General features: G+C 46.0%; 1 protein-coding gene across 9 annotated transcripts; it reads left to right on the top strand.

Moving 5' to 3' along the window:
• The first annotated feature begins 27,832 nt into the window (after positions 1 to 27,832).
• On the top strand, positions 27,833 to 134,939 carry PTAC14 (plastid transcriptionally active 14). 9 transcript variants are annotated; one of them, XR_015263062.1, is made up of 15 exons: positions 27,833 to 28,169; positions 28,249 to 28,335; positions 28,512 to 28,649; positions 43,959 to 44,084; positions 58,296 to 58,424; positions 79,901 to 79,990; positions 80,154 to 80,304; positions 80,727 to 80,836; positions 81,269 to 81,340; positions 130,139 to 130,244; positions 130,406 to 130,603; positions 132,546 to 132,591; positions 133,579 to 133,717; positions 133,808 to 133,914; positions 134,035 to 134,939. XR_015263062.1 is itself a non-coding variant. In XM_086780631.1 (14 exons), exons 1-13 carry the CDS (start codon positions 28,020 to 28,022, stop codon positions 133,655 to 133,657), a joined length of 1,482 nt encoding a protein of 493 aa, XP_086636757.1. In that variant the 5' UTR covers positions 27,836 to 28,019; the 3' UTR covers positions 133,658 to 133,677; positions 133,808 to 134,939. The 9 variants fall into 9 exon arrangements, 1 of the variants encoding a protein (XP_086636757.1); XR_015263058.1 differs by having other exon boundaries at positions 27,836 to 28,169; positions 133,579 to 133,677; XR_015263060.1 differs by having other exon boundaries at positions 27,836 to 28,169; positions 133,860 to 133,914.
• Positions 134,940 to 144,179: the final 9,240 nt, after the last annotated feature.

The raw sequence follows: 144,179 nt of genomic DNA, 5'->3' as shown, positions 1-144,179 counted from the left end.
CCATTATGAGCTGCTAATGCACAGATGCTACGAACAGTGGTCATACGACATGTGGGAGCAAAAGTCTCATCAAAATCAATGCCCTTCTCTTGAGCATAACCTTTTGCAACAAGCCTAGCCTTATGGCGATCCACTGTGCCATCAGGCTTACGCTTCAATTTGTATACCCACTTAGTGCCAATGGCCTTCTTGCCAGGGGGCAAGTCACATAAAGACCATGTACCATTCTTCATAATAGCATCGTATTCTGCTTGCATAGCAGCCATCCAATTTTCTGAACTTTGTGCCTCATCAAATGAAACAGGCTCACTTTCATCGCACATACTAGAAACAGCCAATGCATAACAATCTGACGCATAAGAGGCACCATGAGAGCCAGAACGAGTGCGACTAGACAAAGGGGCATCCAACTTGCTGTCACGCAAAGTCTGCACCAGCCATCTAGGCATATTCCTAGAGCCCTCAATCTCTTGTCTCTCATCCTCAAGTGCATCATGCACATCTGCATCAGATATAGGCTGATCTGTGCCATCATTTAAAACCTGCATAGGCTGAAAAACTGCCTCATGAGGTATTGCACTTGACTGTGCACCACTGAAAAGAGGCAACAATGTATCATAGACATCACGTGAGCTGATATCTGTCTCCTTAGTACATGAAACCAAGGGCTGAACTGCATCTTCCACAAATACAACATCACGGCTAACCAAAATGCGCTTTGTCTGTGGATGATACAAACGATAGCCTTTGCTCTCAGCACTATATCCAACAAAAATACATTTGACAGCTTTGTCATCCAATTTTCTGCGATGTTGCACAGGCACTAATGCATATGCCAGGCAACCAAAAACACGTAAATGGCCAACAGATGGCTTGCGGCTATGCCAAGCCTCATATGGAGTGACAACCTGTAATGCTTTGGTGGGACACCTGTTTAGTACATAAGTGGCACACATGACAGCCTCAAGCCAAAAACCATGTGGTAGACTTTGACTCTTAACCATACATCTTGCCATTTCCATGAGAGACCTGTTTTTTCTCTCAGCCACACCATTTTGCTGTGGTGTATACGGCACTGTACATTGGTGTTTTATCCCACGCTCAGCCAGAAATGCATTAAATTCTGAAGACATATACTCCCCCCCTCGATCTGAACGGAGGGTGCCCATCTTACTTTCTGACACATTTTCAGCCATAACCAAAAACTGTTTGAAGCACAAAAACACTTCGGAATTTGCCTTCAAAGGATATACCCATGCATGCCTGGTAAAATCATCAATGAAAGTCACGAAGTAAAGGTAGTTTCCAAATGATGGAGTTTGCATGGGACCACAAACATCACTGTGAACAAGCTGCAATCTGCGTTCAGCTCTCACTGATCCATCTTTGGGAAAGGAAGCACGCTGCATTTTACCCAATATGCAGCCCTCACAAACATGCTTGACAGGTGCCTCAAGTTTAGGCAAAGAAGACACCATTTCAGATTTCTGCAGGCGCAGCAAACTTGCAAAATTCAGATGACCAAAACGTGCATGCCACAGTTTTGCATTTGAAATAGCCTGCGTATCCATAATAGCACATGCTGAATCCTCTACACATTTGCCATCCATATTGAGCTTATACAGCCCTCGACATAGTGAACCAGATGCTACAATGATGTCACCACAAGAGAGATCATGAACAGTACATTTGTCATCCACAAATTTTACAACCAAACCTGTTTTGGCAAATGCGGAGACTGACAGCAGATTCTTTTTGATCCCTGGCACATACAATGCATCAAAAAGTGTAAAGGTGTTGCCATTTGCAACATTCAGCACAATCTGTCCAACTCCTTCAACGGGATAAGAGGAGTTATTGGCACAAGTGACAGTATTCCCTGTGGGAGCAGACTCAAGGAAAGTGAATAAACTGCGCTGCGAGGTGATATGCTTAGTGGCACCACTGTCAAAGTACCATACATCTGAATCTAGTGCAGACATACATGTGTCATGCAAAGATGGGTCATAACTGCACTGCGCATTGAATGCCCATTCTGTATCTAGCACAACATTAGCAGATTCATTGTTAGAAGGATTGGCATCTGCAACAGCCATACCAGCCTCTTTCTTCTTAGCCTCTTTCGCAGCCAGCTTAGGACACGCTTTGATGACATGATCATTTTCCTTACAGTACTTGCAAAATGTCTTCTGTTTGTCACCCTTCTTCTCATCTTTGTCTTCCTTCTTTGGTTGCGCAGCATTTGCAGATTTCTGCTTACTAGAAGAAAAGCCAGCTTTACCTTTCCCGCTTCTCTGACTAGCAACGAAAGCTTGATCTGCGACACGCATAATATTCTTGTTTTGCCTTGACTGGTCTTCTTGCAGCAAAACAGAAACTAACTCCTCAAATGATAAGGCATTGGGATTGCCTTTCATCATCAAGCGAAGAGTGGAAGCAAAACCCTGATAAGAATCTGGTAGACCATTCAAAACAGTCTGCACAAGTGAACTGTCTGACACGATTTCATCTGCAGAAATGAGCTGCTCTTTGAAATCCTTGATCTTTGTCAAAAAGCTATCCATAGAATCACCTTCGTTCATATGCTCACTCTCCAACTGTTTTCGGAGATAAGCAACACGAGCCTCATTTCTTGCCTGATACAATGTGGCAAGTACATCCCAAGCATCCTTAGAAGTCCTGCAGGAGCGAATATGTGGGATAATGGTACGTTTGACAGACAGCGCAATCAAGGCATGAGCCTGCGCATCTCTACCATCCCAACGAATCTGCTCTGCTGAAAGTGGTGGTTCTCGAACAGCTGCTACAGCACTTGTGCCTGCACCATCATCAACAGTACCTGTTTCTGATGTGTTTGCAGCATTCCCAGCCACAATAGGACGTGCATCAATACCCTGCACAATGTTCCATAACCCCTTTGCTACCAATACATGTCGCATCATATATGCCCACAATGGATAGTTGGTGCCATCCAACTTATCCTCAGCAGCCAACATGCGGAATACATCATTGTTGTCAGCCATGGCCAATGACTGTACTACTAGATGTAAATGCTGTCTGTAAGAGGTAAACCTGTATAAAATCGACCTGTGCTATGTAGCACAGCCCAAAACAGACGAATGGGCACCTGTCCTGCAGATTTTAATCTTGACAGAAAATCTGCACAGTAGGACGATTTTGCCTGCGCAGTACTTGGAATGCAAAAACGGAGGGCGAAATGACTTCAGATAAAAAACGGCATATACTAACCTGCAGACGCTCGTGAAACCTCGTTGCAATCGGAGGAGATGAAGCGGCAGGTGCCGGTGATGCTGCCCGGGAGGAGGAAGCCTGCTCTGATACCAATTGTTGGAATTAGGGTTGCAGGAATGCACACACAACTTCAAGAAGATGAGGAAGCTTGAGCACAACACTGTAGTGTATTATGAGTGCCAAAAATAAAAGATAACCAACCCTAAAAGATAATGGGCGTATATACAATGCACGGGGGAAAAAACCTCCTAGTGAGGGAAAAAGTGCCCCGGCGGTCCTAAGTGTGTTCACACACATCACTACTATAATATGGTAACAGAGAGATCTTAATGATGCCAATAGTCTAGCACTTGGTGGTGTCTTAGCTCAAGAAGGAAGACTAGTGGCTTATACATCTTGCAAGCTAAAGCAATATGAGGCCAACTATGCCACCCATGATTTGGAACTGTTATCAGTTGTTCATTGCCTCAAGTTACGGAGACATTGCCTCTTGAGTTCCTGCTTGTAACCGACCACAAGAGTCTAAAGTAGATCTTCACCTAGCCTAACCTCAATATGAGGCACAGAAGATGGGATAAAATCCTATAAGAATATGACTTCAACATCAAATTCTACCCTAGGAAAGATAATGTGGTAGCAAATGCACTTAGCCCCCGAAAATCTTTTTTGAGTGCAATTTCTATGCCAAATGATCCCATACTGGTCAAGGTGAAAGAAGTCTCATTTCATGATCCTGACTACTAAAGGATGGTGAACTTAGTCGAAGAAGGGGGAAATTCACAGGCTATGTAATCCTAAGGACCCTTCCCTGAAGAAGCTAATCCTCAATGAAGATCGTGAAAAGGCCTTGAATGCTCTAAGGAGGAGCTATCATTGGGAGCAGGCTTGAAAAATGATGTCCTTCGATACTTGAAGCAATGTCTCTCATGTCAAAGAATCAAAGCTAAAAGACTCAAGATGCCTGGAAAGCTTCAACCCTTAGATATTCCTCAAATAATGAAGTGAGAATGCATTAGTATGGATTTTGAAACAAGTCTCCCCACTCTGCAAGGAGGATATGATTCCATTTTTGTAATGGTGGTCTTGCTCACCAAAGTAGCTCATCTTATACTAGCAAAGAAAACCTTCAAAGCTTCTAATGTTGCCCGATTATTCATCAAGGAGGTTTTCAAGCTTCATGGTTTACAAAAAATGATAGTTAGTAATATAATCGGGACTCTGATCTCACTTCAAAGTTTTGGAAGTCCTTATTTTAAGACTTGGATACTTAAATTTGGGTACTTAAATTTGGGTATTTTAAGACTTGGGTACTTAAATTTGCTTCAGTACAGCTTACTTACAAAGTCAACCAAGTAATTGAGGACATTCTCAGAGCAGAATCCAGGCAGGATCCAAAAAGATGGATTCAATACCTTTGTCTAGTAGAGTTTGCCTATAATACATCTTATCACTAGAGCATAGGGATGTCACCATTTAAGGAACTCTATGGGCACGAATTCTTATCTTGTCTAAATTTCTATGATCTAACCTTAAGAGTCGAAGCCTCCAAAAAAATGTTTGAGGAGATGGAAGAGCAGACCAAGGCTAGGGCCAGAAAGATATTAAAGCTGCTCAAGATCGGCATAAACATTACGCCGACACACGGAGGTCTGAAAGGATCTTCAAGGAAGATGTTCTCTAGCCATGCGATTTTCATATCTTGTTTTCCTCACTTTATGCATTGCCCTGCAAATAACTTATGTATCATTAGATTTGGATTTTATTAATTTGTCCATGTACCTTATCTCTATTCTCCTATAATTAGATTTGGATTTTATTAATTTGTCTATTCTCCTATACGACCATTAGAGTACTGCCTCATAGGATAGGAATCACTAATTCCACCTCCATACTGCTTTGTTTCTTTCTCAAATTTATATCGAGCTTGCCAATGAGATTTCTCCATGCCATATCACCAAAATTCCTTATTTAGCAAATTATGGACCATGATCATCAAGTATATGTTGTATTCAAAAAAACACGTCTATAATTCATCTTAAAATATTACATTCACATTTTAATTGTAACAAAATGACGACCAATATTACCATATAATATGTGATACAATTTGAAGTCTATGTCTCTATCATTTTAATTGTAATAAAAGCATGAGTCTTAGCTTATAGTGTGTGATGCAATTAAAAATCCATGCCTCTGTCATTGAGTTATTGCCATTGGTACCATTGGAATTGAATTTCATTGAGCTATGAAAGTTTGTCACTACTTCTTTAAATGCATTGGTACCAGTGGAATTGAATGTCATCTTTTACAAAAGTGGTGCCAATTTATTGAGTACGATCCATATATTTACTTGTGTTGTCCGAATCCGTCCCCCATTGCTCCAATCAAGGACAGCCATGTGTAGTTTTTTCCATGCTTTATACTCCTCCAATTGATTAACAAGCAACTTACCATCTTTATCTCGTAGTGGAGATAAGAATTTCCTAGTCTTCGCTCCCCCAAAACATGGTTTGCACTTTTTCTCGTCCTTTTTTATTTCCACTTGGCCCCGATGCAATCCAACATCAGATAAGAATTATTCTACCTTCTTGCATGCTGCATCAACATATAAACCAGGCTATATCTTGTAGGAAAAACACACATACTCAACTTCTCTATTATCCTTACTATGATTAGCAAGGTACAAATGTGGACCCTTATCAAGGGGGTATTTCTAAAATAGGATCCCACTTAAGATCTAATGGCACTAACTTTCCATTCTTTTGAACACATGAGCACCACATTGTTTTGTCCTTGAAATCCGGTGTTTCTTCTCATCCTTGCCTTTCTTTCTAGATTGCATGCAATATAAGTAAGAGAACTCTACTAGCTGATGCTGAATTTGAAGAAACACAAAACATACATTTTAACGATTTCAAATCACCAGCAAGATTGCATTCTACCTCCTTGTAGTTACCAAATTCATCGACATGCAAAACTTCACAATTGTTTTGTGATTGTACACAATATCTGGTATCTTTGTTAAGCTAAAAAAAATCTTTAATACTTAATGGTTCTCCTTTGGCACCTAAACTATAGCATACGACTATATTTTTTTCTTCGATTGCACATTGAAATATTTTGGATGTTTTAAATTAATGTTGGGATCTAATTCCCTATTTATTGGTGTTAAGCTAACATGTTTGAGCTTTTGGCCCTTAATTACTTTACTCTCATCAAGCTTCAAAACAAGTTGAAGCTTACCTCTGCACTCTTTGCGCGATAGGTATGCTGTAGAACTTCACTATTGCTACTTATACTTTACGTACATCCAATATATAAAGTTATTATATCCACGTTCAATTTGAAGGGAACTTCCTTCAATCCAACCTTAAGCATCTGTGTATGTTCCAAATGCATTGGCTCACCAATTATGTCTCAAAATTTTACATTAAGATCTTTTCGTGCATCCTTCACATGGAATGGTTTAGGGATGGGAACCACTCATCTCTTAAAGCACAACCTTAACCACTACATCCAATTGCTTACAAATCATAGCATGGAATTTGGAGCTAATCCCTACCTTGTCATATACCTTAAGCATCTATAGCTGTGAAGGTATTGCTTACCTCCTTTAAGTGTACTCTTGTAGCATCATCACCAATGGTTTTGAACTTGGGGTTTTCCAATGCAGACTTTACCATACCTTTTCTAAGGACCTTTGCAATTGTATCGTCAACCTCTTCAGTTGGGTTTTCGTTGACATTTTGGAGACTTTTCTTTGGAATCCTTACTTGTTTTAGACTTTTGTTCTTGGGCTTTGGCTATTTGGTGTGTGAGCATATAAGTTGTCTTCCTTCGTGTCTTTGATACTACCTACACATGCTTCATCTGGTTCATTGAGACTTAATGAGAGACTAGGATAGCAGGATTGAAAATATCAATTGCTGGCCTTCATGTTTCTCCTACTATGTCTCCTTGATTTTTTATGAAGCTTTTCCTCTTTTGGTTAGACTTTTGCCTCCTTGGATTTTAGTTTTATAAGATGTGGTGGGGGCTTACTTGATGAGGTTTTGAGTTTAATTGCACTTATTAACTCGATGGGATGTGTGTTTAACAATGTTAATGCATTTCCATTTCTTACATCTGTCTTCAACCTGCCTTACCATGGACTAACACTAGATCCACTACTAGAGGACTCTTCAAGTCTACTAAGCACCTGCAATTGCTGCTCTACATGTGGAACACCATCATTACTTCTTACATCTGTAGCTTTAGCTAGCTACTCATCTTGTTAAAGACATCTCTGCTTACTCACATCTCTCACACAAGTGGTAGGGTTAAAGAATTTATAACCTTTCTACTCTAAAGCATAACCAATGAAAATGCATTTCTCTGCCTTTGGAGTGATCCAATAGAAGCAAGGGAATCTACAAGACCTTCAACCTTCACTAAGTGATCATTTATACTCAGCTTTCCTTTGGTCACATTATGCATCTCTTGTTTAGCTGCATCTTCTGAGCTTGGATGTTTATGCTGCATATTTTCACCAAGGTGTCCTAAGCCTCCTTTTAGGCCTTTGTGCATCCTGTATATACATAATCATAAAATTTATCGCAGTGATAGAAAACTAATACAACATCTTTCATGCCATGCTTTATATACATGCACTTGATATGGAGTCAGATTTCCTCTAGTAATCTCCAGCTCCTTTTCATCACCTATATGATGAACTCCCTAATATCCTTTTTCTATAAGGACATTAGTCATCCTTAACTTCCATGCTTGGAAGTTATTCTTATCGAGCTTCTCGCTCACAATCTATGACAAGCTATTAGACATCTGTACTTGCAGCAACTTACCAAAAAGTTATTGGAAAAATATTCTACACGTGTAGCAAATATGTGATCTTTAATAGTGGTACTGTAAACTGTCATAATGCCACTATATGTGAAACAGTCATATAAACATACATCCACCAACAACTACAACACTTAGATTTTCTGCACATATTATCCTGTAACCAAATTTATGCTGCAACTTTGCTTCAACCAGAAATGGGCATAAACGATCAAATTGACAATTTCACAGGGTAAATCTTGCAAAGCGAAAATGGGATCCAAAACATGTTTGAATCCCACCAAGACATGCAAAAAACTCAGTTAACACAGTTAACTACACACACAATATGGTCTTCTTCCTTCACCCAAGAAGATGCCTCATTCTGAGAGAATGACTTCTATGTCTGCCTATAGCCCTCACACCTACGAACGGTGTTGCTACAAAATAAAAAAGGGAAAGAGATGGAAATATCCTTACCCATGTTTTCTTGCCTTATTCTTGCCTCTTGCTTGCCTCCTTATTTTTTACACAAACTAGAGCTCTGATACCATAAAGAGAATGTAGGGGGGGAGAGGGAGAACTTGAGTTCCTTGTGCGAAGATGCACACACACAAGAGAGAGCACTACACAAGAGAGATGGATGGCTAAATTTTCTTCTATATTCTTCTCTTCTCTACAACCATAAACTTAAAAGATAAGAGTGCATACCATAGGAGATAGTACTCTCTTTCTATAACATTTAATGGTCGATCCATAGTGTGGACCTGACTAAAATTGATTGATGATCCAAGTTATGTAGAAATAGAAATCGTCCCAAAACTTCCAATTCAAATCAATTTTAAGGAGGAAAGAGGAAGTGAAGCCGGATCAACCATAATGGACCGAAAAGATGAGCTTCTTGAAATGGCCAAGAAAGTCATGGAAGGGAAATACAAATTCAGAGGATTAGAAGAACCCCTTCCCAAGAAATTACAAGCTGACCCTAATCCGAGAGAGGAAATCTCAAGGTTAAATAGTGTGCAAGAGTTGGTACAGTAGACCTAACTAGAAATAGAAGGTCCAATAGGACAAATTTCTATGTTCCCACCACAGAGAGCTTGTCACAACACTGTTAGAGCCAGTCAAAGAGGAATCACATGAGGAGAGTGTATCAAGTAAGGAATAAGAATTGCCTACATAAATGCCAAAGCCTCACGACGAAGAGCTTAAAAATGAAACAAAAACATTAGAAGAGCTCTAAGAGCTTGAGAAAATGAAACAAAAACATTATAAGAGATCTAAGAGCTTGAGAAAATCAAGAATATAAGGAGGCTCCACAAGCATATCATACAAGAGAGGCTCGACCAAGGAAGGCAAGCCTCAAGGGGAAAGAATAGAACTTACAATATGTGGAAGCCTTAAAGGTAATAGAGGAGTTTTGGTCTAGCTGGAAGGACTTAATGAAAAGACCTAGTGCAAAATGCCATGAAAATAGATCCTGAAATAGCTAAAGTGCTAGCCCATGATTACCTCTACGATATGGTTTTAGTGGACTCCAAAAAGACTTCCAAGTCTAGACATAGAAGATGAAAAAAGGCTATAAAAGAAGGGAGAGTCAAGAAAGTGGCTGAGCCTTCGAGCCCAACCACCAATAATCAAGAGGAGAACTCTAAACAAGTCCTTTCTCGATTCAAAATTTATAAAGTTAAAAACTGGAAGGTTTGTGCCCGACCACCCAAAAGGGAAAAACCCAAGGAACCAGGAGTATCCTATGTGAACAAATGCAAAGAATGCAAAACAAGTGAATTTAGCATTGCCTAGAGAGGAGCCCAAATTTGTGTAGATAGCCACAGATTTAACTCAAAAGAAGGAGACGAAGCTTGTTAGCCTCTAGCCTCCGAGAAGTCCGAGCACTTTTGACCTTGTGCTGGTAGGAGTTTTTTTCCCATGTGAACACACTCTAGTATGTTGGGCATGTTAGCCCTAGGACTACAAGTATCTTGTACTCCACTCATTTCTTATCATTCTATCAAGTACTTCTAGCTATCATATATTGTCTTTCTTGCTTTTTGAGCTCAATACAACTATGTGCGTGTGTTTGTCTATGTGTGAGTGTAGAGCATCTACTCCCCCATACAACATTGGTATCAGAGCTTGGTTTCAAAGCTTGGTTTTAGAGACAACAGCTCCATGCCATTATTCTCTGAAGTGATGAAGCAAGTGGTACAGTGGTATCATTGATTTATGTTGCCGTACATCTTGGATTTAGAGTTTCTACCTTCTTTTGTACATTGTTGGTGTCATTCATTTTGACCATCGTACATCCTAGGTATGCTCTCGCACTTCCCATAGATTTAAGGTTTCTGCCTCCTTCTGTACATTGGTGTCATTCATTTATGCTACCATACATTCTGGGCATACCTTACACACTGCACACGGCTTAAGTAAAAAACTTTTGACATCGAACTTTCATCTGTCGATTTTTACTGGTTTTGTTGTTACTTTTGTTGTTTGAGTACTGGCTTTCAACTTTTAGCATTGGACTTCTACGTCCATCGATTCTACCCGATCAGCCATTCAGTGTTCGGCTTTCAATTTCCGGCATTGGATCTCTGCCTCTGTCGATTTTGCCCGATCAACCATTCAGCTATGTCCATTGGCATTGATCGGTTAGCCATTTGGATTTTGGCTTTTCACATTCAACATTAAAACATTCAGTATTCGGCTTCAGCTTCCTACATTTAGCAGTCGACTTTTAGCCTTCAGCTTTTTTCATTCAACAATAGTCAGTGTTTAGCACTATTCAGTCGGTATTTGGATTTTGGATTTCCACATTGCCTTTGGCGTTCGGCATGTGGGTAGCAAATTCAACGTGCCACTTCTGCCCATATATTTTCATCTACAAATTCAGCATCAGTTGCTTTCAGCCTCTGTAGAATCTAATCTGCAAAATCCGCTTCAGCCCATTCCGTGTCAACAGATTCTAACATGATGCTTCCATGTTAGTAGATTCCAACCTACTGATTCTATGTCAGCTTCCAACCTACTTCCACGTCAGCTTCTGACCTATTAATTCCACATCAGCAAATTCTGACCTGTTGATTCTGCACCACATCTGCTGATTCCGTATGCAAATTTTGACCTACACATTGCTAGTTTGGTGAGTCTGCACATGTATTGTGCATACATTTGAGGTACTCTAGGTCATGTTTAACTACTACCTATGTTAGATATACTTCAGTTTGCACGTGAATCTATTATGTACAATGTTTGGAAACACCAATGAGAAGAGATGCCACTATTGTTGGAAACTTGGTCATGCAATTGAGGAATGTTGGACGCGGATAGAGAGTGAGAAAAAGAAGAAGTAGCAAGGTCTTGTTGCAAACTACAACTGACAATGCTGAGGAAGCAAATGTTTCACATGATGGATATGCCTTAATAGTCACATGTAGTGATTTACATGCTTCTTATTTGTCATTATCGAATGTCGTTTGGTACTTTGATTCAAGATTGTCCATCTGGTGTTGGTTCTCAACTCTGATGCAAAGACAAAGGTTAATCTGGCTCATGATGTTTATGCCTTAGTCTCTATATCTTCATGACATGATGTTGCTATGCGAAACATGGATACTGGTGATGATTTGTACTTTGATGATTATGCTTTATAGTAATTGTCATTTGAGTTGTCACTATGGCTGTTGCATTTTAGGGGGGGCACACATTGTGTATTGCTATTGGTGATCTCCTTGGTCACTTATGCATTTGACCTCTCAATTGTGCTATGTCTTCGACATTCCTTTATACAATGATGTTTACTTGCTGAGATGTATTATTCTCTTTCCTCACTTCATGTTTGAGTTGCCTCCCCTTTGCAGCTAATTTACATGGATATTATTGGTGTTAGAATAGAATGTTACATTGTCTTCAGCTTTGTTGCCTTGTCACTATGCATAATTCATGAGTTTCTTTACATCAATTTGTGTGGGATTACACATCTCTTTTATTTTTCCATACACACCATCACGCATGGTGTTACTGAGAGATTCCCTTGTACCCTCATAGTAATGGCTAGATGTATGCCTTTGAGCCCCCACTTGATAGATACTTTCATTTGGGATTTCTTTCTCCCTTTATTTTCAGCATTTTTAGCCCACTTACAATGCTAAAAATTTGTTATATCAGCCCACTTACAATGCTTGACCATTGACTAAGGTTCCTTTGTTGATGTATTGGCATTCGTGGGGAAATTGATAGCTTATGCATTGCTCTTGAAAATTGTGACCACATCACATTGTCCATAGTGCTTACATCTTCATGCTTATTACTCGAACCATTAAAGAACATTCACAACTGCTTTGCATTTCTCTTTTGTTGTCATTGATTGTGGTCCTATGGGGTACCGATGCTAAATCAACTGACCTCCTTTGGCTCCAAATCAGCCTTCCGCTGTGATGTTGACAATTAGCCAATTCAGCAGCCCAACTTTCCCATATTTCTCCAGATCAACCGCACTTTGTTCACAATGCCATGGGTGATGCATTAATTGAAGAGGATGCAACTCCTCAATCATGACTCACAAAGAGTTCTCCGATGAGAGCAAGCTACCTACACTTATGTCAGGTCAAACACACCAACATGCATCTTATTTGAGGAGCCACTTTCTCCTTTTGATACATTGGAGGATAATAATTGGAATGATTTTCTTGTGAGACTAGCCCTGATGAGGGGCAAATTTCAGCTTTCATCGTTGAATTACAACATGCATTTGACATTACAGACATGGGGCTTTCGCATTATTAGTTGGGTATCCATTTCACTTGAGGACTCTTCTGAGCCTTTTAATGTTGCCACTTATCAGCAAGTTGCCGGATGCCTTGTATATCTATGCGCACTACCCATCTTGATATTCAGTATATGTAGTGGCACGGTTGAGTAGATTTATGCATTGCACTAGCACTCTGCAATGGCCAGTGGTGGTCAAGCGTGTCTTTTGTTACCTTAAAGGAATTTAGTACTTTTTATAGAAATGTGTCTTCTTTATGTTTTATAGCAACACGTCTTCTTCTGTTTTATAGCAATGGCCAGTGGTCAAGCGTGTGTTTTGTTACCTTAAAGGAACTTAGTACTTTTTATAGAAATGCATCTTCTTTATGTTTTATTAGCAACACGTCTTCTTCTGTTTTATAGCAATGCGTCTTCTTTATGTTTGACCGCCTACATAGAAGAAAACAAGAGGTTGAAATTCAGAAATGGGCCCAATGGGAAGCTAAAGCCTAAGTGGAAAAAGAAAAGCAAAGGAGAGGTGTTATACCTGTCTACATGGCAAAAATGTATAATGATCATGAGGAGGAAGAGGTCAAACCTGTAAGGCTTTACCTAGATTTCCCTATAAACACACAAACAATAGCCAAGCTTAATTTATTGGATATAGCAGTAAGAAGACACTTAATGTATTATGAGACTTGGGTCTCTTTAGGAAAACCTACCCTTGATCCTACTCAAGCTATTATACAAACTATCTTAGGCGGCCTATATAATGAACATAATGGGATGATAAATCTTTAGTTCCATATTAACATAGGTAGTTTATATGTTATGACTATAGGTATGATGCCGAAAGAGATCATCCTTGGAAGGGAATAGATTACCAAACATAACTGCAGCATAGATTGGACAATGATGAGGACAACCACAATCAAGCTTGTGCAATGAACTATAAGTGTTCTTCTTGTAGAAGGAGAGCCGGGATAGATCTCTATGAGATTCAAAGAAGGTCCCATTGAGCCGCCTTGATACGTGTCCTTCTTGTAGAAAGAGAGCCGAGATAGATCTCTGAGATTCAAAGAAGGTCCCATTGAGCCGCCTTGATACGTGAAATTAAAGGTCTCATCTAATCAACACTCTCCATATTCCATAAAGCTAAGAGCCAAGGACGCAAAAGCCCAACCAAAGGAGGATAAACCTCACCAAAAAGGCTAAGAAGGAGCCGTGAGAGAAGCCAAAGGCCAGTGACCAATACTTTCAACCATATTCCCTCCAGCTCCTAGAAAGTTCCAAGGAACCAACCTAAGTAAATCTAGGTAGTACAGCACCAGGAAGCCAAATTATATTCCCAACAAATAGCCAAAGCCCAAGAACAAAAAGTTAAAATAGGTGTGGATTCTAAAGGAAAGTATCCCCAAAATTTTGACGGAAGGTAGTGATAAGTTGATATGGATTCCTAAGCAAAGAAGAATCAATGATCCAACAACGCAAGGATGGGTGAGACCACATAAAGATCACTAATTGCCCAACGATACTACCAAAAGGAAGAAGCCAAATCTGGGTGCCAAAGATGCAATCCACACAAAGATGCAACCCTCCTAGAGAGACAAAAGAAAAGTTAACAAAATCAGTGTGCTTAAGGACCGTGCATGTGCATCAACATATCACGCCAAAGCAAGTATTGGTGCCCAAAAGGCAAGATAAGGGGAAAGCTAAGATAGATCACACATGGATTGTGGAAGAGCAAGAATATCTTCAAAAGAAAATCCAAGAACTACCGTCTTCTTTAGCTCTACTCATTAAAACCTCCAATGAGCATAGTGTAAGGACTGTCCCAACACAAGGAAGCTTAAGAACCATTAAAGCCTTATTCTTAATCTTGGTATAAGTTAAGCTCATCAAGATGATATAGACGCCCTTAACTTGGATAATAACAAAGCCAAATATGCCGCTTCTTAAAGCATAGAAAATAGGAGAATGCCACTAGGTAAGCATCCAACTCTAAGTCAAGTCACCAAAGGCTAAAATGCATCAACGGCATAAGAGTTTAAAGTCAAGTCACCAATGGCCAAATGAGCTTGAGGCATGAGTAAAAAGTCAAGTTGCAAAAGGCCAAAATAAGACAAATGTAATTCCTTAGGGAGTCACATCATGTTGAATCGCTTGTGCTGGAGAGATAAGTATAAAAGTCAAGTTGAGTCACCTATGTGGGATGCGGCATAAGAGTCAAGTTCAAATGGGTCTATAGGAGCGAGGAGTTAAAACCTTTAACAACACACAAAGAGAGCAAAGTCTAGGAACCTCGCCACACCATCAAAAGCCCATGGACGCCACCACTGAGTAGTACTTGCACAACATTTTTCATGCATTCAAATCATACCTAGGGGTGTGTCCATAGTAAAGGACATATGCATCTAGACACTAATCAACTATTGGGACCTATGCACTGAGAGGAACATCCTTTAAAAAAAAGCCAATTGTTGCTAAAAGGTCCAATTGGATGATTCAACTCTTCAATCAAATGACCCAACTCTTCAATCGATTGATCCTCCTCTTAAATTGTTGATTCAACACCTTCGATTGCCAATCACCAAATTGGATAATAGGAGCTCCAATCCTCAGCATAGTCCAATTGCCTTATGTCTATCAATGGGTGAGACCACTTCCATCATCATAACTCCAATTGATCGATCACACTGTATCCAATCACCTTATGTCTAGTCATCTAATCAAACTTACAATCCTGTGATCGCCTATCTAATTGAGCGACTGATTGCTCGACCTAGTGTTTGATTAGCCAATTGTCTTCTAATCACCCGATTGCACCATCACATATCCACATCATTAATCAATTATAACTACTTGAATCCCCAATTGCATAGCTATTTTGTAATCAAGAGCGGCTGGATTGTGCAGTGGTGCACCTCCTCACTTGACCACCTCCTCCTTCTCCACCATCATCTTAGTCACATGATCGACAAGGTAGTCATTTGCTCTTGTCTCATTGTTCATAGTGTAGTAAGTGAACATTAGGATTGTAGTATGTGGGGCAAGCATGAAGGCACATGCGCACAAAGGTTAATTGTAGGTTGGGACTCTGCTTGTCCATTTGCAGGCTGTGGAAACCCAAAGAAGATGCATGCTCTCTACTTTTGGACAATGGAATTTGCAATCCTATTTATGTTATGTTGCAAGGAGGAGATTTTCATCATAATCTAGTGGCCATACAGTCGTCATGCTAGTGCATCGCGTGTGCAGACTCATTGTAGAGGTAGGGTGTGGCAGGTGGTTGTTGATGCTTTACTTCCCTCATTGTTTTGCATGCCCTGATTAAATACCTAGCAAGGACTATTATCTACAGGATTGGACAAAAGCATTTACCTTGTGTCAGCAAGATTTGCAGGGTGTAGGGTTGAGCAAAAATTTCACTAATTGAGTGCAGATAAACATATTACAATGCTCAAGAACTATAAATAACCACATGTGCATTGGCACTATGGCCTCAGGGTCAAGCCCACACCCCAAAGGGTGTTGAAATATACAAGTGAATAGGGTGTGTGTGGGAACAAGCTCTTGGATAGAGGCTGTAAAAGAGGAGATGTAATTGTGAAAGAACCTGTGAAAAGGTGAGAAGAATCTATTGGGAGAGAATAATGGGTAGCATGAGAGAATTTAGGAGTGTGGAGTTATTCTGGGAGATATTCAGGGAAAAGAGAAGAGGTGGAGAGAATCAGGCAAAAGGTGGAGATATTCTGAGAGTGAATCATGGAGAAATCAATGGGATTTAATGCTTGATGTAAACTCTATATATTCTGGGAGTGAATCATGGAGAAATCAATGGGATTTGATGCTTGATGTAAACTCTATAAATTGAGGCATAGCCCTAATGAGAATTTGCTGGTTTTTGAGTATCCATGCCTACATTAATCTATTTGCTAATTACCCACTAATTACATCTTAATTATTTACTAATCACTTTGTTAATGATATTGATTCTAGTGTATGATCCACCATAGCTCATCACAATGCTCAAATTTCAACATGGTATCAAAGCCATGCCTATAATCAATTAGGTTTATGAGCCCATTAGTTAATTAATTAGGATTGGTAGATAATTAGCAAAAAAATCAAATTTTTAGTGAGTTTTCACTTCTCCCCTTCACCCCCAGCCAGTGGAGGATCTCTAGCACCTTGCACACATAAAATTAGGGCACAAGCTTTTAACACAAGCTAGCTAACATCTTTAGCTTCAAGCTCAGCAAGACGGCACAGCAAACCGCCAAGTAACAAAGGAGATTTCGCGTTTTCTGTCGGAGCCTTTTTTCTCTGCAGATTTTGCCATTGCTACTTCATCAAGTCAAATCCTTCTAATTCCTCTTAGCCCAAGGGGTAATAAAGCATGCTCTACAAGTTGGTGAAGACAGAATTCAATTTCATCAAGTCTACATTGAGATCAAAGCTCTTCATCAAATCTGCAGGTGACTTTGGTAAGGTGACTTTGGTAAAACAGAGATTAAGCTTTCAATATTTGGTCAAATCTTGTGTTTCTTGGCTTAATCCTCTACTAGACTCATTGCTATTGATGCCTTTGAAAGCATTGGAGCTCATTTGAAGTGGAAGGCACCAGATCTGGACTCCCCGCATACTCTGTTTTCTGCACACAAAAACAGAGCATTAATTTGCTAATCAGTGATTAATCAGTGCTAATCACTATATTTTGGTGCAATTGAGGGTTCAAATTAACCATTAAGTATCTGATACAGATCCCTATAACTTCAGATTGCAAATCGGAGTTGGTTTGATACTCCGACCATCCCGTACAAATTGGTTACCCTTGATTTAATGTAATTTCTGGTAAAATTGTGCTGATAAAATTATGATAATCATCATTTTACATTTAACCCTTTGGTTAATGCCTGTAAATCTCACTCAAATTCAAGATTATTCACAGCCAGAGTTGCATTTGGGAATGTGCATAAGAATGGATGCTATACGCATTATGTATTGGGCACATTGCATCAGTGTAAAAATGGGAACAGACACTGCCCTTGTCTAGAATAAGGCAAGAGGTAAGACCTCCCGCATAAATTTGGGTTTGCATTGCATAATGATACAAAATAAACATAAAAAGCCCAAAGGAACTGTCAGCAAAACATTGAAACATGTTGCTCACATGGAGCAAAATGACCTGACGGACGAGCTCATGGCCCCAGCCATGAAAGAAGAAGAATATTTCTTCCCAAGAAGAGGATCCACACCAAGAAGATCTGAAGGAAGACATGGACACGAGAAGAGAAGCTGCCACAAGAAGAGAAGCTGCCACAAGAAGAGAAGACTGAAAGAAGAGATGGACGCGTGGAGAGAAGCTGCCACGACAAGAAGACTGAAGACAAGAGAAGATGTGAGGCTCCAAAGAGTGAGGAGTGAAAATCTCAGAGAGAGAGAGAGAGAGAGAGAGAGAGAGAGAGAGAGAGAGAGAGAGAGAGAGAGAGACCCCACAACCCAATGTAACCTGCCCCAATAAAGTAAAACCACCTCTGAGTCACCGATGATGTAGGCCACATGGTAGATGTATGTGTGAGCACTTTAGTCAAGGTCGCGGGCACTTATAGTAGCCTTGGACACATAGAGAGAGAGAGAGTGTCAAGGACTATGGAGTTTAGGGACTTGAGGCACTGGTTGCGGACTGTCAAGTAAGAAAGAAACTTGATACATCCAGGTGTGCTGAGATAACTTGAGGGGAGGAGTAGACACTGGTCGCGGACTATCAAGTAAGGGGAGGCAAACTTGGTATAGGGTCTAGGTGTACTAGGAGTATTCACTTGAGGGGAGGTGTTGAAATATACAAGTGAATAGGGTGTGTGTGGGAACAAGCTCTTGGATAGAGGCTGTAAAAGAGGAGATGTAATTGTGAAAGAACTTGTGAAAAGGTGAGAAGAATCTACTGGGAGAGAATAATGGGTAGCATGAGAGAATTTAGGAGTGTGGAGTTATTCTGGGAGATATTCAGGGAAAAGAGAAGAGGTGGAGAGAATCAGGCAAAAGGTGGAGATATTCTGGGAGTGAATCATGGAGAAATCAATGGGATTTGATGCTTGATGTAAACTCTATAAATTGAGGCATAGCCCTAATGAGAATTTGCTGGTTTTTGAGTATCCATGCCTACATTAATCTATTTACTAATTATCCACTAATTACGTCTTAATTATTTGCTAATCACTTTGTTAATGATGTTGATTCTAGTGTATGATCCACCATAGCTCATCACAATGCTCAAATTTCAACAAAGGGAAGAACAAGATTCCAAAAGCCAATGCAGAGCCATATGCCATTATGGGCCTCAATAATAAGGGAAAGGAAAGCTATATCAACAAGGAGAGCAAGATGGATGGAAGCCTACTTAGATTACAATTATGGGATCCCCCCACTCATTTCAGTTATCTCTACTATGTGCCCACACTACTTGATTACCGAAAGCTTGCACTGGTTATTAGTAGACAAGGCAAGCCTTGGGCAAGATTGGGATGTTGCCCATCTTGGACCTACCACCCTGGGGCATGGACCTCAAAAGATGTTGTGAGGCCATTGCTAAAAAGATTGAGGGAGGAAAGAGAGAGCTTGAGCTCTTGCAAGCGCACACGTGCACACACACACACACACACACACACACTCACAACAATGGATAAGACACACATAGAGATGGAAGGCTAAAATCTTATCTTCTACTTGTTGCTCTCAATAAAAAAGTATACAAAAGATAAGTGAAAACCAACATAAGTACTATGTACAAGTGGTCCATAATGTGAACACACTAAGTAGGTTAGACTAGGTAGGTGTAGTCTAGCTATAGAATCACTGGCCAAGATCCATCGTGTCAACAACTAAATGTGCCAGTGGTATAAAAGTGGATTGATCATCCAAACATGTCATGAGTGTCAGCTCGTGTTGAGCCTAACATCTCAACGCTCCCCCCCTCAAGCTCAACTTCATATCCAAGACTCCAAGCAGAGCATAGAATCTATGTAGCTTCTCTGCTCCCAAGGCCTTGGTGAAAATGTTAGCTACCTACTCCTCTATGTTGATGTACACAAGCTCAACATCTCCTACTAAGGCCTTCTCTCTAATGAAGTGATAATGAACCTCTATGTGTTTGGTTCGTGCATGAAACACTCGGCTCCTGGGGCCAAGTATATGCTACTAAGGTTATTGCAATAGATGATAACGTGCCTATCCACATGTAGTCCCAAATCTCCAAGTAGCTTATGTAACCAAGATACCTCACATGCTTGCATCATCGCAACACCCCTGACTCTATCTCTGTACTCGACAAGGTAAATGTCTAGCTGCTTCTTATACTACTCCATGTAACAGCACCACTCTCAAAAGAAAACATAAACTCACTAGTAGATGTTCCGTCTCCAAGATGCTACCAACCCAATCTGCTATATCCATACACCTGCAAACTGTATACTAGCCTTATAGAAGAGGCCATAATTTATTATGGACCTCATGTAGAGTAGTGTGCACCTCACACTATCCAAATACGACTTTTGAGGAACCTGCATAAACCTGCTCTCTAACCTAATTAGCTGTGTAGTTCATGTATGGCCTAGTGATCGTCATGTAGATCAAGCTGCCCACTATCTTCTTGTACATAGTGGCATTCTCCAAAATCTCACATGTGTTTTCAATGAGCTTGCCATTCTGATCCAACAATATAGAAATAGGCTTACAGCCAGCCATACCATATTTGGACAACATGTTCAATGCATACTATCTTTGTAATAGCCATATGTCCTTAGGCATCGTGATAACCATAATGCCAAGAAAGTATCTCACCTCACCTAAATCCTTTATGTCAAACTTCTTCTTGAGGAGACCCTTTACCTTCTCAACTTCCTCTTTATTATCACCCCTAATAATCAAGTCATCCACGTAGATGGTGATGACCACAATCCCCTTATCACTCTTTCGCACACATAGAGTGAATGATCAGTATCCGTGTCAAAGGTAATAAGATGCTATGTAATCTTATCAGACCATGCTCTCAGTGCTTGCTTTAAGCCATACAAGCCTTTACGTAGCTTGCACACATAATCAGGGTTACTCAAATTCTTATAACTAGGTGGTTGGTCCAGATATACTTCTTCTTCAACTCACCATGCAAGAAAACATTCTTTACATCCATCTACTGCAAAAGCCAGCCTTTTGATGCACCCATTGTAATGATAGCTTTCACGGTTGTTGCCATCTTGGTAATGGGATAATGGGATTGAATGTCTCCTCATAATCAATGCCATAGGTCTGAGCATAACCTTTGGCAACCAATCTCGCCTTGTACTTGCTAATGCTTCCAATTATGCTTCACTTTGTAGACCCACTTACATTAAATAGCCTTTTTACACTCAAGAAAAGGCACTAATTTCCATGTCTTATTTGCATCCAATGTAACCATTTCTTTATCCATAGCTTTCTCCCAATGTACATGCCCAACATCATTCTCAAAACATGTGGGTTCAACCTCCTGTATAACCTTTGCGCAATGTATGCATAATGGTGAGCTACATAACTATCATACATCAATCTTTGAATAGAATTCTATCCGACCTCTGCGGTCCTAGATCTATCCTTGGTGTCCTTGTGGCTGCTTTAGCCTTCCTTGTGCAGCAGGTGTCCTGATAGCTTGAATCCTAAACTCCTCATCAAGGCTCTACTTTGAGCCACTAGACTCTCCATCAACATATAAATGAAATGCCCTACTGAAATGTTAGGCATACTAAAAGACTCATCAACCTTCCCTTTACCTTTATGTGATGCACTTATGATTGAACCTGTAAGATTGATTTTCTGATGCAACCTCTACCACTCCATGTTCTATCAAAAGACCTAGTGTTAGAGGACTCTCTTGATCCACCCAAGGACTGTGATTGGCTGATCTGTATTCTGTACAATCACTTGCTCGAGTGCATCAACCCCAATCGAGTCTTTTATAGTAGTATACCAAATGTTCATCTCATCAAAGACAACATTCCTACTCACCCTCATCTCATGTGTGATAGGGTTATAACATATGTACCCCTTTTGCTCAAGGGAGTAACCAATGAGCATATATTTTTTTAGCCTTTGGATCCAACTTTCTATGTAGCTCATCAGGAATGTATAGAAATGTAATGCATCCAAACACTTTCAAGTGTGACAAATCTGGTTTTCTGCCTGTATACTTCTCCTTTAGAGTCACATCATGCACTACTGCCACTGTGGGGGTCTTGTTTATAACGTAAACTGCAGCGTAACTGCTTTAGCCCAATAATGGTGAGGCATTCTCTTCTCATTAATACATGCGCAACCTTTGCAATGTACCTATTCTTCCTCTCAATAACACCATTTTGTTGAGTGTACCTTCATGTGTGAATTTCCTCTGAATTCCATGCTTTTTCAAGTACTCATTGAACTCATTAGAGAAGTATTCTGCCCCTCCATTTGATCTTAGGCACTTAACCTATAAACTTGTTTGCTTTGCATCCAACATTATGAAATTCTAAAAGTGAGTAAACACTTCAATTTTCTCTTTCATGAAATAGACCCACACATTCCTTGTGTGGTCACATCAATAAAAGATACATAGTAATGACATTCTCCCATTGATGCCATCTTTGTTGGCCCCCATACATCTGAGTGCACCACATTAGTGCTCTCTTACTTACATTCTTGTCATGTGGAAATACATTCCTTGTTTTCTTTCCAAACTGACATGCTTCACATACTTTATGCATTCCATCCACCTTAACTTTAACAAACCTACAATTTTTGAATTTTGTATAGACTTCAACGCTGGTCATTCACATGACCAATACATTTGGGCCAGCTATCTATATCGGCCCCACAACACCTGCACCTTATGCAGGCATAGCAGCTTTTACCTTAGGTATGCTTACATCCAAAGTAAACATTATACCCTCTCTTTTGTCCTTTGCAACCAAATGATATTTTTTGTTGAAGTCCTCAACATACCAACCCCCAAGGTTAAAGCGTATCCACAAACCCTACTCAATCATTTGCCCACCCATTGTCCTTTGCAACCAAACGATATTTTTTGTTGAAGTCCTCAACATAGCAACCCCCAAGGTTAAAGCGTATCCAACCACAAACCCTACTTAATCATCTACCCACCCGCCAACAGAAACCAAAATCTTTTTTATGTTAGTACATTAGCCAAGTACCTTATCTTGCCATCCTACATAACCAATGGCACATTCGCAATGTGATAAATAGGATGAATTATGTCATCCCTTGTCTCTACATATAACATGGATTTTCCAGATTTTTGATATCTCTAAACCACTCACCATGAGGGTTCATGTGGTTGTGTCATCCCCTGTCTCTACATAACATGGATTTTTCAGATTTTTGATATCTCTAAACCACTCACCATGAGAGGTCATGTGGTTAGAGGCTCTCGAATCCACATACCACACGTCATCCACCATTTATAGATACATTTGTAGTCATTAAATTCAACATGTGCTACATAATAAACAAATGCTCACATTTACTTTCAGCCTACTTGCTTGAAGATGCATAGTTGTTTTGCTGCAGGTTACCACTTTTTATGTCACTCTGCTTCTTATGTGACATTCTGGTGCAAAGTAACCTGGTTATAAAAGAAATCCTTTGAACCTAATCTTGATTGCTATCTTTGCTTATTGCCTTGGACTCTCTAGCTCCACTTTCACCTATGTGTTTGCTACTGCTACAAATTACTGGATTGTTGTTGTCCATAATTTTGATTTCCAAAACGGCCATCACCTTGGCCTTGACTACGACTTCTACCTCTACCTCTACCTGAGTTCGAGTAGAAGGACGATTTTAAAGTGTTCTTACTTTGGGAGGAACAGGCTTCTCTTCTATGATTAACATAGACACCAAATCTTGAAAGTTGGGAACATTCTCCAGAGCTCTTGAGTGGCTTGTATTTTTTGCCAAGCACATTTAAACAGACGCTCACCAAGTCATTGTCTTTCCTTGAGACATTAATAGATCCAAGGGATTCAACAATACCCTTGATCTTCAACGCATACACTCATTGATACATGTTCTTCTTCTCCATTATATGCAGCTCCTGTTTTAGCTGTAACTTCCTTGCCTTTGTGTTTGTCTGAAACATCACCAGGTTTTGCCATACAACTACTAGAGTGTTGACATCCTATACATGCCCTATTATAGTGTCTATCACACTAATTGAAAGCTAATACATGACTTTCCTTACACCGTGGTTCTAGTGTTTGAATGATTTTATCTCTGCTGGAGTAGCGTGTTATTCAGTCATTTCCGGGGGCTCCTTATTGTCTCCTTCAATATGTCATAAAATCCTTTTCCCCAACCATGAGAAAATTCGTCATTCTAAACTTCCACGCATGGAAGTTATTCTTGTCAAGCTTCTTACTAACAATTTGGTTGATGTTGTCAGACATCTTTGCTTGCAATAACCATAACTCTGTAAACAAACAATTTTTGAATATGTAACTTGTAACATAGTGGAATCTACTTTGTAACTCCTGTAGATGTACTTCTGCATAATCTGTATGTCACAACACGTGACCAAAGTACATGCTGCACACCCAAAATGCACCATTGCATTGTAATAACAAGAGTTGGGATAGACAGAGTTCCACACTATAACTTCCTAAAAGTGTCCCAAAACACCTTGCAATGTCTAAATAAAGGCCGAAACGCGTCTGAAATGTAAACCTCGCCATAAATTTATAATAAAAAGTACCTCGCATAATGCAAGTTCCTCCACACCTGCAAAGACAACTCCTTAATCGGATACGTGTAACTCCCAGAGCTACCTAGTGGGTGTCATATACCAAAATAAGAAGGGGAAGACATAATGATGCTTTCATCTATGTACCGCTTCCTTTACTCTTTGCTCAGCTCCTTAGCTTGAACCTGGCTTTGATACCATGAAAATATTAAGGGAGGAGAGAGAGCTTGAGCTCTTGCAACAAGCACACACACACCCTCACAACAATAATGAATAAGACACCACACAGACAAGGAAAGCTGAAATCTTCTCTTCTACTTGTTGCTCTTCTAAAAAAAAGTTTATAAAAGAAAAGTGAAAACCAACATAAGTACTAGAATACTATGTACAAGTGGTCCATAATGTGGACACACGAAGTAGGTGAGCTGGCAAGATAAGTATACCATATGCAAAGCCACCTGGACAAGGCTAATGCCTATTTGAAACAAAAGGAGGACACTATAATAGAAAGTCAACATAGTGCTGAACAAGGCCCGACGTGCAAAGGCAGGCCTACACATTCAATTAGAAACCGTGCAAAAAGCTCTTGAAAGCACAAATGTTAGCATGCAGGCTCATCTAGAAGCTAAGGATGAAAGAATCAAAGGCTTAAGGTAGAGTGACATCCTTAAATCAAAAGAAAGTGGCAAGCCCCTAAACTCTCTCTTCCCCCCATCCTTAGAACCATATGCAGACAAGGAAGTCATCCTTAGCTAGATAGCCACTGAGCTCCCTGAGCTGATGCATTAAAGACACCACCTAGCAAGGTACTTAAAACTAGTTAGGCATACACTCGGCCTTATGGCCATATATCAACATATATCACTGGAAATGCATCTACTTGTGCTCAGTTTGGAGATCATCAACAAACAAGTGCCTATGTTAATGGACACGTACATTATAATGTTGATCTTTCAAGGGTTCATATACTTGTAGGAGCCCATGGATATCTACACTGTAGAGACCAACACACCATTTTAACCAATTTCATAGCTTGGTTATGCTTATTCAATAATGCTACCTTGAAAAAGCTAGAGCAAGAGCAAAAGATAATGCTGGAAGCTGAGGTGTACATGCATAGAGCCCCCCTTTCAAGTTGAGGAGTGTTGTAGGGACATCGAATGGCTAGGAGACATGGGCAATAGGCTTGCAATCACAGAATATTAAAAGCTCAACATACTCGAGTACACCCACTAACATACCCTCCTGAGATATTTTTGATGTTGTATGTAAGAGCAAACAAATGGAGAAGTAAATGCATACTTTTTTGACATATAACATGTGGCACACCTCGACCTCCTAGAGTTGGATGAACATAACAACCAGGATGACTTGTTGATTAAATAAAAAATGGGCCATTGAGGAAGGATAAAACAATCAGATAGGGGTGATAAGAAGAAGCCAAGTAAAGAAAAGGATAAAGATGACTCTAAGAAAGACAAAGCCAGTGGACGGAACCAAAGCATGCAGATAAGGCCAAGGACCCAGAGGGCATAGCAAATTATAGCCAACAAGGCAAAGAGAAGCCCAAGGTAGATGATACAAGCAAAGGTAAAGGCAAAGGAAAGATGGAAGAAGGAGAAGACACCCTTTTCGAGTTGCCAACTAATATTTCGAGCTGCCAACTAATACCTCTCTGCTGTTACCAAACCTGCAGCATAAGGGGCCCGAAATTCAGATTGCCAAACCCAAGAGGACCCATGGCAAAAAATTCAAAGTGCTAAACCTAAGGAAGACCCATGGCCCAAAATGAGACAGTGGAACATCCTTCCCACGGAATGGGATCAAATAGAAGCTGAACACCCATATGAGGAGGATGTTTATGATATGGCACCAAAACATGTTAGCTTATTGCGGGGGCGAGAAAACATCACAAGGTGTACAATAAACTGATTGTGTAATTACTGTCCATTACCACAAGCTAGAGCCACGCTGTAGATATACATGATGGATATGCCAATATTAAAGGCTTACCTAGAAGCTCAGTGAAAAGAGTGGCTAAATGCCAATCCAAAGCACATGTGAGTTGGATTCACGCAACCATCAAGGGCTATTTTTTTTACCCAAGGTACAATTGAACATCAGCCCACATGGTGACTTCCCATGTTTCGCAAAGGCCACGTCTATAGAGACATGTACATGCATGCTCCTATAGCCCAAAGAATCGATTCGTAGTATATGCTGATACCAAGGATCTACCGCTACCAGGAGTACACAGATAACCTAGCATACAATGAATATCTAGTCAATTTTCCAAGGCTGTCATCATTGTCCCAAGGAGAACATATAGATGAAGATTAGATGAGATAGGTAATGAGATTCTTTTTAGACGAGCACCACAATTCAAAAGATTTTCACATACAAATTACCTATAAAATTTGAGTAAAATGTTTACAACTCTTCCGATTTGCTTAGAAAATTTTGAGGATGTAAAAAAAAAAGAAGGGTTGGCACATTTATCATGCACACCCTTGCCAACATCTTGCCTTTGACTTCGCTATAGGACCAACTCATCGCCAGATCTATGGGTACTATGAGCAAGTCATATATCTACCTGCCCAGCACATGTAAACATTTGAGGAGTGCCTCTTGACGAAGTTTTTCCAAGTGGGCATGTCCAAGGTTTTGCAACCCTTCTTCGTCAACCCACTCCTCTCATTTGAAGCCCTTCTCAATTCGTTTGCCAACCCTGTGGTATTCAGATAAACACTTCTTCTGAGGATTGAAGCTAGTCTAGGTAGGGGGTTCTTACTACTTTTTCCATACACATGATGTGGTCCCCACCCTAGCTTAGGAATCTCACTCTACATATGGCCAAGCCCAACCTTGTAATGAAAGACGGCCATATAAGGCTTGTAAATAGAAGGGAACTCCTAGGAGGAGGTCATGAAGGCAGATGGCCGAGGGGGGCAAAGGGGAAGGGGAACAACAGTGTGTAAGTCACCATGGGAGACAATGAGGAAGGTGGCGTAGTATGCATTTCTATCGCTAATGATAGGGACCTTAGGTGTTAGTTGATGCCTACGTGTATTAGCGAGCATAGAAAGAGCCATTATATTTTATGATCTTCACAATATATATAAATATTAGGTTGGTGACATTAAGCCATCCTCCATAAATGAAAGAAAGCATCAATACCCAAGATAGAATGAGCCATTAATCAATACCTGCATATTATATATAGATATCAGGTTGGTGAACATCGAGTCATCGTCTAGACAGAGATTCCACCCTTATTTTCCTATCCGGGTCTAAACGGACCTCTCTTTCACTCCCTCACCCACGTGGTGCGAAAGTCCTTATAAAGCATGGAACCACCTGAGTTCGAATTCAACTTAACGTTCTTCTCCCTTCCAGTATTTATAATCATTTCAAGCGCGCCTCATTGTTTAAGTGGATGAGGCAAAGCTTCAGTGTCATGGCAAGCCAGTGTTGCCATGCAGGAGGAGCGATAGTTGGCGAGGTAGGGCGAGAAGACCTCCATAATGCTACTCCGGCAAGACGGTTGGTGTCTTCCGTCCGCAACAACATCCCGCTTCGAAGACAGGTATTGCAAACATGAGACGTTTCATTCTTTTTCTTTTTTGGGTACTTATGCGTATGTGTCATCTACTGTTTGTGTCAAGACTTCGGCTGCGTCATCTATACAGAAGCTGCAGCTTAAAAGTCATGCTTCGAGTTTACAGGTCGCAGAGATCGCAAAGCAGGAGAATGTAAGTGTCTTAACATCATGACTGCCCATTTCAGGTGTCTTGCTACCATGGTTAGGTGCATGTGTTGTCATTGTTTATCGCTGCAAGTTTTAGAAGATTTTGTTTTCCAGTGATGTTTGATCATGTGATGCAAGTAGAAGACAAGTATAATGAATTTCAGACATTGAACTCTGCAGCTGCTAGATATTGATCCTGCTTTTTATGAGATGGGATATGTACGGCATTTACGAGCTTATGGTATAGATTTCAAGGAGGGACTTGATGGAGTTGGAGTCTATGCTGCAAAGGACATACCACACTTGCGGAAGCCACGGGTGAGAATGACACAGTCCTCACGGTTTGACATGTTTGGCTTTTAATCATCAGCTCCCGGAGGGAGGGGGGCTAAGTGCGTTGTGCTATCATGCTTGAATCCCACACACATGGACACACATACACATACACATACACATGCGCACAAAATTGGTTTCTTATGAAACTAAAGAGAGAGGAAGAAATAAATATGTATAAACGTCAACAAAAGACCCAATGGGTCTATGAGACCAACGGATGCTACAAAAGTTCCATGTGTAAACTGTGAACATGGAAACAAAAAGTAATGAAAATAAAGATTCGCGTACTACGCGGGCCTTCCGTGTACATGTGGTCCTAAAAATCATGGATCAAGATGGCCAAAGCTGTTGTGTCCTGGATCTCCTCATCCAATGATAGTACCATCCTCCTCCATAGCGGTGGCATCCCTTGTTTGTATGTGGAGTGGCCTTTCCATGGTGGCGGTGTGTGAGGCATGGATCCTCGACGGATGCAGGGTGTTTGGCTCTCAAGAAAGATCGTTCTCTCACTAGGGATGCCACGGGTGCATGGGGCCAAAGAACGGGTGGGGTGTAGTCTCACACCTATATGGTTCCTCAAGACCTTGCGAAGCTTGGATTGTACTCTCTAGCGTGGGTGAATGCAATCTGTAGAAGTTTGTTATTGATGTTTGAGCGGCATCTTGTTGGTTCTAGCTCCCTAGGTGGCGGTGAAGCTTCAATATGTATAGAACCAAGCTTCTTTAGTCCTCATTATGCATGACATGTGTGAGAGGATAGAATTTGTCTCGGAAGAGAGAATGAAAACGCCCGTGAATCTCATAGTAAGATGGGCATCTGAACATGTAATGCTCCTTTGTCTCAACCTCCCTTGTCATGCATACCTTGAATTTCCATGCCTTTCGAGGGGTGCGATCTGGTCTATAAGAATCAATCCATAGACGTTGGGATTATACCCTTAGTTGGTCAATGGCAATCCACATGGCATGTGACATGTGTCTTTTGAAGATAGCCAAGGGTCACAATAAATCCATCCTTTGAAACTCATAAAAAATGCTCTTTGTAGAATTGGAGTTTCGTAGTGAGCTCTAGTGGACATTGGAGACACATCATGTGCAGCTCACGTGCAACATCATCGAGGTGGATAAGGCGGTTGATCTCTTGCCAAAAGAGATTAAGAAACGGTGAATCAAGGTTGTACTTGAAAGGGGGGAGGTGTTCCATGTGAAGGCCATGTTTGTCAAACCAGCTAGCCACGTGTGAATACCAAGACATGCTCTACCCCTCTTGGATAAGCTGCATGGAGGACTCGAGCCAAGTGTGCTGCCGGTGTATTTATGTGCTGTATGTAAGTGATGGGTTGAGAGAGTGCATCTATGATGAGAGGGGATGCTCCAAACTCAGCTAAGATGATCTCATGCAGCAGCGATGACTTACTCCGGATCATACATGAGAGCATCATCACCTGTGTTTTGCCAATCATCCACTCCAAGATTTGGTCCCTAAAAAGGGGCACCATACATCGTTGTAGGGCGTACCAAAATGTCAAACGACCAACTCTTAATGCAAGGCTCTTTGAAGTGGGCTTGAAAATATTGTCTCTCCAGGTGTGCTAGGGATGCATATCTTCTTTCAAGGTGTGTGTGGGCAAAATGAACATCATATTATGTAGCAATAGGCTTTACAATGGCAATACCAACCAGCAAATGGTGTAGAGCATATGTGCCTATGAATGAATGAATTGGTTACAAGTGATGAAGGGAAGAGCTATTTATATAGTGAGAAGTGAAGCTGGCCGATTGCCCTCAAGGAGCTGGCTGACTGCAACAAAATTATCCACAACTAGACAAATATGAGAAAATACATATGTGTCCAGATAAAAGGTCCAGATCCCAAAACACTGAGATGCACAAATTCTAACACCCTCTTTGAAGCTCAGTGTGTGCAAAAGTTGGAAGAAATTGATGAAGATGCGACCATGGACACCCCAGTATCAGCCGGATACTGAATACACCGCAGAAGATGCACCTTGCACTTGCCAACCTGTCTCTTCAAATCAAAACGCCACCTTGAATAGCAAAGAAATCTGCTTGGCTCCGAATTCCCCACTAGTGTGTAGTGAACTCCATTCACCTCAACAGTGGGCGGTGAACACGTCACGTCCCAAAAAACCTCGAACAACAAACTTGGAACTCATCTAGTCCATAATCTCTGCTACACCAAGCAATAGACGTGGAACACATCCAGTCCATAGCTCCAAAAATGAACTTTTCTTGCCAGATGTTTTTCATGTTTGGAACTCCGACGCATCGTTCCCATGCACTAGAAATGGAGCTAATAACAGCCCCTCTCCCATCCACAAGCCTCCTCTAGCTGGAAGCACATGGGGGAAAACTATCTGTGTAACTATATAAGCTGATCATCCCGGTCCTCCCAAGCTTGTGTAGCCTTGGGGACACTAGAAGTATTAGAGTCATTATCCTGTATATGATCATTGCCGGTCTTTGAAAACGTCCTGGTGTGGGCTGTATCTTTGGTCTTGCAATCCTTGGCCAAATGAACTTGCTTTCCACGAGTAGTAGTGACATTGTCTTGTCTGTCGGCCTGTAGCAAGTGCTTGATCCTGTCCACTAGGAGGGAACCTTACTTGCTCTTGAGAAACAAGGATAGATGCCTCCTCCAAGAGGGAACCCATATCCACGGCAATAGCACACCTTTGCAAGCAAGCCTTTGTGCCACTGATGATCTCAGCACTCCATCACCAATCTTCAACACTTCTCCAACGGAATGAGGTACGAGGATCAAGTAGCCATCTCTCAAAACTGAGAGAGAAAGGGGCTGGACAGTAGCAAACAGTCCACCAAAACTTGCTAGAAAACACCCACGAAGTAGGCAGAACCATTGAAGAAGAGGCAGGCTAAAGATGCCACAAGTCTGTAGCGCTTCACGCGCGAAGAAGACCATCAACTGCTGTCTAGGGCCGAAAACGCAGCCCACACACCACCATTGATAGAGAAGGAAGCGGAGGAGAAGAAAAAACCAGGTACCAAGCAAAAATTCAACCGTCTGCTGAAAAACAAAACGCAGCCACCAAGGAGATGTTGCCACCAAGCAGGGAAAATGCTACCACCAAGGAAAACGTAGGCCCGTGATGAAAATGCAGCCTTCTTAGAGAAAACGCAGCACCTGTTGGTGTTGGACTCATACTCACACACACAGAAACCTGCACATTAGGGTTAGGTGCAAGAAGAAGAAGCTCACACATAAATGAGAGAGAGAGAGAGAGAGAGCCAAAAGTGTGGTAGCCACAAAATGCAAGTCAACCCTTGCATGTGTGTCACATCCATATAATATAGAAGTTCAAAATACTATATGTAGAGTGTCCTTTCACACTTGATATCCAAGGGGAAAAACCACATGGGAAAAAGTGCCCTTGGTTAAGCCTTGTTCACACAGCACTAACCATAAGTGAGCATATGCCTACAACTCCCCCCTGTAGTGAAAGTGTGAACCTGTACAAGGTAGCAGATCACTCTTTGGATGAGAGTAAGCCCAAAGCTTTGCGGAAAGCTTCAAACTTTTCTCGAGGTAAAGCCTTTGTGAATAGATCTGCAACATTATCCTGTGTAGGGCAGTAAGATAAACTGATCTTCTTGCATGTAACCTCTCTTTGACATAGTGATAATGAATCTCAATGTGCTTGGTACGTGCATGAAATATGGGATTTCGTGCCACAGCCATAGTACTCTGGCTATCAGTGAGAATGGTAGTGGGTGTCTGTTGACACTCACGAAGATTAGCCAATAATCTCCTCAACCATTCCTCAATCTACTGTAGCTATGAAGATTGCCCTGTACTCAGCCTCACAAGTAGATGTGGCAACAGTGGGTTGCTTTTTGCTCAACCAAGATATGCATGAACTGCCAAGAAAAAAACAATTTCCACTGGTGGATTTCCTGGTATCATAATCACCAGCCCAATCTGAATCATTGTATGCATAAAGCTACAAGCTGCCCCCCTGGGATAGAACAAACCAAGATCCAGGATACCTTGAAGATAACGAAAAATGCGTTTGACTGCTTTGCCAATGCTTTGTGCCTGGGCTGTGCATGAATTTGCTCAACAAAGACACCCCAAAAGATATGTCTGGCCTCGTGTTACGCAAGTAAATGAGGCATCCCACTGCCTGGCTGTAAATGCTGACCTCAAAAGGCTCTCCAATATCATGTATAGTAAGCAGTACACTTGGTTCTACTGGAGTAGAAATGGGCTTACATTCATCCATGTGAAACCTTTTTAGCAAACTTTTTATGTACTTAGTTTGCTGCATAACAATGCCATCATCTGTATGCATAAACTGTATGCCGAGATATTAGTGTAAAGGCCCCAAATCTGATATATCAAATTCAGCTTTGAAATCTGAAATTTGTGCTTTGCTAGTACTTGTAATGAGCATGTCATCTACTTACAAGATGACTATGAGAATATCGGCACCGGTTTTCTTCACATACAATGTGCTTTCAGCTGGACTATTCATATAACCTTGGCTAGTTAGATGAGCATGTATTTTATCATACCAAGCTCTTGGAGCTTGCTTTAACCCATACAATGCTTTGTGTAACCTTTATACTTTATGTTCCTCACCAGGAACTACAAAACCATTGGGTTGATTTACATATACTTCCTCTTGTAAATCCCCATTTAAGAATGCAGTTTTGATGTCCAATTGATGCACTTTCCATCCTTTATGTGCAGCCAATGCAATCACTGATCTTATTGTAGTCATTCTCGAAGTAGGGGCAAAAGTCTCCTCATAATCTATTCCCTTTTTCTGGGAGTAGCCTTTAGCCACAAGTCTTGCTTTGTACCTATCAATAGTACCATCAGACTTCCTTTCGACTTTGTACACCCACTTTGTTCCAATGACATGCTTGCCTTTCGACAATTCCACAAGATCCCAAGTATTGTTCTTCATGATAGAAGAGATTTCATCTTGCATAGCTTGCACCCAATGCTCATTCTGATGTGCTTCTTCATAAGAAGGCGGCTCTTCTGAATCAAAGAGACCACCCATGGCTAATGCAAAGTCCTCATGATGCATATTCAATGCATGGCTGGAACTAGCCCTTGTTCTACCTGTGAGTGGACCTGCAAGTTTGCTTTCTTGCAAAGTTTTCAGCAACCATCTTGGCACTGACTTGGCTGTGTCTATGGCTGTTTGCTCTTCCCTGCCAAGATCTTTCACTTCTTCCATAGAAGGGCTGTTCCACATGTCTACATGAGGATTTTCTTGTGTAGGGGCTGGCTGATCTGAATCCCCTCTAATTGCAATGGGTAATAGTCCATCAAACATGTTCTGTATGCTTGTATCATTACTTTTATACAAGCTGTACATGGGCTGTACTGAATTTTCAGCAAATACCACATCTCTACTGACAAAAATCTTGTGTGTTGTTGGATTATAAAGACGGTATCCTTTGCTCTCATTGCTGTAGCCCACAAAAATGCATTTCATTGCTTTATCTTCTAGCTTTGTTCGGAGTTGTTCTGGCACATGTGCATATGCCAAACACCCAAATGTACGCATATAATCCAATGTTGGCTTTTGGCTATACCAAGCCTCAAATGGTGTTATGGTTTTCAAAGCTTTTGTTGGACACCTGTTCAACACATGAGTTGCACACATTATAGCTTCCATCCAAAAATTGTGAGGCAACTTTTGTGCATCTTGCCATTTCCATGAGATCTATTTTTCCTCTCAGCTATACCATTCTGCTGCGGTGTATAAGGCACAGTACATTGGTGTTTGATGCCCTTTTGAAGCATATAATCCTTGAATGCATTTGACATGTATTCTCCACCTCTTTCTGAGCGGAGTGTTTGGACTTTACATCCACACATATTTTCAACCATTGCTACAAAGTGTCGAAAGCATGTAAACACCTCTGCTTTCGCTTTCAAGGGGTAAACCCAAGCAAACCTGGAGTAGTCATCAAGAAGTAAAGATGCTCCCCTATGGATGGTGTTCGCATTGGACAACATACTTTCAGCTCTAACAGCTCCATCTTTGGGGAATGGTTTACGTTGCATCTTTCCCAAAATACACCCCTCACATACATGTCTTGTTGGAGACTCAAGAGGCGGCATATTATCAACCATATGATGCTTCTGCAAAAGCATCAAACTCCGAAAATTTACATGTCCAAAAAGAGCATGCCATAGCTCTGCATCATGCATAGCAAGAGTGTGGGCAACCACTGTATTTGCATCATAAGTACGCTTGTCATAGCTGTCCAGCTTATACAAGCCTTTGTATCGTGTTCTAGAAGTGACTATTTCATAACCCTTTGATGGGTCTTTTACCAAACACTTCCCATTTCCAAATTCAACCTTTAAACCTTGGTCGTTTATGGCTGAGACGGAGAGCAGATTTTTCTTTATATCTGGAATACATTTTTCATACATATATTGGCACCATTGGCTGCAATAAGTATGACATTGCCAATTCCCTTTATTGGATATGTGGTATGATCTGCACATGATACAGTGCGGCCATTTGAAGCATAAACCAAGTGCTGAAATACATCTTTGCATGAAGTGATGTGGCTCGAAGCACCACTATCAAAATACCATGATACATCCTATCTGTTAGATGCAATGCAAGACATATCATGGTCTGAAGCACTTGGTGTGTCACTAGTGCATGTGACCAAAAAAGTGTATTGTTCCTAATTACATTAGCTGATTGCTGTGCTTTGTCATTAGAAGAGTCTGCTACTGTATTGCCTGCTTCTTTCCTTTTCTCTTTTGCAATCCGTTTTCTACATTCACTGATGTAGTGTCCAGGCTTATGGCAGTAGGGACATTTGCCCTTCTTTTTGGGCTTGTTTGCATCCCCTTTGTGAGACTTTTCACCACCAGAAGAGGGCTGTCCATGACTAGCTTGGCTAGATTGTTGTCCCCCATGCCTAAAGCTCTTTGCTTTACCCTTATACATGGCTGTAAATGCCTTGTCTCCACCACGGTTGCTAGATAAGTTTGCTCTTGTTTGCTCTTCTTGCAAGAGTAAACCCACCAGCTCTTCAAAAGTGACGGGATCACCACCTCCTCTCATAGAGAGGTTGAGAGAGGTGTGAAAGCCCAAGTAGGAAGGTGGTAAAGAATGAAGAGTGTTGGTGACTAGCTGTTTGTCTGAGATAACCTCATCAATGTTGAGCAATTGTTCTTGCAAATCTTTCACTCTGGTGAGATGATATGCCATGGAGTCACCCTCATCCATAGAAAGAAGATCCAATTGCCTCTTCAAGTAGGCAACTCTTGTCTTGTTGCGTACCTGATACATTGCTTCCAATGTGTCCCATGCAAGCTTCGATGTCTTGCAAGAACGAATGTGCGGAATAATAGTCCTTTTCACTGAAAGGGCTATCAATGACGTGGCCTGTGCATCCCTAGAGTCCCATCTCTTCTGTTCTTGTGTGGGAGTAGGTCCTACCTCAGGAGCTCTTTGAGCACCTCCCCTTTGAGGCGTTGCTGGCTGTAGGGCGTGTCATCACCACACACGATGCCCCAAAGCCCTCTGGCTACTAGCAAATTACGGATCATGAAACTCTAGAGGGAGTGGTTAGATCCATCCAACTTGTCTACCTGGGTGAGCACATCAAATACAGCTGTAGCATTTTGAGCCATTCAACAAAATATACTTGCAAGCAAACCAAGCACCAATTTGCACTGCCAGGCAACCAAATGTCGTGCAAATTTTTGCCTGCAAACTGAAGCAAGCATAAACCTGCACCAAATTGTCCAATTACACACAATGTGTATACATATGTGACAAATCATAGCTGTAATGCCCAATTACATGCTCCAATCTAAAAAGCCCCAATTTTTATGCACTGCAATTGCTTCAATGTGCAGTTAATTGGCCAATTTTCACAGAAGCCCCAAATTTTTGCAACTGAAAGAGGCTCAATTTGCTGATTTTGACCTCAATTTGGAAAACCCCCAAAATCTAAGCAAAGCAACATGTTCAATTTCTCCAATTTGTCATCAAATCGAGAAATCCCCCAAATTGTCCGAACCCTGGACCACCTGCAATTTTCCAATTTTCCTTGCAAAGGAGAATGTTGGCAGACCCCCAAAAGTTGCTGAACCTGCCTTGCCCTGAGATGGCTGCAAATTTTGTTTTTTTAAATTTTTTTTCAAAGAAATAAAAATCTGAAGCAAAGGTACCTGCAGGTGAGGACAGTACATGTGGTGTAGGTGTCACCCGGGCCGTACACGAAGGCGCAGGTATAGATGGTGGGTTAGACGCTGCACTGGAGCAGTGTAGGTACACGCGGTGGGGACTGGAGTGCAAGGGATGTACCTGTAGGTAGGTGCGCTGGAAGAGGCGGCCGGAGACGACGTGCGGAGGACGGGAGGCGGGAGCAAGGCGGTCAGAGATGCCGTGAGGCCGTGTCAGAGGGCGCCAACAGGGCGGCGCCGTCGGGGAACGAGGCGGAGGTGGTCCTGGCCACAGTAAGGCTGTCGACGCAGGTGGCGGCGGTTCGCTGCCAGTAGCGCGGCCGGTTGGGTTGAGAGGCACGATAAGCAGCGGTGGTCCTCTCCACACTAGTGCCGCTTGTTTTGGGCAGCGATGAGGACTGAGCCGGGCGGAAACAGTGGACGGAGTGCCATAGGCGATGGACGGAATTCCGCAGGCAATGGAGTTCGGCGGACGGAATTCTGCAGGCGACGGAACTGCTCAATGAAAATTCATAGGAAACTGCAAAGATTGAATTTCCAAAAACTGAGAACCTCCAGAGCTCTGATACCAATTGTTGGTGTTGGACTCACGCACACAGAAACCTGCACAGTAGGGTTAGGTGTAGGAAGAAGAAGCTCACACAGAAATGAGAGAGAGAGAGAGAGCCAAAAGTGTGGTAGCCACAAAATGCAAGTCAACCCTTGCATGTGTGTCACATCCATATAATATAGAAGTACAAAATATTATATGTAGAGTGTCCTTTAACACTTGATATCCAAGGGGAAAAACCACATGGGAAAAAGTGCCCTTGGTTAAGCCCTGTTCACACATAGCACTACCATAAGTGAGCATATGCCTAGAGCACCAAGATGGAAAACGTAGGTACCTCTCTACTATAGAAAAAATGCAAACCTTCTTGTAGGTGGGGGGATCGCTGTGTGGAAGCTAGTACCTAAGCGACTGATACCATGATAAAGTTGCACAATGCGGAAGCAAAACAAAGGAGAGAGGGAGAGTGGCAAAGAGAGAGACATCAGACAATGAACATCATATTATGTAGCAATAGGCTTTACAATGGCAATACTAGCCAACAGATGGTGTAGAGCATATGTGCCTATGAATGAATGAATTGGATTACAAGTGATGAAGGGAAGAGCCCTTTACATAGTGAGAAGTGAAGCTGGCTTACTACCCTCAAGGAGCTGGCTTATTGTAGCAAAATTACCCACGACTAGACAAATATGAGAAATACATGTGTCGAGATAAAAGGTCTAGATCCCAAAACATTGAGATGCACAAATTCTAACAACATGCCCCATCCGGAGGTACTCTTGAAGTTGTCTAGTAACCTTGTCCTCCTTAGATTGAATTAACTTGTAGGGTTGCCTAAAGACTGGCTATGCCCTAGGTAATAGCTCAATCTTGTGGTCTACTCCCCTTCTCGGAGGTGAACCAAATGGTAGTTCCTTTGGAAACACTTTGAATACTCAAACATAATCTCTCGAAAGAGTCATCCTTGAGGAGTATCCACACTCTGAAGATCAACACCTTTCAACTCAACCAAATCCATGGCACTAGAACTTGAGCTAGCTTGTTGGTCCCCAACAACTAATTGTTAGAATTGTGCATCTCAGTGTATCTATGGGGTTTGCCTATTTTATGGGATTTTATCATTTTCTCCTATTATTAGCAAGTCGTGGACAGTCTGCCTGTTTCTAGAGACAGTTGGCCAGTGCACATATGCACTATATAAGGAGCCTCCCCATCATTCACTTTCTCATTCTATTCTCGTGCACATTGTTCAACACCTCTGCTGGCTATTGCCATTGTAAAGCTTGTTGCTATTATAAAAGGTCAAACTCTCTCCATCTTTTTTGCTCTCTCTCATTGTTGTTCTGTTTATGCTTCTGCCTGTGCATTCTCCAACATGGTATCACTCGCTTAGGTTCAGGCTTCTCCACCATTCTACAAATCTGCCCGCCATCTCTTTCTGGTGCCTTGCGTTTTCTTCCATAACTCCTCCTGGCTGCAGATCAGTCTCTAACAGTAGCTGTGTTTCACTACTTTGCTGCGTTTTCTGGTCCAGCCAGCCCTCTGTTTGCTGTCCCTAGTCTTCTTGGCTGCGTTTTCTTCTACAGAGGCAAGCATTGGAGTTTTGGCTGCAATCTCTGCTTCTGCGTCAGTTGATTGGTGAGCTTCTTGCATGTGGTGTTGCTAGACAAGTGGCACTACTTTTCTTTTTCCTCCACGAGTCCCTGCCCTTTTGGTAGGAAGTTCTCGGTGGTTTTTTGGACTGTTTTGCTGCTGTCCAGCCTCCTCCTCTCTCAGGTTTGAGAGGGGGCTGATTGTTCCTGGTGCCTCGCTTCGTTGGACAGCACTTGAGAGGAGTTTTCTTGGAGAGCTGAGATTTGTGTTCTTTTTTGCTGTGGATATGGGTTCCCTCTTGGAGGAGGCATCTATCCTTGTTTCTCAAGAGCAGGTAAGGTTCCCTCCTAGTGGACAGGATCAGGCACTTGTTACAGTGCAACAGACAGGATTGTGTCACTGCTCCTCTTCTGGACAACAGGTTCAATTGGCCAAGGATTGCAAGCCCAGGCTAGGACCACGTTTTCAAAGATGGGTAATGATCATATACATGATAATGATATAGATTCTTCTAGTACCACTTCTAGGGCTCCCAGGCGCTTACGACTCAGGAGGACTGAGATGGTGTACTTTTCTAGTATACATGCAGTTCCCCCCATGTGTTTCCAGCCAGAGGAGGCTTGTGGGCGGGAGAGGGGGCTGATTATAGCTTTACTTATTGGTGCATGGGAACCGTGATTCGGAGCATTAGACATCTTGCAGGACATGGTTATCTTGTGTGATTCGGAGCATTAGACATCTTGTAGGACATGGTTATCTTGTGTGTAGTAGAGATTATGAACTGGATCTGTTCCGAGTTCACTGTTCGAGGCTTTTGGGACGTGATGTGTTTTCAGTCCACTGTTGGGGATTATGGGCGCGGTGTGTCCAACAGCTCATCATCTATTCTTGGAGTTCGCTGTGCACACTTGTGTGGGAATTCGTAGCCAAGCAAAGTTCCTTGCTGTTCGTGGTGATAATTCTGTTTGGAGGAAACAGGTTGGCGGGTGCTCTCTCCTAGGTGACTCCAGTATTTGCGATGCTGGAGGATCCATGGTTGCATCTTCATCAACTTATCTTCTTCCGACTCTTGCACACTATGACTTGCAGAGGGGGTGTTAGAATTGTGCATCTAAGTGTATCTATGGAGTTTGCCTATTTTATGGGCTTTTATCATTTTCTCCTATTATTAACAAGTCGTGGACAGTCGGCCTGTTTCTAGAGGCAATCGGCCAGTTCACATATGCACCATATAAGTAGCCTCCCCATCATTCACTCTCTCATTCCATTCCCGTGCACATTGCTCAACACCTCTGTTGGCTATTGCCATTGTAAAGCTTGTTGCTATTATAAAAGGTGATCTTGTCCAACTCTCTCCATCTTCTTTGCTCTCTCTCATTGTTGTTCTGTTTATGCTTTCGCGTGTGCATTCTCCAACACTAATCTCTTGGGAATCACTCTTTTCTCCCTCCCCTGACTTTAGCAGTCGACACACGTGTAATGTCAACATCACGTTTTGGAAAACAACTGGCATAGATTGAACTACTTGAATCAAGAAACACTTCATACTTGTTCTTAACAGAAGAAGCATAAATATTATCTCAACATGCATTTTATTTTTAAGAACACAATAAAGAACATCACATTCTTTGTTACAACAAAGCTTTTCAACTGTTTTTAAAGTAGAACAAACATGACTATCATCATGATAAATCACATGATATTCAATAAAAGAAGACATTTAATTCATTGAACCAGAAAGGTCTCCATACAAAGTAAAATCCTTCTCATTACTTGCTAAAGTGATTACGTGATGGATATAGTCAATACATCTTGTATGGGCTGCATTGTCTCTTAGCATGTCCTCTGGATACTCCATCCCTATGTTGTTTGAGCTTTATTGGGTACATCCTGAGACATCTCTGGTCCTCATACTGCATCACCCACGCAAGTGGCCGAAAGAGGCAATGAAATCTCCCACGTATCTCATAATATGGTGGGCATATGAACATATAGTGAGCCTCGTACTTTGATCTCCTGTTGTGTGTGAGAGAGAGAGAGAGAGAGAGAGAGAGAGAGAGAGAGAGAGAGAGAGAGAGAGAGAGAGATGAGATGAGATGAAACATCATGATGGATCTGATACAATGTCTGGATAAAAAACCAGAAAATGAAAAATAAAGATGATACTACTGGCACCTAGAAAATGAAACTGGAACTGGAAGGTAAACAGAAACCCTTATAGGGTGTGAATATAGTGAGGGGGGGGGGTGTACGCTATGGAGAGAGAGAGAGAGAGAGAGAGAAGAAAGAAAGTTATATTATCGTCTATGGAAGACCCCAAGGGCCTATGAGACCAAAAGTAAATACAATGGTACCATGGATATACTGAGCCATGGAAAACTGAAAGAAAAAGTTAAATGAAAACATTTGACAATACATGTGATCAACAAATGATCCTGTGTAGAGTGAGATGTGATGTGATTAGCTAATGACGATACCCGCCTCAGCCATAATTGATCTGATGGTGGAGTGAATGTTAGGCCTCTGTGATGGGAGCGTGTCATGTCGGCAGAGAACCTCACGAATCTGTCTCTGTGTGGTTGAGGGTCCTGATGCTTTGGGTCGGGGACGTCTGGCTCACAGAATGGATTGAGCTCTCTCGCTAAGAGCTCCTCTTGGGCGTGGAGCTGGAGCGTGGGTACAGAAAAGGGTCTATGATACAAAAAAGGTGTTACAAAGTATCCAAGTGTTACACTGATCTTGGTAAAACAGAAAAATAAAACACTGGAAAAAGACTACTAGCTACAAATACCATAGTCACATGGGTCGGGGGATGGGAACGGGGATGGGGAAGGGTTTGGGGACGCGCAATGCTTGGAAGCAGGGAACGGGGACATGGGGTGGGACGGTACACAAAAAAATGCATCAATATATCCATCAAATGTTAAGTATTTATATCACATTTGAGTACTCTGAAAGAAAGCACACAAAATGACAATTCATGATTCATATTACAAAGATAGTGTACCGGTAACTGTGTACACAAAAAGTTAAAACACAATACAACTGTCGAGACTCAAGGCTGAAGCATAGTTTACTGACTCTAGAATGCAGAATCCAGATACTAGAAAATAAACCATGTCTACATAAATATAGCTTGGGTAGTGGGTCCTAAAGGCTGAGCTCCACATGTGATATCCACGTCTCGAAACACCCCCGTCCCACAAATTTAAGACGTACCCTGACAGGGGATGGCTGTCCCTTGGTGAGGGACGGAACATGGGACGCCCCCCCTCCAGAGGGACGCATCCCACGTGAAAGGGAGGCCGGGACGGCATTCCCCCGTCCCGAAGGCCCGAGACGGGGGTCCCCTGTGACTATGACAAATACAAGTAGCATCCTCAGGAATACAATAGCACGATGACCCACGGTCTAAGGAACATCAAGCTAGGGTGGTTGGTGGAGAGGTCTCATCATCATCCTCAAGAACTGTGTAAAGGGCATCAGTCCACATGTCCTATGTGGGCATCTCTGTATTGCTGGAGCATCTCCTGGACTGAGTTGATGGGCGGAGCGCCTATGCAGCCCAGTAGGTCTTGGACGCCTAGCTCACTGTGTTTGAACCGCCAGGTCTGCGGTAACCCCGGGGAAGTGGAGAGGCTCTTGTGTGCACTGGCAGACTCGTCTGAGAGGTGGGGGGTCCTGGGTGGGTTCCTCTCTCATGCGGTGGCGAGAGGCTTCCTGGATGTGGGAGAAAAAGCTCGTGATCTGAGGCTGCAAGGTATCTATGCCCGGACATTGTCAGCATGAGCCAAGCAGCTGGTCCCTGTGTCTACGCAACACCAGAAGGTAGAGCCCTAGACAACGTTGATCTGGTTAGTCAATGACTTTAGATAATGGCCCAACACCCTCTCTGAACAGACAGTGGAATCTCCCACTTATCTCATAATACACCGGGCATCTGCAAACATAGTGCTCCTCAGTCTCCACCTCTAGGGAACTAAGTGTGCATATGCGGTCCGCTCTATCAATACCCTCTGCTCTCCCCGTCACTACTCTAAGCTTGTGTGAAGAGACCTGGATCTGCCCAATAGGTATCCTCATGGCATGTGACACAAAAGCTACATTGTGATAAGCTTGCGATAGCACAAAAAATCAACGAAGCTGGATAATTTTTTTATTAAGCAAAAGGGATACATTTATAGCCTTTGGCTCCTATCCACTCAATCTACTCATCTAATAATAAAGTGACAACTCATCCTTACATTTATCACTCTGAGAATTGCACTAGGCAAAGGTTCTAGCCTTGGGGATTTCAATTTCCGGCAGGCAGCTCCAGCCAATGGCCGCCTGCCATGTGGCACTTCTGTAGTAGAACTGCATCACACTTGTGGATGAATTTGTTGATTGAGCACCCTTGAACCAACACCCCTAGTGTGTGATCAACCTGAAAAATGAAAAGAGCTTAGACACTCGCACATGTTGGGGGTGGAGAGCTACACATAGGTTGAACCGTTGATGAAGCTGTACGAACAGAGTGAGTGAGAGAGCTTGTTTTGTTAGCACACGAAAAGAAGGTGATTCTGTACGATCTAGAATGAGTGATAACCAAATACCAAGCACAAGATAAGATGTGACTTATAGTCACTTACACAACTCATTAAGAATGTGTCCACACACGGGAAAAAACCTCCTGATATATAGGAGTAAAAAGTGCCCCGGCCTATTATCAACCCTAGTTCACACACCACATCCATAATGTGCACAAATCCTGCTTGTAGTGATGATGTGAACACGTACAAGGATCATGTGGCTGATCACTCCCTGAATGGTATGATGTACAATGAATGGAAAAAGGATTAATTAGTAATTGTGCTGATAATATATAAAGGTACGTACTTTTCTTATATGAGGTACTGATGGATTCTTCTTACTTGTTACAGATAATCATGGAAATACCATTAGAGCTGATGATCTCAGTTAGTAAAGACCCTCCTTGGATTTTCCATCCAGACTTTGTTCCATTAGGGCATCCCATATTTGACATCATCAATTCTACAGATGCTGAGGTAAGTTGTATTTTGATGGTGATTATGTTTTTTGAGCTGTGTGCAGGGTTGCATAGTTTCATTCTGTATGTGTATGGAGCCTGTGATCTGTACAGCGATTTCTGTACCATAGAATATTTCATACGGCCAAGGAATGCAAAATTTCTCATAAAACAATTTTGAGCTCATTGTGAAACCCACCTCCTCCCTCCTCCCCAAAACCTGCCCCTTTCTCCCTTTACGTTTCTCATTCTCCTAGCTTTTTGGGAGCAGTGGTTAACAGCTTTGTGTTTCACTGGAGGACTTCCTGGCAGCTGTTCAGAGAACCATGACCTTTGTCAGTTGTTCTTTACACCCTGGTCTAAAAAGTCTTTGAGTGCCTTTTTTTTCAAGGCAATTTTCCAACAGTTTTTTTTAATAAAATTTTTGCCAGTTGGGTACAGTCCACATAGTAGCCCCTTTTCTTGGGATATAAGAGATAAACCATGGGCCAGTCTTATTGAACTTACAATGTTCCTCAAATTTTTATTTGACCAGAGCAAGATCCATGCCACACTTAGCCCCTTTATGTAGGCCTTTCTTGGGTTTATGTAGGGGGTTAGAATTTTGTGCATCTCATTGAGTGTGAGATCTGGTCTTTTATTGGACACATATTTTCTCATGTTTTTGCCTTGCTGTGGGGATTTATGGGTCGTGGGCTGCTGTCGGCTAGTTCATGTGCAGTCGGCCAGCTCATGGCCTCCTTATATAAAGGCCTCCTCTCACTTGTAATTCAATTCATTCACCCATACGCACATTGTTTGACACCCATCTACTGGCTGGTATTGCCATTGTAAAGCCTCATGCTACAATATAAAGATGTTCATTTTCTGATCTCTCTCTCTCTCTCTCTCTCTCTCTCTCTCTCTCGCTCTCTCTCTCTCTCTCTCTCTCTCTCTGCTGCTCCCCCTCTCTCCTATGTTTTGCTTCTGCATTGTGCAACTTTATCATGGTATCAGTCGCCTAGGTACCTGGCTGCCCACATGTGCATTTTGCTTGCCTCTTTTGCATTTTTGGAGGAAGAAGACATTGCTGCGTTTTTCTTCTCCTGCACTCCCTTCTTGATCAGCGTTTTTTCACCTCTTAGTCCTCCTGCCCTATGTTTCCTCGTGGAGTCCAGGTGCAATCTGCAGGGGCTGCGTTGGTTGGTGATTGGTGGGCTGTGTTCTTTTGCTGGCTCCATTTTCATCATCAAGAGCCTCTTCTTCATCAGTGTTCTTCTGGCGGTGCTCCGGCCCTTGTGTTTACTGCATGGCGTCAAGGTGCAAGCCTATTTGGCTGCGTTTTTTTGCTTCTTCAAGCATTTTCTGCAGCGGCTGGTGGTGTTTGGTCTGATTTTTGCAGCAAGGACAGCAGTGGAAGGTGGTGTGTTCGCGTGTGGTGAGGCCCGACAAATGGCTTCTGTGGATCCTCTTCTTCCCTACCTTCTTTCCCCTTCCGGAGGATGCTTTCCGGTGTGTTTTGGTGGACTGTTTGCTGCTGTCCAGCCCCTTTCTCTCTCAGTTCTGAGAGGGGGCTGATTGATCTACGTGCCTTGTTCCGTTGGAGAAGTGTTGGAGATTGGTGGTGCAGTGTTGAGATCATCAGTGGCACAAAGGCTTGTTTGCGGAGGTTTGCTATTGCCGTGTAACCCCTCTTGGAGGAGGAATCTGTCCTTGTTTCTCCAGTGAAGGTAAGGTTCCCTTCTAGTTGACAGGATCAGGCACTTGCTACAGTGCAAAAGACATGACGGAGTCATTACTCTTGTGGAAAGAAGGGTCACTTGGCCAAGGATTGCAAGACCAAAGGTAAAGCCTAGGCCAAGACCAAGTTTTCAAAGAAGGGCAAGGATCATATACAGGATGATGACTCTGATAATTCCAGTGATACTTGTAGTGTCCTCAAGGCTGCAACAGCCAGGAGGACCTGGATGGTCAACTTCTATAGGTATACAGTTAGTTTCCCCCCATGCGCTTCCAGCCAGAAGAGGCTTGTGGGTGGGGGAGAGGGGGCTGTCACAAGCCCCGACTTTCGGTGCATGGGATCAGTGTGTCGGAGTTCCAAGCAAGTAAAATATCTGGCAAGACAAGTTCATTTTGGAGCTATGGACTGGATGTGTTTCAAGTCTATTGCGTGGTGTAGCAGAGATTATGGACTGGATGAGTTCCAAGTTCATTGTTCGAGGTTTTTTGGTCGTGATGTGTTCACCGTATACTGTTGGGGGATGATGGGAGCAGTGTTTTCCGCAGACTCATAATTCTATACATGGAGCAAAGCAAATTTCTTTGCTATTTAGGGTGGCATTGTGTTTCAAGAAGTCAAGTTGTTGGCAGGTGCTCTTTCCGAGGTGTATCGGTATTTGCAGTACTGGAGTGTCCATGGTTGCATATTCATTAGCTTATCATCTTTAGACTTTTGCACACTATGAGCTACAGAGGGGGTGTTAGAATTTTGTGCATCTCATTGAGTGTGGGATTTGGTCTTTTATTGGACACATATTTTTTCATGTTTTTGCCTAGTCGTGGGGATTTATGGGTCATGGATTGCTATCGGCTAGCTAGTTCATGTCTAGTGGGCCAGCTCATGGCTTTCTTATATAAAGGCCGCCTCCTCTCACTTGTAATTCAATTCATTCATCCACAGGCACATTGTTTGACACCCATCTGCTGGCTCGTATTGCCATTGTAAAGCCTCATGCTATAATACAGTTCATTGTCTGATCTCTCTCTCTCTCTCTCTCTCTCTCTCTCTCTCCAATGTTTTGCTTTTGCATTGTGCAACTTTATCAATGAAAAGGCGAAGGGGATTTAAGGTAGTTTCTAAAACAACAAGGGCCTTCTTGAGCAACATGGAGCTCCTGTTTCCCCCTTGCGCACCTGCAGTCCCCTTGCACCCCCCATCGCCTAGCCGTGTATACCCCCTTGCCCTTGCCAGCCCCTCCGAGACGGCGAAGCTTATGACAAAAGCGTTTCTCTGCTCGAGTCTCAGACCCCGGCTCGAAAAACAAAAACAAAAACCTTGCGTTAGGTGGTGCCCTCTTTGACGTGCACGCATCTCTTTCAGTTGCCACCTTTGCCCTTTTGCCAGTGTTGCACCCCACCCTTTCGCCCAACTAAGCCTTGCCAACCCCACCCTCTCCTTCGCCTCGCTTTTGCGCAGCACTCTCCTCCAATTTGTTTTGTTTTTTGTGTGTGACTTTTCGCCTCTCTGTCATTGTCCGTGAGCCTCTCTAGCCCTCCCTCTTCCGTCGCCCGTCATTCTTTGAGCAGGTGTTTAGTTTCCGGGTTGGTTTCATCTGCAAGAGTAGGTGCTTCTGGTCTTCACCTTCCAAGAGGACTCCATGGTAGCCGCTCTATCAACCTTGGTTGAGGCTTTCGTCCCTTGCCTATTTTCAGAGGCGGACCTCTAGCTCTTAGCTTTGACAGTATCCTCTCTCGCGGCCTCTTCATTGGTTTGCAAGATTGTAGGGAGCTACCCAGTGAGTGGACAAATTCAGGATTTGCTCCAAGCAGCCCTTATCAGTGAGCCCAACAAAATCATCAACATCCGTTTTCTTGGGCTTGGCTACTATGATGTAGAGATTGATTCACCCGCAACGGTAACAAAGTCCCATCATGATATGCAATGTTCAGGCATTCTTCGCGAGATGACACAATGGTTTTGACCCGGCATCCGATCCCTTGGCAGTAGGTGTATCCGGCTTCTCCGTGACGATGTGCTTCCCCGGCTTCCAGAAGGAGGATCCCTGGCAACAGGTGTATCCGGCTTCCCCGTGATGATGTGCTTCCCCTGCTTCCGGAAGGAGGATCACCAACTGATTCGATTGATTGGACGATCGATAGGGCAGGTTTTGGAGTCTCCGCAAATGGCTACATCAATGGTGGCCATGACATCAGGCAAATTGTCCATAAGAGTCTGCGTAGCTTCCTCGGAGGATCTTTTGCAAGTTATCGCGCTACCAAGGCTACAACGATTCTTCAATAGCAAGAGTACGTGTAACTCGTGGCGGTGCCCGGGAGACTAGGGCCTTTGACACACTTGTTGATACCATCAATGCATATTAAAACATTTAAACATGGCCATAGCCTTAACACATATCCATCATCACTTTGCATAGAACATAAAGCTGGACAAAACATCCACAAATGCTGAAAATGGAGCTTGCACATGTGACACCGCATGGAGGCCAGAATGGGCCGACGCCACCCCCCCCCCCTCCTTGGAGTATTTTATTACCCAAGGAGAATAATATCATGTACAAGCTTTGAGGGCCTTACTCTCCCCACGGGAGATGCCGGATTATCCATATACAAATGCCATAACACAGCCCAACACGAGGCTACCAAGCCGGAACACAAGCTGTAGAAATGCCGAGCCAACAATATAATCCATATACCAGGCTACAACGATTCTTCAATAGCAAGAGTACGTGTAACTCGCGGCGGTGCCCGGGGGACTAGGGCCTTTGACACACTTGTTGATACCATCAATGCATATTAAAACATTTAAACATGGCCACAGCCTTAACACATATCCATCATCACTTTGCATAGAACATAAAGCTGGACAAAACATCCACAAATGCTGAAAATGGAGCTTGCACATGTGACACCGCATAGAGGCCAGAATGGGCCAACCCCCCCCCCCCCCCCCCCCCCCCTCACCCCCCTTGGAGTATTTTATTACCCAAGGAGAATAATATCATGTACAAGCTTTGAGGGCCTTACTCTCCCCACGGGAGATGCCGGATTATCCATATACAAATGCCATAACACAGCCCGACACGAGGCTACCAAGCCGGAACACAAGCTGTAGAAATGCCGAGCCAACAATATAATCCATATACCTCCGTGTGGGTACTGATTCTTCCCCAAAAACCACGGGTCTTCATGCAATAGAGCTGGTACAATAGGTTCAGCTCTCTAATCAGTCGATACAATAGGTACAGTGGCCGGTACAGTAGGTACAATGGCTGGTACAGCCGGTACAAGGGTTGGTACAGCCAGAATAGTGGCTGGTACAATAGGTACAATGGCTGGTACAGTAGGTACAGCAAGTACAAGGGCTGGTAGAGCCAATACAGTGGCTGGTACAGCAAGTACAAGGGCTGGTACAACAAGTACAATGGTTAGAAATCATAATAAATGATTAAATACCCTTGCCTTCAGTATTTCTTCGCGATGGAAGCCTCCAAAACAGTCCCCAATAGCCGGTATTCCCACATAGTTTATAGGCATTTCGGCCACCAACTCACACTACCCTCTCAAGTGCCCATGTTCCCTTCCATCTGCTCTCTATTGTTCCACCCAGATATGGTAGAAACAATCTTCAAGAGAGCACGTAGGACAAGAGAACACTACACACGGCATGTTGTGCTCGACACTACCCTCTGAAGTGCCCATGTTCCCTTCAATATGCTCTCTATTGTTCCACCCACACATGGTAGAAACAATCTTCAAGAGAGCACGTAGGACAAGAGAACACTACACAGGGTATGTGAACCATGAGTTTCATAAGTCCAATGCATCCCAAATAAAGGGAGCCAAAAAGAATTATCCATCCCAGTAAAAGGGAATCATAAACATAATCCATAAACCTGAGGATGGATGCTCTCTATTGTTCCACCCACACATGGTAGAAACAATCTTCAAGAGAGCACGTAGGACAAGAGAACACTACACAGGGTATGTGAACCATGAGTTTCATAAGTCCAATGCATCCCAAATAAAGGGAGCCAAAAAGAATTATCCATCCCAGTAAAAGGGAATCATAAACATAATCCATAAACCTGAGGATGGATCCAAATCCCTAGAAAAGAAGTCCAGGAATCTATAGACGTGTATACCATAATCCTTGTATACCATAACTCTTACCACCTACTCTGTGCTAACCACACACCTTGGAGTAGAGGTGGACTTTATCCATAAAAGCATCGTATCCATGAGATATCCAAATATTTCTTCTGGTCTTGTGTTTATCCAAAGATCCATCAGCAGGAAACTTGGTCTTAAAGACCCACTTGATCCTAATAACTCGTCGATGCAAAGGCCGCTCCACAAGCTCCCATATGTACGATTCTTCTCAATGGAGTCAATCTCGGCCTCCCTGGCTGCCCGCCACTCAGGAAGAGCAAGAGCCTATTTAGCTGTAGTAGGCTCATATGACTGTATCATTGTACTCACGAGGGCAAGGTTACAAGAATGACGAAGCTGTTGTAATCTCCGTGCCTGTGTCAAAGATTGTGCTGAAGAATCAACAAGCTGAAGAAGTTCCATATCGGAGGGATGGGAATCACGAACAGTGGTTTCCAGCCATTGTAGAATCTTGGGGGCAATCCCCCGTTGCATAGGAGCAAGAGGAGGAGGAGAAGATGGGGAAGGAGGAAGTGGGGGTGGAGAGGCATGGGGTAAAGAAGCTGATGGTGGAGTTGGGGGAGGGACCTCGATGGTAAGCTCGGGATGAGAGCGAGAATCATTGGATGAGGGTTCAACAAAGTGAAAATTGCGAGAAATCATCGGATGAGGGTTCAACAAAGTGAACATTGCGAGAAATCACCAAGGACCGCTACTCCGGATCCCATAATCTGTAAGCTTTGGAATGAGAGCTATATCCAAGGAATTTGCACTTCCTGGACTTGGGATAAAATTTGGATCTTTCAAAATCAGGGATATGAACATAGGCATCATAAGCAAAAACCCTGAAATGAGAGACGGAAGGTTTTTGTCCAGTGAAAGCCTCCTCTAGAGGCATATGAGAAACCGCCTTTGTAGGAGAACGGTTGATGATGTAAACAGCAGTGCTCACAGCTTCTTCCCAGAAAGAGGGAGGAAAGCACAAGAAGAAAGCATGGTACAAGCCATCTCCTGAATAGTTCTGTTCTTGTGTTCAATCACACCATTCTGCCGAGGAGTGTGAGGTGTGGAAAATTGATGGCTTATTCCTTTCTGTGAGCAAAAATTATTGAAGGCTTTGGAGATGAATTCTCCTCCATTGTCGGAACGGACTTGTCGAACCTTCTGTGTGGTCGCAGAGTCACCCACTCTTGGAAGCAGGAGAAAGCTTGAGATTTTTCTGCCAAGAGATAAACCGAAACTTTGCGTGAGCAATCATCAATAATAAGCATAAAGTATCTGGCTCCTCCTTGGGTAGTAGTCCGCATGGAGCCGCACACGTCCATATGAATGATCTCCAGAATATGAGAAGCCCGATGAGTAGCCTCGTGAGGAAAGGCATCTCCATGTTGCTTGCCATGAAGACAAGTCACACAAGTGGAGTGGGAGCATAGTTGCCAGGCGTTTATGAAATGGGAGGTATGAAACGGGTTTCATAGGTTTCGTATGAGTTTTGTAAAATGTAAGAAACGGGTTTCATTCGGACTGAAAAATAACTGTGGAAATTTATACATATAAAGGATACGACTCATGTCATGACTTATACATGATACATAGCAAACACAAAATGAGGTAGCCCGAACTCTACGTTTGATGTTTTCAGGTTTTAAAAAAAATTCGTTTGAAACTGCATGTATGAAATGGGTAGACGTTTCATACATGTTTCTTAAACGTAAGAACCGTGTTTCATTGCTACTGTGAGTGGGAGGGTTTCAGTGGTGGAAGACCCTCGACCATTTGCTGAGAAGACAGCAGTTGTAGAGAAGTATAATTTAGATGCTCGAAGCAAGCATGCCACAAATCCGTATCCACATGAGCTACCAGGGCATGATAGTTGTGAAGAAGTTGGAGCAGATGAGATTGCGGCTTAGTCAAAGAGCCTCCAAAGTCCTTCAACTAATAAAGACCACCTTCTTGGATACTGTGGCAACAATCTGCAAGGTGCTGATGTCAACGATCTCGAGGACGGAATTGTCAAAGTAGACACCATATCCTTTCTCCGCAATTCAAAAAACTGAGAGGAGATTGTTGGAGAGCTTAGGAACATGAAGCACATCCTGAATGGTAGAAGGCTGGCTTGGGGAAGAGTTAAGTCGCACGTTACCAATCGAAGAGGTCTCCAAGTTGGAAGCATCACTAATGGACACCATTGAAGAGCTGGGACGAATGTCATGAAGAATGGTCCTGTCAGGAGTCATGTAAGTAGTACACCCACTATCAACCACCCAATCCGTAAGACGTGAGGTGGAAGGAACAGGAGAGTCAGAGAGAAGCTCCTCAATACGGATGAAGAAAGCTTCCTTGGTGGAAGAGGATTTTTGAGTTTGGTTGGTGGATGAAGAGGTTTGATTGGGGGGTTAGCCCAGTTAGGGTACTTTCGAGACCCTTCTTCACACTAAGGGCAAAAGCAAATAGTAAATTGCAGTCCAAGGTTTCCACAAATCCGCCACCAACAATCCCTCTCACAAGGAGCTTACTTGTCATTATTGTAGTTTCAAAGGTCACATTTAGCCTGATTGTCGCAAGAAGAAGAGAGAAGGTGGTTCTGCTAAGATCTCATGGCCCTATTGTGAAGCATGCCAACAATGGTATGTAGATCAGGAGTAGAATGAAGAAGTAATATAGTATCACAAAAAGTAGAGGAAGTCTCGGACAATTTGGCGAGGAGCCGATTGACAAAGTCCTCGTCGGTAGCTTTGCTCCCCAAAAAGACCACCTGGTACTGAATGGTTATGAACTCCATAATAGAATCCATGATGTTAGTAGTATCGGCGATCTTCAAGTTGGAGAGTCGATTCTCCAAGGCTACCCTCTGAGCAGAGTTCTCATGGTGATACCTCCTTTGAATGGTTAGTAGTATCGGTGATCTTCAAGTTGGAGAGCCAATTCTCCAAGGCCACCTTTTGAGCTGAGTTCTTACGGTGATACCACCTCTGAATGGTATCCCACAATTCTTCTGCAGTTTCCTTACGGTGATACCTCCTCTGAATGGTATCCCACAATTCTTCTGCAGTTTCCTTATCATTGTTATCAATTTGACGAGCAAGGTTTTATGTTGAAGAAGATAAAGGCATGAGCCCTTGCATCTTAGTCAGCCGAGGCATCAATCTTAGCCTGAGGAGAAGTAGCATCGGAAGAGGCATCAGTACCAGAAACAATACCCCATAGCCGATGATGCCAAAGGAGAGTCTTCATCTGTAGTGTCCAATCAAGATAATTGGTTCCATCTAAGATGGATTCCTTGGGAAGTCGAGGAATGGATGAAGAGATGACAGTCAATGAAAAGCCATGGAATCCTCCTCTTGAATTTATAGCGGAAAGGGTGCAAGTAGGTACCCGAGGGTGGCCCACTCCTCCCTAGATGCCAGGTGAGGTGAAAGAAAGATGTAGAACTGTACTCCTACCGGAGATCAAGGCACACAGGTGAAGACGGGAGCCGACCCAATGTGCGCTGAAGTAAGGGAGGGAGAGGCTAATGGAGCAAGTGCATGGGCTGCTGGTGGTCGAGGATGCACGGTGCGCCGGGGGGGGGGGCGGGGGGGGGGACGTAGGATAGAATACAAAATTAGGAGAGGAGAGGGAGGCTTGGGAAAAAAAACCGCAGCAGAAAAACGCTGATTTGTGCGATGAAGTAGATCTCCAAAACGCAGCCACCAAGGGAGCAAAGGAGAAAAAACAGAGGCTGAAAACTCTTCTTGCTAATTTGTGGAAGCACGAGGTCTCTGATACCATGTGAGAATATGTGAATATGAAGCAAAGGCAAATAGAGATCACACAAGAGAGAGTAGACAGCCAATAGAGTTCCGACACTTGAGCCAAGAACTGAAAAGTATTGAATGAATTATGAAGGCACAATGAGCTGGAGATGACATATCCAACAACACACACATGAATTCTTTAACTTAGATTTCTGGGGACTCTCGGGCAAAGAACCCATGATTCACACATAAACACAAAAAGGGAAATTTTTGGAAGTTTTAATGACTTCTAGGACATATGTCGTTGAAGAATAGTCTCTTCCGGCGGCATTTCCAAGATTCTGATACTTGACTATCCAGTGTGGAAGGCGTACTTGCAAGGAACAGATGCTTTGTGATGGTGCTTGCAGTACTGATGGTTAGAACCTTTTTAGGCATAAGAGCCATGGCGGAGGACCCGAGGGAAAGCATAAGCTCCTTCATGATACTTTATCTCATAATAGTAATGATATGAGCATTAAGTATCTTACTGTCATATGCAAGACGTTTGGCTTTCTCCACACCTCCCCCTGGTGCCCCTGGCGCCCGTGGTGCCCCTACGCCCCCTTTTCCTTCTTGTGAGAGTGGCCAGCCATGGAGAGGACTACCTCCCCCCTTTTCCTTCTTGTGAGGTAGTTCCTTGTGAGAGTGGCCAGCCATGGAGGGGACTACCTTCCCCAATGTTTTTTTTTTCCTTTTTTGAAGGCTCCGAGCATGTAGTTTAGCCTATTGGCTGGTTTTTCTATCATGTGCATGCACATGGGCATGGCTGATCCAAGCTAATCCCTGCATTGCAGCAGATAAACATTAGGTTTAGGTCGAGCCAAGCTCAGACAGGCTCAGGAAAAGGCTTAGATTGGACACAGATAAAGTCGGCCAAGCATTGCAATGGTTAACCTCAGGTTGGCGGTGATTATGTTTTGTGTGTCCACTGGAGCTGGCCGACAGCATCAGTTGGCTTGGCTGCCAAGAGCCTATAAAAGGCATAATTGGTTCATTGTCTCAATGTTTAGGGTTGAAAGAAGACACAGAGTATCCGCGCATGTAACATTGGTATTAGAGCTTCAGGCTGATTTTGAGGTAGTGTTGCTGCCCATGTCCCACCCACCCTTCCTGCATCGCGCATGGATGAAACCGTTGCCTGTGTCTTGATCTTTTGGTATTAGAGCATTAGGCTCAGCTATGCTAAGTGCTGTTGGTGTCCAAGAGGAAGTGCACAGGTCCGAGGAGAGAAACTTAGCATGTGCCAAGACCCCCAGGGCGTAGAAGCTGGTTGGTGTCAAGCAAACCCAAGGGGAGGGTTGGTAGCCAGTTGGGGCTGCCAAGGAAGGCTTTTATGGAGCACTCCCCAAGGGTTGAAGTTCATCCAAGGGGTGGAGCCAAGGGTGCCAGGATCAGTTTCAAGAAGAAGGATTCATGTTTGTGTTTAGGGATAGGGCAAGAAGGCAAGGGGACAAAGTGGAACATATGGCTTAGGAAAAGGCTTAGACTGGACACAGATAAAGTCGGCTCGGCATTGCAGAGGTTTACCTCAGGTCGGCGGTGATTATGTATTTTTTGTGTCCATTGGAGCTGGCCTACGGCAGTTGGCTAGTTGGCCTGGCTGCCAAGAGCCTATAAAAGGCATAATATTGTTCATTGTGATTCACCTCACTTCCACTTGGGGACAGGTTTTGGATATAGGACCCTTGTAGGACCCTTGAGGTCTAGATTAGGACTTTTTGGGGTTGCTAAAGGCAGCCAGAATTCTATACCTTTTTGTACCATATAAATACCCTGACACAGGAGGGGGTTACACTTCAGCGCGCTGCGGACCTCCGAGCCAGACGGAGACCGAGAGCACCAGGCTTCCAGACTCCCAGACTAGATCAGAGGGAGATCACAGAGATACGGGCTCGACATCAGCACCATATCCAGGAGCGGCTAGCTCACTTACACTGACACCTGGAGATCATGCTCCGAGGTATTTTTGCCTTGCCATCGCCTATGTTTCACATATTACACCCCCATTATGGTACTGGTTGGAGCTAGATAGATCTGCATTGCATTCTTGTATACCCTGCGCATATAGGTTGCATACTGAGCCTCTAGTAGTAGTGCTCCATCCATCACACCCCCCCACTAGCTTAGTACTTTCATAGTTTATTTCATGTTCATTTTGTCCTTTTTTTTTCTGGACATCCAGAAGACATTGACAGTTGTACATTGATTTGTCTCCTAGGTCGAGTTCGGCCTCTAGTAGATGTTAATACAGCTTTCTTTCTCTCTCTCTCTCTCTCTCTCTCTCTCTCTTTGCATTCTCTGTCTATGTTGATTGTTCTTGCATCAGAATGTTCCTATCTTGCTGAAAGAAGACATAGAGCTTCCGTGCATGTAACATTTTCCTATAACTAATAGAAGGTTCAAGGGTCTACTTCGCGCAGATTAAAAAAAAAACCTTCCGCAGAAGTCGCATATCACATTCTAGACTCATTTTCAGGAACACATCATCCAGTGTTGGCTCTTCGACACTTTGGCATGGCCTGCTGCAATGTATAATGCTCCTTTTCGGGGGTGGACTTGGGAGTAGAGGATCGGAGAAGGATCGAGAGATTGCACGTCATGATGCTACCATGCATAATCAGGAGTAAGACTTTGGTGCTGCATGATGTTGTACTAGGTGAGTTTGGTGTAGCACCTTTGGTTTTAGATGCCATGTTTCAGGCTCACATACATATACCGTGACCACACTCTTGACAGAGATCCCCTCCGGAAACTGGCACTTGAGTTCCCGAGACAGCTTTCACAGGAGGGATAGAGGAGCTCCTGGTACTCGTGCATCACTAGATGGTTTGATTCACATGGCCTTCAGATGGATGGTCTCCCCACTTTTCAGTATAGCTTGGATGTCTGTGTCCTGGATCTCTCACATCAGGAGATCAACTGTATCATCTGCCTTGACTTCTACTTGGCTTTCACAGATTGGACTACTTGGCTTTCACAGATTGGACTACTTGGCTTTCACAGATTGGACATGGTTGTCTCCACCAACGCTCTTCACAAAATTCCAGTTTTACAAAGAGCATTTCCCACGAGTCACTGTGGATGGGTTCATTGAGAGAGCTGGCTTTCTCCAGCGACACGTCTGATGCTAGGAGGATTGTTGTTGGTCAGTTGAGGGTGTCCTCTCATCGCCTTCAAATTGAGTGGAGTAGGGCAGAGGGTATTTCTTGGCAGGAGTGCATTTGCAGATTATGTACATCTGGGGAGATAGAGACAGGAGAGAACTACCTCCCCAGATGCCCAATACTATGAGATACAAGGGAGCTTCCACTGCATCAGGGAGGGTTTTGGTCCCCTGTCACGTGTGACACACTACATAGGCCAGAGATGCTTGGGCCCTTTTTTGGTAGAGATGCGTCGCCACTGAAGACTGTGCTGAGGTTGCAGAGAGAGATGCAGGCCCAGCATAATACCACCCAGACAGAGCTATTACTGACTTCTTAGCTCCCATCTGGGGACAATTAGCACTCCTAGGGTACAGCCAGCTCCTGGGAGCCCCCTTGACCTCGGCGGGAGAGTACTCTCCAGCACCTGATAGGTGCTGGCCACTTGCACATGTGGAGGCCTGAAAGAGAGAGCACATTATTTTACAGAGTCTGCTTGAGCTCGAGATTCAGACCCTCCTCTTGCAATCTCCAGACTAGAGACATAGTCCAGCACCATAGAGTGGCACTGCCATGAGAGGTCGATATTGGTGCTACTTACTCGGTCCTTGATGAGCACATTACATGATGGGATGTGTTACTTTCATTGTTCATTGTACATAGAAGGCCCATGTAGTATGTGGGCCCTGTTTTTGGAATACTTAGCTTTTTACTTTCATGTCTTGTTGACATTCAGTCTACTCATGGATCACATGTACTGCCTTTTGGTCTCAAGGCTCATAGACCCTTTAAGTCTTTAGTAGAGCAGCCACAAGGGCAGAAATTGGTCCAAAGTCATCAGCAAGATACCGCAGCCCCTTGTTAGCCAGTATTTCAAATGCAGGTAGAGGTTCTGGGCATGACTTGGGTTATCTAGGAAATAAATTTTCAGTAGTTCTTTTCGTTTCCAGCCTTGATCTGGAATGGCAGGCAGGGCTTCTATATATAGAGCCTTGCTCACCAAAATAACAGAATACAGCAGTAGGTTAGGTATCTGTGTATGCTTGTTTGTTGTCTAAGTATTCCGCTGCACTCTTATTTTCTGTTAACACTTACATTCTAGACATTTAGGCATTATAGGGATACATATTCTGGAAAAAATTGTATCTATGTATCCCACCTTCGAACAAATGTCAGCCGTGTGGACATGTGTTTTATGACACAAAGCAATTCATTTTAAGATTTTGGAGTTCGTCTAGCAAGTGGAGGTTTTAATTAAAGAAGACTGGATGTAAATGATTTATCTTGATATTAACTAGATTTACGGATGATGTTTACGTGAGTGCACTTCTAAAAATGTGAAGGTTGAAGCTTTGGATAATGTGATGTTTTTCTGAAGGTTCCGTTTACTTTTCTTTATTACAAGCTCTTTTATCGTAAAGTTAACTTTACTGTGTGCAGGTTGATTGGGACATCAGGCTTGCATGTCTCCTCTTATTGGCGATGGATACAAAAGACCACTTCTGGCAATTGTATAGTGATTTTTTGCCAGAGGCAGTTGACTGCACTAGTCTTTTGCTAGCCACAGAGGTTTGCATTCTCCTTCAAGCTCAGGATATCATCTGCTACTTGTATATCATAGTGTGCAGGGGTAATTGAATTTATTATTCCAACATGGATCGGTAATCACATAGTAGCACAGATCACATTAAAATTCTAAAAGCCTTCTGTTGTAGAAATTTGCATTGACCAAAGTGGTCAAGCTGTCTACATGTCTGCACCATTTTGTATTAAATTTGCCCTGTTGTTATATTAGGAAATCAATCTACCTAGAAATGTTTTCTTGATGTATGTGACTCTCTTTGTGCCAATCTTTTCTTTTGTACCATGATGAGATTACATGGACACTACTGTATCACTTTTGGTCTCATAAACCCACTGAAGACATTCAACTCTTTTTCTCTCTCTGGGTCATGTTCTTTGGGTAGCTGGTTTGTTTCTTTCATGTTTTACTGGCATACGGTTACCCTTAGATCACAGATATTTTCTTTTGGTCTCATAGACCCTTTGGGTCTTTCGTAGATGTTTAAAAAAGCTCTCTCTCTCTCTCTCTCTCTCTCTCTCTCTCTCTCTCTCTCTCATCCCACCGGTGCATGCGCGTGCGCGCGCGCGCACACACACACACACACATTGTAACAGGAGTGTCCCCTGAGAGATCTCAATTATTCATTTAGTCAAACTTCACAATGCAAGACGGATGTAAGAATAATCATGTCTATGTACGCATTGAGAATGTGCATATGACACCACATTGGGGGCTGAAGCTGGGCAAGACTCTCCTTTTTGGCAACTCATATTCCAAAAGAGAGTTAACGAAGCATAGTCATAGGGAATGGGCATTTATAGACTTGGGAATGTTGGGGATGGCAGCATCTTCCCGTTCCCATTCCCATCCCATGTCACTCTATAGTCACAGGGAATGACCATTCGCAATCTTTTCCGTCCCTGTTCCCCGTCCCCATTTCACGTCCCATGTGACTATGTAACGAAGCTATGTGGGCACTGCAAACAATACAAACAATTGGAGGACGATGTTGATGCCAAATACCTTGCCATGTGGGACTGCATCTGAACTACACCAAAGCAGCCGGCACAAGGCAGCCTGTATACATGGGGTGGGAACCTGATCAGCCCACACCCAAGCAATTGGAGATCTATGTGGCACACAATGATCCTAGTTCACCCTACAATAAAGCATATGATCCGAATACACCGAACCCGAACCCGAACCCGAACCCGAACGTAGTGCTTGAACGTGCCTATTTCTCTCCATCACTGCCAAAAGCAGTGTCAAATCAGCCTGAACGGCAGCAAATTTCCCAAAAACAGCCTGAATAGGTGCCGAATGATTGTGTCTCAGCCCGAGCGCTCTCGTATGCATCCACCAACAATCACTTGCAGTCTACTTTAGATGCATGCTCAAATTGTTAATCTTGTTTTTTTTCGATGAAGTCCTCATCACAAAAAGCAATTTCAAATTGGCGAATAAAAGCAAGCTCATTAATAACATCCATCTTATTGAAGAAGTTTTCAAAATTAATGTCTTTGTCCCTAGTCGTTGGGCCGCTGTGGCTTATGTGTCCATATTTTTATCCTTAGTCTTCTTTTTTGTATCCTCCAAAAAGGAGAGCGCAGCCAATGAGGTGATAGCTCAAGTGGTTCTAATAGGACTAGGAGGTTCTAGGTTCAAAACCTCACATGGTGCTTCCTCGGCGGCATCACCTACGGACGGATAAAAAAGCGCTTGCGGGCAGTGAAAAATGGTAACTAGGGAGGATCTTGGGCCTAAGGCCAATCAAAGGAGAGCGCTAACAGTTGCCTTCCCTCGATCGTTGGTGAGACACTCTAATTCACAACACAAGTTCTCATGCCATTCTCTATACGGATGATGAGATTGTGTATGCCTTAAGGTGGCGGAATGCTCCTCTCCCTGAATTGTTGACATTTTTTTTAAAATTGGGCTTAGAAAGCAAGTATGTCATGGCCAACTTTGTGGGGTTTACTCCTGTGTTTTTAGCATGCTCAAAAGCAGCCTCATTAAGAGTAGCCCCTCTCTTTGCCGTAATAAGATTCTGGACATTGGGATCATACTTGCTGTCTCTAACTCTCTATCTCCGATGTAGCCTCTTCTTGTGAAGATGTAGCATTCTCATGGGATGACTCATATCATCCAACATCCTCTTGACAATGCAAGTCAATTAAGTGAATATGAAGACCTTATGAATAGTTTTCAAATAAGTATGGTAAATTGGAGCGTTGGTATCAATCAAATGGGAGCTTGTCCCCAGAGATCTCAATTATTCACTTCATCAAACTTCACAATGCAAGATGGTAGGAATGTAAGAATAATCACGTGTATACAGTATGTGTGCACTAAGAATGTGCATAGGACACCATACTAGGGGTTGAAGATGTGTCAACGCCCCCTCCCCTCTCTTCCTCCCTTTCCTTCCTTCCCTCACCACTGTTAGCATATATCATCTCCTGTTGGTGGCTATTTTGGTGTCTATGGGTGCCCTTCCCATGTTTAGGCACCCCCCTATTTTTATTGGGCCTATGATGTGGGCTGCCCACCCTTTTATGGCTTTTTATGCCTGTTTTTCCCATTTTTCAGGTCGTGTACGAGTTATGAGGGAGTTGGCAAGCTCATATGGAGAGAGTATATTTGCTGCCCTTTCCCCTCACTTTTCATCAACGTTTCGTCTTTCGGCTAAGAAACGCGGAGGTTTCGTAAATTTTTCTATATAAATACAATTAAATGGTTTAAAACTTGTAGTTTGTAGAATTATTTGTAGGCCTACCTAGTGCTAGCTAGGCACTTAAAATATGGTAAAAGCGTAGGCAATTGTGGTCACAATTGGGCAATTGGGGATTTGTGGAATTGTGACTCGTGAGAAATTGGGCAATTGTGAGAAATTGGGTAATTGATAATTTAGGGAATTGGGAATATTGGGGAATTTGTGAGAAATTGGGGGAGAGAGGAGGAGGAGGAGGAGGAGGAGGAGGAGAAGAAGAAGAGGTGACTGTAGATCGCGTGCAAGAGAGAGAGAAATGAAATGAAATGATATATTAACGTCTTCAAAAGGCCAAAATGACCTATGAGACCAAAAAGGTTACAACAATTGGTGGATCTGATACAATGTCTGTGCAAGAAAAGCTAAAAACAACTAACTGAAACTGAAATAACTGTGAGGAAAAGTACGGTACTAGGAGCTCCTAATGGATAACATCTGGGAGGAAAAACTCCAGCAACAAAGGTAAGCATCATACACATCACTATCCAAAGATGTCTCTCATCGGTCGATGGCGGATATCCTCAATGTCCTCCATGGTGAGTACTCTGACTGGACGTCTCCCATGCCGTGCTAGTATGGTCCTGATCCTTTGTTGTAGTCTCCGCCGGTGTCGAGATGGGCCTCTCATCTTGGAGAGAGAGAGAGAGAGAGAGAGAGAGAGAGAGAGAGAGAGAGAGAGCAACATTAAAAAAAAACACTTCGATAAAATAAAAAAAAAAGACAATTTGTTTTTTTAGAAACAAAAAAAAATCCCCATTTTTGAAACGTGTGTTGGCCGTTTTGGCCGTTTCGGAGTTTCTTAGTCCAAAAACGCATTTCTATGTGACTATGCCCTTCAGCCCTCTGACTACGGAGACCGCTCCTCGCCTACGGCCTGGTTGTATCCATCTCTTTCTTGAGGATTAGTGCATCAGCATTTTGTTGTTTTCTCTTTTCTATCACTTGGTGCTTTAGCGTTTTTGTCATTCGTCTCTACATCTTTCCGCTGACCTCTGGCATGGTATTAGAGCAGATGCGTCTAGATGTGGGATCGCTAATTGGGGCTGTTTTTTGCCGCATTTTCACGTGAATTTGGTGGCTGCCCGCAGTGTGTCACACCTGAGTTTTCATCTCTCCGGAGGGGCAGATCTGCATTCTTTGCGTTTTTTTCTCCTCTCCACTCACTTTTTGTCCTGCCCACCCTCCCTACAAGTGCAGAGAGTAGCTCTTAGCTGTTTTTGTGTCTGTGGGGTTACATCATGGCACTCATTCAACCTCGGGCGGTTCAGATACCCACTCTTTCGACTTTTCCTACAGATGCAAAGTTGGATGGCACAAAGTACGACATCTGGAAAGTCATGGTGGAAGCAGTCTTAGAGACATACAATCTTCTGGAGTTCATCACTCGCCCGGTACTCCGGCCTAACCCAGACATTGTAGAGGATGAGGATACGAGGGATACCCTTTTGAAGCTGCTCTTTGGGATCGGCTTAATGCCTGTGCTTGGTCATTCATCCTTTTGAACTCTCAACCCTTAGTCATCGCTCACATCAAATGGGATAACCATGCACATGTTGCTTGGAAGAAACCCTCTGGCATCTACGACCGGAAGACACCCATGAAGAGAGTTTCCTTGGAGCTTCAAATGTTGAAGCTTTCACCTAGTGATTCTACTTCCATGCGGGATCACATCAGCAAACTGGAGTCATTGAGATCTGAGATTTCTGGGTGCGGGAAGGAGATTTCCACTGAGGATATGGCCATCCGGCTACTTGCTTAGTTGCTCCCAAAATATGAGATTTCTTTACTTCTTATCCCCGGAGAGACAGAAATCATTACCTGGGATGAGCTGGTGCCTATGGTCCCTGATCAGGAGAGCACATTCAAGGATTCTTCTTCAAAGAAAGGTAACCATGCTTTCATTGGACTGAGAGGGGGGCAGCCTAACAAAGGCAAAGGTGGGGTACCTCCCTCTAAGGATTCTAAGGACTCTAAGTACTCTAAGGATGCTAAGCTGAAGGGATCTCCAGCTCCTAATTCTTCTGGAAACCAGAAGGTTTGTGATCACTGCTCCAAACAGGGGCATGTGTGGCAACAATGCAAGAGTCGCATGCAGGACTTGGAAGGGAAGTCAAAGGACAAAGCGGTGAGCTTATCCGCCAAAGCCGTGGAGTCATCAGCTTTCGTCACCTTGATTGATCTGGAGTCCGATACTCCCCATCCAGTGGTGGAGTAGACTTTTGCTTCTTGTTTCCACTCAACTTAGTGGATTTTGGACAGTGGTGCCACACAAGAACACATGACTTATTGCAAGGATTGGCTTGACGCATTGCAACAACGTCACGGTAGAGTTGCTATTGGAGATAATTCTATTGTCCCCATTCTTGGCGAAGGGACAATGCCCCTCATTCCGGATGGCAATGGAGGGAAGTACACCTTGAGAGTGCTATGTGTGCCAGATTTAGGATTTCATCTCCTTTTTGTACATGAGATTTGCAAATTGGGCACTAAGGTGGAATTTATGGAGGGCTTAGGACTCCGTGATCATCCGTGACCCTCTCACTGACAGGATCCTATGGCAAGGCATAGAGGACCATGGCCTCTACAAACTCACAGCTCTTTACTCTCACACAGGCGATCTTTGGCATGCTAGATTTGGACATCTTCATTTGGAGGCCTTGCGGAAGACTTTTTGGGAGTAGCTATTGGATGGGTTGCGAGATGTTGGCACATGTGAGGGCCCTTGTCTCTCGTCTCAAAGGGAAACAACATTGGGAGGCCTTTCCAAGGAAGGCTACACGGCAAGCTATGGCACCTCTGGAATTGGTTCGTGTGGATTTGTGCGGTCCGATGCACACTCCGTCTCTTGGTTCTGCCAGTTTTGTTTTTCTTTTGGATGATGATTTTCGCTAGTATACCTGGGCCTATTTTCTCAACTCCAAAGACGAAACTTTTGAGAGATTCCAAACATGGAGAACGGAGAAACAGTTGGGAAACTTTGTCTTGACATTACGGGTTGACAAAGGAGGCAAGTTCACTTCTTGCGAGTTTAACTAGTATTGTGACCTCCATGGTATTCAACGGGAGTTTGCCAACACAGGTGCTTTGGGAATGGCGTGGTGGTGCAAAAAAACCAAATGGTGATTGAGATGGCTCGGACAATGTTGGAATAGCGTATTCTTTCGTAAGATCTTTGAGTGGAGACAGTTTTTGCTACTGCTGTTTACATTCTTAATCGGTCCCCTACTACTGCTCTTCCAGGGCAGACCCCCTTTCAAGCCTACCTAGAAAGAAAACCCTCGGGTTCACACTTCCGGGTTTTTGGATCAAATGCATTTGTTCATGTACCTGATGGTGACAAGGGAAAGCTGGATGCTAAGTCCAAGCACCATATTTTGGTTGGTTGCAAATCAGAATCCAAAGGTTATCTGCTCTACAATCTTGCAACTTTGAAGATCATCGTTAGCAGAGATGTGGCGGTTGATGAGACTTTATCTTTCACTGCGGCCGCCCGGGAGGGGGGGGTGGTGTTCATCATTAGGAGCTGATTCGACTCAGCCTCGTCTTGGTTCCTCGTTGGATCCTCTTGTTCCTCTTCCTTGACTTGAATTGACACGTCCTCTCTAGCACCTTAGGCGGAGGAATCATCCAACAATGATCGGGAGGAGATTTTGGTGGAGCTCCATAGCAGGCTACACCTCAGGAGCAGGGTTTGACTTTTGAGGGGGGATCTTGTATTCCCAATTGGTTGTACTAGACATTGCAAAACTCATGGGTAACACGGTTGCCTTTACCTATATAGCATGTGTCTCTGTTGATCGGAGCGGTTGCATACCAGGACATCACCTTAGGAGAACCTGTGTATCAATTACGCATTGGTGTCACGCATCCAGAAGGACTCGGAACATACTCATATTGGGGAGGTGCTCTCTAAACCAACTTGGAAGCAGGCCATGGAAGTAGAGCTTGACTCTATTGAACAAAATCAGACTTGGAAGCTTGTTCCTAGACCGGCAAAGCGGAAGGTGATTGGTGTCAAATGGGTCTTTAAGACCAAGTACAAATCAGAGGGGACTCTGGGTAAGCACAAGGCTTGGCTTGTGGTCAAAGGCTATTCTCAAAAAGCTAGCGTGGATTTTGATGATACTTTTGCCTTGACTGCTTGGATGACGACCATACGGGTAGTTCTTGCTCTTGTTGCACACTCACATTGGTCCATCTTTTAGATGGATTTTAAGTCGGCATTCCTTAACAGGGAGCTGAAGGAGGACCTTTATGTGGAACAACCCTCAGGATTTCAGGTTCCTGGCTCCAAAGGTATGGTCTACAGACTCAAAAAGGCCTTGTATGGTTTGAAACAAGCTCCTAGGGCTTCGTATGAGAAGATTGATGCCTTCTTTCAACCGAAGGGTTTCAAGCGGTCGGCGGCTGATCCAAATCTCTACATCTTTCTCGAGAATGGGTTGTATACTCTTACCATTCTCTACGTGGACGACTTGATCATCACAGGCAGCCATATAATGCACATTGCTCAGACAAAGGTTGCCCTCAGTAAGGAATTCGAGATGACAGATCTCTGGTTGCTTCACTTCTTTTTTTAGTGCTCAGATGGCATATTCATTTCTTAGCAACGGTATGTTATAGAGCTTTTAGAGGCTTTCAGAATGACAGATTGTAAGCTCATCGCTTCCCCCATGGATCTTGACATCAAACACTCCTCTTCTGGATTCGATCTAGCGGCAGATACACTTCTTTTTTTTTTTTTCCGAGAAAAGATCCTTTCATTAGTTATGTAAAAAAAAACGCCCGTAGGGCTACAAAAGAGATCTCTCCTGCTCCTAACAGAGAGAAGAGCAGTGAATACATCATGGCAGCCCGGGAGACTCTCCCTAGGTGCTGCAAAATACAAACATCAGTCTAAAGGACTGAACGGCTAAATCATACAATGGGGGGGGGGGGAAGAGCCAAACAGGTGGCCTGTAGTGCCAACGGGGGGATCCCGTGTGTAGGGTGTAGAACGGGCCGCAGCGCCAAGTGGTATGAAAGGCCTGGCGCCGTAAGATCGCCTCATCCGAGTCTCCCCGGATGCGGTCGTACTGTCCTCGCAGGGTGTGGATCAACTCCTGCCAAATCCCTCGAACAGTCTCTGCTGGTGGCTCCAATCTCCCCTCAAAGGCCGTGAAGCACCGGGCCCTCCAGGTGAACCAGATGGTGAGGCTGCTGAGGAGCTCCCATCGTAAATCCCTCTCCTGTGTCCAGCTGGCGGACGAGTAATCCGGTGCCGGAACCAGGCGAGGCTGGCCCCTAATAAAGCTGATGGCCTGACTGCCCTGCTCCATCTCATAGCCCATAGCAGGCCCTGACGAAGTCGACCAAGCAGCGGCACCCCACGTAAACATACCCTCTGGAGAGAGGGGGGCCAGAATACGCAGCATCCGCAGCCAAATCTGCTGAGCCTGAGGGCAGTCCCAAAGGCAATGTCTCTGTGTCTCCATAGGGTGGCCGCATCGGACGCAGGCCGCCGGAAGACCGCTGTAAACAAGCCAAGTGCCAACTGCTGAGCCCCTGTGGGCGACCAGCCACTGAAAAGCCGAGATCCTGCGGGCCTGTCGACTAGCCCAGAGCCGAGCCCAGAAATCCTCCAGGAACTCCTGTGATAGTCCCTGCAATCGCCAATGCCCCGATGCCGCTGGAGAAACCGTCCTCCTCGCCGTCAAGATATGCCGTCCCAGTCGAACAGTATACTGGAAAAATGTGATCTCTGTGGCCTCAAGGGATGCATAAGGATCATGCCACTCGTACTCTCCGGGGTCCCACTGCAGCCGGGCCAAGGGGCGCGCTGCATATGCCCATATGCGCCAATCCGGGAGCACGTCAGCAGGGTCGGGGTCAATGTGCCACTTCCGAGAAGCGGCAGCCACTACCCGAATCCTCTGAAAGGTGCACTCTGCAACCAAAGGCGACTCCACCTCCACTCTCTGGAGTCGGCCCTCATCCTGAATCTCATAATAGAGGCATCTGCCATCCTCAGTGCTAGCTCTGACAGCAATCAGGATCTCCAACTGTGTGAAGGCACCCATCCACCGTGGGGCCACTGGCTCGAGAGGTGTGAACCACTCCTCTGTAAGTGCCTCCCGAATATCATCCCTCATAATCAACCCCCCTCTGAAGTGACTCAGCCTCTCCACCTGGGTCTCCTCTGGTAGACTGCAGAAAGCCTGCCAGTCTCCAAAACTACGAGCTGGGCCTGCCGCTAAAGGTCCCCAGGCTAGACGAGGCCGAGAACCCAGCATATGACCCTGCTCTGTACGAACCGCTGGGCTCCAGATGAGCGGCTGCCTGGCCCGCTCCTCAACACAAGACGGAGGCCGTTGAGAGAGCCCCGGTCTCAGTAGCTCCCAAGCTCGCAGGATACTCAAAGCAAATCTGTCCTCCCATCCTCTACTGAGGCCTGTCCTCCTCATCTCTATGAATATCCAGCGAATCTCTGGTGCCCAAGTACCCCCTGCAGGAGGCGCCCGGGCCTGCAGTCGCTGCAAGAGGAGCTCTTTCCAAGGCTCAGCGCCTGGAAGCAACCCCCGAACAATAAGCTTCCCCAATAAGGCTCTACTCTGATCGACTGGATCTATAATGCCCAAACCGCCCTGAGCCAGCGGAAGTGTAATAACTGCCCATGCAACCTTTGCCCGGGCTGGCTGACCGTCCCGCCCAGACCACAGAAAGTTCCTGATCAGCCTCTGTACCTGGCTGATGCAAGAGCTCGAGAAAATCCAGCAAGACGTAATGTACCACATAGTCGCTAACAGCACCTGATTTGCCACCACCACCCTCCCAGCCAAGGATAGTCGAGCTGTACTCCAATACAATAGCTTCTTCCGAATGCTCAGAAGAAGCGGGGCAATCTGCTGCTCAGGTGACAAATCGAGGCCAATCTGGCATCCCAAATACCGCACTGCTGTGCCGGAGGGAATCCATCTAAAACCGGGGTCCGGACTCCATGCCGGAGTGGGAGCACTACTGATCCAAAAGGCCACTGTCTTGCGCCAATTGATCAATGCTCCCGAAGCTGCACTAAAAACCTGGAGCGACTGCTCTGCCCGAATAAGATTGGCCTCTTGGCCATGCAAAAATAAGCCCGTGTCGTCTGCAAACTCTGCATCAAGCAAATCCTCCCCCCGGACTGGGAGCTGAAGTCCTCTCAAACCAACCTCCTCTGCCGTCAAATACATACTCATAGCCTCCGCAAAGAAGAGAAAAAGGAAAGGGGCGAGAGGACACCCCTGACGGACTGATCTGGTCAGCTCAAAACTCGGCCCCCGACCTCCTGCAATCAGCACCTGGCTGCGAGCTGTGGAATACAAAGCTGCCACCCCTCTGATCCATCCTGGCTCAAAGCCCAGGCGCAGCATAGTGCCCTCTAAGAATCCCCAATCAACTCTATCGTATGCCTTCTCAAAATCGAGAAGCATCACGACCAAGTCCTCGCCAAGAAACCTAGCTCGGGCCGTCGCCTCCCAAAAAGTAAAGATGTTGTCAAGGATACTGCGCTCCTTGACAAATCCTGTCTGAGTAGCATGAATCAACTCCCCCAGGAAGGGCTGGATCCTCAAACTCAAGGCCTTTGCCAAGACCTTGTATACAGTATTGAGGATCGTAATAGGCCTCCAATGCCGAATGTCATCCGATACTCCCTCCCCCTTGGGGATAAGATAGATCAAGCCCTCTGAAAAGCTCTGCGGCATCACCCCAGTGTCCAAAACATGCTGAAAGCCCCTGCGGAGGCCTGGCCCCGAAAGGTCCCAATAGCGCATAAAAAAGGCCGGCGTCAGTCCGTCCTCCCCTGGGCAACTATGTCGCGGCAGGACCCTCAAGGCCTCGGCAAGCTCAATCTCTGACAGAGGCGCACCTAGAACTGTGCGCATATGGTCTGTGACCCTCCTCTGCACATGGGCCCACACTGTCTGTCTGCATACATCTCGATCCTCAGTGGCTGGCTCTGCTGAAAGCAAGTCACGATAAAAAGCAGTGGCAATGGCTCTGATCTCCCCGAGCTCAGTAGCTATCGATCCATCCGGTCTACCAAGCTGGCGAACCCCTGCTCGCGCATGACGGGGTCCAGTGATCTCAAAAAACTCCCCAGTCACTCTATCACCAAGCTGTGTCCACTGAGAGGCCTGTCGACGATAGTAAAACTCATGTCTCTGCTCCTCTGCCTCTCTAACCTCCTGGCGTGCCTGGCTCAGCTGGGACGCCACCCACTCACATGCAGGCTGCTGCTCCTGAAGGCGCTGTAGCGAAGCAAGGCTGCGTCTCAGCCGTTGCTCCCGCTCGCGAATCTCTCCCAGTCGTGTCAAAGCTGCAGCGTGTAGAAAAGAGCTAAGATCAATGAGTCCCTGGGCACACTGGCCCGCTGCATCCTGGTCAGAACACTGACTATCATGCCAGATCCTCTCAATGTCCTCTGCGAGACTGGGGTCTGCAAGTACCCTCTCTGGGATCCTCAACTGCAAGCTGGGCTCCCGTGTCCCCTCCTCCAAAGTCAGTATAACTGGCGCATGATCTGAAAATGAGGTGCCAGCAAGAATGCCGACGGAGCCCCCTCGCTCCCCCAACCAATCGCCCACATAAAAGCGATCAATCCGAGATAGATTAGTCCCTCCCTGCCGGCGATCCGACCGAGAGAAACTAAGACTGTCCTGAGACCGGGAGAAAGCCCCATGCTGCCATGCATCCGTGATCCTCAATGTCATACAAAACCGGTCCCAAGCTGCAAGCTCCGTGCCGTGCACTGTTACATGACTGCCTCCCACCCTATCTGCCGGGTCCTCAAGCATGTTGAAGTCTCCCCCAACACACCAATGTGCGGCCTCTGGCAATGCATCTGTAACCTGAGTCCAGAACTCTGCTCTGGCACTAGCATGATTGGGCGCATAGATGTTGAGCACACCCAATAGCTCATCATGCATCCTCAGAATGACATACCGTGCTCTACCAGGCACAATGATCCCTCGATCCACAATGGCCTGCCGCCATGCATCTGCAATAACCATGCATACTCCTCCCTGTCCTCCCAAAGGACCAAACCCTGCAGACCAGAAAGTATCCCATCTACCAGGCATCACCGAACCATATCTCCGGATCCTGCTCTCACCCAAGTGATGCTCCTGCATCATCAGAATGTCAATGCTGCCACCAACCAGGCATCTCTGTAGCTCCTGCCTCAAGCAGCCTCGATAGCGTATAAAGTGTGCTCCGCCAAGGCCCTGTACATTCCATGAGATGATCCTCATGGATGTCCTACTGAGGTGGAGGCTGTCTCAGCCGTGCGGCGGGCCTTCGCAAGCGGCTTGGATGGAGAGTAGTCCCCATCCGAACGGCTGCGAGTCTGCCCACCCGGTGTACTGCAAGTATCCCGGATCAGGCGCCAGTGGCTGTGACCCATGACGACTGCCTCCTGCTCGGACATAGTAACCTCGTGAATACTCACATATCCTGGGTCGCGTGCCAAATCTGCAACAATGCGCACGACCAAATGCCGAACCCCGGATGTATCCACTCCCTCGGGATCCAAGACAAAATGAGCCAACTCCCAAAGTCGGCCTAGCACATCTGTAACCTCCAAGTCGCTCATGTGATGAGAAAACTCAACTGCCTGAGTCTTCAACGTGCTGAGAGCGAGCTCTAGAGTCCACTCCCGATCACAAGGTCCACATAGAGGGAACGAGAAGGCCACCGCTGAGTCTAGTGCCTCCTCCCCGCGGGCCGGGGGTATCACTACATGCACTCGGATGGGTGCTGGCTCATGGGGGCCCTCTGCTCCAAAAAGCCGTGTGAAGGTATAATCAAACGCCGCCGAGCGCTGTCGAATGCCGAGACGACTCAGCCGACTGCGGATAGATGAAATCCGTGAAGCCCTAATCGGCATAGGTCTCCTCTGTGATGCTCGAGCGAGGTCAGTGCTCAGCGCCCTCCGGACTGCAGGTGAGCGCCAGGGAGCTGCCAGAACCTCCCGGGAAGGCGAGGCGGGCGGAGGGGGAGGAGGGGGAGGCGAGGGAGGAGGAGAGGGAGCCGCTGCCGAGGCCGGAGCGGGGACGGGAGGAGGCGAAGGTGGAAGCGAGGCGGAGGGAGGGGATGGGTGTGGGGGAGGTGAAGGAGGGGGAGCTGGCATCTCCTGGTCCTCGGTCGCTGCAGGGGGAGCAAATCTGTTCCTCACGGGAACCTAGTGAGGCTGAGACTGTTGCTGCTGCTGCAGCGGTACCTGGGCGTGCTGCTGTGGCTGTCTCCCTCGACGGCGCCCCTGTCCAGGCTGCCACTCCGAGGTCTCTGTGGCCTGAGCAGGTGTCCCTGAGGCAGCCTGCCGAGCCGAATCTGTGGGCGGGCCATCCGTGGCCTGCTGCTGTGGTGAGGGCCGAGGTCTCCTGCGGGGGCAGGCCTTGGCCAAATGACCGACCTGCCTGCAAATGAAGCACTGGTTCGGGAGCCCCGAGAACTCCACTCTCTGATCTATCCACCCCCCCCCTATCCTAGGTAGCTGAATGACCTTAGGAAGGGAGGAGATGTCAGATACCAACACTCTGACCGAAGGTAGCCCAGCTGCTCTGGCCACCACTGAAGCTGCTGAGGGGCCCGTCTCAAGAACCGAGCCCACCAATGCTCCGAGCCTGGAGAGGAGCGGAAGATACTCCCGGCGGAGACCAGGGAAACAAACTGTAATATGGAAGAGGCGCTCTCCCTGCTCCGCCGCAGCTGGGTCAAATCCATGCTGCCAAGGCCTGAAGAAAGCCCGAGCACCCCTGATATCCAGAGGACTCATGGCAAGGACCTTGGCAACGCTCTGGGCGGCCTCGAACTCGATCTGATAATGTCCCCGGCCCAAGAGCTGTACATCAAGGATCTTGCCCACATCTGCAAGAAGGCGAGCCTGAAGTAGATCCCTGATCTCCCCTCTGCTGGGGCGAGTGCCGACTATACGGCAGATGGTGGAGTGAGCCTGAAGGCGTTCCACCTCTGCGGTGAGGCTCGCTTCCTCTTCCGGCGAAAGAGAAAGCCTGATGGGGATGACCTCGGGGGCGGGCGAGGGGGCTGCGGAAGAGTCCCTCTGAGGCGAGGCGGGAGGAGTCTCCATCAGAGTCTGAAGCTCAAGCGAAGGCGAGGCGAAAGCGAAAAACCCCAGCAAGAAGCGGGCTGCACACCAAGAGGCGGAAGACGGAAAACCCCCAAGGGGGGGAAGGCAGCGCGACAGAGGAGGGAAGGGGGGGGCGGCGAACGCGAGAAGGAGAGGGGGGGGGGGGGCGCTGCTGAATGGAGGCGGCGAGATGAGAGCGAGGCGGCGGGGGGGCCAGCAGGCGGAAGCGGGGGGGGGATGGCGAGCAGGTGGAAGCGGGGGTGAAGGCGAAAAGGCGGCAGCGGGGGGGGGGGAACAGGCGGAAGCGGGGGGGGGGATGGCGAGCAGGCAGCAGCGGGGGGGGCAGGCGCAATGGCGCAGAGGGGAGGGGGCGAAACAGGCGAAAAGGGGGGGGCGGCGCAGCAGCGAGGCAGGAGAGGGGGGGCGCAGCGGCAAAAGGGGGGGGGGGGAGCGAAGGTGCGCAGAGCTGGGGGGGGGGCGGGAGCTTCAGCGAGCGGGGTACTTTCCAGTAGTTTTTAGCGGCAGATACACTTCTGTACAGGCAATTAATTGGTTCCTTGATTTGGTTGCTCAACTTGATTGTGCATTTGTGGTGGGAACTCTCAATGCTTTCATGCAGGCACCCTGGGATGCTCACTGGCAGGCAGTACTTCGCGTGTTGTGGTACTTGCAGGTACCAAGGATTTTGGTATTTTTTATGGAGAGGGGGCCACTTTATGTGGTTGGAGCAACTCTGAGTGGGCTGGAGATGCGGCTACCAGACGGTCTACTACAGGGTATTGCTTTACTCTTGGATCAAGAGCAATTTCATGGACGAGTAAAAAGCAACCTACGTTGGCGCTTTCATCGATTGAGGCGGTTTATCGAGCGGCCTATTTAGTTGTTTGTGAGGTGATTTGGTTGCGGCGGCTACTTGAGGAGATCGGTTTTCGACGGCAGCAGCCTACCTTTATCTCATGTGACAATCAGAGTTGCTTGGCTATTGCTAAGAATTTGGTATTTCATGCGTGGACCAAGCATATAGAGATCTAATACCACTTTGTGCAGGAGCGGATCTTGGAGGGAGTTATTATCCTTGAGTATTGTCCTACCCAAGACAACGCTTCATACTTATTCACCAAAGGATTATCTCAGCCAGCTATTGGCATTCATGGCAGCTCCTTGGGCCTTGGGCCACCCCTAGGACTTGAGAGGGGGTGTTAGCATATATCATCTCCTCTTGGTGGCTATTCTAGTGTCTATGGGTGCCCTTCCCATGTTGAGGCACGCCCCTCTATTTTCCCTTATTTTTATTGGGCCTTTGATATGGGCTGCCCACCCTTTTATGGCTTTCTATAAATATTTTCCCCAATTTTCAGGTCGTGTGGGGGTTATGAGGGAGTGGGCCAGCTCATATGGAGAGTATAAATTTGCTACCTTTTCCCCTCACTTTTCATCATTGCTTTTGGTCATTTGATGAGCACCTTCAGCCCTCTGCCTACAGAGACCACTCCTTGCCTATGGGCTGGTTGTATCCATCTCTTTCTTGAGGATAAGTGCATCAGCGTTTTGCTGTTTTCTCTCATCTATCACTTGGTGCTTCAGCGTTTTTGTCATTCGTCTACTTCTTTCCGCTGCCCTCTGACTAATACGTGTGCATGAGTTGAGATGAAGGGAGTGAAAGCTTGGAAGATGGGAGATTTTCTAGTCAACAGTGCAGTACCATTAAGCTTGTTTGCTTGGAAACAACGTGAACTTGTTTTCCAATGTGGACATTGCATGGATTTAGAATCTTGTGAATGTCCATAGGGCTAAAGTCGCCCGAGAATCCCAATGGGCACGTGTGCTTGAATTTGTTTGGGGCCTGACAAGTGAGTCTTATCAGTTTTGCATGTGGTAAGTGTAAAACCCAATCCTTTTTATTATTATCAAGATTTTATTACTAAGGTGTAGTTGGAGGGTACACAATACATTTCAAAATAGGGTGGAGATCTAATAAATTGAGCACCTCTTAATAATGAGGTGTGTACATGATTAAAAAGGGCATCCACCAAGTGTGTGGGAAGCCTGGCAAGTGTGTCGCATGCCTCACCAATTGGCACCCACGCATGCAAGGTAATGGGTGACGTTGTGAAGGCGTTGACCATCCACAGGCATGGGTTTTTAGCATGGTTGGCTAGCTATCCCCTCATTGCTTCTCTTCAAAGGGACACACGAATTTTATGGTCCTGTCTCTTGTACCCATATGCTGTACGGTCTTCTCTCCTGCATCTGTATTGTAAAGCACCTCCTACTTGCTACATCAATTGTGTGGTTCTGTCTCTTGTACCATATGCTGTACGGCCTTCTCTCCTGCACCAGTATTGTACAGCACCTCCTAGATGCTGTAGATGCTGCTACATGGATGTTTGTGGGCCCTGCTATATAGTTTGCCCTCTCTGCACCTTGCTGTTGTACGACCGTCTTGTGCTCTAGCTGCAGCTGCAAGGCCCTTATATACTGCTGTATGACCAAATTGGGGTTGTACTAACAGTATGTAATTGGAGAGCTGGTCTATACCTTGGTAAGTGGTAGAAGGAGTCCCACAACAAATGGAGGGTTATTTGAAGGCCTTGGAATCTTTGAAGAATTGTTGAACCTCTCGAAGATTCTAGCAAGATTTCTTGAAGACTTTGAAGGCTCTTGGAGATTTTTGAAGATTTGCAAATCAAGTGTACCGGCTGCATATTGGTCGTACTTGCTGTAGATTAAAGGCATTGGTTGCATAAGGGCTGTGTAACTACTTGTCTACAGTCGTATCATCAGTTGCGTGATTGCCATACTACCCCTTTTATCATTGAGGTTGGCGGAGGGCATTGATATCAATTGTCTACATACGGGAGAAAAGTACCATCCTGTCCAAATTGATGTGAGAGTATTCTTAAAGACACTGAAGAGGAGATTGCCTAAGGCATGGATAGGTTTTTTACATAAAGCTTTCGCCAGTTTTGCAAGCCTGTGAGAGCTTTGGAGAACCGGGTTGCCTGTTTGGCAAGCCCATGAGAGGTAGGGAGATCCAGGAAATCATGTGAAAAGTGATTAGGTCCTTTGTATCCCATACAGAAAGAGGCCCACACCTTTGGTCCTCATACTGCAACTCAACAAAAAGGACCAAATCCCTCTTTGAATAGGATGTTTGAATAGGCAGTGAAGGCGACCACTGACCTCATAAGTATGCTGGGCATCAAAGGATGGCATGCTCATTGGTCTCAACCTCATGCATATTGTGCATGTTTGCAGCTCTTGGTTCTCATGTGTGGTTGCACCTTTCTCTCTGCCTTGATGTGGAGCCTATGTGACGTCATGGAGCTAGTCTTTGGAGATCCTTAGTGCATGTGACATATGAAATCTTTAGGTGAAATGGCATCTGAATAAATTATGTTCGAAAGTGATCTTGGTATAGGTTCATCCTTGTTGGGAGTATCATTGGCTGTATGTACTTTTTAAATCTGTCAAATGTCATCTTTGAGGACTGTATTGATTTCTTGCCACGAGTAGCAAGGAGCCGTTAATTCTTTCTATCTTTAGTGGTGCATATGCCCTATCAACTACCTTTTCTGTTGTAATAATTCGTTTTGTTTGTTATGATCCCTTAGTGCTAGGCTTCATTATGGCTGAGTTTGCCTTTCATCTCCGGAGCTCTGATAGAAATTCAATTCACATACGTTTGTATGAATGTATGCTCTAATGTGTGTGTGGTGTGTGTGTGTGTGTGGGTTTGAAACGTACGACTCCAATGCACACTTTCCAATGCCATGCTGTTGCCCACCTAAGGTCTCCCCGACCAGAATATTTATTGCAAGATCTCTTGCCAGTCAGTGATCAGACGGCTGGAAAAAGGGCTGCCAGGAATTGTACCTTTGAAACAGCCCGTGATAAAGTTTCATAGAATGGTCTCCCAATTGCCAAATGCATCAGTCTGCACCCTGGTGCACATTTCAGCCAACATTTTCGTCCCAGGGTTGCATTTTGGCAGCAAAAGTATGGAGCATGGTAGCTTTCCTCGCAATTAGGTGATAGTGAATGTTTAGGATGTTGAGCCCTCCATGCATTTTAGGAGTGGTTGAATCCAGAAATGCATACTTTCTTACCTGTAAAGGAGTCAAACATGTGCAGGATGTTATACAACCTGATGGTTCTTTTATGTCTTTTCCGTTAGCCAAGAGGCGCTATGGTTTGGGTATGCACTCCCGGCCAATTTGGCATAGACTGCGAGAGTTGCTTCAACCCTTCTTGCTTGCCCCCATGCTAGAGATGCGAAATCGTCTGGATGATTGGAAATTGGACCGGCAAGAGATTGGTTACATTACCATTCTTATGAAGGAAATAACTGCAGCAAAGGCCTATAGAATATTGATTCCCCCACTGTGGATAAAGCAACATGCCAATCAGCTTTGGAGACTTGATAAACCCTCTTAGATGGTGGACTCGGTGTCTACACTGTATATGGAAAAATGGTCTTTCTTTGAAGCAAAAAGTTTTCATGTGGAGATGTCTGCTTGGGGTGTTACCGGTGGGGATGACATTGGCAAAACGACGTATTGCACCATTGTGTGCGCTGCTCCTGCTGCAGTGAGACCCTTTCACACCTATTATGGTAGTGTTTGGTTACCAGGCAGTTCATTGTGGCATTGTCGGCATGCCTGCAGATTCGTTTCCCATCGAAACATTTCATGAAGAAATTTTGGCTCTTTGGGAAGTTCCCCTCATCGCTAGATGCATATGCCCCTTTCTTTGCTTGGGTTAGATTTATTGCCTTTTGGACGATTTGGCATGATAGGAATCATCAGACCTTCATGCATGCCCCCTTAGATACGTATGCATTTTTCAGGCATTCTTTGCATACCTCTCTATATGATGCTTATCATATAAGAGACATTTCTCTGCATATCTTAGAAGTGTTTTCCCATTGTTTTTAGCTTCCATCCACTCTGGGTGGTAGTGGTTCTACATTAAGTTAATTAAAATCAGTGGCTTCACTTAAAAAAAAAAACGTGTGTGTACGTGTGTGTGGAAGCATATATTGATACCGAGTTCTACATCCACTATTGGGCACTAATGATGTTAGTGGGGATGTTGTAGTGTCTAGTCCATACCATGAATGATGGAGTTGATGGCTTATTGTCTTGTGGATGACTACCATGAGGTTTTAAATTGCACTTTCTTGTAAGGTGAATTTGGGCATGTTCCTGGATTCATCTATGTTGTGTTAGCGGACATGCACATTGTGAAGTTTTTGTGCAAGTTGTAGCCGGTTGATATTGTGTTAATTCTTTCTATCTTTAGTGATGCATATGCTCTATCAACTACCTTTTTTGTTGTAATACTTCTTTCTATTTGTTACGATCCCTCAGTGGTAGGCTTCATTGTGGCTGAGTTTGCCCTGCATCTCCGGAGCTTTGATAGAAACCCAGTACATAGACCTTTGTATGAATGTATGCTCTTATGTGTGTGTGTGCGTGCGTGGGGGTGTGTGTGTGTGGGAGCATGTATTGATACCAAGTTCTACACCCACTATTGGGCGCTGATGACGTTAGTGGGTATGTCGTAGTATCTAGTCCATACTATGCATGATGGAGCTGATAGTTTATTGTCTTGTGGATGACTACCATGAGGTTATAAATTGCACTTTCTTATAAGGCGAATTTGGGCATGTTCTTGGATTCATCTAGGTATATATACAATTGTTCAACTAAACTGAATTCTTCTTGTGTCTGACCATATCGTACTCCCTATTGAGTGGATAGTATGTGGTTGGGGCCTCCTCTAGCATGGTTTTGATTTTCATTTGGATGTGTTCATGATGCAATATATGGGATGATGTGAGTTTTTTAGATGTTCTGGATTCCATGTGGGTTGGACCTAGATCCAAGTTCTAAGTGGGGGCTGGGTTGTCTTATGGGCTATTGTTTCTGATCAATGCATGGAAGGTAGCTTGGAGATCTTATGTGAATGGAGAAAACGACTTGAGGATCCCAAACACAGACATGCACCTGCCACGCCAACACACACACACACACACACACACACACACACACACACACACATAGAGGAGATCTTATGTGAATGGAGAAAACAACTTGAGGACCACAAACACAGACATGCACCCGCCTCCCCCAACACACACACACACACACACACACACACACACACACACACCCCACCCCCCCCCCCTCCTCCCCCCTCCCCCCACACACACACACAAATTAATCAAGTGGTAAAATCCTCTTTCCGTCTTTTGCTTTGGGGCTGGCTAGTGATGCACGACCTCTTGCTACCATGATGCAAGGTTGCATGAGTACAGTACGATATAGTACCGTACTGTACGGATCCGTATGTGGCGTTTTCCCCCCCCCTCCCCCTTCTTCCTCCTGACTGACCTTTGGTCCAAGGTCCTCCCGTAGTTACCGATTTTTCACTGCCCCTAGACGCCCGCTTGTAGCTGCTTATTTATCCACCTGCAGAGGCGATGCCGCCGAGGAAGCACTAAGGGGGGTTTTGAACCCAAGACCTCTTGATCCTAGGCAAACACCTTCACCACTCGAGCTATCACCTCATTGGCAAGTACGTGGCAGTTTTTAAAAACATTTTGGGCCAAAAAAAACCCTAGGTTGGCCATCGTCATCGATTTTAGTCGACTTATGCAAAGTGCAAACATAGCCATTCCTCTCATTGATACAAACATTGCAGCGAGAGATGATAATGATGCGGTGCCAGCCGCTACGGTCACCGCCATTGCAGAGCTAGAGCTGAGAGTATGATAGCGAAGGAAACACGTTGACAGATGGAGCTCTCATTTTGGTAATTGTGCTGTTGAATGTTCAGAAATGAATTGTCTTTTCATTCATTTTTTTGTATATATATGTACACTATATAGTATATTTTTTAAGTTTTTACGGACCTTATGTATTTAACGTACCTCAAAATTTCAACCCGTACCTGAATGCGTACCTTACTATACCTTACCGTACCTTTCCACGTTGCCATGATGTGGCAGGAGGTCTCCTCATAAATGCCATGTCCTGAGAAGCATGTCTATTCTTGTACAATTTTCTTCCTCATCAAAAGTAAATGATGTTCTATCCAAGGAACACTGGCTAGTCTAGTATTATCATAATGGTGTCCTTACCAAGGTTAGTGATAGAGCTAAAATCTGTGTAAGGCTTAGGTATTTCCAATTTCGAGATATGGAGTATTTTAAAAAGGAGGGAAGCATCATAGTACAGAGGAAGCTCAAACAGCCATAATAGACAAGCAAAAGCAAAACCATTACTCCCATTTTTTTTTTGAAAAAATATATTATTTTGGGAAAAAAAATTCTGATCCCCCCCCCCAAAAAATCCGTACGAGTCCGTACGGCATCGTACCGTACGGTATTTCATATGATATGCCGTCATACGTTGTACAGAGACAACTATGCTAGAAGTACCTGATTTTGTTGACATGCCAGCTGTAATTTGTTTTGTTTGAATCAACTTATTTGAAACAATGCCGTTTTTCTCTGGACTGTGGTAGTTGTTTTTGCTTTAATTATGCTTATGATTGCCATATCTGATGCCCTGCTCCCCCACTCACTCTTTCAATTACAGGGGGAGCTTGCAGAGCTGCAAGACAGCAGAGTTGCCTCAGTGATACGACAACAGCAGAAGAGAGCAGAGAGTTCTTGGGCGAAATATTGGGTAGTAGCATTTCCTTGCTCATTGTTGTGGACATGTGTTTGTGTGTGTTTTTTTGTGCAAGCGTTTGTGCATGGGTGTGTGGGACTGTGCTTGGGTTGAAAACAGTTTTGAGATCAAAGAATTGCTTGCTGAACAAACATTTTCTGCACTTAATTTGATGCAGACAGCAGATTCACCCCTCAAATTGAAACGCCTGGCTCGTACTAGCGAGCAATTTAAGTGGGCGGTTGCCATCGCTCAAACACGGCACATCACGATGAACATGACTGTTGGTGCAAGGCCCCAAGTGGCAAACATGTTCATCCCCTATATTGGTAAGTTCTCTGGCTGATTGCAGCGTAGCTCAGTGGTTGAGGCATTCGCTTGGTGAAGGGGGGCTCCTGAGTTAATATGCTGCTAGAGCTCCCCACACGGCACCTCTCTACCCCCTTGGGCTGGTCTATATGTCCAACTACAGAAGTCCGTGGAAAAAAGAAAGTTCTCTGCAATATGCTCAAAAATATAAGTGAAGTGCCAAGATAATGTTGCCTAGGTAACCCAATTCATTAAAAAGCATGGGTATGGAACTCGTAGGCATTGTGGGATTTATCAGACTGTAAAGAAACCAACTAAGAAAATTGCTTGAAAGAATATCAGGAATTTTCTTGAAGGTTGCTTTAGAATATCCAATGTAAAAATGTTTTGAAGTAAATTACTATGATTAACATAATTGTTATGGTTTGGTTTGTTGTTTTAGATATGCTGAATCACTCATTGCAGCCAACTTGTTCTTATCGATGGCGAAGAAAAGATAGAATGCTAGAGGTGCTGGTAAACCGTGGCCAAAGTATAAAGGCTGGAACAGAGGTTTGCTTTAACATGCAAATTTTGCTATGATTGACCTTTCAATAAAGTAGGGTAGTTATTTTGATAATCTCCTCCTGCCCCACTTCTCTTTCTCTCTCCTCCTCCCTCTCACTTTCCGACTGCTCTCCCTTCATGGAAGGATTAAGGGTCAGGATGTAAGGATCATAGTCGATCATGGTTGATCACGGTGCAACACAACTTTTTGAGCCAAGAAGTTGAGGTTGCTCACAAGTATATGTTGTCTTTGCAAAAGGCGTTCACAAAAGGTGTGGAGTAACATGATTGGGTATTTAGGTGGAGTTTCCCCACTGCCCCCTTCTCTTCCACTTCTTCTACACTCCTTATGATTGTGTGAAATAGGCTTGCACTTCTTGAAGCTGATATCTACCATTGATATGATTTGGATAAGATTTTAACTTTCTTTTTTGGCAGATGACATTGAATTACATGGAAAACACACCAAATGAAAAGTATTTGGAACTGTTTGGTTTCTCGTCCCCAGCGGTATGCTTTTTTTTTTTTTGTTGATGTTCTTAGTTAGCGTCCTTTTCACAGAGTTGGCAATTCACTGTAGTATATTATGTAAACCTGGTCTTAACATGTGAAAGTGAGCTTAGGTCATGGGCATACAAGATGTGCAAAGACTCATGAATTTAGATGGCGATGTACACAAGCATGATTTAACAGACTTAAGTTTAAACTCGAATCTCGATACACATTCAAGTGAGAATGTAAAAAAGATATGAGAGAATACATTTATACTCACACACACTTCTTTTTGTGTGTGTAAAAAACCAGTCCTCTATTACCAAGAAACAATATACATGGGGAGGATGTACTTCAGGGAGAAGTCATCCAAAGAAGAAAGCTAAAAACAGTAGAAGAAGAATTCAGATTGTGACAATAGCCTCTAGTTGTCAACAATCACGTAGAGACCGGCGAAGATTAGCACGAAAGAAAACATAAGCATCAAGAGAAGGCTGCCAAAACATAGCATGGTTCCTAGCCTTCCAAATAGTCCAAAATGCCCAATATCTCATCCAAATGATGAAAGTGTTAAATCCAGCCATGCAAGATGGCAGAACATCAAAAATCTAGAAGGGTTTCCTCCTTTGAACGAAGGAAAACGTCCTCGGAAGTTGTGAGTCAATGTTTGCAAGAAATTTTTGGATTCCATGCAATGCCAAAGAAGATGAGGAACAGACTCTGCATGTCAGCCACATCTACAACACCTATCACTGGAGATATGTCGTTTTGCGAGAAAAGTAGAAACTGGAAGTATTCCCACAAGGCATCTCCATAAGAACAGACGTTTTTTTTCCCCCGAAAAAAAAAGAAAGAATAGACGTTGTTTGAGAGGCACTCAGTTGAAGTCTTTGTTTCCACCATTTAATATTCTTATGCAAGTCCCATAAAGCATCAACATAAGGCTGAATCCAGGGTGAAGGAAGCAACAATTTGTACACATTACTTGCCAAAAGCGCATTCAATTGAAGAGAGTTAGTATATGACCAAGAAGTTGCCAATCATGAAGTCTGTCCTGATCATCCAAGGGTGGGATGAGTTCAAAAGGCCGCAACAACATAGTAATAGTTTTTCACACTCGCCTGTGATGTAAATGCAAGTTGTGTTTCAAATAGGCTTGTGGGAAAGTCATCACAAATCCCTCATTTGTGACAACATCTGCCACAGTGATAACTCCAATAGAGACCAGACGCGCTCGCTGAAGCTCCCGCCCCTCCCTGCTCGCGTTGCCTGCACTCCTGCGCCATTCGCCTCCCTGCCTGCTCGTCACCTCGCCTCCCCTCGTTCCTCGCGCTTCCCCTTGCCCCCCTCGCCTGCCTTCGCTACTGCGCCCCCTCCCTCGCTGCATTGCTCGCCGCCCCTCCCTTTTGCCCCCCCCCGCCTGCCTTCGCTGCTGTGCCCCCTCCCTAGCTGCACTGCCCGCCGCCCTTCCTCACCTTCGCGCCTCCCCTCCCCCTTCTTTCGAGCCCTCCTCCCCTCTGTAGCGCCCTGTCCCCCCCCCTCCGCCAGCTCGTTCTCCACCCCTCCCCTCTTGCGCGCAGCTCCCCCCCCCCCCCCTAGGGCTTCTCCTTCGCCTTTTCACCCCCCCCCCTCCCTTTTCTTGCTTCCGCCCCCAGGGGGTTTGTTTTTCCTTTTTTCTCTGTCTTCTGCCTCTCTGAGTGCAGCTTGATTCTTGCAGGATCTCCGCTTTCGCATCGCCTTCGCCGTAGCTTCAGACTCTTTTTTTTCCGAGAAAAGATCCTTTCATTAGTTATATAAAAAACGTTCGTGGGGCTACAAAAAATCTCTCCTGCTCATAAGAGAAAAAGAGCAGTGAATACAGCATGGCAGCCCGGGAGACTCTCCCTAGGTGCTGCAAAATACAAGCATCAGCACAAAGGACTGAGAGGCTAAATCATACAATAGGGGGGGGGGAAAGAGCCAAACAGGTGGCCTGTAGTGCCAACGGGGGGATCCCGTGTGTAAGGTGTAGAAGGGGCCACAGCGCCAAGTGGTGTGAAAGGCCTGGCGCCGCAAGATCGCCTAATCCGAGTCTCCCCGGATGCGGTCGTACTGTCCTCGCAGGGTGTGGATCAACTCCTGCCAAATCCCCCGTACAGTCTCTGCTGGTGGCTCCATTCTCCCCTCAAAGGCCGTGAAGCACCGGGCCCTCCAGGTGAACCAGATGGTGAGGCTGCTGAGGAGCTCCCATCGTAAATCCCTCTCCTGTGTCCAGCTGGCGGACGAGAAATCCGGTGCCGGAACCAGGCGAGGCTGGCCCCTAATAAATCTGATGGCCTAACTACCCTGCTCCATCTCATAGCCCATTGCAGGCCCTGACGAGGTCGACCAAGCAGCGTCACCCCACGTAAACATACCCTCTGGAGAGAGGGGAGCCAGAATACGCAGCATCCGCAGCCAAATCTGCTGCGCCTGAGGGCAATCCCAAAGGCAATGTCTCTGTGTCTCCATAGGGTAGCCGCATCGGACGCAGGCCGCCGGAAGACCGCTGTAAACAAGCCAAGTGCCAACTGCTGAGCCCCTGTGGGCGACCAGCCACTGAAAAGTCGAGATCCTGTGGGCCTGTCGACTAGCCCAGAGCCGAGCCCAAAAATCCTCCGGGAACTCTTGCGAGAGTCCCTGTAGCCGCCAATGCCCCGCTGCCGATGGGGAGACCGTCCTCCTCGCTGTCAAAATATGCCGCCCCAGCCGAATAGTATACTGGAAAAAGGTAATCTTTGTGGCCTCAAGGGATGCATAAGGATCATGCCACTCGTACTCCCCGGGGTCCCACTGTAGCCGGGCCAAGGGGCGCGCTGCATATGCCCATATGCGCCAATCCGGGAGCACATCTGCAGGGTCGGGGTCAATATGCCACTTCCGAGAAGCGGCGGCCACTACCCGAATCCTCTGAAAGGTGAACTCTGCAACCAAAGGCGACTCCACCTCCACTCTCTGGAGTCTGCCCTCATCCTGAATCTCCTAGTAGAGACAACTGCCATTCTCAGTGCAAGCTCTGACTGCAATTAGGATCTCCAACTGTGTAAAGGCTCCCATCCACCGTGGGGCCACTGGCTCGAGAGGCGTGAACCACTCCTCTGTGAGTGCCTCCTGAATATCATCCCTCATAATCAACCCCCCTCTGAAGTGACTCAGCCTCTCCACCTGGATCTCCTCTGGGAGACTGCAGAAGGCCTGCCAGTCTCCAAAACTACGAGCTGGGCCTGCCGCTAAAGGTCCCCAGGCTAGACGAGGCCGAGAGCCCAGCATATTGTTAGAAGTCATCTCCTGTCTAGATTTATACACCAGGGCCTTTGTTGTGGGTGTGCCCGCCCTTATGAGGTGTTTTCCCATTTTTCCCCACTCTCCGCATTTTTCCCCTATTTTTTCCCATTTTTCTGAGGCTTGGGAGGGCTGCCAGATGATGCCAGGAGCATCCCAGTGCTGGCCGACTTGATCTTCATCAGTCGTGGGCTTCAGGGCTGCTGGCCGACTGTTCTTTATCAGTCGTGGGCTTCATTATGCTGGCCGACTGCATTTATGCAGTCGTGGGACATATTCAGCAGTTGTGGGCTGTTCTGTTGCTGGCCGACTGCCCTCTATGGGAGGTATATATATGTCCTCAGCCCCCATACCTCATTTGTATCATATTCGGGATCTTCTTGTGTATATCAGAGCAGAGTTACACGCCTACATCTCTCTCTTTTTGTGCTGTTTTTTCTGCCTGCGTTTTTGCTCTTGTGTTCCCAGATTTGGTCATCATCTCCGCTGCATATTCTGACATGGTATCAGAGCCTAGGCTCTAGATAGGTCTTGGGATTTGTGTGAGCAAGAGGGGGGCTGTTTTGTGGCTGATTGGTGGACTGTTTTGGACTGTTCGGGAAGAGGAGAAGCAAGAGGAAGGCGGGCTGATTTGCTGGACAGCCACTTGCAGGTATCAGTTCTTCTTTGTTCCCACCCACCCACCCTTTTCAGAGTACATCCCCGCTATGGCAGATCTGTTTGAGATGGCCGAGAGACATGTGAAGATCCCGACACTCCCCACGTTCCCGGTGGACCGTCAGTTGGACGGGAGCAACTACGGCATATGGAAGGTGATGATGGAATCCGTTCTGGAGTCCTACGATCTCGCCGATTTCGTCGTTGTTGGTGTTCCACGGCCGGAAGTAGAGGAAGGGGAGTTACCGTCAACCCGAAAGGACCGGGAGGCCCAGACACAGATGTGGGATCGTGTCAACGCCAGGGTCCGTTCGTTTATTTTCCTCAACTGCACACCACAGGTAATCAATCATGTAAAGCACATGACGCTGGCCAGAGGTATATGGCAGCATTTGGCTTCTCTGTACAACAAGGTATCGCCCATGAAGAGGATTTCCTTGGAAGTACAGATGCGGGTTATGAGCCCTGCAAAGTCGGCGACGATGCGGGAGCATATTAACAAGCTGCAGGCTCTTCAGCAGGAAGTTCTCCAGGCTGGGAAGGAGATATCGTCAGAGGACATGGCCATAACGTTGCTGTCACATTTGCCCTCTTCGTACTCAGCATTCTACTCGTCGTTGATTACCAGTGGCAGGCTCAGCACCATCACGTGGGAGGAGCTTGTGCCCATGGTCCTGGACCAGGAGGAACGATTTACGAACCCTCCTCAGGGTGGAGGTTCGGAGGCCTTTACTGGCCAACGGTCGAAAGGCCGTAACTCGGGCAAGGGGAAGGCTTCATCGGAGAAGTCTTCTGAGAAGATGTCCGACGCTGACCGCGAGAAGCTGAAGGCAGAGAGGACCTGTAATGATTGTGGCGAGAAAGGCCACTACTGGAGGCAGTGTCCCAAGCGGAAGACCGAGAAGGGTGAAGACTCCTCAGCAATCACGAAGACTCCGGCTTTTGTGCACCTGGAGGTGATGGACACCGATGTTTCATTTTCTTCAGGCAGGGAGGAGATTGGAGGACTCTCCGCAACGGATACTCGGGAATGGATTCTCGATAGTGGTGCTTCCAGGCACATGACTCCTTCCCGTTCCGGTTTACAGGATCTCTGCAGGGTTTCTGGTCATATTCTTACTGGGGATACGTCCACTATCCCAGTTCACAGTGAGGGCAGGATGGAGATAGTTCCCGATGGCAGAGGGGGGAAGCATTCCTCCCAGGTGTTGTATGTTCCGGCACTTGGTTTTCATCTGTTGTCAGTGCATCAGGTTTGCAAGACTGGCGTACGGGTGGAGTTTGATGAGCATTTTGTTGCTCTCCGGGACAAAGCAACAGGCCAGGTGGTTTGGGAAGGTGGAGTGGAGAATGGAGTCTACAGGCTTTCAGCACTCTCTCTCCCAGGTCCTCAAGATTGTGATGAGTGGCAGTGTGGCAATAGCTACTCAGGTGTGGATACGCTGCAGGTGCGGGCTTTCCGAGACCAGGTGGTGGATAGCTTACCAGTAGATGGCAGCAGTTGGCAGGAACTTTCCAGTACTGAGGTTGGTAGTTCTTGTGTTCGTGAGTCAGAGGAAGCTGAACAGGTCACTTATGCTCTGATGTCTCGTCGTGTTCGGGACATAGAACTTCCAGTAGATGAGGATGTTCTTTCCACGGGGACCTTTCGGAAAGCCAGGCAGGTAGCAGGTGCTTACTTGCAGAAGGAGGTGGTTTCTCCAGGCTTTGTGGTTCCGGATTCAGAGGGGGTGGTTGACAGGTTTCATCAGGTTTCCAGGACTTGCTTGTGCACCGAAACAGGTGTTGATCCTTGTGAGCAGTGTGATGTCTCTGTGACTCAGAAGCTGTACGGTTCATTGATCTGGTTGATGGACACCGGATTGGACGGGAGCTTTCTGATGAGGCGGTTGAGCTCTTGGTTGCAGATGTCTCTTTGGGAGGCAGGATTGCGTTTCCTGTGGTTTCTGCGGCATGCGAAGGATCATGGACTCTTGTACACAGGAGGGGGATTGTTGGATGGAGTCCGACTCCACGGTTGGAGTGACTCGGTTTGGGGAGGAGATCCGGACACGAGGAGATCTACTTATGCCCCAGGAGCAGTTTTACGGAGCAGGAGGAGGTTACATTGCAGGTTTGGGCTTCCCCTGGAGGAACCCATGGTCATCCAGAGGCACTTTGTTCGTGAACAGATTGTTGCTGATGACATCTTGCTGGAGTTCTGTTCGACGGAGGACAGTACGGTGGACCTCTTCACGAAGTCGCTCTCAGGATTTGCTCAGGCGGCACCCCAGCTCCCAGTGGTTGGTCACACAGCCAGGAGCTGAGAGGGGGTGTTAGAAGTCATCTCCTGTCTAGATTTATACACCAGGGCCTTTGTTGTGGGTGTGCCCGCCCTTATGAGGTGTTTTCCCATTTTTCCCCACTCTCCGCATTTTTCCCCTATTTTTTCCCATTTTTCTGAGGCTTGGGAGGGCTGCCAGATGATGCCAGGAGCATCCCAGTGCTGGCCGACTTGATCTTCATCAGTCGTGGGCTTCAGGGCTGCTGGCCGACTGTTCTTTATCAGTCGTGGGCTTCATTATGCTGGCCGACTGCATTTATGCAGTCGTGGGACATATTCAGCAGTTGTGGGCTGTTCTGTTGCTGGCCGACTGCCCTCTATGGGAGGTATATATATGTCCTCAGCCCCCATACCTCATTTGTATCATATTCGGGATCTTCTTGTGTATATCAGAGCAGAGTTACACGCCTACATCTCTCTCTTTTTGTGCTGTTTTTTCTGCCTGCGTTTTTGCTCTTGTGTTCCCAGATTTGGTCATCATCTCCGCTGCATATTCTGACACATATGACCCTGCGTCGTGCGAACCGCTGGGCTCTAGATGAGCGGCTGTCTGGCCCGCTCCTCAACACAAGAAGGAGGTCGCTGAGAGAGCCCGGTCTCAGCAGCTCCCAAGCTCACAGGATACTCAAAGCAAATCTGTCCTCCCATCCTCTACTGAGGCCTGTCCTCCTCATCTCTATGAAGATCCAGCGAATCTCTGGTGCCCAAGTACCCCCTGTTGGGGGCGCCCGAGCCTGCAGCTGCTGCAAGAGGAGCTCTTTCCAAGGCTCAGCGCCTGGAAGCTACCCCCGAACAATAAGCTTCCCTAATAAGGCTCTACTCTGATCGACTGGATCTATAATGCCCAAGCCTCCCTGAGCCAGCGGAAGTGTAATAACTGCCCATGCAACCTTTGCCCGAGCTGGCTGACCGTCCCGCCCAGACCACAGAAAGTTCCTGATCAGCCTCTGTACCTGGCTGATGCAAGAGCTCGAGAAAATCCAGCAAGACGTAATGTACCACATGGTCGCTAACAGCACCTGATTTGCCACCACCACCCTCCCAGCCAAGGATAGTCGAGCTGTACTCCAATACAGAAGCTTCTTTCGAATGCTCAGAAGAAGCGGGGCAATCTGCTGCTCAAGTGACAAATCTAGGCCAATCTGGCATCCCAAATACCGCACTGTTGTGCCTGGAGGAATCCATCCAAAACCGGGGTCCGGGCTCCATGCCGGAGTGGGAGCATTATTGATCCAAAAGGCCACTGTCTTGCGCCAATTGATCAATGCTCTCGAAGCTGCACTAAAAACCTGGAGCAACTGCTCTGCCCGACGAAGATTGGCCTCTTGGCCATGCAAAAATAAGCCGGTGTCGTCTGCAAACTCAGCATCAAGCAGGTCCTCCCCGCGGACTTGGAGCTGAAGTCCTCTCAAACCAACCTCCTCTGCCGTCAAATACATGCTCATAGCCTCCGCAAAGAAGAGAAAAAGAAAAGGGGCGAGGGGACACCCCTGACGGACTGATCTGGTCAGCTCAAAACTCGGCCCCCGTCCTCCTGCAATCAGCACCTGGCTGCAAGCTGTGGAATACAGAGCCGCCACCCCTCTGATCCATCCTGGCTCAAAGCCCAGGCGAAGCATAGTGCCCTCTAAGAAACCCCAATCAACTCTATCGTATGCCTTCTCAAAATCGAGAAGCATCACGACCAAGTCCTCGCCAAGAAATCTAGCTCGGGCCGTCGCCTCCCAGAAAGTAAAGATGTTGTCAAGGATACTGCGCTCCTTGACAAATCCTGTCTGAGTAGCATGAATCAACTCCCCCAGGAAGGGCTGGATCCTCAAACTCAAGGCCTTTGCTAAGACCTTGTAGACAGTATTGAGGATCGTAATAGGCCTCCAATGCCGAATATCATCTGATACTCCCTCCCCCTTGGGGATAAGGTAGATCAAGCCCTCTGAAAAGCTCTGCGGCATCACCCCAGTGTCCAAAACATGCTGAAAGCCCCTGCGGAGGCGTGGCCCCAAAAGGTCCCAATAGCGCATAAAAAAGGCCGGCGTCAGTCCGTCCTCCCCTGGGCAACTATGTCGCGGCACGACCCTCAAGGCCTCGGCAAGCTCAATCTCTGACAGAGGCACACCTAGAACTGTACGCATACGGTCTGTGACCCTCCTCTGCACATGGGCCCACACAGTCTGTCTGCAAACATCTCGATCCTCGGCTCCGCTGAAAGCCGGTCTCTATAAAATGCAGTGGCAATGGCTCTGATCTCCCCGAGCTCAGTAGCTACCGATCCATCCGGTCTACCAAGCTGGCGGACTCCTGCTCACGCATGACAGGGTCCAGTGATCTCAAAAAACCCTCCAGTCACTCTATCACCAAGCTGCGTCCACTGAGAGGCCTGACGACGATAGTGAAACTCATGTCTCTGCTCCTCTACCTCTCTAACCTCCTGGCGTGCCTCGCTCAGCTGGGACGCCACCCACTCACATGCAGGTTGCTGCTTCTGAAGGCGCTGTAGCGAAGCAAGGCTGCGTCTCAGCCGATGCTCCCGCTTGCGAATCTCTCCCAGCCGTGTCAAAGCTGTAGCGTGTAGAAAAGAGCTAAGATCGGTGAGTCCCTGTGCACACTGGCCCGCTGCATCCTGGTCAGAGCACTGACTATCATGCCAGATCCTCTCAATGTCCTCAGCGAGACTGGGATCTGTAAGTACCCTCTCTGGGATCCTCAACTGCAAGCTGGGCTCCCGTGTCTCCTCCTCCAATGTCAACATAACTGGCGCATGATCTGAAAAAGAGGTGCCAGCGAGAATGCCGACGGAGCCCCCTCGCTCCCCTAACCAGTCGCCCACATAAAAGCGATCAATTCGTGATAGATTAGTCCCTCCCTGCCGCCGGCGATCCGACCGAGAGAAACTAAGATTGTCCTGAGACCGGGAGAAAGCCCCATGCTGCCATGCATCAGTGATCCTCAGTGACATGCAAAACCGGTCCCAAGCTGCAAGCTTCGTGCCGTGCACTGTAACATGACTGCCTCCCACCCTATCTGCCGGGTCCTCAAGCATGTTGAAGTCTCCCCCAACACACCAATGTGCGGCCTCTGGCAATGCATCCGTAACCTGGGTCCAGAACTCTGCTTTGGCACTAGCATGATTGGGCGCATAGACGTTGAGCACACCCAATAGCTTATCATGCATCCTCAGAATGACATACTGTGCTCTACCAGGCATAATGATCCCTCGATCCACAATGGCGTGCCGCCATACATCTGCAATGACCATGCATACTCCTCCCTGTCCACCCAAAGGACCAAACCCTACAGACCAAAAGGTGTCCCATCTACCAGGCATCACCGAACCATATCTCCGGATCCTGCTCTCACCCAAGTGGTGCTCCTGCATCATCAAAATATCAATGCTGCCACCAACCAGGCATCTCTGAAGCTCCTGCCTCAAGCAACCACGATAGCGTATAAAGTGTGCTCCGCCAAGGCCCTGTACATTCCATGAGATGATCCTCATGGATGCCCTGTTGAGGTGGATGTTGTCTCAGCCGTACGGCGGGCCTTCGCAAGCGGCTTGGATGGAGAGTAGTCCCCATCCGAGCGGCTGCGAATCTGCCCACCCGGTGTACTGCAAGAATCCCGGATCAGGCGCCAGTGGCTGTGGCCCATGGCGACTGCCTCCCGCTCTGACAGAGCAACCTCGTGTATACACACATATCCAGGGTCGCGTGCTAAGTCTGCCACTATGCACACGACCAAATGCCGAATCCCTGAGGTATCCACACTCTCGGGATCCAAGAAAAAATGAGCCAACTTCCTAAGTCGGCCTATCACATCTGTCACCTCCAGATCGCTCATGTGATGAGAAAACTCAACTGCCTGAGTCTTCAAAGTGCTGAGAGCGAGCTCTAGAGTCCACTCCCGGTCACAAGGGCCACATAGAGGGAACGAGAAGGCCACCGCTGAGTCTAGTGCCTCCTCCCCGCGGGCCGGAGGTATCACTACATGAACTCGGATGGGTGCTGGCTCATGGGGGCCCTCTGCTCCAAAAAGCCGTGTGAAGGTATAATCAAAAGCCTCCGAGCGCTGTCTAATGGCGAGGCGACTCAGCCGACTGCGGATAGATGTAATCCGTGAAGCCCTAATCGGCATAGGTCTCCTCTGTGATGCTCGAGCGAGGTCGGTGCTCAGCGCCCTCCGAACTGGAGGTGAACGCCAGGGAACTGCCAGGGCCTCCCGGGAAGGTGAGGCGGGCGGAGGGGGAGGAGGGGGAGGCGAGGGGGGTGGAGAGGGAGCCGCTGCCGAAACCGGAGCGGAGACAGGAGGAGGCGATGGTGGAAGCGAGGCGGTGGGAGGGGACGGGGGTGGGGGGGGCGAAGGAGGGGGTGCTGGCATCTCCTGGTCCTCAGTCGTCGTCGCGGCGGGGGTCTCCTCCTGGAGGGGAGAAAAGCTGTTCCTCACGGGAACCCAGTAAGGTTGAGACTGTGGCTGCTGCTGCAACGGTCTCTGGGCGTGCTGCTGTGGCTGTCTCCCTCGGCGGAGCCCCTGTCCAGGCTGCCACTCCGAGGTCTCTGTGGCCTGAGCAGGTGTCCCGGAGGCAGCTTGCCGAGCCGAATCTGTGGGCGGGCCATCAGTAGCCTGCTGCTGTGGTGAGGGTCGGGGTCTCCTGCGAGGGCAGGCCTTGGCCAGATGACCGACCTGCCTGCAAATGAAGCACTGATTCGGGAGCCCCGAGAACTCCACTCTCTGATCTATGCTGAATGACTTTAGGAAGGGAGGAGATGTCAGACACCAACACTCTGACCGAAGGTAGCCCATCTGCTCTGGCCACCACTGAAGCTGCTGAGGGGCCAGTCTCTAGTACGGAGCCCACCAATGCTCCGAGCTTGGAGAGGAGCGGAAGATACTCCCGGTGGAGTCCAGGGAAGCAAACTGTAACATGGAAGAGGCGCTCTCCCTGCTCCGCCGCTGCTGGGTCAAATCCATGCTGCCAAGGTCTGAAGAAAGCCCGAGCACCCCTGATGTCAAGGGGACTCATGGCAAGGACCTTGGCAACGCTCTGGGCGGCCTCGAACTCGATCTGATAATGTCCCCGGCCCAGGAGCTGTACATCCAAGATCTTGCCCACATTCTGCAAGAAGGCGGGCCTGAAGAAGATCCCTGATCTCCCCTCTGCTGGGGCGAGTCCCGACTATACTGCAGATGGTGGAATAAGCTTGGAGGCGTTCCACCTCTGCGGTGAGGCTCGCTCCCTCTTCTGGCGAAAGAGAAAGCCTGATGGGGGTGTCCTCAGGGGCGGGCGAGGGGGCTGCGGATGAGTCCCTCTGAGGCGGGGCGGGAGGAGCCTCCATCAGAGTCTGAAGCTGCGGCGAAGGCGGGATCCTGCCGGAACCGAGTTGCACACAGAGAGGCGGAATACGGAGCAAAAAAGGAAAACACCCCAGGGGGCGGAAGCAAGAAAAAAGGAGGGAGGGGGGGAGGGGGGGGGGAGTGAAGGAAAAAACCTAAAAGGGGGGGGAGGGCGGGGGCTGTGCGCAAGAGGGAGTGGGGGAAAGTGAGCTGGGGGAGGGGGGGGGGGAAGAGGCGCTGCAGAGGGGAGGAGGGCGCGAAGACAAGGGGGGGAGGCGCGAAGGAGAGGAAGGGGCGAGCAGAGCAAGGCGGTGGCAGCGAAGGCAGGCGGAAGGGGAGGGGGGGAACAGCAGCGAAAGCAGGCGGGGGGTGGGGCGGCGAGCAGAGCAAGGCGGCGGCAGCGAATGTAGGCGGGGGGGGGCGCAGCAGCGAATGCAGGCGGCGAGCAGTGCAGGGAAGGCGGGGGGCAAGGAACGAGGAGAAGGCGAGGGGGCGAGCAGGCAGGGAGGGCGCTGTGCAGCAACGCGAGCAGGGAGAGGGGGCGGGAGCTTCAGCGAGCACGATCCCGTAGCTTCAGACTCTGATGGAGGCCCCCTCGCCCGCCCCTGACGACACCCCCATCAGGCTTTCTCTTTCGCCAGAAGAGGAAGCGAGTCTCACCGCAGAGGTGGAACGCCTCCAGGCTCATTCCACCATCTACCGTATAGTCGGCACTCGCCCCAGTAGAGGGGAGATCCGGGATCTTCTCCAGGCCCGCCTTCTTGCAGATGTGGGCAAGATCCTGGACGTACAACTACTGGGCCGTGTACATTACCAAATCGAGTTCGAGGCCGCCCAGAGCGTGGCCAAGGTCCTTGCCATGAGTCCCCTTGACATCAGGGGTGCTCGGGCTTTCTTCAGACCTTGGCAGCATGGATTTGACCCAGCAGCGGCGGAGCAGGGAGAGCGCCTTTTCCATGTTACAGTTTGCTTCCCTGGACTCCACCGCGAGTATCTTCCGCTCCTCTCTAGGCTAGGAGCATTGGTGGGCTCGGTACTAGAGACTGGCCCCTCAGCAGCTTCAGTGGTGGCCAGAGCAGCTGGGCTACCTTTGGTCAGAGTGTTGGTGTCTGACATCTTCTCCCTTCCTAAGGTCATTCAGCTACCTAGGATGGGGGGGGATGGATAGATCAGAGAGTGGAGTTCTCGGGGCTCCCGAACCAGTGCTTCTTTTGCAGGCAGGTCGGTCATCTGGCCAAGGCCTGCCCTCGCAGGAGACCCCGACCCTCACCACAGCAGCAGGCCACTGATGGCCCGCCCACAGATGCGGCTCGGCAGGCTGCCTCCGGGACACCTGCTCAGGCCATAGAGACCTCGGAGTGGCAGCCTGGACAGGGGCGCCCCCGAGGGAGACAGCCACAGTAGCACGCCCAGAGACCGCTGCAGCAGCAGCCACAGTCTCAGCCTCACTGGGTTCCCGTGAGGAACAGTTTTGCTCCCCTCCAGGACGAGACCCCCGCGGCGACGACTGAGGACCAGGAAATGCCAGCACCCCCTCCCTCACCCACCCCACCCTCATCCCCTCCCTCCGCCTCGCTTCCACCTTCGCCTCCTCCCGTCCCCGCTCTGGTTTCGGCAGCGGCTCCCTCTCCACCCCCCTCGCCCCCCCCTCCTCCCCCCCGCCCGCCTCACCTTCCCGGGAGGCCTTGGCAGTCCCCTGGCGTTCACCTGCAGTCCGGAGGGCGCTGAGCACCGACCTCGCTCGAGCACCACAGAGGAGACCTACCATGCCGATTCGGGCTTCACGGATATCATCTATCCGCAGTCGGCTGAGTCGCCTCGGCATTAGACAGCGCTCGGAGGCTTTTGATTACGCCTTCACATGGCTTTTTGGAGCAGAGGGCCCCCATGAGCCAGCACCCATCCGAGTTCATGTAGTGATACCTCCGGCCCGCGGGGAGGAGGCACTAGATTCAGCGGTGGCCTTCTCGTTCCCTCTATGTGGCCCTTGCGACCGGGAGTGGACTCTAGAGCTCGCTCTCAGCACTTTGAAGACTCAGGCAGTTGAGTTTTCTCATCATATGAGCGATCTGGAGGTGACAGATGTGATAGGCCGACTCTGGGAGTTGGCTCATTTTTTCTTGGATCCCGGGAGTGTGGATACCTCAGGGATTCGGCATTTGGTCGTGCGCATAGTGGCAGACTTAGCACGCGACCCTGAATATGTGTGTATACACGAGGTTGCTCTGTCAGAGCGGGAGGCCGTCGCCATGGGCCACAGCCACTGGCGCCTGATCCGGGATTCTTCCAGTACACCGGGTGGGCAGATTCGCAGCCGCTCGGACGGGGACTACTCTCCATCCAAGCCGCTTGCGAAGGCCCGCCGTACGGCTGAGACAGCATCCACCTCAGCAGGGCATCCATGAGGATCATCTCATGGAATGTACAGGGCCTTGGCGGAGCACATTTTATACGCTATCGTGGTTGCTTGAGGCAGGAGCTTCAGAGATGCCTGGTTGGTGGCAGCATTGATATTTTGATGATGCAGGAGCACCACTTGGGTGAGAGCAGGATCCGGAGATATGGTTCGGTGATGCCTGGTAGATGGGACACCTTTTGGTCTGCAGGGTTTGGTCCTTTGGGTGGACAGGGAGGAGTATGCATGGTCATTGTTGCAGATGTATGGCGGCAGGCCATTGTGGATCGAGCGATCATTGTGCCTGGTAGAGCATAGTATGTCATTCTGAGGATGCATGATGAGCTATTGGGCATGCTCAACGTCTATGCGCCCAATCATGCTAGTGCCAGAGCAGAGTTCTGGACCCAGGTTACGGATGCATTGCCAGAGGCCGCACATTGGTGTGTCGGGGGAGACTTCAACATGCTTGAGGACCCGGCCGATAGGGTGGGAGGCAGTCATGTTACAGTGCACAGCACGGAGCTTGCAGCTTGGGACCGGTTTTGCATGTCACTGAGGATCACTGATGCATGGCAGCATGGGGCCTTCTCCCGTTCTCAGGACAGTCTTAGTTTCTCTCGGTCGGATCGCCAGCCGGGAGGGACTAATCTATCACGGATTGATCGCTTTTATGTGGGCGATTGGTTAGGGGAGCGAGGGGGCTCCGTCGGCATTCTCGTTTGCACCTCATTTTCAGATCATGCGCCAGTTATCTTGACATTGGAGGAGAGGACACGGGAGCCCAGCTTGCAGTTGAGGATCCCAAAGAGGGTACTTACAGATCCGAGTCTCGCTGAGGACATTGAGAGGATTTGGCATGATAGTCAGTGCTCTGACCAGGATGCAGCAGGCGAGTGTGCCCAGGGACTCATCGAGCTTAGCTCTTTTCTACACGCTACAGCTTTGACACGGCTGGGAGAGATTCGCGAGCGGGAGCATCGGTTGAGACGCAGCCTTGCTTCGCTACAGCGCCTTCAGGAGCAGCAGCCTGCATGTGAGTGGGTGGTGTCCCAGCTGAGCCAGGCACGCCAGGACGTTAGAGAGGCAGAGGAGCAGAGACATGAGTTTTAGTATCGTCGTCAGGCCTCTCAGTGGATGCAGCTTGGTGATAGAGTGACTGGAGAGTTTTTTGATATCACTGGACCCCGCCATGCTCGAGCAGGAGTCCGTCAGCTTGGTAGACCGGATGGATCGGTAGCTACTGAGCCCGGGGAGATCAGAGCCATTGCCACTGCATTCTATAGAGACCTGCTTTCAGCGGAGCTAGCCACTGAGGATCGAGATGCTTGCAGACAGACTGTGTGGGCCCATGTGCAGAGGAGGGTCACGTATCGTATGCGTACAGTTCTAGGTGCGCCTCTTTCAGAGATTGAGCTTGCCGAGGCCTTGAGGGTCCTGCCGCGACATAGTTGCCCAGGGGAGGACGGACTGACGCCGGCCTTTTTTAAGCGCTATTGGGACCTTTTGGGGCCAGGCCTCCGGAGGGGCTTTCAGTATGTTTTGGACACTGGGGTGATGCCACAGAGCTTTTCAGAGGGCTTGATCTATCTTATCCCCAAGGGGGAGGGAGTATCAGATGATATCCGGCATTGGAGGCCCGGCATTGGAGGCCTATTACGATCCTCAATACTGTCTACAAGGTCTTAGCAAAGGCCTTGAGTTTGAGGATCCAGCCCTTCCTGGGGGAGTTGATTCATGCTACTCAGACAGGATTCGTCAAGGAGCGCAGTATCCTTGACAACATCTTTACTTTCTGGGAGGCGACGGCCCGAGCTAGATTTCTTGGCGAGGACTTGGTCGTGATGCTTCTCGATTTTGAGAAGGCATACGATAGAGTTGATTGGGGTTTCTTAGAGGGCACTATGCTTCGCCTGGGCTTTGAGCCAGGATGGATCAGAGGGGTGGCGGCTCTGTATTCCACAGCTCGTAGCCAGGTGTTGATTGCAGGAGGTCGGGGGCCGAGTTTTGAGCTGACCAGATCAGTCCGTCAGGGGTGTCGCCTCGCCCCTTTTCTTTTTCTCTTCTTTGCGGAGGCTATGAGCATGTATTTGACGGCAGAGGAGGTTGGTTTGAGAGGACTCCAGCTCCCAGTCTGGGGGGAGGACCTGCTCGATGCTGAGTTTGCAGACGACACGGGCTTATTTTTGCATGGCCAAGAGGCCAATCTTCTTCGGGCAGAGCAGTCGCTCCAGGTTTTTAGTGCAGCTTCGGGAGCATTGATCAATTGACGCAAGACAGTGGCCTTTTGGATCAGTAGTGCTCCCACTCCGGCATGGAGCCCGGACCCCGGTTTTAGATGGATTCCTCCTGGCACAGCAGTGCGTTATTTGGGATGCGAGATTGGACTAGATTTGTCACCTGAGCAGCAGATTGCCCCGCTTCTTCTGAGCATTCGGAAGAAGCTTTTGTATTGGAGTACAGCTCGACTATCCTTGGCTGGGAGGGTGGTGGTGGCAAATCAGGTGCTGTTAGCGACCATGTGGTACATTACGTCCTCCTGGATCTTCTCGAGCTCTTGCATCAGCCAGGTACAGAGGCTGATCAGGAACTTTCTTTGGTCTGGGCGGGACGGTCAGCCAGCCCGGGCAAAGGTTGCATGGGCAGTTATTACACTTCCGCTGGCTCAGGGAGGCTTGGGCATTATAGATCCAGTCGATCAGAGTAGAGCCTTATTGGGGAAGCTTATTGTTCGGGGGCTGCTTCTAGGCGTTGAGCCTTGGAAAGAGCTCCTCTTGCAACGGCTGCAGGCTCGGACGCGCCCAGCAGGGGGCACTTGGGCACCAGAGATTCGCTGGATCTTCATAGAGATGAGGAGGACAAGCCTCAGTAGAGGATGGGAGGACAGATTTGCTTTGAGCATCCTGAGAGCTTGGGAGCTGTTGAGACCGGGGCTCTCTCAGCGACCTCCTTCGGGGCGACTCGGATGAGGCGATGTTGCGGCGCCAGGCCTTTCACACCACCTGGCGCTGCGGCCCCTTCTACACCTTACACACGGGATCCCCCCGTTGGCATTACAGGCCACCTGTTTGGCTTTTCCCCCCCCCTATTGTATGATTTAGCCTCTCAGTCCTTTGTACAGATGCTTGTATTTTGCAGCACCTAGGAGGGAGAGTCTCCCGGGCTGCCTTGCTGTATTCACTGCTCTGTTTCTCTTATGAGCAGGAGAGATCTTTTGTAGCCCTACAGGGCGTTTTTTATATAACTAATGAAAGGATCTTTTCTCGGGGAAAAAAAAAACTCCAATAGAGACCAAAAAGCATGCCTTTCGTGGTTCCTGTATTGCAAGTGGTGGAGGAAACACTGAAGACCAATGGATGCTTTCCAATCGAAAATAATTCGCAATCAATGCATCTCTACCATGCCCACGAATAGAAGACAGAGCTAATTTCCAATCACGAAGAAGAGAAGATGCATAAGGGCATCTGGGAATTTTTCCTTCAAATTTACTAAGCACTACTTCTTCCCAGTGAGAAATATGCCAATTGCCATAAGCTCTAGTCTTGATAGAAGCACACATGCCTGCAAGCATTATGGCCCATGGCTGCTGAAGTTGAAAGAAAGTGGGAATCATGATCACACACACACACACACACACAGAGTTACATGCATTGTCGAAGTCTCTTGAACAAGGCACTCTATGAAGAGAATAGAGGAAAGAGAATTACAAAGTACACTCAATTGGGTCCCAACTAGCGCACTTAAGGGTCCCACCTTGTTGTGTAATTGATTTATTATGATGTTCAATAGAGTACAATGCAGATTTGATCCTTGACGTGAGAATACCTTCGGGTGAGTGATGGCCTGTGAATATGGGCTAAATTGGAGGCAGGAACTTGCTTCTTTCTTTGCAAACTTGCGATATAATGCAAGAGAGTAATGGTGGCGGGGTTAGGAAAGAAACAACCTCTTTGCCTGTGTGAATGGTGGCCTTTACCCAATGCAACTTTCCAATGTCTTTAAGCAAGTTATTGAGACAATGTGCCATGCATGGACTCCATGTAATGTGCGGGTACCTCTACTCCAATGAAGCCCCTGTTGCCTTGTTGGTACTCTCACCGTCTGAAACAAATTGAACCACATTTTGTGGACCCACATACTCCATATCTCACATAGCACAGGAGCAATTTTTTGTCTCACGCCAGCTTCTGTAGACTTTATGTAGAGTAGATTCTCTCTACATCCTTCAAGAACGCCTTCCAATAAATAGCTGCGTATATCACTCCACCCATCAACCATTAAAGAGACCCATGCGTGCTCCATTTCTCCTTCACAGGTGCAATGGCTTCATTGATGGATGTTATGTCATTCTCAAGCAATCTCTCCCTCAAGGCATCATAAGAGGGTGGAGTGTATGCACCACCAAATGTTGCAATTTCAGCCACCATCTCTTTGAAGAATGGTGAGCGGGCCACATTAAAAGAGATCCTACAAGAGTAGAAAAAGCGTGCTACAGTAGCATCAACCTGTGCCTTTCTTTGTGGATGCCATGCTGTGTGAATAGTAGACTGCCTAGCCTTTGCTTTGGGAGGAGCATGTGTAGGCATATCAAATGAGCTTCCACCACTCCCTAGAGATGATGTAGTATGAAAAGAAGTGGGTGGATGAATGTAGCACGTATAGGAGTTCCATGAGAAATTGAATGCTGAGTTGGAGCACTTATTGTATGCTCCTTGCGTCGAGTATTTGGTGGAAGGGGAAGAAGTGAAGCTTCCCGTTCCATTCTTTGTGCATCTGTTGGAGCAATCTTCTCGCATTTACCTATGCTAGGCCCTGGCAAGGCAAGCAAATGGGCTTCAACCCGCTTTGGACAGCCACCTCTTTCCAGACCACAATATCGGCAACGAAATCTTCTTGCCCCACCTCTCTTGAAGTCATATTTATTAACAATATCCACCTGTTGCCACCAATAGTCACTCTGGGTGAATTCCTTCTCATTCTCTCTCTCATATGTGGCTACCTAGATGCCATGAGAGTGACAAAGAAATGCCTGCAAGAATGAGGATGGAAAAGAAAGGGGCAAACACAAGAATGGGCATAATGTGCACTATGCAGCAAATTGCAATGCAATAGATAAGTGAAAGAAAACGGGAGGATTTGCAACGCAGAGGGAGTGGAAGAAAGAAAAGAAAGAAAGCTGAAAAACGGGTCGCTACACAAAGAGAGAATCGAATGGCAAAGCTTGTACTCTCAATGCTATGCGCAACCAGGTGGCTGAATTAGGCTTTTTTTCCCCCACACGTGTGGCCGTTTCAATGAGAATTTGGGTTTTTTTTTAAAAATCTCCACACAATCCTGGGTTGCGGCGATCGTTTCGATGACGATTTGGGTTTTTTAGTACAGTCCGTTGGGCATCGTGGATTGCATCTTCATTTGGGGTTTTTTGGGGCTTGGGGACCACGTGGCATATAACCACACGAAACGGCCATTCCATGTCATATGAAACGTTTCTCACACGCTGGAAACACTAGAAATTCACCGTTTCCGCCAGACGGTAACATTTCCCTGCCGAAAACGCGCTTCCAGCACGTTAGCTATCGGAAACGATGTTTCACTCCTACAGCAAAGTCGTTTCCATCATTTCCTGTAACTATGGTCTAGTTAGACCCTTGATCTCTCCGACACACCCAATCACACTAATACTTCCCATGCCTGTGCTTTCCTTATTGATTCAGAATGTCTTCATTGGTAGTGGCATGCAAAATCTTTTCGTAGCGATTGCAGGTCAGTACTTGTGATACTACTTTTCTCCATCTTCACATGCAAGAAGGGACCTTTTTCTCCTCTTCAAGTACTTTGGTAGGTGGAAGTTGGATATAAAGGAGCATGAGTGCTTACTTGAGGTCAAACCTTGGAGTGCCTCCACTTTTTACTACGGGGATATATATTTTTCCTTTATTGATGGCTCTTCTTTGGCTTGTTGCTTGGCTCGGTGTATCTTCTTTGGTTGCCTTTCTCCTTGGCTTTGATTTTTTCCTTTTTGGGCTCTCTTTCTTTCTATGACAGCCTTTCTTCATCCATCTACTCTTGTTGATGTAGTTGTTGCTATCATTGCCACCACAGACACTAACCACCACATATTGGTTAACACATTTCTATGACAATTATGTCCGCACACTTTTGTAACGGGTGGCGGCACTATATATTGTAAATCCCATCATTTGATAAGGGAAACGCCCTAAAGACGCTCCCAAGTATTGAGCTTCGAAGGACAGACGAGGATCTTGGTCAGTTGGCCAAACCATAGAGAAAGCCTTGTAACTATGTTTTGGGCATCTCGGGTCATTTACTCTCGGGCGGTCTAGTGAGACAAATGCTTGGAACTTTAAAAGCCAATTTCTCTTGTTTGTAACTCATTCTTCCATTTGTGCAATAGAAGTGTTCTTTTTTTTTTTCTTCGTGAAATGGTGTTTTATATTATATGTAAAATGTACATCAGCCACATGGCTCACACAGAACCTATGGCCCCAAGCAAAACCCCCACAAAAGATCCTCTAAAGGATCATGACCATGCAAACCTATACACTAATAAGAAAGCCTCCTAGCCAAATAAGCATCCCAGATAAAAGCATCAAAGATGAGCCAGCCGAGCCGCCGTAGACCATAACGAAATAACATCTGCATCCAGTAGCTGAGCTGAGAGAAGAGAAGAAAATTGCCAAAGCAGCAAACCGCGGATACGTAGAATGTGCCCATGTATTCCAGACAAGGAATCAAAAATGAACCCATTCCATGTAGTCCAAATATTTGGCGCCAAAGTCCCGTCCATCTAAGGAAATGGAATATCACAAGGTGACTGTCTGAAGTAATGACTTGAGGACAAATCCCAAATATCCACTGATGAGCCGAAACAGTAGACCTCTCTACTGCCTCCCAAACGCGAGAGACAAAAGACCAAATCTGACGGGCCACTGGACAACTCATGAACAGACGCATAACTTTTTCAGTGCATGTCGTGCAGAAGAAGCAAGAGGCCAGTGTAATTTTACGACGGCTCAGCTGATCCCGTGTAGGTAACCCTCCCACCAACATCCTCCAAATGAAAACCTTACCTTGGTAAGGGAGTTTAGACTGCCAACCACGCATAAGAGTTTTCTGCCACCATGATTTAGACTTGTGCAATCCCCACATCTTATTGGCTTTGGCTGAAACCCAATCTTTCTCTGATACAAGCTTATGATAGACCTGGTTAGCTGAGAGTGATATCAAGTCACCAGATTTACACAGTGCCCAATCAAGCAAGGCTGTTCTGCAGATCGCCGAGGCAATGGAGTAAAAGGCTCAACTGCATGCATGATGTCAACCCATAGTGGCTGAAATGTCCGAGGAACCCTAAAGTGCTGCCGATTACGACGAAACGAATATGGCCTGTCACGACCAGGTATCACAGCATCTCGGATTCTAACCAAGCCTAGGCAAAAAATAGGAAATCATGCTAAGCATAATAACCTGAGATACCTTAACCCTCACATGCATAGGCCACCCTTGAGCTTTCCAATACACAAATTTATCGGAGATCCGAGCAGAAATCCAAGCAAGAAGCGCTTGGGGGTCCACATCCACACCCACCGGATATCCAAGATGACGAACAATGTCTCCTGTATGCACCACATGGCCTTGCCACCCTAATGCCTCAAGATCAAATTCCGTGCATACAATGAGGGCTGATTTTGTTGAATTTATTTTCAGCCCAGAAGCCAATGCAAAATTATTCCAAGCTTCCATTGCTCGATCTATATTGGCTTTTTCGGCCCTGAGAAACATAAAAGTGTCATCCGCAAGGGCTTGAGTAACCAATTGCTTGCCACGAGGGAGATGCAAACCAACCACTTCACCATGCGATGCCATAGCATCTAGGCGAGATAACATAGGATGAGTGGCAATGGCAAAGAAAAGAGGGCTAAGAGGACAGCCCTGCCGGAGAGAACGGGTGAGAGAAATACCATCCGAAAGTCCTCCATTGAGCATAATCTGCGTGATAGAGCCAGAGCCAAGTAAATGCACCAAATTAGCCATTTTCGGACCAAAGCCCATGGCTGTCATTAACTGAGAAAGGAAAGACCAGCTGACATGATCAAAAGCTTTTTCAAGATCCAGCTACACCATCACAATCTCTTGGTTCTTTGCCTTGGCATAATCCACTCAAATTTGAACATTAAGAATATTATGCAAAATATTTCTGCCATGCACAAATCCATATTGATATGGATGAACAAGAGTAGGAAGCACCTTCTGCAAGCGATTGACAAAAATCTTTGTAAAGATTTTATACATAATACCCATAAGTGAGATCGGGCGCCATTGAGCCAAAGAAGTAGGCGAAGGGACTTTGGGCAACAAACGAAGTATGCCTAACTTCCAATCGGCAGGCATATATCCCTCATCCCAAATCCTTTGACAAATAAGTGTCAAAGGCTCTGCAAGCTGATCAGCATATTTTCGGAAAAACTCATTTGTCAAACTATCCCAACCAGGGCTCTTTCCCATGGGAAGTTTGGAGAGAACAGCTTCCACTTCCCCTTGAGTAACAGGAGCATCAAGCTGAACCGCCACATCAGGGTCAACTTGATATCGTACTTCAGCAAACAATGACTCCCTTGCAGCCAGGACAGCCGGTGAGACATCCTCTCGAGGGGCAAGCAAATCTTCATAAAACCTGATGCAATGCTGAATAACCTCAGAAGGTTGAGTAACAAGGTTGCCTTTGGCATCCATCAGCGTAACAATATTCTCACGCATATGTTTTTGATGCAACTTATCATAGAAGCGATGAGATTGACAGTTAGCATCCCGCAAAGCATCAAGACGTGCAAGTAGTTTAAAGCGAACATATTGTGCTTCTTGCACCCTAGATAGCTCCTTTTTCAGCCATTCTATGGCATCCGCAACTTCAGCATCCATAGAGTCAGTAAACATGAACGCCTGCAAGCCCTTTAAAAGCGACTCAAGAAGAGCCACATGCTGTTTTTGTATAGAGGCATTAGCAAGACCATAATGCCGTGCTAATTTCCAAGTGTTGGTAAGGAACACTGGCCAAGCATGATAATCAGCCATGGACACTCTTGTGGAGAAATGTCGTATCAACTGACGCATATAAACATCAAAAACTTCATGCTCCAAAAAAGTGTGATTTAAGCGCAAAGGCAAGCGTCCCAACAAGCCTTTATATGCATCCACAGGATGATAGACCATTTCAAACACAAGCGGCCAATGATCTGACAAAACCTGTTGCTGATCAACCATCATAGTGAGAACCTCTGGCAAAAAGAGATCTTGATGTAAAATATACATCCTATCCAATCTAGCATAAGTGCCCCGAAACTGTTGTGAGGCATAAGTGTAACCCCTTTCATCTGAATGCAACCAAGACCACATGTCTTGTTTTAGCGACCTTGCTGCAAAAGCTTCCCACGCCTTTCTCTCCGGGCCATCCATTACAGAATGAGGCGACGTGGCTTGCTCCCTGGAGACACACATATTAAAGTCCCCCATCACAAAGCCAGGATGAGAGATTGAAAGAGCACACAAGTCATTCCACAGCAAACGGCGTGCACGAGCATTATTTGGAGCATACACCCCTAACAACCATAAAGGCGTATCATCCCAAACAATCTGTATCACTAGAAATCTTCCATGAACATCTTGAATCACAAGAGAAGGCTGAAACTGCGAACGAACAGCAAACATAACACCTGACTGTCTGCGAAGCAGGATGTCCGCTGTAGAAAACATGAAACCCCTTACATACATAGGCTTTGCCAGCCAACTTATGCTGCTTATGTTCAACTGCAAACAAAACATCCCAACCATGACAAAAAGTTGTACGCCAAAGCCTGAACTGCTTTTGGCGCGAAGAAATACCCTTTACATTCCATTGTACAATTTTCATAAGCCTTCCCAAAAAAGGAATCAACAAGGCCGTGTACTAGGCCCAGGACAATCTGCCAAATCACGAACCTTTTGAAGCATTGCATTTTTAGACATGGTATTTGTGATCTCAGACTGCCCTTGGAGTTCCCGAGCACGTGTCAAAGGGTAATGACCATCCCATGGCGAGATGACCTCACCCTTCGAACCAAACACAAGAGGCAATTGTTGTTGTGCTTCTTTTGTTAGGCGACTTCTAATAGGATAGCGTTCACTCTATCCACCCCAAGAGGCCCTGTACCCTGAGAAAGTTGGTCTCCCGGCCTCTCAATCCTGGTCTGTTGCTGGGCACCTGAACCCAAAGGGCGACGAGCATATGTATGTAAGGGCCCCTGATGACTACGCAAAGGCCCCCGCCAAACAGCATCTGAGAAATCCCCCCGCGGGGCAACAAATCGTGTCTTTTTACCACGTTCTTCCACCCATGGCTGCTCAACCTCATTCTGAACATCCACATGTACATCCATGTGTTGGGCATCATGTGAAGGAGCATCATGCTCATCTTCCACGGGCAACTGACCATCAAGGATATCCTTTGTAGCAACAACTTGTTCTTTCTTAGGACATTCGGAGACAAAGTGGCCCATCTCACCACATTTGAAACAGTGGCCAGTAAATGTATCCCACCTCAATTCATACATTAAAGGTTGCAGCCCAGCCATATTGACACGCAAATGTGTCGGCCTAGGTCTCCCAGTATTCCACAACATGCATAGACGATTTCGGTTTCTAGATGTCATTCGAGGCACCACCAAGACATCACCGATACCTCGCATGAGACCTGGTAAAACACGCCAAAACATTGGTGGGAATTGTTTCACTTCAACCCAAACTGGGCAAGCTTGGCGCAACATATCTTGGTACTCTGCCATAGGCTTCCACGGAACCACATGAACCAACTGCCCATCCAAAAAAAGTGGCACCTGCTCCAAGACTGCCCTACGGCCTCCGAAGTGCGAAAAAGTATTTCATAAAAGCCTCTCGGACCATCTTAAATCTTCTCAAGTGCCTCAGGCGACACCAAGCGGCCCAGCCATGCTCTAAGACGAGGCAACAGTGGAATACGCCCAGTAAAGAAAAAGATAGCAGCACGATCATGAAAATCTGCTAGCTGTTGTAGCAACAAAGGAGTCTCCATGCATACATCAGCCACACCACTATTATCTACTGCAGCCATTTGCACGCTATTTGCCTTCACATATTCTTGCAGAAGCTCACCAGTGATCTGCAGCAAACGTGCAAACTCCGGAGAAGGTGCCTGAGAACTTTCCTCTGCATTCTCTCCAACATTCACCGGAGTATAGCTTGCATCAACATCAAGCCTTTGATGTTTTTGTTGCTCCGAGGCATCTGAAGCATAACCCACATCCTTCTCGATCATCTCCTCAATAAGATCCATGTTAAGGCTATTGGCAGCCATGTCACCAACAGCAGCAGCCGGGTCATCCAAATCCATGTACAAAAGCAAAGAAAACTCGTTCTCTCAAACTCAAATTCAGCACCTGCTTCTGCAGTGCTGGCTGGAAACTCTTCTGTACCTGCAGTACCTGCTGAAACCCTACTGTACCTGCAGTACTGGCTGGAAACTCTTCTGTACCACCTGCTGAAACCCTACTGTACCTGCAAGTCACCTGCCAGAAACCCTACTGTACCTACAGTACCGGCAGCTGGAAACTCTTCTGTACGTGCAGTACTTGCGGAAACAATTGTACCTGGAAGAACCCCTACTGTACTGCAGCACCTGTTGGAAACCCTACTGAACCTGCAGTACTTGCTAGAAACCCTAGTGTGCCTGCTGTATTTACAGTAATACCTCTTGTTGCAAGCAGCTCCACTGATAACAAAAGGCGGTGTGTTGTCTTCTCTGCAAGGATGTCGATCACACTACCACGTCCAGGTATCGCGCCAACACAGTCACCAGCGTAACAAGAGGCGTGTTTACAAATTCGACTTCTCTACCCATCTCTCTCTCTCTCTCTCTCTCTCTCTCTCTCTCACACACACACACACACACACACACACACACACACACACACAAGCCCTGAGGTAGAGCAGAAGCAGAAGCTCGACTATGAACAAGAACTGGCGACGACCAACAAGTGGGAAGGACCAACAGTAGGGCGGAGGCGGCGGGGCAACGGCAGAACTCCTCCACGCTCTCTCTCTCCCCGAAAAATTTTCTCTCTTCTCTTGCTCTCTCTCGATATAGAAGTGTTCTCTCTCTCCCTCTCTCTTGCAACTCTAATGTAGCATGTGTGGTGTGCTTAGGGTAAGGGTTTGGGAGTGATTAGTGCTAAATCACTTGTTTCCTCTTGCTCTCTCTCTCTCTCTCTCTCTCTCTCTCTCTCTCTCTCTCATGATTAGGGCTACCAATGCGATCCTCTTCTGTAGAGATCCCACATGATCTTCGCACGAGAGCTTGCATCACCCGTTGGATTAGAGCAACCGCCTTGAGGTGACGAGGACGAGGGCGGGAGGACGGCGGTGACGAGCGGCTACGGTGGAGATCTTCCTAGCTCGAGCTCGGCGGATAGGCAACTTCTCACGACACATTAGGGTAGGGTTTCCTTGATATCTTTGGTGCCGTTGCCAGGGAGCGCCAATTTGCTACTTGTCTACGCCATCTTTGATTCGAATCCAATAAAGTCTTCATAGCCCAGTACTAGGTAAGCTCTTTAGCATGTGGTTTTTTTTATTTTTGATGTATTTTGATGTTTTGCATGGTTTTTGTTGATGTTTTTGTTGTGATTCATGTATAACTTTGTATTTAGAGTAGGATTACTACTTGTTTGAGTGAAAAAACTTGAGATTTGGGTGATTAGAGAGCTTAATCAAGAGGGTTTTTACTTAAACCTAGACTATTTTCATTAATTTTTAGCTCAATCTTGTTTCTTTTGCTTAATTCCTTTGCATAGGTAGGTTAGCATAGTTATACTCCTAATCTATTAAAAACACAAAAAAACCATAAACTATCTCTTAAATTTTATTAATTATCATTAATCTATTAGTTAGTGTGATCAATGGACTTAAAGAGAGCAAAAAACTAAAAAAATTGAGTCTAATTGTTTATAATTAGATTAGTTGGAGTGGCATTAGTGTTTTAAACACTTGCCTTGACCAAATCCATGTTTAGTCCACTCCCATTAGGTTCTAATTAGCAAGAATTAGTACTAATTAGGTCTCATTTCCCTAATTTTTCTTCTTTTAAGTAGGTTAACTAGAGATCTAATTAGTGAGATTATTTAGGGATATTCACATCTTTGGATTAGTCTAAACATTGTTAATTCACTTATTATCAAATTTTCATCCTTAAACTCCTTATCAATTAGGAGTAATTAGAGGACAAAGAAGAGGGTTAAAAGATGACTAACAATAGGATTAAGAAGATTAATCATTAGTTAAGTTAGAGGGGTCTCTAAACTAGTCGAAATCCACTAATTTAGAGGTAGCCTCTAACTTTAGTCTTTTTTCACCTACCTTACATTAATGAGGGGGTCTTAGTTGCCTTCACTCACTTTCTTCAAATTTGAAATTCAAATTGAAATTTCAATTTCAAAAGTTACCATGATCGTTCCAAAGTTGCCATGGTCGTTGAAAAGTTGCCACGGCCGTTTAAAAGTTGCTACGGCCATTGTTGCAACGGCCGTTCCAAAGTTGCTCCAAAGTTGTCTCGGTTATTCCAAAGTTGTCATGGCCATTCCAAACGTGCCACGATCGTTCACACCTAAGGCCACGGGTATACGCTCCTAAGTGTATGGACGTTCCGTTCCAAAAAAAAATCCAAAAATTTAAATTTTTAAAATTTCAAAATTTCAAATCTTTAGTGGTGCTTATGGTCTACCTCCCCGACTCACTAGGATCATTTTTACACGCATAAAACCCCTAAAAAGACCATTTTTTATCTTAAGAGTGCATTCACACACGCAAGGTAAAAGTGAGCTAAAACTCCTATTTCGGGCCCGCACGCGTATCGTTGAAGCTTTTCTAAGCTTCCCCGCACACCATGGATGCCTTTCGGTCATGGTTGCATGTCCCCAATGCCTCCCCAATTGCACATTTACATGTAGTCACCCCGCCACACATGTTTGGCCGTGAGGGCGAAACGATTGTTGAAGAGCTCTTATATAGTGGGGTCCCTCCATACATACACCCCAATGTGGATAGATGTTCAGAGCACACTCATGTACCTTCTTCCCTATCCACCATGGATCTATTCCCACCCCCCATCACCACCTCTCCTTGTGTCACAACTTGACATTCCGAGCTTAGCACAAGCTCTAGGAAGGGAAGTGTTACAACACTTGCACACACAAACATCACATACAAAACCTATGTGGGCGAAAATTTTTAAACTTATGCTGAAATTCCATGGAGTTGGAGACCTTGTACACCACATTGAGGTCTTTAACCAAATTTGTCAGGCATTTAAAATTTTCAATGATGCAACTAAAGTCCATCTCCTTGGACTTAACCTTGAAGGCAAGGCCGTGCAATGGTTCCAGTCCTTGGACCCTTGGCACAAAGGCGTTTTCAAAGCAGTGAGAGAGGCCTTCATACTTGGCTTTGCACGGCCCAAATGGAGCCCCATCATCCAACTATTCCAATTGGAACAAAAACCAGAGTAAACTTTACGTGACTACATCACACACAATAAGTACCTTGATTCGAGTTGCAAAGAGAGGGAAAAATTGAGTGACAAGTAATTAATGGACCGTTTCCTCTTGGGCCTGATCAAAGATGGAGGTCCTTGACCAACATGTGGCTATGTAGCCTTGGATTGTGGGCAATCTTTTTCGATGTGATAACATGCTAGAAAGCTATTCCACGCAATTGGCCACTGTGTCAATGATAACCCAAAGCTCATATGTAACATTACCTTCCTGTCCTCTTGGGCCCCAAGACTTACTGGTGGCACCGTCCCCAACAAACTACTCACACAAAGCGCTATCACGACTTTCTCTAGTACCAATCTTTCTATTTCAACCGTTGCCTCTCCAGGCAAATCCTATTGCTCATGGAAAGATTCCAACCAGGTCCATTGCTAAACCTGTGGAGCCCATGCACTCCGCTAAACTTGAGGCACCCCTAACACATCATCTCCCTTTGTCGGTGCCTCACATGGACCCTAAACCACTTGTGCACACTATAGGTGCACCCGCGAGAAAACCACCTCTTATGTGTTTCCTCTGCCATGGGTCCCATAGAGTGGCTGAATGTCCTCAAAAGAAACGCCTGCCAGTCACACCCAAATGTCATGGCTGTGGAATTGACCATTACTATAAGGATTGTCCTTTGCAATCAATTTCTCAATCCATAGTCGAAGGTATGCCATCCCTCAACGTGTTGAGCGTTTTACATGGGAAGATTTCGACTGTTCCATTGAATGCCATCACATGGTTGCAAGCCAAGCTAAAGAAAGCCACATCCCAAAAGAAGCAACGCTCTAAGCATGTTGGCCAAGGTGAAGATCAGGTTAGCATCCGCACTGGCTCAACAAAAACCACATCATTCTCCTCTGAGAGTGATGATCGTGCCGAATTACTACTCCCCCATGCAGTCCACGAAAAACTCACCAAACGGAAAAAACGGTTGGCCACATATCCTAATGCCATCCTTAAGAAGCAACATCTTCAGGAGACCCAAGCATTGGTAGACCACTACAAGCTCAACTAGAACCGCCACCCGTTTTTGTAACCTTTGATCCAGTGCTTGAGACTTTCACACCAGGTAAGGCAAGAGCCTCCACAAACGCTCAAGGCCGAGAAAGATCTGTTCGCCAACATGATGTTAACAAACGAAGATTTTGCCCCTCATGTATCTCCTCATCCTTTAGTACCTATTCCATAAACGATCAAGCCCATCGAACAACTCGATGCAAACAGTGACACAGAGTCCGACAGCAACTCATGAGGTCCACACAGCAAATTTGCTGAAGTATTTTATTCTCCTACAACAACCAAATCTAGACCTCCACACCCGTTAAATAAGGACCAAATTGAACTTCCATATACTATTGTTGGTCCACCTTATGATCAAGGCCAAGCACTTGAGGAAGCTTCTACTCGTCAGTGTGACTTGGCCGGCCTTTCAGCCTTCCTTTCCTCCCAAATCCAAATGCCCGTTGGCACCTCGTTAAAAGGTAGTCCGAATTTATGGAATGACCTTCGGGATTGGATGAAACACAAACTACAGGCTTATGTGGAGGAGGGAGCTCACTCAAATTCCTCGGATGAATCTGAGCCCCATTATCCAGACTTACCACATCACAATCTGAAGGCGCACCAACAATTCACGTAAATGCGCTGGGCCACTACTTTGAAGGTGATGACACCAACGCAGCCTTGCTCATTTCCTATAATGGACATGTGGTCAAAAGCTTCCTGGATGGAGGTGCTGGCGTAAGCATCCTCACAAGAACATGCTGGGAAAACTGGGAAAATCCTTTCTACACTTGACACCCTCCCAAATCGCAAACTCGGCACACAATTCGTGCTCCTAAACGGCCAAACACCCTGAGTGTAAGTGTAGCTCCACATGCGGAAACAACCATCCTTAAGGTCTGGATAGATTTTCTCTTTAACAAAAACATGCAAAGAAAACGTGCCTTGCTATCTTCTACAGCTAGCCATAATCTTTTGCCATGGGAAACATGGGTCTCTCTGAGCAGACCATCTCTTAAAACTGCCCATGCCAAAATTTAGTTGCCTGGTGGACAACGCATACAAAGCCTGTTGGGGTAAAGGCGTTATGCCCACCCTTATAGTGTGTACAAGCCCATAAGTTATAGTACATAGTACACTTAGTACTTTTAATGTACTAAGTGCACTATGTGTACTAGTGCAATATACATGTGTGATAGGGGAGTCACACACTCATGCTTTTCATGAGTTGACTTATCCCCACAACTCTCTCTCTCTCCCTTGCTTCTCTGTGTATGTCTCCCATGAATGAACTCTAAACCCTAATTCAGTTCCTTCTCCCATCAACTGGTATCAGAGCATAGGTTGCTGCTTTGATCCTCTTCCTTCTCCCTAGAGCCGTCAATTCTTTGCTGCCCTGCACTGGAGGTGTGTGAAGCGAAGGCTACAGAGCAAATCAGCTGTTGGAGCACCTGGGCGTTGCAGGCAGCAAGTAGGAGGCAGCCAGGTAGTAGCGCAGTTCAGTCAAAGCCACCCAGTCAGCGCAGCAGCAGCCAGCGCACCTACAGGTAGTTGGGCGTTCAACTACGCAGCCTGTGTGTGAAGAGGCGTAGCCACCCAGCGAGCGAAGGCAGCAGCCGTAGGCTGGGCGTATAGGTACTGTGGTTGAAGCGAAGGCGCATAGCCAAAGCAGCGTGGCGTCAAGCGTGGAGCGAAACATAAGCGAAGAAGCCCGTCGACGTGTACAAGGCGCTAAGCAAAGATTTCCATCGAATACTAGCGCGAAGGCGAAGGTAGCGAGCACGCTTGCAAGGGCGTAGACGCGCTAGGTTGAAATCGAATTGCTGGAGTTGTTCTCTTCTCCCGAGTTCACGAAGGACTTCCTGTCCAAGTGCCATCACACAACATGCCGCGTCGGCCAGCAAATGCCACTCCCAAGCGGGTGGCTGAGTCTGGTTTGTCAGAGTCTTCTAATTCGGCAGCAGCTCCCCTGAAGTCTCGAAGATCGCCTCTGGTTTCTGTCTGCCTAGTGTTGTTTCACCAGCATTAGAAGTGCCCCCCCCTACCTACACAGCTGCAGCAGCATCAGCATCAAGCATCAGCACCAAATTCGCCTGCAAATCAGAGAAAATCAGAAAATTACAAGGTATTTGCCTCAATTTTTTTTGGGATTTGCAATTGAGCAAGTACAATCAACAATTGAGCAGGTACAGGTGCCCAATTGCTCAATTTTTGAGCAAAATTGGCAAAATTGGGTGACATTGGTCACAATCAGGATAAATTTGCAGGAAATTGGTCAAATCAGGATCAATTTGCAGGAAATTGGATGTCGAAATTTGGGGCTTTTGATGTAATTGTGCAATTAAGCACTCATACATGCTGTATGATGTGAGAAATTGCACATTTGGGCAAAATCGCAGCAAATTGCAGCAAATTGCAGTGCAAATCAAGGGGCTTTTGTGCCGATTTGGTTGATTTGCATGCAGGCAATCGCATTTGATGCTGTGGTTAATGTGCTGATGCCTTACAAGCACTCAATGTGCCTGTAAATCAAGGGGCTTTCATGTATTGGATGTATATGTGGCCAGGGGGAAGCATCGTGAACACTCTGGATGCCTTCATGTGCGCCAATGTACCATGCATGATCAGAAATTGATCTCAAATCAAGGGGCTTTTCAAGTTTGTATGCTTGTTGAGCTTGGCAAAGCAGCAGGCAAGACATTTATGTCTTGAATCCTCAGAAATCAGCTTGCAGTCAAGGGGCTTTTGCCCAATTTCTGTTCGGGACTGTTTTATGCAGTGTTCGTGACTGTAAAAATCTGATTTTTACTCATTTGGACAGCCAGGAGAGCATTTATTGCTATTGTACTTGCTGGTACAGATTTGGCACAGCTTTGTGCATGTTTTGGCATGGCTGTACATTGTTTTGAGTGATCAAAAGGTTCAAATTCAGCTGCTGAAATTGCCGGTACAGGTTTGGTACATCATTGGTGAGCGCTTAGTACTGCTGTACAGTACTTTGGAAGGGCACAAGAGCACGTTTAACGTGCTGTCCAAAATCTGCAGCAACCAGATTTTGGTGTTTTCATCACAAAAAGTGGGAGAAAAGTTGCATTCTTGCTTCCGCAGTGGGAGATAAAGCTTGGGAGAACATTTGTGAGCACTTTGTGTGCTTTGGGTGCAGTGTTTGCACATCTTGGGTGCAGTGTTTGCACATTTGCAGGGAGTCAGGCATTACAGGTTGTATTTTGCTATGGCAACCACAGGTGAGAGCTCTTCATTGCTTCACATCAAGAAGCTTGAAGGCTCGCAGAATTATGACATTTGGCAAACCCAGTGCTACAATGTGTTGCTTCAGAAAAAGCAACATAAGCCTATCAAAGAAAGGGGTGTGATGCCCGCTTCTCTTACAGCTGAAGAGTGGGAAGATATGGATGAGCTGGCAAGATCTACTATCATGTTGTCTGTGTCAGACTCATTACTTTTCAGCATTCGTGAAGAGAAGACAGCTTGGGGAATGTGGCAGAGATTGCAGGACTTGTATGCCCAACAAAGTGCCTCAAGCAAAGTGTATTGGTTGAAGAAACTCATAGGCCTTCAGATGAAGGAAGGGGCTTCTATGACAGCCCATCTCAATGAGTTTAATGGTATTGTCAGCCAGGTTATAAATCAAAAGTTGGCAATGGACGATGAGTTCAAAGCCACTTTTTTGTTATGCACTTTGCCAGAGAGTTGGGACACATTCAGGACAGCCACTAGCAATTCGAATGCTATGCTGTCATATGCAGATGTTGAGGGTGCTCTTCTTCAAGAAGAGATGAACAGGAAGAACAACTCTGTTGGAAAGTCCAATGCAATGAATGCACGTGGGAGATCCCAGCAAAGGGGTAAAAGCCAAGAAAGGGGAAGGAGCAAGTCTCGCTCGAAAAAGGATTTGGAATGCCATTATTGTGGCAAGAAGGGACACATTAAAAAGCAATGCTACAAATGGAAAAATGATCAAAAGGAAAAGGGAAAAGGCAAAGACAAAGAGAAGGATGAAGCCAAAGATGTAAAGCCAAAGGGCAAAAGTGGAGTCAAGATCGAAGAAATCAATGTGTCACATGCAGGTGGCAGTGAGGATGAGGTCCTCTTTACGTCTTCACTTGATGCCCATTCACTTCTTACAGGTGGTCATGGTATGCACTCATGGATCATTGATTCAGGTGCCTCCTTTCATGTCACAGGTTGCAGAGACTTGTTTGTCAGGTACACTGCTGGCAATGAAGGAGTGGTTTATTTGGGTGATAACCATGCATGCAAAATTCTTGGCAAAGGTGATGTGAGGCTTGTATTTTCATATGGCTCACAGCTTATGCTCCATGATGTCAGGCATGTTCCTGAGATCAAGAAGAATCTGCTTTCTACTGGACAGCTTGATGATGCTGATTATGTTACCACATTTGGTAGTGGAAAGTGGAAGATTAGTAAGGGCTCACTGGTTGTTGCCAGAGGCTCTAAGGTGGACACTCTTTACTTTATGCATGCAGGTGTTTGTCACCATGCTAATGTAAATGCAACCGAGCTGCCGGAAATTTCTATGTGGCATAGCCGGTTGGGACACATGAGTGTCAAAGGAATGGAGCAATTGTCTCGTTTGGGTTACTTGCCTTCTCTAAAGTTTTCAAGTTTTCAGTTTTGTGAGCATTGTATATATGGTAGGCAACTACAGTGCCCCCACAAGAAAGCTCTTGGACAGAAAGATGCTCAGTTAGAGCTTGTGCATACAGATGTATGTGAGATGCCTCAGCTTTCTTTGGGAGGGGCAAAATATTTTGTGTCTTTTATTGATGATGCCACACGCAAGGTGTGGGTTTATCCTCTTCGTTTGAAGAGTGATACATTCTCAGTGTTTGAGAAGTTTGTTGCTCTTGTTGAGAATCAAACTGGCAAAACACTGAAGGCTTTGCGTTCCGACAATGGTGGAGAGTATATGTCCAAACAGTTTCAGGACTTTTGTGATGCTAAAGGCATCAAGAGGGAGCTCTCTACTCCTTATGATCCTCCACAAAACGGGACAGCAGAGAGGATGAACAGGACCATTCAGGAGAAGGTCCGTTCTATGTTGTCACATGCTGCATTACCTCATGGTTTTTGGGCTGAAGCTGTTATTACAGCCGTTCACCTTATAAACAGGTCACCTAACACGAGGCTTGGTGGGAAAGTGCCAGAAGAAGTATGGACAGGGAAGCCTCCGTCATACAAGCACTTGAGAGTGTTTGGTTGCGTTGCGTACGTGCACATACGCAGGGAAATGCGCACCAAACTTGATCCTAAGTCTCACAAATGCATATTCCTAGGATATGGTGACAGAGGTGAAATGGGGTATAGACTTTGGGATCCCATGAATAGAAAGATCATACGCAGCAATGATGTCATTTTTGATGAAACATGCATGTATAAGGAGCCTGCAAGGCAACAGGAGCCTGGCAGAGTCATCTTTGATGATGATGGACATCATGGACAACAACAAAGGGCTGTAAATCAGCCATTACAGCAGGAAAACCAGCCCTTAAATGGTGCTGAAAATGGTCCAAATGGACAGCCAGATATGGCAGAAAATATCCCTATGGATATACCACAGTTGGAGGATATACCGGGCATGATATTTCAGCCTTATGGCATGGAACAGGAGCCACCAATGGGTGATATGCAGGCTGGACAGCAACCTGCAAATGATGGTCATTGGGTACGGAGGTCCACTAGACCCTCCAGAGTCCCTGACAGGTTTGTTCCAGGGGTTGACTACTTGATGCTCACTGACTGTGGGGAGCCCTCATGTTATAAAGAGGCTTTACAGAGGGCAGACAAAGCTCTATGGGAGCGTGCCATGAAGTCAGAGATGGATTCTCTGCACAAAAATGGAACTTGGAAGTTGGTGCCTTTGCCTGCAGGCAAGAAGGTTTTGCCATGCAAGTGGGTATACAGGCTCAAAGTTGCATCAGATGCTAAGCCAAGATACAAAGCCAGGTTAGTGGCTAAGGGCTTCAAGCAGGAATATGGTGTGGACTTTGAGGAGATCTTCTCTCCAGTGGTCAAAATGACCACACTTAGAGCTGTGTTGGCTTTGGTTGCGCATGATGATCTGGACTTGATTCAGATGGATGTGAAGACTGCTTTTCTTCACGGTGATCTCCATGAGGAGATATATATGCAGCAGCCAGAGGGTTATGCAGAGAGTGGAAAGGAGAAGCTTGTATGCAAGCTGAAAAAGAGTCTTTATGGGCTCAAACAGGCACCAAGAGAATGGTATCATAAATTTGATACATTCATGAAAACTCAGAAATTCAGGAGAAGTGACATAGATCACTGCTTGTACACCAAGAAAGCTTTGGATGGCAGTCTCTTGATTCTCATTTTGTATGTTGATGATATGTTGATTGCCGGGAAATCTCGTAAAGAGATAGATGCCTTGAAGCAGAGGCTGCATCAAACCTTTGATATGAAGGATTTGGGTGATGCAAATCACATCTTGGGTATGCGGATACTTCGGGACAGAAATCAGCATGTGTTGTATTTGTCTCAGAAGGAATACATTGGCAAAGTCTTGCAGAGGTTCAATATGGACGGGGGGAAGAAGACTAGTACTCCTTTGCCTCCATATGTGAAACTCAGTGCTATGGACAGCCCACAGTCAGATAGAGACAGGGCTGATATGGCCAAGATTCCGTATGCTTCAGCTTGTGGCAGTCTCATGTATGCCATGGTTGCTACTAGGCCGGACATTGCATTTGCAGTGGGAGTGGTTTCTAGATACATGGCCAACCCTGGCAAGAAGCATTGGGAAGCAGTGAAAGGTGTCATGAGATACCTGAAGGGCACACAGGATTTGTGCATTTGCTTTGGCAAACAGGATGCATTAGTGCATGGTTACACGGATTCGGATTATGCCGGTCATCCAGATAACCGGAAGTCTACTACCGGTTATGTGTTTACATTCACAGGAGGTGCTGTGTCATGGATATCCAGGATGCAGAAGTGCACAGCCTTATCTACTACAGAGGCCGAGTATATTGCAGCCACAGAGGCTTGCAAGGAGGCATTATGGCTATCTCGGTTAGTAGTTGATTTGGGTTATACAGGGGATATTCCATTGTTGCATTGTGACAGTCAGAGTGCCATTCAGTTGGCAAAGAACCCTGTTTTTCATGCAAAGACGAAGCATGTGGATGTGAAGTATCACTTCATCAGAGAGGTGATAGAGAACAAGCAAATTCAGCTTGTTAAGATTCACACGGATGACAACCCGGCTGATCTGTTGACGAAGAGTTTGCCTCCGGAGCGGTTTGCTCATTGCAGACACTTGATGGGCATTGGATGAGGCCATTTTCAGCCTTGATATGGCCTTGTATATTATCATGTACATGCTGATTTTTTCTTTTCCTTTACTTAAGGGCACTTTGCCTTTAAGTGGGAGGTTGTTGGGGTAAAGGCGTTATGCCCACCCTTATAGTGTGTACAAGCCCATAAGTTATAGTACATAGTACACTTAGTACTTTTAATGTACTAAGTGCACTATGTGTACTAGTGCAATATACATGTGTGATAGGGGAGTCACACACTCATGCTTTTCATGAGTTGACTTATCCCCACAACTCTCTCTCTCTCCCTTGCTTCTCTGTGTATGTCTCCCATGAATGAACTCTAAACCCTAATTCAGTTCCTTCTCCCATCAAAGCCCTGGGTCCTTTATACAAATTGTACATATTGTATCTAACCCCTTGGCTTGTAAGTTTTATGTGGTCCCAACAGGTGAGATAAAAGAGGCAGTAATTCTCGAAGGAAGCTTGGGTCCAGAACGTTACAAGTACAATCAACTCTGCTGACAACACATGCACCCTCAAGCTCTCCCAGGGCAAGGTAACAATGATCCTGTGGGATGGGGAGTGCATTGACTTTGATCCTCTGTCCCCACCAACTGCTTCCACAACGGGTACTCTCTCATCTCTAACAATAAATTGTTCTGAACTACCACCAGAACTCAACCCACCAAAAATATGGATTGGACTCCCAACCAATCTCATATTCTTGGTCATATTCTTGGCGGCGTGGAAAACTCTTGGATAACCTGCACTAACAAAAGAAGACACGTAAATTCAAATATCACACGAAATGCATCTAATGAGTGTTGGGTATTTCATTCCTAAAATTTCTATTAGAAATAACCAATTGGAGTGTAGATTTCATGTCATTGATGCAGAGGCACTCCAAGGCCGGATTATCATTGAAAAGAGTGGATTGATGCCACTCACTGCCAAATCAATTGGCGCGAAGAAACAACCACCATGGAAATGAACGGCAAAAAGGCCAGAGTCCTCTTGTGTCCCCAAGAGGAAATCATACACACAGCCTCACCCTTGACTGCCCTTTCCCCTCACGTCCCATCCTCATCACCGACAGTCTCCTCTGTCACCACATCCCATGCCTCACCAAAGCCGGTTGAAAGGTCACCGTCGACACCACCTAACATAGAGAATCAAGCTTCGTCGTTGACAATTTTCCTAAACTCTACATCCTCGACCACCCACACAGCAAGCACCCCGACCTCGTACCTTTATCATGACAATCAATGGTGGGTGCCCAAGAACCTTCTTGCAGTTCAGGGATTCTACGATGGCTCCACAGAACTCTGGATCCCCAAACGGCCATCTCTGAAACCCAAACGCAGGAAGCCAACTAAGCCAACAAAAACAACCCTAAGCCAAAGCTTCAACGTTGACTAGTCCCCGACCGCTTGTTACGAGCACAGGGCTACTAAGCAGACAACACTCATCTTTGGCTACCCAAAAACGTTGCCTGTGCTTATCCACCACAACAACTCCCCAAGAAGCCGCGACAAATAGCCCCACGGCCGCCGGTTAGGCAACCCCAAGCAAAACGAAGCCAACAACACTGGGTGCCTACCAGCGTGCTTAAAGCTCAAGGCTTTCATGAAGGCAACACACACTAGTGCATAGTAACATGGGACGGGGAACGGGGACGTGGATTCCTAGGAACCGGGGGACGGCATACAAAATATGCAATTTTAAGTAAGCACTCATTTAAGAAACTTAACAATACTAAAACAAAGTCACTTTACACTTCCAAAGCATCAATATTAAGTCATACTAGCAAAAAAGTGGGTGTTACAAAAAAGGAGATCGGGCACCTAGGACCTAGTCGCCAAAGGCTAAAGCAAAAGACAAGGGCAAAGGCCTAGGCCCTAACCACGTAAGTGGCATACAAAAAAGAGACTATCACTAGAGTAGTACATATGTCAAACAGCCTCAAGGGGCATGTGAAGTGCTGGCCTCACGATCATGGGTCCCTGCAATGCGTGCAGGCTCCATAGAGATGTCCTCCACTTGCTCCTCCAACTTCTCATCATCTTGAGACATCTCTCACTCGGTAAATGGATCAGCCTTTGCAGTTGCACTCTTGCAAAGCATTCGCAAGTTTGCACTCACAAAGACTAGATCATTTGCCCGTTCCACCCCAAGACGGTTCCTCTTCTTCGATGCAATGTGACTGTATAAGCTCCAAAGTTGCTCTAGGCAAGAGGAACTCACTGCCTGGCTGAGAATGCGGATGGCTAGATGCTAAAGCTCAGGTCCATCCAAACCAAAATCTTCCCACCACAAAGCAGCCCCAAGTTTGAAGCGATCATCCTGTGCATCCATGTCTCCATAAGAGCCCTAAAAGCTCCTATACCTGGACAACTGGTCGCGGATCTTCCGCCTAACATTTGGGTCAGGCTCACCTCTGCGTCACTTTCTTGCCCTTTACCCTGAAACTCAGGGTCCACCACATAGGCTACTGCATGCAAAGGAGAGGAGTAGGAGTTCCACCTACGCACACATCGGGCACGGATCTCCTCGTACCTGTCCTCATTTGGCTCCAAATCCCTAAGCTTCTCTATCATGCTGTCCATAGCCTCATATACCTTGCCGATGCATGGCTTCATACCATCCACAAGCCTCATCAAGTGGACAATAGGTTGAACCATAGCATCAATGCACTTCACTTTTTCCCAAAAATCAGGGCTCTCTGCTTTTTCCTTGCATAGAGCTCCTGTCTCAGTGGAAGCCAATGGTGAAGAAGTGAACTCGTCACTAATGAACAACTGTCTCAATGCACCACTACACTCTTTCAATTGGTGGAGCATGAAGAAGTTGCAGGCAAACCTCGTATCTGAGTATTTGAGGAGCTGACGGCTAGATTTTTTGGAGAATTCATGGCGTAGGAACTGATGGTTTGTGACAAATGTCACTATTTTCCTGCCCACTTGGATGATAGGATGGATCCATGGCAAGTCCCCAATATCCTTCAAGAGATTATTTAAGCAATGTGCCATGCAAAATGACACGGCGATGTTGGGGTACATGCTCTCAATGATCGCTCTGGCTGCCCTGTTTGAAGCCTCCCCATCAACAACAAAGCTCACAACTAGGTCTAGGCCAATGATCTCTATGCCACTAGCCCACTCTGCTGCTAGCACATTAGCACTCTTCCCAGTCCCAGAAGCATTATGTGAGGCGATGAAGTACATCTCACCGTGGGAATATGCAACAAGGCCATGGATGGACCTCTTCCGCGTATCACTCCATCCATCGGCTATCAGGGACACTCCATTCCTTGCCCATTGTCGCTTCGTGTTTTGTGTTGCTTGCTCCACAAGCCTCTTCTCCTTCTCTAGCAATGTGGTGCGCAAGGACTCTGATGATGGGGGTGTATAGTTTGGACCATACTCCCCTATCGTCTTCACCATGACCTTGAAGTAGTCCAATCTATCCACAAAAAATAAATAATTTAATAACCGATCAACTTCAAAGTTCAAAGTTCAAGTAACTTGTAAGAGGAACATTGTAAAATGATAGATCTTAAGCTAGACATCTTAATTCTTGATTACCTGGCAGCATGGAAAGCAATGTGGTCATGAAAGAAGAAGCGAGCTTTGGCCGTATCCACCTCTTCCTTCTTCTTGGGGTCCCAACTACCCTCAAGAGTACTTTGCCGGTGTGAGTGTGTGGATGCGGTCGGCATGGAGAAGGATGGTGTTGGGGCCCGTTCTTGTGGGGCGGGTGATGCGCCCGCGGGTGCCGATGAAGTGGATGCACATGGGGATGCCGAACCTTGGGATGGCCTCATTTGTGTTGCAGGATCCACGGCCACATGCGGCAACATGTTCAAGAAGCCTCCTTCTGGTCTCCGGTGTGACCTGATCACAAAATTGGACCTCATGACCGGGCTCATGCAAGAGGTGAGCTCTCACTTTATCCGCCCCACCCGTTCGCCTATATGGACATAGCTTGCAGGGCCATGGGTGAAAGCCTCCTCCACTTCCGGGATGATCAGAGTTGACCTCTTCCCACCAAGACCAACCTTCGGTCCTCCTTCCTCTATTCGTATTGACGCCGCCGGAACGAGGTGCGGGGGATGGTCATGATGAAGATACCATGGACGCAAGTGCCAAGGAAGCTCGAGCAATGGAGGTGAGTGTAGGAGAGAGATATAGGAGAGGCTAAAGCAAGAGGAGGTGAGTCCGTGAGTGTAGGAGAGAGATGTAGGAGAGGCTTGAGCAATGGAGGTGAGAGTAGGAGAGAGATGTAGGAGAGGCTTGCCAATGGAGAGGCTAGAGCAAGAGATGAGTGTAGGAGAGCAACAAGACTACAAGTGACAGCTTGAAATTACAACTTACCCAAGGTCCTTGAGCCTTGAGGCTTGAGGAGAACTAGAGTCTTGCCGGGTTGCCCAATGCCCACTTGAGTCTTGAGCCTTGAAAGTTGAGGAGTGTTGAGCCAATGAGCTTTCCACTTGAGCCTTGAAAGTTGAGGAGCGTTGAGACTTGAGCTTGAGCCTTGCTTGAGCCTTGAGGAGTGTTGCAAGTGCCAAGAGGCAAGAGCTAAGAGGCTAGAGCAAGTGCCAAGGAGGCCCGAGGTGAGACTTGAAGACTTGAAAGTTTCCTATTGCATGTGCCAATGGGGGCTCTTCTTATAGCCATGGGCAAAGTGGGGAGGGCTGCTCAACGGCTAGGCGCCCAACGGTTACAGGGCGCCCAACGGCAAACTGGTCAACGCTGTGCAACGGTCAGCTAACTGTCCCATCCTGTTCCGTCCCACACGAATTGCCGTACCGCCATCCCGGAATCGCCGTCCCCTTGTTACAGCGTGGGCTCACACGTCCCCTGGCCGTCCCTTGTCCGTTTCCGTTCCCGCACGTTATGGGACGGCATTGCCCCGTCCCAGGGGTCCATCCCCCACGTCCCCTGTGACTATGCACCAGTGGCTCCCAGAGCCACAATCAAAAGCCTATCCTCCGCGTCCACAACCTAATCATAGCTCAAAGCCTTGTTAACAAAAAACCCAGAAGCCTCGACAACCACGGACCTTCATCACTCGGCAACGATGGGTGCGCACAGGTCTCTTAGAAGCCCAAGGCTTCCATGATGGCAACTCCATCATTTAGCTCCCGTGGCAACACCCTTAGCAAGTCAACCAAGCCAGTACTTGTCCAATCGACAAAGATGGTTTGGCGACCAATGGATCGGCGAGTCCCCTCCTCCTCAACAAAATCCTATGGACTTGCCCACACCCAACTCATGGACACTCAAATACTCAATTCGCCCACCCCTTTTTTCCAACGGAGCCTCCTTCACGAAGCCCCATCCCGCCTCTCGACTTCGTCACTAAACCAAGGGCCAGTGTTGCAAATGGTTGAGCTTATCCAACCACTCAAAGATAAACTCTAGGTAAGCTCACAAATCTAACCACATGGGCCACTCAATACAAAACCCTCTTGAGGGGTGCTAATCACTAAACCCATGTATAATATATATATATATATAAAGTCTCTAGGTGATTAGGACCACGGGCACACATTTTGCCCTCGCCCATGCACAACACTTGTAAATCTCACTTGGCTGTCCTATGCGTACACACCGCATAAAGCTTCATCATCGACGGCCATCCAGGTACATCTCTGGATGGGGGAACCATGGTGGACGCAAGCCTTGTCAATGGTACGACCCATCGCCTGGATCTTCTTAATCATCCCCGCTTCACCCGAATAACTTATGCCTAATCAATCCTACCCTTAACTTCTTCTTCGGCTCCACATGTCTGGATCATCACCATCGACCACCACTCCTATCACCACAGGATCCAGAGCTCCAATGATGGAAGAAGACAACGCACCACAAGAAAAAGAGAGAACACTGCACCCTGATGACTCAACATCCATGGGAGCCAAGATACCCAACGGTGTCTTGACAAAGATGCTAAAACTTCATGTACATCGCCATCGACATACAACATCTCAGAGCGCAAGTAGTCTCCATGCGTGTTGCCTCCTTGTCCATCCGGAATACCTCTCTTGCCATTTGCTTACTAACACCATTGTTTTACTAACTCCTCCTTCCTCATATCACCTACCACTTGGATACTGGTCGTTAGGTATTCCATGCTAGTCTACTTATTCAAGTCCTTTGACTCCTCTAATGAGGATGTCCCGCCGCAAAGGCAACAAAAAATAAAAAAGAAAAAAACAAAATAAAGAAAAAAACCAAAAACAAAATAAAGAGTACTACAGGGCATATACTAAAAAGTAAACTCATAAGAGCCCATCAGATTTTGCTGAATACTTAATCACCAGTACTCACTAACTTCTTTCTATCTTACTAACTCCCCTACTCCCTCTCATTTTCGGAGAGACAAGAGAACCAACCGAGTGCAACACTTCCCTGCGTGCCTCGACAACCTCTTAACGATCACGAGGACGTGATCGACTTTAGGAAGGGGAGTATGTTAATCACGTATTGGTTAACACATTCCTACGACAACTATGTCCGCATATTTATGTAACGGGTTGCGGCACTATATATTGTAAATCTCGTCATTTGATGAGGGAAACGCTCTAAAGACGTTCCCAAGTATTGAGTTTCGAAGGACAGACAAGAGGATCTTCGTCAATTGGCCAAACCGTAGAGAGAAGTCTTCTAACTATGTTTTGGGCGCCTTGGGTCACTTACTCTCGGGCGGCCTAGTGGAAAAAGGCTTGAAACTATAAAAGCCAATTTCTCTTGTTTGTAACTCATTCTCCCATTTGTGCAATAGAAGTGGAGTGTTCTCTCTCTCCCTCTCTCTTGCAACTCTAATCTAGCATATGTGGTGTGCTTAGGATTAGGGTTTGGGAGTGATTAGTGCTAATCACTTATTTCCTCTCTCTCTCTCTCTCATGATTAGGGCCACCAACGCGATCCTCTTCCGCGGAGATCCCACACGATCTTCGCGAGAGAGCTTGCATCACTCGTTGGATTAGAGCAACCCCTCGGGGTGACAACGAGTGCGGGAGGACGGCGGTGACGACGTGCTTGCATAAGTAATGGAGCTTTTACGGTCTAAGCGTCAACCACTCCTTCGTGGTGATGAACTTCTAGAGAAAGGGGTCATACACTATGATTCTCCTCATGTAAGAAGCAAGGCTATTGGGAAATCAATCATGTATACATACACAAGAGTGATTAAGACTTGAAAATAGACTTGAAATGTGGGAAGACTGTCCCCATGGGTTGAGGCATTCTTGCGGATACGACCGCTCGGACCGCCCCATCCAATATTTGTAGAGCATGCACCACAGTAGGCCTGACCACTTCAGTTGATAGTTGTCAAACTTGTGAGGATAGTGAAGATGAGGACCTAGATTATGAGCCACATGTGGTGGTTGAAGGATCATAACAAATAGAAAGAATTATAACAACAAAAAGGTAATTGATAGGGCATATGCACCACTAAAGATAGAAAGAATCAACTCAATATCAATTGGCCGCAACTTGGACGAAAACTTCGCAATGTGAAACTTGCATGTTTGCTAATATAGCATAAAGATATACCTACATGAATCCAGGAACATGTCTAAATTCACCTTATAAGAAAGTGTAATTTATAACCTCATGGTAGTCATCCACAAGACAATACACCATCAACTCCATCATGCATAGTATGGACTAGATACTAGGACACCCCCACTAATGTCATGAGTGCCCAATAGTGGGTGTAGAATTTGGTACCAATATATGCTCCCGCACACACACTTTCTTTTAAGTGAAACCATTGCTCATTAAGAAATTAGAAATATACCATTCATAGCTGATCCAAATCAAGGCAACTACCACTCAGTTCGGAAACAGTGAGAAAACACTTCTAATTGCTGGAAGGAAACTCACCGGATTTCATGAGAATCTCAGAGGGATTGGAAAAGGGCTCTCCGAAAATAAACAAACAGCCAGACAGAATCTCCAAAGACGAGCAATTGATTCCGAGCACGATAAATAGTCCACAATGCCCAGAATTTGCTGCAGTCAAGGAAGTTTGTATAGTCCGCTGGTAGGGGAGGAGAAAGCATAGTAACAAAAAAACCTGTTTCTAGCTTTCAAATCCACGAAACCTCGAAACTTCGAAACGGAACCTCGAAACCTCTCTAGTACGGTAGTTTCACTAAAATTCCTCTTCTTCTCCTACCTCCATCCTTCCCTTTTCCATCTCTTGCTACTTCTTTCACCTCTACTCCTCCTTCCTTCATTCTCTTCTTCTCTCCTCTTCTTCCTTTCTCTTCTTCTTCCTTTCTCTTCTTCTCCCCTCTTCTGTCCCCTTTTTATTCCTTCAATGTCTAAAATCTTTCCCAATTTCTACCTTCTCTTCTTCAATTTCTTAAGAGTCCTTGATTGAACCACTTGTGGCATGTAATCAAGCAAAATTGCCGTAATGTCTCACCAAAATAAGGATGGTGAGACATTTTCCTGAGATGTTTGAGAAGAGACCATTTTTTCATCATTACACTATGTTTTTAGATGGCTACTATAAGTTCTTTAGGTATTTATACTTTATGAAGTTATTGATTTTTCGAAACCTCGCGATTTCTTAGCCAAGGGACGAAACCTTTCGAAACAAAACCCCATTAACCTCAAAACATTTCTTGCGACTATGGGAGAAAGGAAACCAAAAAGCCAGAACATTCGACTGAAACACCTCCCCGAAAAATGAGCCCAAAGATGTGCAGACAAATCATCAAGAAAATGGCAAGAGTGTGAATAATATCACAAAAGGTGAGGCACTGTCTGTGTAGGATGAGAGCACCTCCTACAAGAAGCAGTGGCAATGCGCCTTTGTACCAAAAGCGATCCAACTGGGAACAGACATCTCCATAGAAACAATCGTTACTTGAGGGACAATCCACTCTTCCAAATTCTTTTCAATGTAGCTTTCCACCAAGCAAGAGATTTTGACATATGCCAGAGGCGATTTGCATGATCCTCAATCCATGGAGGTGGTAAGAGTAACCTATAAGCCATAGCTACAGGCAAATTGCCAAATGATACAGGAGTTTATCCTGGAAGGTGCCTATCAAAACGCCAATCTTGAATTCTCAATGTTTCTTCAAGCATTGGGACTGGCTGAAAGGGTTGCATTAAATGAGTCTCTAGATTGGCCTGTGATGCATCCCCAAATTGCATTGTTTGATTACACGTGGGAAGGTGAGAACATAACCATTTTCATGCACAACGTCGCATATGCGACGAATTTCCAATGTAGAAAGATTGTACGCCTTTCTTGGTTGAGACAAAGCAAGCGGTGGATCAAACACCTTGCTCCAATGACTACTCTGTATGAGTAGTGAGTTTCCCTGATTTGGAGACCTACCTGACCATTGCAAGTGACACAATATAGCTTGCCAATCTCAAATGAGTGCAATCGAATATGGAGAGCCTGGAATACGACCATGGAAATGCCCAAAGATTATATCATCATAATTGATGATCCAACGTCCATATGCATCTGTTTGCATGTTAGTGCACAAAGTTGCTAGCATGCATGCCCATGGCTTGACTTGCTCTATAAATGCAGGTAGAAGAGTGGCTTTCCTTGCCAATATATGATAATGAATGTTAAGGACATTGAGCCCACCATTTGCTCTTTTGAAAGAGAAAGGTCGGTATATCCATAGATTGTGTGAAGTTGCATCATGTTTGAATGTCATGACACGCCTTCTACTAGGCATCCGGGTGTACCGAGGATTGGGATTTAGTAGGAAGAGATTTCTTTTGGCCAAAGTTGAAAGCTAATGTCGAACAATATGCTCGAAATTGCTAGCAATGCCAAGACCATAAAGCTTAGCATTTGAGACATGGTGGCTTTCTCTACACATCGGAGACACTTGAAGTATTTCTATGGATTTTATTGAGGAGTTGTGTAGCCTTTAGGGCTTGCCAATTCATATTGTCAGTGATTGAGATTTTAAGTTCATTGGACATTTTTGGCCGGAGGTGTTCAAGAAATTGGACTCAATGGTGAGTATGAGCTCATCTGATCATCTCAAGTCTGATGGACTGATAGACCTTGTGAATCAAACCATGGAGAACATGCTTCTGCATATGTCTTTGTGAGACAGTTCGATTGGGAATAGTATCTTCTGTTTATAGAGTTTGCTTACAATAGTGTTAAGCATTTTGCTACTAAGATGAGCCCCTTTTATGTTGATGTATGGTATCAACCTAGAGTCTTGTGGGCGAAAAAGTTGGTGCCTTGTTTGACTACTTGAAACAACAGCAAGATATGTTGTAGTTTGCAAGAGAGAGCATAAAGAGTGCGTAGGACAAACACCTCAATTTTATGTTAGCCAAAAGCGATTAGCTATAGTCCTTGAAGAAGATCAATGGGTTTACTTGAGAATCCCAAAAGACTCTTAGTAAATGCAGATTGGAAAAGTCTATAAGTTATCTTCGAGATATTCTGGACCTTATGTGATCTTGGAAAAAGTTTAATGAGGTTGCTTACACATTGCGTCTCCTAGATAGAGTACATTCATGTGAGAAGATTGAAAGAGGTATTGGGTGCAAGAGATGGCATGGTTTCCGATGAAGAGCTTGCGAGACTTGAGGATCTATCTGTCTATGTTCCCAATGAGCCAGTGGCTGTTGTGGATCATAGGGAACACACCCTTAGAAACACGCAAGTTTCTAAGTGGTTGGTTAGATGGAATGATTGTGTGGATGAAGACAACACTTGGGAGAATGTTGCTTCACTCCGATGCGAGTATCGAGGTTTTATCTCCCAGTCTTCCTCTCATTAGTAGGGGGGAAATTTTATGTCCGGTACTTGGACATAATGAGGTTAGTGATCAGGGAACGGCCGGCTAGCAGTGTAAATTGGTTATTGGGCTATATAGTTGGGATTGTGGCTCATTTGTGGTGAGTTTATGTATGGAACTCTACCTTGGGAGAGGGCCTCCTAAGGGATGCAGCTTGTGGTTAGTCCATTGGTTAGCCGTATTGGGGTGCATGGTTGGGACGTGCGTGCCTTGAGGGTGTGGCCCGTGGGCTTGCTAGGGTTTGTGTTGGTCTCTATCTTGGGGGTGGCTTACCATTGCGTATGGTTTGGAGCCCACGATTGGGTGGCGAGTGCTAGCTGAACCCTTCTATGCTCTTGTGGATGTTTGTGTGTACTCATTGCGTGGTGTACAATGATTGTAGTGCTTCAGACGTGGTTCTTGGGCTTTCTTTTGTGAGTTTCAGTCTTGGGTGGACACACATGTAAGGGATTTTTACTTTAGGGGGTTTCAAGGTGGAGCTCAATTCGCTCTTCTTTGAGGGGCTTCGGTGTGGGACCACCAGGGTGCCATTGTGCTTGAAGGAACTGCCACCCTTCACAATTTTCTCATCACAATAAGCATCCTGCCATGCACTAAACTTATTGTTTGAAAAATTCCTATGTTGAGAAATAAATATGGATTCAAATTGTGTGTTGTTGACGTGTGCACACAGATGCCTACCTGTGAACGGTGAGAGTTCAAACCTGGGCGTTTGTGTATCCCTTAAAAGGTTTTTTCCCTGCCTAAGAAGCTGTTGTTCGAGAGAATCACCATGAGATTCTTGTGGCCTGACGTGCATAGATCATGTACTAGTTGATACAATCATGTTCTCCATGATGCATAGATGGTTTGCCTGTGAGATTATCATCATTTCTTGGCTTGACATGCATATATCATGTACTGGTTTATTGATTATGTGCATCAATGTGAGTAAATGGTTTGCCTTTGTTGGTGCGTTCCTGTTGGATCAATGAAAATGATGTGCCCATGCTTTCATGCATGCTAGGAGATGTGCTGTTGACAATGTGCTGATGTTTCATTCGGAACAGAATGCCTGGGACAAGGTGAACTTCTTGGGAAAGGCAAGGATACACAAGGACTCGTTTCTTTCAGCTTTTCATATTGCTGGGTTGCCAGATGAATACTATTTCAATGGTACACACTCTTAATGTTTTTTCTCATTAGAATCCATACTTTGTGCTTGTGTGTAGTGAGGAAAGGTTATGAATGCAAGTATGATGTTTGTGCAGCTTGGTCTGCAGTTGATGCAGTCGAATTAGTAGACCTTTATTTTTCACTAACATGTGGTTTATCAGAGTATGCTGTTGAAAGTGGGGATGAATTTTTGGATGGTCATCTGTTAGCGGTAGCAAGAAGTTTGCCATTTTGGTCTGAGAAGGACCTTCCCTTTCTCCCAAGTGCTGAAAAAGCCTCTGTTAAAGAGGTACATGAGGAATGCTCAGCACTTCTTAAAGCATACCCCTCGACGTTGGAGTCAGATTTGGAGTTATTAGGTAAAAACTTATTCTCTCAGCCAGCAAGCTTTCTTCTTTTGTGAATAAATATGTTAGCCATTTCTAGAGTGATGTAGGAAATTTTGTTGAATGCATTCCATTATGTGGTAAGATAGCTGAAAAAGGTCTCTTTATCATGTCTATGGGCGCTTCCAGCCTGCATGAGGACCATGGTTACCTGGAATCTATCCAATTGTATGTCTGTACAGCTTGTATTAGGAGTCTCCTTAGTTCGTGGCTCAACAGTTGCAATGTTGGCGCATTGAAGGCGTACACCATCGATCACCATGATGCACAAACATACATGTTTAAGACCGATCAAGAGGTTCATGCATTCTATTATGTGATAAGATAGCTGAAATAGGTCTCTTTATCTAAGCCTTAGGGTTTGCAAGACCATGTCTATGGGTGCTGCCAGCCTGCGTAAGGATTTCCTGGAATCTATCCAATTGTATGTCTGTACAGCTTCTCTTAGGAGTCTCTTTAGTTGGTGGCTCAACAGATGCAATGCCAGTGTAATGAAGGTGTACAACATCAATCACCATCATCATGCACAGACATACATGTTAAGACCAATCAGGGGGGTTCTTAGCAAGCTCGCTGCCCAATTATACCTCAGGGGCACCCTGAGCTTTAGGCGAGATGCAAATTGTGCAACCCTGGCATCCCATGCTACAGGAGCCCTAGCTTTGTCATGGCCTGATCTGGATCCTGATTTCCATCACCTGCAAGCAAGCATACGTTGCTGTGAAGAGCAAGAATTATAGTCTCATATTCACAAATGCTAGTATAGCTCCATCATGGTAATACAATCCAATTTCTGACTCAAATGGCAAGTATCAGATTGTCTGATGATTTCACTTGATGTGGTTAGTTAGTATGTGGCAGATGGGAGTGCGTTGCGGATATATTTCCCATTATTTTGAATGCACTAGTGGACTCTGCCAGAGGAGCGGGAGTCCTTTGTGAAGTTTCAGCTTTCGATGCATCATGCCCAGACATGCCAAGCAGTGAGGCTGCTGATCATCTTCCATCTGGAGTCCTGAGGTGAGCCTCAACTTGTCTGATCCAATGTAGCACTAGCCTCCAGGTTGCTTGTGCCAACCTCCTGGTAATGTAGAACAGGGCGCCCAACTGCTGGCCCCAGTGAAGAGGCAGGCACTGTGGTGCTCCAGTGTGAACTGGTCCAGTAACGTGGGCCAAACTTGCTATGCTGCTTGACAGTCCGAAAGGTAATGCCACTGCTGTTGGGGCGGCCGCAGTGCACACGAGTCAGTCTGCTCATTGCTGCCATTCATGAGTACACCGTAAGGCCCTAAGGGTCTTAGCCAATAAAAAAGGGTGATGTTGCAGGGGCGGAAGCTATTCAAGAAGAGGTGTTTCATGGATTCAGGGAAGGTCTTAAGGGCCACTCCCACGGTATGCAAAAGGGGAGCAGCTTTTTTAAGACCTGGAGCTGGGTATCTTTTCTGTCTGGAGGCACGGATGGAGATTAGATGGTGTTACAGGCCGTGTGTGTGTGTGTGTGCTCCCCCTTACATGCAGTGTCCCTCTAAAGACTGGTTAGGCTTCTCAGTCTTGCGCCTCAGCAGAAAATTGTTTTGTTATCGATCTTCTCCTCACGTTTCTCCAGCTGGTGGTCAGTCATGAGATGGTGGTGGATACGGCAGGGCATGTGCCAATGTAGATACACCATCGCTGCTCTTACCCTTAGCCGAGGTGGTGGTTGATCAGTGGTGGTGGTTGCTACACTCATGCGTTGATCTTTACCCTTGCTTGTAACGGAATAAAAGCCACCTTAGTGGGTGAGTGTGGCTATCTGTCTCGGAGGAGAGGGAGATGCACAAGTGTAAGAAATCTTACTTATTTGTTCTTTCTTTTTTGAAATTTGCCTTTTAATCACTTTCATGCCAAGTAATTGTTTGTTTTGTGTGATATGCAGACTCCAACCCAAGAAGGAAAAGCAAACGATGGCGAGCGGCTGTTGAGTAAGACCCTCCCTCTAAGATATCCCAAGAAATAAATTGTTTAAGTTTGTTTCTTTCTTTGGTTCTTAATGCTTAGCAATGTTTATTCTGGATTATAGGCCTTGTGGGAATCATCAAGGTTTATCATTCACAAAAAAACATTTCTCCCTAAAGCCTTGCAAGAAATAAGTCCAAGGTCTTTTTTCTGTGAAGATTTATAAATGAAGTATATGCTCATGTGCTGTTTGTTTTCTGTTAGGATTGTTTGGATGGATTCAATGTTTGATTTTCCCCCTATGAAGCTTGCACGAGAGAAGAAGTCATGAAAAGTTCTTAAAAGCTAAACCATTGCAATTAGTGTGACCAGGAAATGTGTTTCAATTTGGCTGAAACCACTTTTTCTGAACAGCTGAAACCATTCCATGAAACACAGTCGAAAAAATAAAGAGGAGGAGACTCCCTCCATGGCTGGTACCTTTTGGAGTGAGGTTACATATGCAGGGGTGAGGGTAAGAGCTACACTGTGGCTTGTAGTACCAACTGAGCTCATCCTTGCTCCAGACAAAGGGTCCAGGGCTTCCATTGTGCAGAAAATATGACCTCCTTTCTGCATAGCCTTGGAGCTGTCCCCGTGCAGCGGCCACAGGGTGTGAATGAGGTTGGCCCATATGGAGCGTACAGACTCCGTGCAAAAAATAGCAGATCCCTTTATGGTTTTCTGGCAGGGAGTCTCACCAGATCTGCCAAGCTATGAAGCGGGTCATTATTCTGCACGTTTGATGGCTATCACAGCAAGCCAATCCCACGGCTTGAAAAGTAAGGAGAGTGTCTCTACTGCTAGCAAGGTTAGCTTGGGTATACATTTTGATGCGCCCTGCAAGATTAATAACCAGCGCTGTATTGTTAACTTGAGTAAATCTAAAGAGGGGTATTCTTATGATGTATGGAGTTTCGTAATGATTTCCCGGTTGACATGCTATAAACATGTCATGTTATCTTTTTTTGCAGGTATCGAATTCAGCGAAAGACCCTTATAAAAAAGATCATGAAGGCCCTGGATTTGTACCTCGAGAGATTGCTTTATTAACCCAAGCTAGCTAGTCAGAGGTTGCCTCAAAAGTGTTTCTTTCTGAATATGATATTAAGGGTATTTTCTTTGTTACCTTTTGCAAAGTAATCCTGCGACTCGTTTGTTTTTAGTGCCTCAGTGCTTGTGTTTTCTATTGTTTGTTTGCAGTTTGTTATGCTACTCCTGACCTTGCAGATTGATGAGCCACTGAAATTCACAGGAAGGAGTTTATTTTTGTTAAGTGGATGCCAGCCGTCAGTGCTTGAAAGAGTATGGTAAGAAAGGATTTCTCAACCATGTGTCGGACAGTCTTAACGACTTGTTGAGGGTTTGACTGTCCCTAGAGCCTTCAGAGTTTGGTAACAAGGGTATCTCTGTTCCCTCTGCGTTCACAGGTGGAGCTCCACTATTCACAACACTGGATAAAGTTCAAAATTGCATGTCTTGTTACCTCTGTATACCCTTCTTTCTGTTCCAACTCCCTATAGTAACAGCGGTTGAAGAGCTGGCTCGATACTTGGAGCCCAAAAGTGATCTCTGACAAAATGCAGAGTTGTGTTCTATGTGATACGATCCTGAGGTTACCTAGTATCTTTTCAAACGAAGTTAAGAAAATGGATATCTTCTGCTAAGCACATGGTGGCATGGTGATGGAATGTTGATCTCGCAATACTGATCAGCCTTTTACCACTATAGCTCCCCCTAGTTAAATCAGGTGCGTGTACAAGTGTAGTAATCAGACTTACCAGGTAAAGATAAGGAATAAGGAAACCTTGCTCCAAAACAAGCACCTCAAATATGTTTGTGACTTTTATTTACAACAGATTTAAAAGTCCAGCCAACACCATAAATTGCAAATCAAATTGTGTAAGACTAGGAGAGAGCTGGACGTTGACACCAAGAGTCCACTACTGAGCATCCTTCTCCTGAGCCTTGAGGCATAGGCTTGGGACATGCAATTTGGAAAGCAAAGACTTGCATCTTGCATGGCTACCATTATCAATGCTAAGGAGAAGATGTAAGCTGGGTCCTTGAGTGTTTTGATAGGAAGGGCTAGATCTTGACTCTGGCTCTTGGACAAGTGTAAGGGTAGAGATTAAAAGAACCAAGGTCATCTAACGTAAATGAGAGGAAGGGCTATTCTTTGACAAGAGTAAGGGTAGACTCATAGAACAAGGTCGTCTAGACATAAATGACATGTAGTACACAATCATCTTATAATTGGAGAACAGCCATTAACTAGTGTTTTGGTGTTGTACATTTTCAAAACAAACTAGAAATGCTTCTGTTTGTTTTTTTCTCGCATGTGCAGCCATGGTGAATTTATCTCCCATAAAGTACATCAAGTTTGCTATTGTAATGATCCATTGCTTCCATTTTCTTTTCAAAGCTTGTAGGGTGAGATCCTTTGCATTGTCAAGTGAAATATTCTTGCACATTTCTCACATATTCTTTGCTTCATTCATACGTGCTTGTGCGCGTTTGTGGAATTCATATTTTTTTCATAGATTTGATTGCATTTTGCACAAGTAGAACTCATCATTAGGTGCTTTCACAGCATGTTATTGGATCGTTGCATCATCCCTCTTTCTTCTACATATACATTGCATGCATGTGTACATGCAAATCTTACTAAGATCATGTATATGTCCTACTACAAGGATGAGTGACCTTGATCCTCTCACTAAGATCATGTATATGCCTTTTGGATCACTTAGTTCTGCCATTCACCAAATTGAACATGCTACCTTCGAGCATTGGAAGGGAGCCATTGGTAATTGACCCGTTGTCGACATGGATGTTGGCGCTTCTAGGCGTTGTTTTTGGCGTCCAGATAAGGTCGAAGGACGTGGATGTCCAGGCGGTCTGTAAGCCTGTTGATATGAGCATGTTGAAGTTGGCGATCGAGCAGGATATTGATTGCCTACTCGAACTTTGTGCGATCTAGTGGGTCACGCCACTGGAGGGGGTTGAGTGGTGGGTCCATCTCTTCATGTTCCTACAAGGGTGACGAGGTAATCTCTCCTTTCTCCAAGGGTGTGGGGGAAGGTCGGTCGGTCGAAGATTGCGACTTGGGTGGAGTAGTCGAGTGAGAGGTAAGGGTGGCATCGAGGAAGGGTGGGGGCCTTGTTGATGTGGAGGGTATATCCTTGAGGTCCTTGGGGAGGCCCAGATGAAGATTGAGGATGGGTGGTGGTGAAGGAGGTGTGGGTGATGAGAGGAGGGGAATATGGGGGGGTGTAGAGGATGGTGAGGGGAAGCGAGGAAGAGTTGTGGTGGAAGTGGTGGGAGGGTGCCAAGGTACGATATTGGGTACCTGGGGTTGGTGGGGGTGGCAGTTGTGAGCTTGTTCCAGGTTGGGATTGATGCGGGGGTGGAGGTTGGTGAGAAGGGGATGGGGGTGCAAGGGGATCAGTGGTGGGCTCACCGGGGTCAGCTGCGTCATCGTCGTCGTCATCATCTTTGTTGTTGTCCTTAGAGCCGCGGTTTCGGCGCTTAGAATAGAAGGCGGCGCATGCTTCTTCAGCTTCTGCGGGGAAGATGTGAGGTGGAATTATCAAATGGCATGATCCTAGTGGCGGTAGTAACGTTGGTAGAGGACCAGCAGCACATAGGGGGTGTAGGGTGGGAGCTCCTAGTGACGCAAAGATTTATAAGTCTAGTATACGCTCTCCCACCCTTGGTGTTGAAGGAGATGTAGAGCTTCAATGGTTTTGGGAAAAGGGTAAGGGTATGGGCATAGTCCATCAAGAACGACGAGGTCGAGGGTGTCATCGGTGTTGGGTGCTTGTATCTAATGAGGTTAGCCCAATTGATGAGGTTGGCGGTAGGAGGGTGGACGGGGAGGGTGAAGAGGAAGGTGGGTTCGGAGAAAGAGATTTGGGATTGAAAAAAAGAGGGTGACGAGAAGGGAGATGAAGTCGGAGGGAATTTTAGCGAGGATATAGGAAAAGGTGGTGGTAGAGATGGGGTGATCTTGATGAAGATGTCATGTTGGAGGAGGTTTAGGCGGAGGGCTCGGTGTTGGATGTCGATGATTTGGTTGGGGTTTTGCAGAGGAGTCGCAAGGCAGCTCCGTGGTGAAGTCCATCAATGCATCGACCTTGCGCTCGATCGCATTGGTACTGGCTCGGAGAGTGTGGGTTGAGGGTGAGTGACGAGGGCCCCTTTTCTCCTTTTTCCTTGTCAATACGTGTGGAAAGAGAGGTAGAGATGGTTGCCTTCTTCCTCGATGCATGCAGCTCTTTGTTTTAATTCGTGGGCTTAAATGTGAGCAAGGGCGAGGGCTTGGGTTGCGCGTTGCTCAGCCTCCTGGGTGGCTTGGAGACGTTGGTGGAGCTCGTTGACTATGTTGCAAGGGTGGTGGCAAGTGTGGCCTCGCGGTCCTCCCAAGGCTGCATGGAGTTGCTAGTTGGTGAGCGTAGCTTTGTGGATGGTTTCTTTTGTTTGTTGTTGCTGGTTGGCCTTGGTGATGAGCATTTGTTGTTGGGCTGCTGTGATCTGTTCATAGATGAGATTAGCTCTTGGGTAAGGTTGGAAAATCCTCGGGCAAAATTTGGGACTGCTCCATGGGTCGAGCGGATGCTCGTAGAGTAGGTGGCTTGGGAACAAAAATTGCTCGCGTGGGCCCATTGCAACGTGTCCCACGGTGTTTCATTGAGAGGAGGATAGGGATGACAAGCCTTTTGATTCTGATTGAAAAACTAGGTGGTGCGTCGGATATTCTCCTCTTTCTGTACTTTTCTTTGGACTCACTTTTCTTTCGACTTTTGCCTCCTGTTCCTATTTAAGTTGTGCCTCCGCCACGGCAGTAGCTTGATGTCGGGTGGCCTCCTGTTGTTCTTTGGTGTCGATGTGATGGCGTTTGGGGGGTGGAGAGGTCGGGAATCTGGGAGAGAATTGGGAATGGGTGCAACACTCTGGAGGTGAATGGGTTGGGGGAGTTCTGACCATCTAACGGCGTGGTAGATTACCTTGGTGAGAAGGGAGGAGGCCGTAACCTTGGCGCATATCGCATGTAGCTCCTTTTGGATGTACTCTGCCTAGTTGACTTGCACCCCGTGATGAACACGAGCAAGGGTGGATAGGTGGCACCTATTGAGTCTGTTTGTCCAGCAAGGCGGGTGGTGAGGAGGAATGAAAGGGCTTGGGTTGGCATAACGAGCTCTGGGTGTAAGATATTATGCCATTCCATAGAGTCCTTGGTTGTGGGCCCCTCTTATCTACCCCCTACGTGGCGCATCACATTTGCCAACCGAATGTAGGGCTGCTTCATGCGAGGGAGATGTAGTGCCTCTTGAACGAGGTCCAGGCTAAGGTGGAGTGTCTGGGGGTGGCTCTTATTTTCGATGAGTTTCCCTGTAACCTAGTTTGCATCATATGTTTCCATGAAGTAGAGGCAGTTTAGAACATCCGGCCGGGCCTCAGGGTTGAAGAGTGGGTAATCGAGCCCTATCTGCTTTAGGTGGGCCACTATGGCAGGATCGGTTATGGCCTTGTAGAGCAACTTGTGCTCAACCTTGTGGTTGTTCTTTATTAGGTTGTGGATGGTGTGGTTGCTGACTTGCCACATGAGGGGCTAACCCAGGTGGGAGAGCTGAGTAAGATGTTTCCCATACTCCTCAAAATGGGGACTGGCAAGTTGCTTCTTCTTCTAGGGTGTATGAGGTAGGACCTCATAGGAGGAGTCAAGGGCTGCCATGCTGTTGAGGATAAAAAGCTGGCATGGGAGTGTAAAAGCTCGGGAGAAAAAATTGCAAGAGTTTGGCTAGGAAACAGAGAGAACAATGAGTGAAATGAAGGTTGTGGGCCCGTTTTATAGATTTCCCAAGAAGTGAACAATCGTGGCTTCATGAGTGAATGGCCGTGGCTAAGATGAGTAAATGGCTGTGGTTAAATATCGGATAAGAGAATGATCATGGCTAAACACTTTACCAGGAAACAATCGTGGCTTGGATGAGTGAACGGTCGTGGTTAAGCAGTTGACAAGGGAACGACCGTGGCTTAGCATTTTACAAGGGAATGGTCGTGGCTTTCATGAGTGAACAAGATGGCTTCATGAGTGATTTTTTTTTGGGCATCCTGTAAACAAGTTTTGTACCCTAAGGCTATATAGCCATCACCCCATTGCGGGATTTGTACTGACTCCTTGCCCAGTTTGCAAGAGTGAGAAGGCGACTCCAATTAGGTTTTTGCAAGGTTGGTAGCTCCATTGGGAGCTTGGAGACTTCATTGGAGGGAGTAGTTGGGGAAAGGGAAATTGGAGAAGCGAAGGGTTGAGTGGGGATGCACTGAGGGAGTCAGATAATAAGGATCGGTGGAGTAAGCCGTGGTTGAAGGTACATCACTATTGGAGATAGTGGATGGGGGTTGTATCGTCACGGCTTCCTCTTGAATCTCTGCTTTCTCTTTGTCCCACATGGTAGTAGTGGTGGGGACAATGGAGGCTTTTTTGGGCCACCATTAGAATTTTTGGGGTTTCGGGATCATGGGAGTAGGAACGGTGCACCTCGATTGTCGTGGTACCCAGATGTGCCGATTGCCTTCATAGAAGTGTTGAGCTTGTAGGAGAGGTTTAGGGATCCACCTGTGGTACGTGGTCGCGGTGTGAGGGCGATATTGCATTGAAGGTCTTCACCGGGGTTCTCCTACATCCTGTGGGCTTGGGGCCCTCTTATGGAAGGGCGACGCGAGGTACGAGTGATTGTTTTTGCTAGGGTGTGAATGGGGAAAGTGGATTGTTGGGGAATCCACAAAGTTGTAGCACCCTCGTAATAGCCTTGGGTTGCAAGGAGCTTTGGGGCACCTAGGAGTGAGGTTTGTTGGGTTCGGTGCAGCGGGACCAAATGTTTACCTGTGGTTTGTTAGGTATGTTAGTGTGGTTGGTAGTGTTGGTGACTTTTTTGATGTGGGCTTAAGATGCTACAAAGATTGGTGTAGATGAGGTTTGGTGGGGCAATATGGTATTCGGTGGGGGGAGCAACTTGGGGATAGTTTTATGTGGATTAGAGGACGGGGGATCAGGTTTAATGGAAGATAGTGGCCGACTTGGGATGGGTGATTGGGTGGTAAGGGCTCGTCGTCTGTCCATTAGAACTGTAACTTTCCTTGGGGCGAGTTGCAGGGTTACTGTCCTTACATCCCAATCGATGTGACATTGGTTGTGTCCCATCTATCCACGTAGAAGAATCTCTTCTTGCATTGTTCTTGCTGCAGGCATAACATAAAACTTTTCCTTAAAGGGGTTATTTCTAATGTGAAATAGAATTGTGAAGCAACAGTGACTGTGATCAGGGTGTTCATTGGTGTTCACCTTCCGAGGGAGTACCATGTGTCATAGAACATCAGATTATGATTAGCTCCTATGTCGGCAAGGGATAATTTTTGTGTGAAGCTCGTCAGGGTGGTCATGCCTAACCACAGCCGTGCAGGTTTCACTTCCCAGTCCTCTTCATCAAGGTCCACTACTTGGGCCATGTTTACTACTATGTGTTTATCCCTTTGTTTCGCTTGTCATTGTTTGGTCTCGCATTGTGTGGTTTGTTTCATTTCCTCGTGCTTTTTTTTGTTACTTTTTGAGGTGAATGGTTGTTAATGTATTGTGAGTCAGTGGGCCGTAGTAGCGTTTAAGTTTGCTACCGTTAAAATAACCTGCCATCTCGACACCAGCGAGGGTTTCTATGCGCATTGTGTCCTGTGGGGTTATTTTCGTGACTAAGAAAGGTCCCAATCCTTTGTATTTGAGTTTCTTTTTGTGATTCTTCATGCTGTAGAGGAGGACCATATCTCCCTCACCTATTTCCTTATTCTTAAGTTAGTTATCGAACCATTGTTTACGCCTTGGCTTTTCAACAATCATGTCGCCGTACATGGCTCCATAAGTCGGCAGCTCAAGAGATTGCATGTGAGTTCTTTCCGTACCGCTACTCTTAAGCTGGGAACTGAAACTTCCATAGGCATGACATCATCAGTGCCGTAGGTTAAACTGAAGGGTGTTGCATTTGTGGTGACTTTGTGCACTGTGTGATCTGCGTAGAATGTGGCTAGCAACTTTAGTTCCTAATTGTTTCGGCTGGGCCTTTAGTGTCTTGGTTAGGATAGCACATATAGTTTTATTCATACTTTCGGCTTGGCCATTGGCTTGGAGGTAGTAGGTGGAGGATTTTTTGTGAGTGACTAGGAATTCTCATAACATGAATTGTATCACTTCATTAATGAAGTGTGTGTCATTTTCACTCACTAGCTCAAGCGAGCATTGAAAACGAGTGATTATATACTCGTAAAGGAATTTTGCAATGGATCTTGCATCGGCTTTGGGATTGGTGGCTCTAGCTTTGACCCATTTTGTACAATAGTCCATTTGGCCGCTATGATATATGGCACTTGTGTGGCGAGCCACTGGACTAATGGGTCCTACAAAGTCAATGCCTCCCTTCTCAAATGGTTGTTAAGGACACGAATGGGTTCAGGGACATTTTGTCCTTAGTTTGGGAATTTTCGCTCGTTGGCATTTATCACATCATTTGATACATTCCCTAGCGTCTCCAAATAAGGTGGGCCACCACAATCTTGGTAGGAGGGTTTTTTGAGCACAGTAATGTCTTGCGAAGTGTCCGTCCGCTCTTTCGTTGCGGGCTTGCTCTAGAAGGAAGGCATGTTCGTCTTCTCGGACACTAGGTAGGCCATTGGCAAGGAAGTGCAATTTCCTCTCCCCATTCAAGAATTAAGCATAGCTGGAACAAGGCGGCATCAAGATGGGAGGGCTTGCCAAGGCTTTCTTTTTACACTCCTCTGTCCATTCAAAGATTATTAGGAGTCCATAGAGGAGACAAGCAATGTCGGCGTACATGAAGATGAAACGTCGATAATACACGACGTCTCATGAAGCGCTGGACTCCTTTGAAATTGGTTGGGAGTGGCAGCTCAAGAATGAAATGCACCTTGCTATCGTTCGTGGAGTTTCCATGTTTTGAGACAATGTGTCCTAAGATTACTCTGTGTCGGACCCAAAATTGGCACTTGAGAGAGATTCGGCAGAGTCGACATCTCTCTAGCACTTTTCATAAACACTCAAAATGTGCTTTCCACGTAGAGTTGACACAGAGATCATCCATGAAGACTAAAAGCAATTTTCAAAGATATTCCTTATAGGCTGTGCACATTAGGCATTGGAAGGTACTTGGGGCATTGATTAGCCCAAATGGCATGAGTTGGTATGCATACGTGCTCAAAGTAATCTTGGAATTCCATGAGAAGAGTGACCAGGTCTTTTTCTTCATCTACGGAGAGGTCTTCCCCTATGTAGATGGGTCTTGGATCTTCGCTTGGGTTTGCCAGGTTAATTTCTCTAACTTTGGCAATACCATCATAGGATGTTCTTGGCTCCTAATCGTTGGATTCTTTGGGTTGTGTCACATTGTATAAAACGATTAGCAATCTCGAAAGCCCTAAAGTGTTTGGGGACTTGTTTTGTCTCCTTAGCTTTAGCGCTTTCTTCTTCTATCAAATTTTTTGCCTCTTTTTTCGCGAGCACTAAGTTTTTGTTTCGTGCTTTGCGTGCGGAGCGGAAAAGCTTTTGGGATTTAGGTTGAGAATTAGCATGGTCCTTTAGTTTAGAGGTGACAGTATTGTCCAGAATGGGAACATTGGCAAGCTCCTTTTGCCAAACTTGGTAGAAGTAAGCATGTGTGTCAACATGTCCAACATATATCAACCAATGTTCTTCTGACTTAATCAGGAAGACATATGCATCCTTTCCAAGAAAACCATTGGGTCTACATGTTTTGCGCAAATGGTCTCTCTATAATGATTCTTCGTCACCACCACTCTCAGTTTCATAGCTTGTGGCATCAGGCATGCAGGCGACACTTAGCATGTAGAGAGATGGGATCTCTTGCCCATTGGTCGTAGCAAATTTGGTACCCATGCGTCTTGGAATTATGTCCAAGGTAGCAAGGATATACATCCAATTCTCAGAGTCTTCCGGCTCTAGAAGAGATGCAAATTCTTCATTCTCCTGATCCTCATCGAACGTCTTATGACATGTTTGGCATAGGTGGATTGTAGTGGATCGCGTCATTGTTACTAAATCTTCTACTAAAGGTCGGCCACTCATAGGATGGACTTTCTTTCGGATGTGAATATGATCCGTGTCCCAATTGTGGATCATTTTAGTTTCTCTCATGAAGGGACGACCTAGGATGCAATCGTAGGAAACAAGCTATTGGCCAAAGCTCATCACCACCATGAAGGTGGGTCGGAAGTTGGTTCCAAGGATCTTTATCTTTGCAGTAGTAAGTTTGACAAGTAAAGATGTGGCATCCATGGCAGGTGCTCCCTATTTCTCCCAGCATTGTTTGGTAACAATGCTCACTCCCGCTCCTCCATCCAGGATCGCAGTGACTTGAAGGCCATCGAAGGTGATGGGCAGTGTTGTGTTGAGTTCATCTCTTTCAAAGTATTGCCCTAGTTCGTTGACTCAAATAGTGGGGATGTCGGTGAATCCTTGTGGTTCTATGAATCTATCCTCACCACTCTCGTTAAAGCTTGGTAATTTTGTGGGCTCTTGCATTCCTGCTCCTAGGCGTCCTTCCATCCAATCCTTCCATATACTCGGGTTGCCTTGGAGCAAGGTGCCAATGGGGATTTGGATTTGAGAGAAGAGGAAGGAGGAGATACCTCCAATGTCTCTAGGAACAGATACAGTTTCCTAAGTTGGATCACCCTTGCCTGTGTTTAGGCTCTTGTGGGTATAGGGTACCGGAACCTGGACTTCCGTGTTCGTTCTTTTTGGGTGATCATCTCTTAAGTTTTTGAGATACACCGCAACCGGGTTTCCCTGATGAGGAATATCCATAGCTGTTGGTTATGTCATTCAAGGGGGTCTTTCAGAGGGTGCTTGGTCATCGAGACTCTTGTTATATTCTTGGGTTTCCTCAGTTGGTCTTGTGTCGAGGATAGGAGGACATTCTTCAAGGTACACTGTTTGAGGTTCCTCCTCCAATTAAGCTTGACAGTCCCTGACTAGCTCATGAGCATCCTTCAGCCTTTCTTTTTCTTCGATGGAGTTTGGATATTCGATGAGCTTCCGATGCAGTTGGTAAGGGTCTATTTGTCCTCTGACGAAAGGGGATGAAGGTAGCATCTTTTCCTCATCAGATGAGGAGGTCGACGCATTGGTGGTTGTCCCATCATCGGACCCACTCTTTATGACCACTCGGCTATCCCCTTTACCTATCTTCTTAGCCTTTTTCTTTTGTGAGTGCCTTGTTGCACGCGCTTGTTCCAAGACTTCCTTACATGATAAAATCCGTGTGTGTTTTGGGTGTCCTTGACTTTGCGAGATTGATGCCTCAGCTGTAGCAATGTGAGTTACTGCCCTTCTTCTCCTTTTCATTCTAGTAATTGCATTAAGAGGGTTCGTATGGATGAAGCCGTCTCATACACTTAGCAAGTTAATGTTGGTGCTAGGATTAGTCTCATGTGCTTTCCCCATTGTGCTTGTTGGACAATCCTTGTAAACATGTTCTTTTCCGCACCA

Source organism: Cibotium barometz, chromosome 42, assembly GCF_041138505.1.
Source record: "Cibotium barometz isolate CiBa-2024 chromosome 42, ASM4113850v1, whole genome shotgun sequence".
In the NCBI taxonomy this organism is placed as follows: Eukaryota; Viridiplantae; Streptophyta; class Polypodiopsida; order Cyatheales; family Cibotiaceae; genus Cibotium; species Cibotium barometz.
The sequence above is the reverse complement of the archived record's forward strand: the minus strand, read 5'-3'. Positions and strand labels throughout refer to the sequence as shown.

What these genes read in the sequence shown, in the direction of transcription:
- PTAC14 (XM_086780631.1), top strand. Translation starts at nt 28,020, where the DNA reads ATGAGGCAAAGCTTCAGTGTCATGGCAAGCCAGTGTTGCCATGCAGGA. An exon ending in ACATCCCGCTTCGAAGACAG is followed by an intron (nt 28,170 to 28,248) that starts GTATTGCAAACA and finishes GTTTGTGTCAAG; the next exon opens with ACTTCGGCTGCGTCATCTAT. An exon ending in GTCAGATTTGGAGTTATTAG is followed by an intron (nt 130,604 to 132,545) that starts GTAAAAACTTAT and finishes TGTGATATGCAG; the next exon opens with ACTCCAACCCAAGAAGGAAA.